Genomic DNA, 141,487 nt, shown 5'->3' on the forward strand with positions numbered 1-141,487 from the left:
AGAGCAGCTTCTATGGAGACTGGCAACCAGCAAGACAAGGGGGTATCTAACTGGGACGCCTGTAGGATCTGCAGCAGCACATTGCATCAGCAATTACACACTGAGAGGGGGGCGTGCTCCAGAACCCATTCCACTAGGGCACGGAACTCCACTCCACGATCCCCCTGCAATCGGACAAGGGGAGCAGATGCCACCTGGATAGGCATGGTGGTGACATAGGGTCCAGAGCTTTGGGGGGGGGTGAGGGGGGGTGGCAAAGCAGTGCCACACCTGCACTGTGCAAGAGCACTGGGAGGCTTCTGCCATGGAGACAGGAGCAGGGCATGTGCAGATGGGACAAGTGCCGAGGGCAGCAAAGGAGAGTTAGTGCCCTAGTGTGAACAGGTGTGACAGCAGGGCCTGGACCCTCCTATCACGCACCAAAGCCACCAGAGCCGCTGGCCACAGGCACCTAAAGCTGCCCCATGGACAAACAGATGAGTCTCCAGACCCCACATGCCCCAGGGCAAGGTGGACGCTGGGACCTAAAAGCCAGGGCAGGTGGCCATTTGGCACCAGGAGTCTGAGCTTATCAGAGAGGACAGTCTGGGGGATGGGGTTTCTGCACAGAGCTCCCAGCTCCTTGCCAAGATGCCCAGGTGGCATTACCCCATCGTACAGCAGGCATGAGGGAGACACAGACAGGGAAGTGCATATAGTCACACACAATCAGTGGGTGAGACGGGAAGAGAACCCAAGAGTCCTGGGCTTCCATTCCCATGCCCCAGCCACTGCCCCACATGGCAACAGATGGGGATGAGCTGCAACTGCAGTAGAATCTGGGTGTGAGCCCAAAACCAGGTGACCCTGGCCTGGGTTTTTGGATCCTCCTAGAATGGACTCAGAACAAACTGTAGGCAAGGGGCCTGCACAGGGGGGCAGTGCCCCTCAGCTGTACCTCAGGGGAGGGGCCCGCACTGGGGGTGGGGGGCAGTGCCTCCCCAGCTAAACCCTGGACGAGGGGCCTGCACTGGGGAGTGCCCACTCCTGGTGTGGAGCTGGTGAAGGAGCTGGCCTTGGCTGCAGGAGGGGGAGGTTTCAGTTAAGAATATCTTGAACCTGGCAGGAAGTGAGAGATGTTCAGAGCCCCCAGTCCCCCTCATACCCAAAACAGCGAGGGCTGAGGAAGAGCCAGACAGCTTAGCAGCCAGCCAGAGGGCCAGGGGCTCATCCCATTCCCTGTCCCTTGGGGGCTGCTGGTTCCAGGCCCTGCTTTGGGTGGAACGTACAGTCCTAGCGCCTTGGCCCAAAGCCAGGGCTGGGCAGGAAGTTGGTGTTGGGGACAGGCTCTCCCTGGGGCTAAGGTCCCTAGCTCCTCCCCCACCACATGTGCTCCTCCCCCTTCCCGCATGCCCCTCTCCCTTCCCACAAGGCCCCTCCATAGGAAAAAAGCAACTTAAAAATACAAAAATAAATAACATTCGCAGGGATCTCTCTCTCTCACACACACACACACACACACACACACGGATAAGGCACTGGTGTGAGATCCTCTTTGGTCGTGCTACCTGGGGTCATGGCAGTGGGGCAGCAATGCCCTCTGCCCTACCCTGGCACTGCACAAGGGAGAGGGAGATCTTTGGGCAGGCAGCAGCGGGGGCCAGCTGTGGGGCACTCCCGGCTGGCTGTAGAACCTGCTGCAAACCTTGGCAAGGGCTGGGGAAGCGAAAGCAACATCCCTTTTGGCATGCTGAAGAGTCCAGTTTCCTCTGGCTTCCAGTTCAGCTCCAGAAATCCCGGCCCACTCTCCAGCAGAGCCCCTCCCACCCGGAGCGCTGTTTGCTTGGCTTTGGTGGCCCGGCCCACAGCAGGTCGGTGCTAGAGGAGATAGCTAGTGCAGCCTCCCCCTCTTTGGGGCTTCAGGCCGTGGCACCCTGGGAAGGGCTGAACCCCCCTTTTGTGCCAGTGCCCTGCTGGATCTTGCCAGCTGGAAGGCACGTGACAGGCTCCCACTGAATCAGTGCATCAGTGGGGAGGGAGGAGAACGACGCGCACTGGCACCATTCGCTTGGGTCACCAGCTGGGAGGCCGTGGGGGGTGGCGGGACGCTCCCACACACCCCTCTCTGCTCCAGGGTCCTCCAGCAGCAGCCCGTGAGAAGGCCGTGGCTGTCAGCTCTAGGCCACACCACTGTGGAGGAGACTGTGGCCACATAGCCACCAGGAGGGTAGCGCTGGCGCTAATAATCTCTGGGCCCAAGCAGGAGGCTCTCCCTGAGACACCTGAGCTGCTCCTCCCCCAGCTTGATCTTCTCCTCCAGCTCCCGCTGCTCAATGATGAGGGCTGACTTCATCTTGACAAAGTGCTGGTAGTCCTGGAGCTGCTCGGCTGGCAGGGAGTGTGAGATGGTGCCGAACACGGCCCTCTCTCGCCGGTCCACATGCTCCTTCAGATCCTTGGCATCCTCCAACTGCTCTGTCAGCTGACGCTTCTTCTCCAGCAGCGCCAGCTGTGGGAGGCAGAACGAGGAGCAGTGAATGCACATGGCAGACCCACCACGGACTTGGGGGGGTGAGACCCCCTCCCCCCCCATCAGAGCAGTGCCCAGGTGAGACATCCCCCAACATACAGAACAGGGAATAGCCCGGGTGAGACACCATTCCCCACACACAGACACAACAGGGCAGTGCCCGAGTGAGACACACCCTTTCCTCCCCTCCCCCGCCCCCACAATACAACAGGGCAGTGCCCAGGCCACATAATTAATTTAAAAATATCGGATGAAACTGGATGTGGGGGGAGACAGCACAGAAAGCTGGGGAAGCTTCCCCTCCACACACTTCAGTGTCTGTTTCAACCCACAGTCCCCCACTACCCCAGCCCTGAATTTCCACCCCCCACCAGCTCTGCCGATACCCCCGCTCCTGAGCCACAGCCCCTCCTAAACAGAGACAGAGCACCTGGTTGACCTGTGCTTTGCTAATGCAGCATTGGGGTCAAAGCACTACTAAATCTTGACCCGTAGCCCTGGTGTTCCAGCCACACTCTAACCTGGGTAACCACAATCTGCTCCAGAAATTCATCCTGCAGGTCAGCTGAACAGAGGATTCTGTCCCACTTCTGCCTATAGAACGTTGCTGTGCATTATTAAATGCCCTACTCCAGAAGTGCCTGCATGTCAGCTAAGAGGGTGGAGGAGGACAGATTCCTGGGTATCCTGTAGGATCAGACCTTTGTTGCTACTTGTGACCCACTGTCCTGGTGCCCAGGCTAAGGGGGTGACGTGGACGAGCTGGCACGTGCATACCAATACAGAGGATTGTGCCTCTCCCCAGAGCATCCCCCCACATACCTTCTCATCCTCGGTGGCCTCATGGTCCAGGCTGTTGAGGGCATTCTCCACCCGGGCCAGCCGCCCCGACAGTGACAGCAGCAGATTCACCACCTTGTCCAGGTCTCCGATGAAGAGGCGGAACTTGTCAAATTCATTGGGTTTGCAGACGCCCTTCACCTGGCACTCCACCTCCTCCCCCAGTGCTGCATTGGCGTTGATGTCCTCCTGGAGGCCCCGCTGCGCCTCCTGCAGCACCGCCAGCTTCCTGCTGATGCTCTCGATGAGCTGTGCCTGCAGAGGGAGAGAAATGTGGGGCAGGGGGCGAGAGAGGGGATTAAAACCCAGGGGTCATGTCAGGTGCCATGTTCATGAGAGGTGGAGCAGGGGAGCCTGGGAGTCAGGACTCCTGGGTTCTATCCCTGGCAATATCAGGTCCTAGAGACAGTGCACAATCCCCATAACCTCTGCCCCACTTTACCTTCTTCTGTGCTAGCTCGTGATCCACCTCCTCCTCCTCTGAGGTCCCCTCCGGCAGCTCCTTCATCTTGTTGAGCAGCTCAGCTTTGCCCGCCGAGGTGTTGTAATAGGCAGAGTAGGAGGTGGGGCTGACGGCGCCCCCCAGGGGAGGGGAGATGGGCTGGAACTCCTCCCTGCACACATACAGCACACGGGGTCGGACACAGCCCAGAGTGGAGGGAAGCTGAGCTTCCAGTTGCAGAGTGGGGAAGTTACTGGCAGGGACATGCAGGGCCGCCCGGAGGATTCAGGGGGCCTGGGGCAAAGCAATTTCAGGGGCCCCTTCCATAAAAAAATTGCAATACTATATTCTCGTGGGGGCCCCTGCAGGGCCCGGGCAAATTGCCCCACTTGCCACCCCCGCCACGGGTGGCCCTGGGAAAAATAAACCTTCAGCATCTCGGCACAAACCGAGTTTTAAGAAACCTTGTAAAGAAGTTATCACTGGTTCTCAGCATCAGCTAGTGCTAAAAGGCACTAGAGCTCATTAAAAAGGTTGGACAAATATTTTCCATCAAAACTTTTTTTGGATCGAAAACTAGGGGTTTTTAAAAAGCAGAAAAAAATCACGGACAACGTCTGCTTTCCTTCAAAATTTGTTGTGTGTTTTTTCAATTGAAAAGCTGAAATTAGTCTTCCAAAACCTGAATATGGTTTGGGATTTCAGAAGTGTGTGGCCATATATTTGCTGCTTTCTGTGTTTTATTGTTTAAAGAAACAATAAAAAAATTCTGCTTAAAAAAAATCGAAAACTTTTGAACTACCTCAGCTTGTGACCAAACACCTGAGCCCATTCAGTCAGAGATTTTTCCAGGTTTCTGATACTCTGCTGGCTTCCTTGACTAATATCTGTCTCCATAACTTTGGGTTCATTTAGCTTAGAACATAAGAACAGCCATACTGGGTCAAACCAAAGGTCCATCCAGCCCAGTATCCTGTCTACCGACAATGGCCAAGTGCCCCAGAGGGAGTGAACCTAACAGGTAATGATCAAGTGATCTCTCTCCTGCGGTCCATCTCCACCCTCTGACAAACAGAGGCTAGGGACACCATTCCTTACCCATCCTGGCTAATAGCCATCAATGGACTTAACCTCCATGCATTTAGCTGTTTCCTAGAGACTGGCTCCATGGGGTCTCTCACAAACTGAGGACGGTTACTGTGGGTTTGTCTTTAGTATAGACTATGTACATACTCCACGAACTGAGCATTTGAGCTTGTTCCAGAATCTGGGATGAGCCTATGTTGTGAAAACTGAAATGCTCAAAATAGCACATGCATGTGAATGGACACAGGGTGCTAAAATTAAATTAACCGAGGGGTTCTCAAACTGGGGGTCGGGACCCCTCAGGGGCTCATGAGATTATTACTGGGGGTCCCGAGCTGTCAGCCTCCACCTCAAACCCCGCTTTGCCTCCAGCATTTATAATAGTGTTAAATATATTTTAAAAAGTGTTTTCAATTTATAAGGGGGTGGGGGGTGTCTCACTCAGACGTGTGCTATGTGAAAGGGTCACCAGGACAAAAGTTTGAGAGATACTGAATTAACCCCTCTGGAGCCTCAGGGAATGCAGGGGACGGGGTGTCTCTCTTGGTAGGGTTGAGAAAGAGGTAGGTGGTGTAGGATATTGCTCTTCTCATGTGATCCCTCTCCCAGTGGCTAATTTTAAATGAAGCTACCCTCCCCTGACATGAATCTCCCTATGGCACTGAAATTAACTATAAACTATAATTTGGCATTTGAGAAGTGAAAGGGATGGTAGCCCTAATGGAAAAGTTAACAGCTTGGCTCTTCTGCAAGCCTCAAACTGCTGAATGAGCTTTAGAGTAGGGAAGGCTGTGCCTCCCAAACAGCCTGGCCCTGCCCCCTATCTGACCCCCTCCCACTTCCTACCCCTCGCCTGCCCGCCCCCCTCAGAATCCCTGACCCATCCTGCTCCTTGTCCCCTCACCATCCCCTCATCCACCCCGCCGCTGAGTCCTGACAGACCCCCGGAATGCCCACAATCCAACCCCCCCGTTCCCTGTCCCCTGACTGCCCCCCCAACCTTTGCCCCCTCCCTGTCCCTGGGACTCCCTGCCCCTTATCCAACCTCCCTGGCCCCGGCCCCAGCCTCTTACCCCCGGCTCCCCCTATCATCCGGAGCCTCAGCGCGTCGCATCCAGAAGCGTCCCTGAACAGCGATGCAGCTTGCCTCCGGCGGGGCCTGAGCTCCTCCCCTCTCAGAGCCTCGTGGTAAGGGGGCAGGGCTGCGAGCTCCAGCGGGGCCTGACCTCCCCCCCCCGCCCCCTTATCATGCGGCTCTGAGCGGGGCGGAGCTCAGGCCCCGCTGGAGCTCGCAGCCCCACCACCTTACCACGCGGCTCTGAGTGGGGCAGAGCTCAGGCCCCGCTGGAGCTCGCAGTCCCGCCACCTTACCACGCGGCTCTGAGCGGGGCGGAGCTCAGGCCCCGCTGGAGCTCGCAGCCCCGCCACCTTACCATGCGGCTCTGAGCGGGGCAGAGCTCAGGCCTCGCCGGAGACACCCTGCAGCTGTTCAGGGAAGCTCCTGGATGTGCTGAGGCTCCAGGAGAGGGGTGGGGTCAGGCCAGGGCAGGAGCCTCAGCCGTTCTCTTGGGGGCCCCTGCAGAGCCTGGGGCAAATTGCCCCACTTGCCCCCCACTCTGGGCGGCCCTGGGGACATGGAGGAATCTGCACCTGAATCCCAATGGCTGCTAACTCCACTAGGCTCTTTGAACCCTAAGCATGCAGTCTCAGGGCACCAGATCCCCCAATCCCTCGGCTCCAGCCTGGGGACAGAAACTGCATTTTGCCAGATGGACGGAGGCAGTTAGACATTAGGGGCTGAGATGCCCGTGACAGCCCATGGGTTTGCTAAGAAGCCTCAGGAGAGCTCCCTGCAGGCTCTTCTGGTGCCACATGGTGCAGGTGGGCGCCAGCACGGAGACGGCACTTTCTTCCTGTTCTGCCTCCTGTGACAGAGCAGCAGCAAAGCGCTGATAGCTGCCTGTGCCCAGGCCTCATGCCCATCCCTGTCTCTGCCCCTGCAGGGTCCAGCCCAGCACCTGATAGCTGCCTGTGCCCAGGCCCCGCAGCCGTCCCTGTCTCTGCCCCCACAGGGCCCAGCCTAGCACCTGCTGGCTGCCTGAGCCCTGGGAGCGGGTGTGAAATTCACCCTGCAGTGCCCCCATGCCATTGGCACCCCCACTATGGGCGCACTGGAGCGGCCCCCTGTCCCCAAGGCCACATGGAATGACCTGCAGCTGAAACAGTGCAGAGATGACCCTGCAATGTTCAGCAAGCCCAGGGGCTGCTTGGCTGGGGACACAAGGAAATGGGCAACTGCGGGACAAAACTGCAGAAGAGAAGAATGAGGGGGGGATCTGATAGCTGCTTTCAACTACCTGAAAGGGGGTTCCAAAGAGGATGGATCTAGACTGTTCTCAGTGGTAGAAGATGACAGAACAAGGAGTAATGGTCTCAAGTTGCAGAGGGGGAGGTTTAGGTTGGACATTAGGAAAAACTTTTTCATTAGTAGGGTGGTGAAGAACTGGAATTGGTTACCTAGGGAGGTAGTGGAATCTCCTTCCTTAGAGGTTTTTAAGGTCAGGCTTGACAAAGCCCTGGCTGGGATGATTTAGTTGGGTTTGGTCCTGCTTTGAGCAGGGGGTTGGACTAGAGGACCTCCTGAGGTCCCTTCCAACCCTGAGATTCTATGATTCTATGAAAACCCAGCAGGAGGGAAGATGCTGTGATTGCTCGGGGCCGTGCACAGAACATGCGACACCCCCAATGGGTGCTGGTGCATGGGGACCAGCACCAGCACCCACGAGCTATTTACACATCAAAATCCGGCCCCACCCAGGAAAAGCCAAGATGCCTCCTACCTTTCCTGAGCCTCAACCTCACTCTGCTTCTCCAGCCGCCAGTCCTGCTGGTAATGGTCCTTCCATGAGTGGCAGTCCCCCGCTGAGAAGAGCTCTCCCATGACCTCGGCGGCTGTCACCATGCTAGAGGCTGGGCTCAGCACACCTGCCAGGGAGCGATCCCTGCCCGCCACGTCTCGCATCAGTTCCTCTGAGGTCATGCGGCAGGGCGGCTGCCTGCCCAGCCGGCAGCTCTCCACCTCTGCGCTCTCCTGGGCCGACTCCACCTCCTCAGGGGCTGCAGGAGGAGGCAGGGAGTGAGCGGCCATGTCTGCCACATGGGCCCATGCCACGGGAATTCACAGGGAAGTACCACTCACCCAGGCAGGGGGGGCTGGGCCGCGGGCGCTCCTGGCCCCAGCTAATCACTTGGTATTGTTCATCCTTTACAGACCTGCCCGTATCCCACCGCGGCGTCTCCTTCACCCCCACTTCTGAGAGCCCATCTGGCCTGTAAACACAATCCCAGAGGAAAGGTGTTAGTAGGGAGCCTACATAGTGTAGCAGCACCCAGAGCCTCCAGCCCTTGGGGTACTGAGGGACACCCCCTAGGGAGCTGGAACCCCCCTACCTCAGGGGGCAACTCCGGGCCACTGGACTCTGGGAGCAGCCTTGGCTCAGGGGCTTTGCCACAAGCTTGAAAAGAGTGTGTGCTGGATCACAGCACGTTCATGGGGGGCAAAAAGGCAATCGCACCCGGCCTGGCTTTCAGAGGGTTCGGTCAATGTCAGGGGAGGCAGAGGGGAGCATTTCTCCCTGCGAGCTCAGCCCATCCCAGTCAGGTCCCACCCTCCCCTGCCAGCATCCAGGGCCATGGGGACCAGGCAGATGTGACATTTAACTTGACACACCTTGCTGGGATTTTTGGTTAAAGAGCCCCTTGGGCTCAGACTTCCAACATGCACTTGGGAGAAGGGATCTCAGAGCTAAAGGTCCAACATGCGCCCCTTCGGTGGGGGGCTGAGACACTCCCAAGGACCCCTCCCACAGAGATGGGGAGGGCCACGCTCGTTACTGCTGAAATACCAAACAAGCAGAGGAAAACACACCCCAGGGCCTGGCCCTTCTTCTCTGGTCTTTCCGGGCACCCCTGCCATCAGACTAGATCCAGCAGGGGATCCACCCGCCTCTGGACATGGACAGCCTGGGCCAACAGCTCTTTGCTCCGGGCTCTTGTGAGCCATGATAGGCCATGGGTCGGGGAATCGGCAGGACGAACAGTCAGTCCAAAGCTGCCCCAGAGAGACAGCGCTCATGGGAAAGGGAAACCCCCCTCCCACACACACCCGGTAAGAGACATGAGAGCCGAATGGGGGTGGGCGAAGGGGGGGCCGTTCCTCAGTCCCTACTTGCCTCTGGTGCTGTGGGAATCAGCATCCCAGGGACAAGCCTGTCCTGGTCAGCCAACCTGCTGCCAAGCACGGCAGGGATGCCAGCCTGGCTCCTGCGCTGGAGGTGGGTGTGTGTGCTGGTGCTGAGCTCAGCCCCCGAGCTGCACGGAGTGACCCCACAGAAGGGCCTAAGATGGCCCCAAGGGCCATTGGTCTCTTGCTCGCTTTAGCTCAGGGGTGGTGGATGGTGCAAGGCCTTGCCAGCTCAGCAGCCTGCCTTACATGTGGCCAATGCCCACCAAAGCACTCCAGCCCTTGGCACAGCCCCCCAGCCAGCAACTCCCAGCGAGGATGGGGTTTCTCCTCAGCAGAGAGTGGGGTACAGCCCTCCTGACATAGGCTCAGAACAGGATGCATGCCAGGAGCCCATTACAATACCCGGGATCGGGGGCAGCATCCAGCGGCAGTCTTGAGAGGGAACAGATCATGGTACTGAGGTGAGTGAGGCCCCTCAGGGGCAAGGGGGCAGTGACGGGGCTATGGGCCCCACCATCGGGGCAAGGGGGAAGTGGGGCTGTGGGCCCCGCCACTGGGTAAGAGGGTGGTGACAGGGCCATGGGCCATGCCATCGGAACTGGGGGGACCAGGGGTACTTGCCTGGGAATGTCCCTGGTGCCCATGTCCAGTGCCAGTGGCTCCCGAGGCGAGACATGGCAGTAGTAGTGGTTGCTCCCCTGCTCTGGCAGGTGCCCGGTGTCCAGGGATTCCTGAGGGAGGTTGCCAGGCATTCGAGACTGTGAGATGGCCACAGGCTTGACCGAGTCCCCAGGGAGCTTGTCCAGGGGAAGGCTCTGGGAGCGCTGCCTTGCGGTCTCCATGCTGCCACCGCCTTGGAGGTGAGGCTGTTCCAGGGGCACTGCCAACAATGCTGAGCCGGGCCCGGTGGGCTCCAGTGGGTACAGGTGGTGGTGGGAGGCCTGGCGAGTTCTGTACTTCTCCCAGTTAGGAGGCGGGGGCCGGGGAGGAGGCGGCCCTTTCTTTCTGGCCAGACACGGAGGCATCGGGTGGATCTCATCTAGCTTGGCTAAGAGGGCATCTCTCATCTCCTGGCCCTGGGTGCTGGGAGGCTCCATGTTGAGGTGGCTCTCGGAGAAGGCCCTGCCCCGGAGCGGGCGACGGAGTGGCTCGCTGGGGCTCTCTGACGCGTGCCGCTCGCAGTCCCAAGAGAGGTCGAGAGAGGACGCGGCCCGGTAGCAAGGAGGCCACGTCTGCTCAGAGCTCTCCAAGCAGGGCTGGAAGGGACCCTCCCTCTGGAAGCCAATCTCGTAGTGTGCCAGCTCGCTGGGGAAAACATTGGGGCGCAGATGCCCCGAAACCCATTCAATCCCAGCCCGCTTCCTGCTTGGCCTGAGGACAGCCACAGGAGCCAGCAGCCAGGGGTCAGAGAGAAACCCCTTCTCTATGGGCCAACTCCCCGCTGCTGTGGCAAGCCCAGCCCTGGGGCAGTTTCCAGCCCCAGGCAGCCAGCACCCAGAGTTCTGGCCGCTCGCTAAGGTACTTATCCGACTCCACCCGTAGTGTCTGTGCCCCCCCCCATCTGCAATGGAATGGCCATCTCATGCCCCTGGGCGGGGGGGAAGGGAGGAATGTTCTCCCCACGGCATGGATGGGGAAAGGAGCTGAGCTTGAATTTCCAGAGTCCTAGACCCCCACCACTGAGCAGTTCCTCTGCCTCCCCTCCCGCCACGCTGACGATGATCCCTATGATACCCCCCCATGGAAAATCCTTCCATGGAGGGCTAGACATGCAATTCTCAGCATCTCTGCGCAGCATGTCATGTTCCCAGCTCCCAAGGACTGAGACTGGACAGTCCCTGCTCCCCTGGCCACGCCTCAATCCCACATTCTAGCTACTGCCAGACCCTCCTCTCAGCACAGAGTGGTGACAGCATCTCTCCGGGCCCTCCTCCACCTTCTGCTCCGTTCCCTGCTTGCCTGGGAGCTGCTAAAATAACTGGCTTGTTTCCTCTGGAACTGCCCTGCTGCATCCTGCCGGCTGCCTTGGGAACAGGGGCAAGTTCTTGGAATGAGGGGCAAGTTCAAAATGAACGCTAGGGGCAGGGAATCCCCGAGGGTCGGGGCTGAGATCACCAGGGCTCGGACCAGCCTTAGGAAATTCCTGACCGGACAAGGCAGAGAGCGGTCCCATTTCAGAGAGGCATGCTGACCATGCAGCGTAACATACAAGAGCCAGCCCCACTCTCTAGCGTGCTTTGGCTGGGCTTCTGGAGGGGCCCTGTCAATGGGCGTCTGGCACTAACGCCCTTCAACCCCCAGCTTGTGCACAAATCCAAATCCTGCTGGAGCCAGATCAAACTCCTGCTTTGCTGGGGCACATGGAGACGTAGTTCTCAGCTACAAGCAGGCAGAGCTGGAGAGAGGAAAAAACTAACCCTTCCAGGAAAGCTAGCGGCAAATCCGGGAACGCACCAGTGGGACACACCTGGAAAAGCCTAGAAATGGAGAGGCAAAGGGACTCTGAACTCCTCTGCTGGTCTCCTCTGTCAGGCAGCCTGGTATCCTCACCCCAGCCATCTTCCCCACTGAGGCCTGGGCCACACACAAACCTTACCAATTCCTGCCTAAGTAACCCAGCCCCACAGTCACAGCTGTAAATGTGCTTACCCCACACTGGCTGGCTCCACAGGGAAGCAGAACAGCTGTACCTGAACAAGGCACTTTCTCCCAATACAACAGTGTCACCCTAATACCAGCCTTAGTGTGAGTATCAGCCCAAATCTCGGGCAGAGTAGGCCCAGCGGAGATGCCCCCAGAGCACAGCGGACTCGCCTGGCATGTGGCTCCTGTTCCTTGGATAGCCTGCCTAGCCGTTTGAGGCTCCTCTGCTGATGCTGCCTCTGGGAATGTGCTGCATCGCCTCACCCTTTGCCTCCAGTCACAGCCCAGCCACACACCCCCCCCCCCCCCCGCAGTCTAATTCAAAACCCAGGGCATGGCCACCTCTCAGATGCACTCACTAACCTGCCCCCCTCTCCTTAGTCCACTGCATGCAACAGAGCACTGGCTACCCCAGGGCACGGACTGACCCACCACACCATGTGCCGCATGTGACATTGAGTGTAATGTAATATCTCATTGAAAGGTGACAGGACCAGAAAGAGTTAATTAACTCACAGATGGACCTGACCCATGGGCGAACTTTAGAGACTTGTTAGGAAGATCTGTAAATGAATAGAGCTTTGAAATGCAAGTCTGCATTGTTAGAGGTAGAAGGGTAGATGTTTGTGCAGGTCTTGTGATGTAACAAACAAGTCTTGTCTATCCCTATGGCTTTGATTCAAAGATCAAAAAAGGAATTTTAACATTTAGGAAGATACTTGAGTGAAATAGTATTATTGTCTATGTGTCTCTTTGAAGGTTGTAGAAACCTGTATCTGAACTGTTTAATGGATAAATTACCCTGTGCTACTTGCCAGGATGTTTGCGAGAAGGGGTTAAGCCTATTGTTTTCTCAGGCCAAAAGGCTGCTGGACACGATCCTACTTCATCTCAGATCTGCTTTGGATTTCAAGAAGGGGAAACCTTAAGCCATAAGGATTGAGATTCCCCAGTCACTGACTGGAGTCACCCTGAATATGGACATTGGACTATAACCTATGGACTATTGCTAAAAGGACTTTTGGCAACTGCAAGCTCACCTCTACTATGTATCTGAACCTCAAGAATTGAATTCAAGTCTGTATGTATATTGATCTTTTAACCAATTCTCTCTCTCTCTCTTTTTCTTTAATACATTTTAGCTTAGTTAATAAGAATTGGTTATAGCGTGTATTTTGGGTAAGATCTAAGTTATAATTGGACCTGGGTGTGTGGCTGACCCTTTGAGGTTGGAAGAACCTTTTCTTTTATATGATGAGAAGATTTTCAGTAATCATCATCATATTGAGGTGTGTGTCTGGACGGAGGCCTGAGGCTGGGCACTTTAAGGGAACTGCGGTGTTTGAACTTCTGAGTAACCAGTGAGGTACTGTAGAAGCTGTTCTGTGCTGGCTTGGTAAATCTAAGTATTGGAATAACCACCAGCTTCTGGGATTTGTCTGCCCCGTTTTGTTTGCAGTTCACCCTAATTGGGTGACCTCAGCTGGCTCCCATGGGCAGCACTGTCACACCGCACCAAACACAGCTCAGTGTGGAGGGGCCAAAAGGGCCTGTCAGATCACCTAGCCAGACCCTTGTAGATCTCTAGTCAGCTCCCCTGGACCAAGCCCAGTGGCTTGTGTTCAACTAAGGCAGATCTGCGGGGCCCCAAGGCATGCCTGTGTGAGAAATGCTGCAAGGCGGCCAGCGCTGACCAGGCATGTTTCATCATTACTTTCAAACTGTTGAATATGACTTGAAAGGCTCAGCCCTGGCCCTCCGCTGCGTGGGGGGAGGCACAGGGCAGAGGACAGACTGTTTGCTTTGTCTTATCTTGGCTGTCCACAGTGCCTGCCGAGCATTTGGGATTTCGCTTCCAAAACAAAATCAGATCTGGGAAATTTAGGACAAGATTTTAACCAACAGATGCCTAAACCTCAGCCCCTCCAGAGTTCGGCACCAAAGCTGGGAGCTTCACAAGACTTTCAGTGGGACTCCTGCTCCTAAATCCCTAAGGACAATCTAACTCCTCAATACCAGGGCTGATTTTAGCCAGCCTCTCTGGATTACAGTCTATCATCTGCCTTGCAGATGTACCTGGGAGGCCCTTCAGAACCCAGGCTAACGGAGCAGATTGGTGCTCTGCACTCTTGAAAATCAGCTGTTATTCAGGGCCCAGGTCCTCACAGATATTTTGGTACTTAACTCCTACTGATGTCAATGGGAATTAGGGGCCTAAGTACCTCTGGGGATTTGGGCCCAGGCACCTCGATAGGATTTGGGGGACTAAGTTGTGGATTGCCCTTTTGAAAATCTTGGCCTGAGATGACAACTTCTGCAGTGTTTCCCTGCTCCGCTGTGCAGCCTTCATGTGCTCCGTGTGGGGATTTACTGGTGCTCATCTGCCTGGAAACAGCACTTCAGGCACCTCCTTGATGGGTGGAAGCTCACCACAAATCACCACAGCCAGAGCTGTACTGAATGGCTATCCTGGCAGGGAATCCTGGCGACAGAAACCCAAGGCCTCTTGCAGCAGCAGCACCCTGGGAAGCCCCAACAACTGGCTGCCTGCCTGTCCCAGACACTGAAACGGAGAGGCCCTAGTTAGACTCCGGTGATCCTATGTATTGTGAATGTGTGTGTACGGGGACATGGACTCCTCCTGGCTCCTCGGGGCTAACAGCTGGGCCAGGGGTTAAAAAAGGCCTTTTGGAGTTGGCAGCGAGGCTGCAGGTTTCTCTGGCCATGTGCCCAGAGCTGTTGTTGTTGGGTTCATGCGAGAGGCAGCAGCACGACCCAGGTGCCAACCCTGTGCCCTGGCTCGTAGCACCGCATGCAGAGCAACTCCCTGGGCACCGTCACTGCCACGGGCCGGCTGGAGATCCAGGGAGGATCTATGGGCCTGGAAGCCAGGTCTGCTGCAGTGTCCACCCTGCCACCTCACAGCTCCGGCAAAGCAGGAAAAAGTTTCCTCTGAGCCCCACAGTGCAAGCCCCACTGGCTGCCTGTGCAGGGAGGGGCTGGCTGCTGGAGCCTCCTGTGCTCTGGATTGGCCCAGGCACGCTGCTTAAGAAAAAACACCTTGAGGCTGTCAGTGCAGCTGGGTGGATCCCTGGCTTGCTGCTGCTAACAAACCCTGCTGTGCACTCCTGGTCCCTTGCCTAGCTCCCGGTTCCTGGCCCAGCCCTGTTCCATGTCCCTGGTCCCTGCTCCGCTCCGGCCCTCTCGCCCAGCCTCAGCTCCACTGACCCTGCTTTGGCCGGCTCACTTGGCTCCAGCCTGGTGCAACTCAATGACCTGAGTTCAACCTGTTCCTACAACATGGCACTAGCATGGGCTGCTGCTCCTGGCCTGGCCCCCCAGCCTGCACTCAGACTATGTCCCTTCCACACCAGGCTCGGCTCGACCTGCTCCCCACTGCTGGGACCCTGACACTAGGGCCATAGGGGATGGACCCTGCTCCAGCACAGCTAAAACATGCTGGGAGATACCCCCACCTCTTGTGCAGCCCCCACCACTGCCTGCAGCACATGGTACCCACTGCCTCTTCTCCTGCCCGGGCTGCTAACTCAGGAGCCCAGCACTTTCTGGGGCTTCTTTCTCAGGGCTCTCACGCCCTTGTCCACCTTCAAAGCCTTGAACCACCACAGCTGATCCCTGCTGGCCAGGAGGGACACCTCTCCCCCAGCAGCAGCACCCCGGAGGGGGGAGCAGGTAGGAGCCTGGGCTGAGTGATGGGAGCAGCCCCCCCACATAGCCCAACTGAGCAGGTATTGCAGGGCAGGACCATGGCCCCACCCGAGCCACCAGGCCACCACCTGGAAGTGGCAGCATCCCAGCAAAGAGTCTGTGTGAGCTGAGTGCTGGGGACCCCATCTGGGGTGCACGGGGCTCTCCATGAGATCCAGACAGCCTCTGCCCCCTTCGCTGGCTGACCAGCCATTTTATCGGTGACCTCGCCCACCCCGTCCCCATATCAAAGCCAAGTAGGCTCCTCCTCCCTCCCCCCCCCCCCGCCACGGCCCTTACCTCACTGACTGGCTGCCCTTCCTGTTTATCACCCCAGGCTCCCACTCCTCCAGAGGAAATTCCTGCAAACAAGAATCAGAGGAGTGAGATGGCCAGGATGAGCCGCCCACCCCGCCCACTGGTGCTCTCCAGCCCCACCCCTCCCGTCCCCTCACATCCCAGGAGCAGGACGGAGGCAGGTCAGGGGCTCTTTTCTGCTCACAGCCCCATGGCCACAGCAGAATCTCAGCAAGGAAACGCATCCTCCTGGCAGCCAGCTTAGCACCCGCCCCCGGAGAGCCACAAACCTGCTGAGCCTGTTTGCCCTCCCGCTGTGGGGCTGGGCTGCAGGGCTGGTTCCTAGCTGCAGCAGAGGGACTGCACTGGAGAAGGCTCCCGGGGCAGTGGAGCTTCGGGGCTCGCGCTGGCTCACACAGGCAGGTCCAGCCGCCAAAGTGCGGCAGGCCGGGCAGGTCCTGTCAGAGCCTGACAGGTACGGAGCTGGGCAGGGCGTGAGCAGGAGGGCACGAGCGGGAGAGCTGGGCGGGCACCAGGGCCTCAACCCAGCCCTCAGGGCACCCACCCCCTTGGGGTCTGAGGCCCAGGAAACGACACCCTCATCCATCCCTCTCTTCTCCAGTCACCCCCGGCCGAGGAACGCCAACGCCCTGCCGCTGCCAGCAGCCTGCACTGACAGGAGAGTGTGACATCCCCATGAGGGACGTGTGACACAGCTGGGCTTGGCCACGAACAGGCCACTGGCAGGATGGTGCCAGCTGGTGCGCACATGGGGACGAGACTATTTTTCGCTACTATTTTGGGTGGCAGAAGAGTGGGGGGGGGTAGTGGGGCAGAAAAGGCATATTAGCCAAACAAAAACATCCTGCAGAAACTCTCTGTGGGTCCAGGATGGAATTTGGGAGAGGCCAGAACAGCCAGCAGCCCGGTGGGTGGGGCACCCACCTGGGATGTGGGAAACCTGGGTTCAAGTGGCTGCTCTGAATCAGGCATCCTTGAACGTGGGTCCCCCCCAGTGAGCGTCCTGAGGCCAGGCTGCGGCTCTCTCCGGCTCTGGTTTGCAGCCAGCACTGGGTTTAACGGAAATAAACACCAACCACAATGCTTCATGTGCAGGAGTCTCGTTCTCCAGCCAGCAACGCCAAGGTGCCCAGCGGCTACATGGGCTGCTGTACAGCCCTCCCCCCTGCTCATGCCACCGCAATGGCATGGGGACACATGGCAGGGTGGGAGGAGGAAGGGCTGATGGGCACAGTGTCACTGTTTGTGAGTAAACCCTGGCTAATGCTCTCCAGCTGTGCCCCCAGGCCAGGAGAGACAAAGCTCCATCCTGCCCTGGCTCAGACCCACCACTGCCCTTCCCAGGCTCCCGCTTCCCTGGCCCGCAACTAGCACTCTGCTGGCCAGGAGCCTGACTCCTCACCCTCCCATCTCCACCAGTGTAGGAGCAGCACTGAGGGGTGCCAGAGGGACATCAGCTGGCTGCTCCAGGTCTGGCACGGGCATATGTGGCGGGGGGGCAAGGGGGTACCCGTGGCACGTTTCTGGAGAAGGTTGAGTTCAATACAGATGGCAGGGGATGCCAGTCGCTGTCCTGGCAGAGGTGGGCAGGTCTCAGACAAGGGGTACATGATTCCTCCCACACACACCAGGCATATGCCAAACAGACATACAGAGCCACAGGCAGAACCCCTTCCCTGAGCTGGGGAACCACTGGGGATCCAATGCAGCCACGCAATACACAATTTACCCAGTTCCCTGCCACCTCCCAGGAACTCTGCCTCCCGCCCTGCTCCCCACACACCCTGCTCTGACACCACCACCACCCCCCTCCCAGCTTCGAACAACCTGGGAGGGGACTGGTGCCTCCTGGTGCCAGTGGCCTGCATGAGGCAAAGGGCTCAGGGTGAGGCAGGCTGAAGGAGGCAGCAGCTCCTGGTGTTTAAGCAGGGTTGGCTCTCCATCCCCAGGGACAGATAGACAGACAGATCCCTCTGACAGCCTCCCCCCGCACCTCTTCACAAGTTGTTACTCAGCCGGGCCACGCTCAGCCACGGGGCCTGCCCACCTGGCACCGGGGGCAGCTTACAGGGAGGATCTCTTACCGGCAAGAACGCCTTCCTCCCAGGCCAGGGCTCGGTCTCCTCCAGGGCCTTGTGGGGAACAGAACAGCAGCAGTCGGAACACCGCGGCACCCAGGGATGGGGGTGGCAGCGGTAGCCATGGTGGCTGGGCTGCATGTTCCTCTGCAGCAGTGCGGGGCACATGTTGCCAGAGCAGTAGAGGCAGGGCTCGTGGAGCACCGGGGCCGTCCCGGCACAGGCCCGGGCAAAGGGCCGCAGGTACTCGAACTCGCCATGTCGCGGGAGGCCAGCATAGCACACAGGTGGCTCCAGGCAGCACTCGGCATAGGTGGGGAGATTCTGCCGCCCCGGTGACAGGGGGGGGTAGGACTGGTCCACGGAACAGCGCCGCAGCTCCCGACACTCAGTGCCCAGTGGCTGAAAGGCGTGCGACTCGGCTGCCTTTGGCCGAAAGCTGGGGGGCTTGCTGTGCCGGGCTGGGAGGTGCGCCACGCATCTGCTGGTCTCCTCAAAGAACTTTCTCCGGTCAGCAAAGGGCAGCAGGACGGCATCCTCTGCCAGGCGCAGCGGGGAGGCGGGCGCCTCTGGCCCCTTGGCGTACGCCTCCCCAGGGCTCAGGGCCCGCTGCAGCTTGTGCTCTGGAGACCACCGCCACCGGCCCCCAGTCCCCGGAGCCCTTTGCTTCTCCCTGTCGGGGGCAGGGGTGCTGGGGCCTTTCCGTGCAGGCTGAGGGGTGGGGGCGCTCCTGTTGGCTGGGCGGCCGGGGCTCCTGCCATGTTCCCCAGCAGGCGCCGTGTCCGGTGTGGGGCTCAGGCACTTGGCTCTGGCTTGTGCCATGCTGACAGAGCTCCTGTCCCCTGAGCTAGGCAGCCTGCCCTGGGGCGGGGCTGAGGGATTGGGGTGGCTCTCGCACGGCTCGTCCGTCTCCTCCACTGGCTCTTCCCCACACAGCAGAGCCACAGAGCCCTTGCTCTTCTGCAGCTGGGCCTTCCTCCTCTGGATCTCGTTGCGCAGGTTGGTAGCAAAGCGCTCACTCCGGCGCCGCAGCTGGGCTGATCGCTGATGGGAAGGGCCCGATTTCCTGGCACTCGGCCTGCTCTGCCCGGACTCCTTTCCCTCCTCCACCAGTGCCTTGGAGCTGCATGTGGGGGTCAGGCTGGCAGGCTGTGGTGGCATGGCTGACTTGCTGGGGGTGCTACAGGCTCTCTCCAGCTCTGGGTAACACCTGTACGGCTCCTGGCTATAGCAGGAGTCCTGGGCCTGGCCAGGGGAGTGCTGTGCTTGTGTGGCATGGTCGTCAGCAGGGTCTGTGCCCGTGGCTGGATCTCCGCATGGCTGCTCTTTGGCATCCTCTGTCTGCTGGCTGAGTCCTGGCTGCTCCAAGTGCAGCGGGTTCACAGTCCATTGGTGCCTGTCCTGCAGCTGGGTGTCCCAGCGGCTGCTGCCCGTGGCTACATTCAGAGAGCGCAGCTGGGATGCAAGCAGCTGCTCAGGGGCACTGTGCCGGTGCCCCTTCCGAGGAGACTGGGGCGGGTCAACGTTGGTGCCTGGCTGTCCTTCGTGGGCACCGTTGTCCTGGCACTGCCCCTGGGCAGCCCCCTGGGGATGGTCTGTGCTCTCCCCTAACAGTGGCTCCATGCTGGGCTGGCGTCTGTCCAGGTGGGAGCTCAGCATGTAGTACTGGTCGGCAGACAGGTGCTCCTTTGGGTGGCCTCCCACCCCCTCAGACTCCTTGTCTCGCAGGCACAGCGAGGTGTCCGAGGTCCATCTGCCCGGAAAGTACAGGGCATCAGCGGGGGCAGAGGCCCGGCGTCGCTCAGTGCCAGCCGGCTGGGGGTTGGAGGCCCGGAGGCTGTCCCTCCTAACAGGGGGCTGGGGAGGGGTGCCTGATTTGGTGGAGCTCGACAGGTTGCTTTCATGGGGGCATGAGGAGGGCCTAGAATTGGGTGCCAGGTGCCCACACAGCTGGTGGGTGACATCTGCCCCCTCGCTACCCGTCTGCAAGTAGCGCCCCTCATGGGCTCGGCTGGGGCCCAGGCCCTGGAGGATGGAGTCTGTGGAGGAGGTCTCCTCAGGGCGCAGGGACAGGGCATAGTCCGAAGCGTTGGAGCTGGCCGAGAAGGAGCTGTAGGCAGAGTCCCGCTTGTTCTGGTACATGCTCTGGTCCACAGGCGAGAGGCTGCCCTCATAGTAGGTCTGGCCGGGTGGGTCCAGGCTCTCCATGCTTCCGATGGAGCTGCTCTTCTCTGTGCTGCAATGGCGAGACAGCTGGGCCCACTGCAGGGACAGGTCACTGGAGAGAGAGACACCAAGTGTGAGCAGCACCGGGAAAACACCCTCCCGCCCCCGCGCCATGGGCAGAACCAACCCAGCTTGTGTCGTGCGGTGCCATTCACAGGCCAGGTACAGACCAGATGCTCCTTGGCCCAGTGCACCCCTCAAACACCCCAGCTCTGCAAGCTCACACAACACTGGCAAGCTCCTGGGCAGCTCCCCTGCTATGGTCAGGAAGGAATCGCTCCCCTGTGGGCATTGCACTGGGGACCCAGGCGGCAGCGGGGCAAGAAGCTAGTGCAACAAGGGCTGGGGCCTCCCGCCTGCCCCCGCTGGGGACAGTTAGTCCCCTGGGCAGGGGCTGAGTGCATCAGGGAATCTCCCTGTCCGGTGGATTCAGTGGTGGGCAGAGCCAGGTGATGCTCCCCAGAGAGGCGAGCTGTCGATCCCAGCTCCACTCGTCTCACTGCCCCTTTGCCCAGTCCCAGGATGCTAGTTCCTATTCCGAGGTGATGGGGTTGGGGGGGTGTTGCGGCCAAGGGCAGGATTTGGCCGGGGGGTGGGGGGAGCCCATTGGGCCTGCAGTGTGTTCTCGCCTGTCCTCTGGGACTGGGGGCAATCTAGCATTCGCAGCCCCTCACTTGTCCAAGAGGACTGGAATTTGTTAGCTCCATGCTCGCAGTGCAGCCAGCTCTGGCCCGCCACCCTTCCTGCTCAGGAATTGGAGCTCGGCAGAACAAACCAAAGCTGGACAAGAAGGGAAACCATCCCCAGGGAAGAAAGGGAGACTCAGCCATGGAGCAGGGCAGCTCCTCCCATCGGAGCAGGCTGAGGGGGCCCTGCGGCAGTGCCAAAGGGCCCCAGTGGGAGGCAGGGCAGCAGCCAGTCGGGCCAGCAAAGGGAAGAACGTGCTGGGCTTGGAGACAACCCAGCCCAAGGCGGAAAATTCCAGGGTGAGACATGCACTCGTGCTGGGATAAAGTGCACTCTGGAAAGCCAGCAACAGCACGTCAGAGGGGCCATGTGGCCCTCTGGTCCGAGCCCTCCATGTCCCAACAGGACAAGGCTGCTTTCCCCACAGCCGAGGCACAGAGAACGCTAAGGCAGAGATCAGCCAGGGAACTGAAGGGCTAAAGACACGGTGACAGGTGGGTTACATTATCCCAAGGTCCAGGGTGAGAGCAAAGCTCAGATCTAAGGGAACTGCACTTGGGCAGCTCTGGGGAGCATGGCTGGCCTTAACTCTGCCCTCTGCAGTCCACCAGGGAAGACAAATGAACCCAGGCCCAAAATCAGCCTCAGTCAACCCGGGGCCACCAATGCCTGGCTGACAACCAAGTGGCCATTGCTGGGCCCCGACCCGGCACTGGAGGCCCAGAGGCGGCCCAATGCAGGGGTTCCAAGGTTGGGGAGCAGCTAGATCGGGGCTGGGTTGCTCCAGGAAGGGGGCATTTTAGAGCCAGGCACCTGCCCAGGCTCTCGGGTGCCCCAGGGCAGCGAGTCCAGGCAGAGCTACACCCCAGCTGCTGTGGGACTCACCTGGAGTCACATCCTGAGTGCCAGGACAAGCTGAAGGCATCAGAGGGACAGTACATGGTGGCAGCCTCGGTCCGGACCTCGGAGAGCTTGGCCAGGTGCCAAGAGTGGGGCCTGATGACGGGCACGTTCCTCCTGCCAAGAGCAGCACAGAGCCGAGAATGGAGAGGAAACCAGGCTGAGGCACTGGGCTGAGCTCACTTCCTGGAGAGCTTCCCGTCCCATCCCCCGCAGGGAGGCTTCCTTAGCAGGACAGAGGGGACATCCCGGAGGAGTTCCCCATTAGCTCACTGGGGTCTTTGGGGGCCATCTCCCCCACGGCCATGCCTGCCCAGCCCAGAGAATGGCATCCCACGCTCCTCTGAGTGAAGGGCTGGGAGCTGCTGACACTCAGGGGTTGGGAGCAGCTGCCTTCCACCAGGAGGATGAAGCCACAGAGGGCATGGAAGACCTTTCTCTGGGCTGCCCCTCGCGGCACTCCCCACTCCTGCCTCTCTGCCAGCGGGGGCAGGGAGCAGGGATCCGCCCCCACACCAACTGAAGCATGCGGGGACCCCTTCCCCCCCATGACATTCCAATAGGCAGAGGAGGGTCCAGAGCTATGGGGCTAAATGCTCACACCCACACACTTTGGCTGATGAGGATTTCAGTCCCCACCCTCCCCATGCACTGCACCCTCCCTTTCCAGCACAGTACCCCAAAGCCTGGGCTATCCTCAAGCCCCAGCTCCCAGAGTCATGGGATTATGCTCGGCCATCGGTGTGGGATTTTTAAAAAGCAGGTTTCTAGCCCTGGTGGTTGGGGAGAAGAGCTGGTTAAGGGGCCCCACCAGGCTCAAACACCAGGAGATGGAGGAACCAGCTTCAGGTCTAACGCCTGAGTTTTAAGCCAGTCTATAGATTTCTGGGGGCCTGACTCACACTGGCTGAGTGCTGGGGATTAGCCAGGCAGCCCCAACCCCACCCTCTATGGGCATCGCTCCAATAGGTAGGACAACTTGGAAAGTTCGGCTCATGCCAGGAAGCCAGGGCAGGGCCCTAAATAAAGATCCCAGCCACATAGCACTAGCCCAGGCCTGGCTCTGCTGCTGGCTCCATCTGGATGGAGTGGGGCAGAACTCAGGCAAGCCCTCCCTCCCCCCACCCCCAGTAATTCACAGCCTTGGACAATCCCATGGGGAGACTGGGAGCCCTCTGACTGCCCCTGGGCTACCAGGGTAGGTAGCCAAACTGTCACCCCCAAGAGCACTCAGACTGGCAGCACCCTGCCCCCACAGAGCAAACGGGCATTTTAGCTGGGCCTGGCTGCACACACAGGCTCCCCACCACCCGTAGAGGGTCCTGCATCGCACTCACAGGCCAATGATGGGACTCGACCCCAGGCTCCCAGAGCCAGGCCAAGGGATTCCCTGTGATGGCACATTACCGCTGCCCTAGCTTGAGTGTCCCAGCAGCTGGGGAACGAAGTAGCATGGAGGGAAGGAGTCAGGTTGGCAGGCGGCAGAGGAGTCAGCATGAACTATGCACTGGCTGAATTGGCTCAGAGCCCTACACGGCAGTGTCACACCCTGGCTCAGCACAAGCCCCACAGCCCAGGCTGGACTGAACAGAAACCAGGGTCCAGCAGGGTGCGACTGCAATGAACCAGAGTGAGGGGAAACTGACACCAGAGGGATAGGGCTGGGAGTGGAACCAGCCAGGTTCCCAGCACAGGGCTGCGCGGTGCTGCTGGAGAGAGCAGCCGGGGGGGAGAATGGCTTCACGCCAGGGGCAGCCTGGCCCCTCAGGGAAGAAGTGGGCTCTGCAGAGCCATCCTCCTGCTCTCAGGGGCGAGGGATTTGGGACCCCAATCCTGGAGTCCCCGATATGCAGGCAGTGCCCCAGCGACAAGTGCAGAGGAAGCTGTTGTGTGGGAGTCAGGGACTGCACGCTGATAGCGCGGCAATAACGCCAGGATTTATGGGCTCCACAGGCTTGGTGCCAGGCCAGCACAGCAGGGCCGCACAGTTGCCCGCTCCTACGGGGAGATACATGCCCCCGGCAGGCACCCCATGTTGGGGGTCAGAATCACTCCCAGGAAACTCAGAGGGCAGGCTCAGTTGTACCATGTGATCCCAGTTCTCTAGAGGGAGAGTTGGGGTGTCGTGGCCCCAGGAGACTAGTCAGATGCAGTGAGAGCCAATGCATCCTCGGTTCCCTAGGCCTCTCGGATGGTGAGATCCTTGGGGCAGTGCCCAGCGCAACAGGGGCCCAACTCCACCAGCAGTGCAGAGACCCCAGTCAGGCCTGGGGCCCTGTCTGGGTGTGGGATTCACCCCATCCCTGCCCCTGAGAACTCACAGTGCCCTGATCCAGCAGTCCCCTGGCTCCACGACCTGACACTGGCCGCTCCCCAGCACTCAGAGCCCCTTCTGCAAGGATTGCAGCAACACCTACTCAGACATGACTACTTGCACCATGGCCTGTCCTAACAGAAGCTAGCTCCAGTGCCAGGATGTGGCCAGGACACCAGGGTTACGGACAAGTCAGGGCATTAAAGTGCTCCGGGACCTTAGTGACCGCAGGTGGGCAGGAACCCAGGTTTTATGGCTCCTCTGGAAGATGATGCTTCAGCAGCACAGCGCCCCTCAGCACCACACTGAGGTCAGCCCTGGCTCTGGGGGAGCAGGGCCACCATACCTGCAGGGCTTAGCTGCAGCCTGCCATTCTGTGGCAGCCCAGCCCAGCAGCAGGAGCCCAGCTCAGCGAGGGATGGGCACAGGAAACTGTGCCAGACCACATAGTGCCATGGCACAGGAGCTGGGGACTCAGACCCGAACAGCGCTGACCCGTCCCTGCAGAGCCCTGCACCAGCACCGTTAGCTGGCACTGAGCACAACCCCTGCTGGGACCTGGCCTGGAGCCCCAGTGCTGTCCCCGAGCCCCTGGCTCCCCCAGGAGTAGCTGCCCAGTCTAAGCATCTCCAAGCAACTGCGTGCCCCATACGTTGCCTTTGGTCTGATATGTGAAGGAAGCCCCTCATCCAGCTGCAGCCCTCGGGGGATAAGGCTGAGATGCCCAGTCAAGGGCGGCACCACAATCATAAGGGGGTCTTGCTGAGCCCTGCAGGCTGCACCCTGAGTGTGAGGGGAAACAGAGATGACTGCAGCAGCTGGCCATGGGGGAGCCACAAGCCCCCTGCCAGGCCTGAAGGGACGGGGCGCATTGCAGGGAAATGTGCCACTTTTCGGGAGACCCTGACTTCACCCGAACTGTCATCGAGTGAAACGGACTTCAAAAGCCTTAGGAACCTCAGGGACTTGGCTACATCACAAAGCTGTCCCACGACTGGGCAAGACAAGCTGCTTCTGTGTTGTGGGAGGCAGGACTGGGACAGAGGGGTGGTGGAGAGGGAGCCTGGGCTCTGACAGGGGCCTGGGAGAGCAGGGGCTATGGGTTGGGACTGAAGGGCACCAGCAGAGCTGTGTAGAGAGGAGCCCAGGGCTGGGACAGCAGCAGGCTGCAGGTCAGGAGTGAGGTGCACTGGCAGAGCTGTGTGCTCAGCGTGGGAGTCACAGGAGGCAGACGTTCTGTCAGGATTCAGGCGCACTCCAGTGGGAGAGGGGGCAGGTGCTATGCAGGGCCCCACAGAAGAGGTGTCTGAACCCTGCAGGATGAGCAGTGCTGGGGACGGAGGGGCAAATGGATGGCATGCTCTGCTCTGGCAGGGGCAGCGGCACTGCAGGTGCTGGGGAGCCCAAGCTGTGCCCCACATCTCCTGGCAGAAGTTGCCACCTTCAACAAGGCACAAGCCATGGAGCAGGGCATCCATCCTTCCCATTGTCCCACTGGGCCTGGCCCCCTCCAGGGCAAACCAGGCTGCTCCCCAGAGATGGGCTGTCAGTGCCAGGAGCCAGTGGAGCCCCACCAGCCCAAGGCCCCATACTCACCATGGATGGGGGATTCCAGAGAGATCTGGGCTGGGCGACCCCAAAGACTAGAGCGTTGCGTCCCTCGTGGCTGACCTGCTGCCCCTAACGCCTCCCATTGAAGCACAGCCCAAGCCCCCCGTGCTGTGGAGCCACGAGCCTGGGTGCCACGTCAGACTGCAGAGATGGTGCCCTCGCTTGCTGGCTGCACCACACCGGGCAGCCTCTGCTAGCACCGTGGCTGCCGACCCCGATCCCAGTGCTCTCCCAGAGTCTTTGCCAGCCCTGAGAGCCCCACCCCCAGGCCCAGCAGCCAATCGTCTACCTGCTCCCAGGCGCCCGCAGCAGCCAGGAAGGGAGCGAGGAAGCGATGTTCAGGGGAGATAAGCTCCGGACAGCAAGGAATTTGCTGCCACATGGGAGAGAAAACAGGGAGGGAGCTGGCTGGGGCTGGAAAGCATCCCAGAGCTTCCTGGCTCCATGAGCAGTCACAGGGAGGAAATGGGACAGCAGGGCCCTGTTGGGCACACTGAGTCAGCCCTGCCCTGCCCCTCGCGAGGGACTCAGATCCCGAGCATCATTGGCACCCCGGAGGAAGGGGGACGACCCCTGCACCCGTGGGCTGTCCTGGGGATCAGGGAGCGTTTCCAGTTGCAGGGGAGAGCAGGGCCTATGCCTGGCCTTAGTGCTCCCCTCCTCCCACTGGTAGCTGCTTCCCACAATGCCAAGGGCCGCAGGGCTAGAGAAGGGGTCTCCAGCTGGCATGCCCAGGGGTGCCTTTGCCAAGTCTCCCGCAGCCATTCGCAAAGGGCCACGTCTGCCCCATGTGGCAGCATGAAGAAGCCAGGTCACCTCCCGGCCAGCCAGGCCAGCCAGGCCCTGACGTTGGGGTGCACCCAGCTCCCTGTCCTGGGCAGACCCCAGCCAGGGCTGGGCAGAGTGCAGGAGCCTGTGGGATCCGGCCAGGGGCTCGCTCCACAGCTAGTGCTGATTGCAACAAAACAAACCACAACAGCTGCAGCCGCTTCCCTGCCCTAAGCAGCTGGGCTTGGCCGCCCCCCCCCACCACCACCACCGTCCCTCACCCTTGCACAGGAAGCCGTGGGAAGAGCCCAGGAAGAGGAAGGTCACAGGGGGGTAGAGATGGGAAGAGATCAAGGAGAGGAGGGATAGCTCAGTGGTTTGAGCATTGGCCTGCTAAACCCAGGGTTGTGAGTTCAATCCTTGAGGGGGCCATTTAGGGATCTGGGGTAAAAATCTGTCTGCGGATTGGTCCTGCTTTGAGCAGGGGGTTGGACTAGATAACCTCCTGAGGTCCCTTCCAACCCTAATCTTCTATGAATGGGCAGCCCTGCAACCTCGGCTCTGGGAAGGGCCAGGTGGGTTAGGGGAGCCCTGGCTGGGGACTGCGGGCAGGAAACACATGGCCAAAGCCTTAAAAGCCAGTTCAGCTCAGAGCTTGGGGCCAGGGTCATTTCATCCTCCCCCAATCTCCTGGCCCCATGTGAAACTCCGGGGCAGAGCCCCCGGCCCATGTCGCTGGCACCAAGTGGCCCCACAGCTGCAGCGAGCGCCAAGTTCTGCGGGCTGATCTGGGCTCATCGGGGAGACCTTCTGGAGGGGGGCACCGTGCTCAGAGAGCTTGGGTCCCCTGGGGCATCCCCTCCCAGCCAGTGTCACATCTCTGCAGCCACCTCCCTGCCTGCGTTTGAGTGCTGGGAAATGGGGATCCAAGCTGTCCTGGCCCTGGCAGGAGAAGCCAATGGGCTGCCCCAAGTCCAGGGGCTCCTCTCCCCAAGCAAATAGCCTGGCTGCCGCAATGCACAGGAAAGGCTCTGGATGGAGGTGGCTATTGGGCCAGAGATTCGGTGCCAGTCCCAGGGAAGACAGCCCCTCCTGGGAGTGCCAGGGCATAACCCACCTGGAGAGGGTCTGGGGCTCAGCATGGAGCCATCCCAGACACCGCCAGGGCTCTGGGGCCAACAGGCTGTGCTGTCCAGGGCTGCTTGGGGGGGGGAAGTGGGGCAATTTGCCCCAGGCCCCGGGCCTCACAGGGGCCCCCACAAGAATATAGTATTCTATAGTACTGCAACTTTACTTTATGGAAGGGGCCCCCAAAACTGCTTTTCCCCAGGCCCCCTGAATCCTCTGGGTGGCCCTGGTGCTGTCTCCCCGCCCCATGCCCTGAGTCCAGGCACTTCTCACCAGCAGAAAACAGACACATTCCAGCCACCAGAGGGCAGCAGCAGCTCAGGCCAGGAGCACCACAGGACAGCAGGGCCCACGTCCCCACAAGTCCCCGCCTGGAGCGGGTGGGAGGAGGGCGGGTTCCCTACTGAGCCAGGGCCCCCTACAGCCAGGAGCAGGGGCCTTTCCTGGGTCTCCGGCACACGGGAATCCACACCCAGCCCAGCCTCTTCCAGGGCCCATCATCTGGGTATCTGGCATCACAGTAAAAAGGCTTTAGGGCTCCCTGGGGCTGCACAGCCCAGAGCCCACTGTGTCCCGGCAGGGAGCTGTGGGGGCTGCCCTGGCAGAGACCCAGCTGTGCCCCCATGCACCAGAGCTTGCTGCTGGAGCTCAGCCAAGGCTGCCTCCCTCCCAGCAGGGGCATCAGGAGGCCCAAGGGGGCAAAGGTCCCTGGCTCCAGCCAGGCCTCCTGTCCATGTCCTCACACTGCTTCCAGCGCCCCGGGGGCCAGGCAGGGGGTCTGCTGTCAGCTCAACAGGGACGGGGTCCCCTGCCCAGCTCCCTGGACCCTTGCCCAAGACAGTAAGACCCCCCGCAGCTAGACTCACCCACCCCAAATAGTTGGGAGATAAACAGGGCAGGGCGCCGGGGGTCTGGATATAAGGTGGTGCTGGAGATTAGCCCTGGGGCTCTCAGGGCAGAGAGGAGCCAGACACCTGACTGCTGGAGGAAGGGGTGGTCCAACCCCCACTGCTCCCCGTCCCTGGGTTTGGGGGTCAGGTGCCTCCAAAGACACAGGCTGGGGGAAGGGCTGTGGAGGGTCCCTGAGCTGCCCCCAGCTAGCAGAGGAGCCTGGGCCTGCTGTGGGGAGCCCAGTAGAACCAAACTGGGGCCAGGAGGCTCCACGCCCAGGGGAGGGGTCCCCAATCTCATTGCCCCTCTGTGAATGGGGAAAGCCCAACACACACACACACACACACACCCCACAGCTGCCCTCAACCCTCTGCCCTCACCTGCTGGGACAGCCCTGCTCAGAGCGTCTCCTCCCCAACCCCTGGGTGAGGCGGCCTGGCAGGGGCTGGCAGAGAAGGGAGACAGGGTCCCATGCCCTCCCCCTCCCCCCCCCGCACAGAAAGGCAGCGAGCCAGGCAGCCCCACCGGCCATAAGCTCCCAGCCAGCCCCAGATGCAGCCTCTAGCCCTAACTATGGGTAGCGAGTGCCAGGGGTCTGAGGCTGCTGGGGAAACCCCTCTGCTCTGTTCTCTCCATTGACTGGGCCAGACAGGGCCTGGCAGCACCCAGACATGCCAACCCGCAGCCCAGTCACCTCAGCCCCTCGCTGCCCCCCAGCACCTCTGGAGCGGGGGAGACCCCTCCTCACACTGCTGCCAACAGGATTCTCCTGCAGCTCTCCCCTGTGCCCATAGGGTGGCGCCCTCCCCAGAGCCTGGAGACCCCCAGTGGGGCTGACTCTAGGACAATTCACCCGCTCTCCAGGCGAGGACAGCCCAGCCAGGGCCCCACTTTCCTACCTCCTGACAATCATCTTCAGCGTGCGGTAGGAGCCTTTGATGAGGACGAGCGCCTCCTGCCGGGAGCCGTACAGTGGGGTGCCATTGATGTTCACCAGCTCGTCCCCAGGCCGCATCTTGCGGGACAGGGCCGCCTTACCCCCATCTTCAACCTAGGCACAGATCCAAGACAGCCGGATGGTCAGATGGGCCGGGCACTGTGCTCACACGTGCCCGCGCACAGAGGGGTGTGGGGCAGCCAGGCCCTTGCTTTCTGGGAATGCCCCAGCACCCTGGCCAGTGACGCAGGGAACCTGTTTCAACACATCTGGCTGTCCAGCCCTCACCACACCTCCCCGCCCCCGGCATCCCGTCTGCCTTTGAGGGGAGCCCCAGGCCCAGCTACTGTGAGACAGAGGTCTCATGGGATTGGGGGTGCACCAAACGGTGGTGGTGCTGGGGCCACAAGTCCAGAGCTTGGAACACACCATGCCCATAGAGATGTCCCACAAGGACCCTGTAAGGTAGGGAGCAGGGTGGTGCATATATTGTGGGGGCTGGAAAGTCACTGTGGGAGTCAGGGCATGAAGGCCTCCCAGCACTGCTGACCAATCCATTAAAAGTCCATTTGGCCACCTGCAGCGGGGCAAGCAAGGTGCCTGCCCGGCTCCGCGCAGCTCCTGGGAAGTGGCCAGCATCTCCCTCTGGCTCCTAGGCATAGGGATGGCTACGGAGATCCATGCGCTGCCCCTGCCCTGAGCGCTGGCTCTGCAGTTCCCATTGGCCGGGAACTGCAGGGGTGGCACCTGCAGGCGGGGCAGCACATGTTGCTGCCTGGCTGTGCCGCTGCCTAGGAGCCAGAGGGAGATGCTGGCCACTTTCTGGGAGCTGCCTGAGACTAGCAGCGCCACCCAGAGCCCACACCCCTCACCCCCTCCCACACCCCAACCCCCTGCCCTTGCCCGGAGCCCCTTCCTGCATCCAAACTCAAGCCTGGAGTCCTCTCCCGCACTCCAACCCCCTCGGCCCCAGCTCAGAGCCCACACTCCCAGCCAGAGCCACACCCTCTCATTGCCCCAACCCCCTGCCCCAGCCTGGAGCCCCCTCTCCCACTCCAAACCCCACGGCCACAGCCCAGAGACCCCTCCTGCACTCCAACCCCCTCATCCCTGGCCCCAGCCAGAGCCCTCACCCACTCCCACACCTCTTCCCCAGCCTGGTGAAAATGAGTGAGTGAACAATGGGGGGGGATGGGGGGGCCTCAGAGAAGGGGCGGGGAAAGAGCCTCAGGGAAGGGCAAGGGTGTTCGGTTTTCTACAAATAGAAAGTTGGCAACCCTACCCATCCATCGCCAACAAAATCCACCCCCCCACACACATTCCTCTTCCTCCCCCCTCCCGGCGATGACATTCAGCTCCTCTCCCTGCCTCCCCACCTGCTTGCCAATCCAAGCTGGGGATGGGGGAAGACAATTTCCTGGGGTGGAGGCAGCAGCAGGGCCCCCAACCCATGTCGCCATGACACAGCACATGGAGACCGGCTGTCTGGCAGCAGGTGTCTAGTCCGGCTGAGGCTAGGGCCTGGCTGAGCAGCAGGCAGGCAACAGCCGAAGGGTAGCTGGAGGGGACAGGGACTCCCGGCTGCAGAAGCTCTGAGCCAGCCTTCCAGCCAGGCCCCACCACGGAGCTGCTAGAAGCACCCAGCCCTCAAACAAAGAAACCCAGGAGAGCCAGATCCACAGAATGTGTCTGGAATCCAGCCCAAAATGGTGCATCTCTCACACCTGGTGCATCACGTCACACTGTGCGCACACACACCCACCCCTTCCTAGCATGCTGCACAACAGGCCCATTCTAGTCTGAAGAAAGGCGCCAGCGTATCACTGGGGAAATGTGTCCTTGCACAGCCAGCAGAAGACCAAGACACAGCTGAATGGACTGGCTAGGTTGGACACCCTCCCCGCCCACAGCACCCCCCTCTGGCAAAGGAGTCCAGTTTCCTCCTCCCTAGCCCTAGGTTTTCCCTCAATCCCAGTCATATTTGGCTTAAACCTATCACTGAACCTGGCACACAAGAGGTTAAAGGGCACAGCAAGCAGGGGGGAGGGGCAGCAGCTGGCTCCCTCTGGCTGATGGGACACTAGGCTGCCATTTGGGGGAACCCCTCCTCCGGCTCTGACAGGACAGGCCATTCTTGAGTGCTCCCCTGGGAGCATGGCCAGCCAGGAGCATGCGGCTCCACTGAGTGTCACTCAGCAGATCCCCTTCCCACCCGCGCCCCAGGGCATGGCAGCCCAGCACCAGCTCCCAGGCTGTCTGCTATTAACCCCAGCCAGCTCAGGAGGGTGCCACTGCCGAGCCTCAGCATCCTGCCTGGAGCCACAACACAGCTGCCAGGCGAGGCCCAAGGCTCACAGCCCAGCTCCTAAATGGGCACAGCCCACACCACCAAGACCATCTCTGGCCTCCCCTGTGCAGGTGCCCGGAGGGAGACTGAGCTAGAAGGGGCCACAGCCAGAAAGCTTCCATCTCTACCTGGGACAGCCTACACCAGCCATCTGTTCTGGAGCCAGATGCCATGGTGATGGGCCACCTTAGGACAGCCTAGCTGGTGACATTCACTAAGGAAAATCACCCTGCTATGAGCCTCAAGAGAGGATTGCTGGTGCGATGGGGGTCTTGGGTCTCAACCCAGCTTTCTAGGGGATGGGGATTTTTGTGCTGGATCAGAACCAGGGCCCAGTGCCCCCCTCAAACTGTGGCCAGGAACAGTGGCTGAGGAGGAAGCTGTAGGAACTCCCACAGCCATCAGCAACACGCCCCAGGGAGCCTGTCCAGAGCTGGCTTGTGGCCTAAAGTGGATGGGGGTCCCGGCCCACATGGAGCTGCTAGCCCCAAGCCTGCTGTGGATGCTCACATTACTTCCCTCCCACTCTGCCCCCACCATAAGCCCCAAGCTCCCAACCAGCTCACTCTGCCACACACAGCCCTTGGGGGACCTGGCTGCCAGCGCCTGACCCCGCCCAGCCCTCAGGAACCAGGGTTAATAGAGAGCAGGCAGGGAGAACACGGATGCAGTGACTGCAGCACAAACAGAAAAAAACAAGCCGCCTCAGAGCAAAGCCCAGGGCTCCTGCCCCGGGGAAATCAGTCTGAGCCAACGTGCCCCTAGGCCCCCCTCACTCACACTGGGGTACCCATCCTGGCTGCCATGGAGCCCCCTGCCTAACACCAGTGTGCGTGGGGGCGGCTTTGTGCCCACTCATGAGGCCAGCACAATACTTAGCTAGATGGGCATGCTCCAAAGAGCCTGGCAGCTTGGCGATGGCAGCCCAGCCCCGCATGGCACTCCCACCCCAGGACGGCAGCTCCCCGGTCTGGCCGCTGGGATTCCTGAGCTATGGATCTGATCCGACTCCGGCTGCTAGCAGTGCCCAAGCTCGCTCTGGCAGAGAGAGTAACCCTGCACTAGGGCTGTTTGGGAGGCCAGCAGGCTAGGCCCACCTGGCCCCAAGCGCCAGGATCACAACCTTGTACTGCCTTCCCCACCCTCTGGGAGAAAGGCCATGCAGAACACCATAGGCGGCAGGTTTGTATAATTTTTGGTGGGGCCCAAAATGGTGGTGCCCCCCCGCTCCCGCCCTGTAAGCCGATATAAAATGAAGCTACAACGCGTCAGTGCCACAAGATTACAAGGGTCAATTAAAAGTGGAAAGTCAGAAGCAGCACTTGCCTACTTCAATATACAGTATTATATTTTGTTGCATCTGTTGTGATGAAGTGGGAATGTTCTTAATATTTTCTCTGAATACTGTGTGGGTGCCTCAGTTTCCCCTGCAAGATGCCAACTGAAGGTGTTGGGGACAAAGAGATCAGGTGGCCTCCTTGTCCAGAAGAGACACAGAGGCCAGAGGAGGGAGTGTCAGTTTGGAGCTGGCTGGGGAAATTGGGAGAGACCCAGAACTTGGTTCTGGGCTCCCCATCCCCCAAGATGGACCTGACAGAGGGGTTCTGTTTTCTGTACCAACAAGCTCTGTTTAAACTGTGTTCCCGTCATCTAATAAACCTTCTGTTTTACTGTCTGGCTGAGAGTCACATCTGACTGCGGAGTTGGGGTGCAGGGACCTCTGGTTGCCCCAGGACCAGCCTGGGCAGACTCGCTGTGGAAAGTGCATGGTGTGGAAGGGCATGCTGAATGCTCCGAGGTCAGACCCAGGAAGGTGTAAGCTTCTTGCCCTGGAGACAGTATGCTCCGAGAGAGGAGGCTCCCCCAGAGTCCTGACTGGCTTTGTATGGAGATGTTCCAAAGCATCACAGAATCCCCTTCCACACCGTGCACTTCCCAGAAGTCCGCACAGGCACTGACACTCCCTCCTCCGGCCTTTGTCTCTTTTCCAGGCATTAGGAGGCCACCTGATCTCTCTGTTCTCCAACACCTTCAGTTGGCACCTTGCAGGGGAAACTGATTTGGGAGAAATGAAGTAAAAGCTGCCCAAACCGAGCTTGAGCACTCCTGAATTTTGAGGTGTTCAAATCTGGAAGGCAGGTGCTGGGGGTGGGAGAGGGCTGTGGGCTCCATGGGGGAGCATGGCAGCAACTGTCTGGAGCTGTATGGAGCCAGATACGCTGGTCTGAGTGGCACAGTAAGCGGTTTGGGGGTTGGAGAAGAGGTAGGGAGTTCCGGGGGGCAGTCAAGGGACAAGGAGCAGGGGGAGTTGGATGGGGCAGAGGTTCAAGGGGCAGTCAAGGGACAGGCAGCAATTGGATAGGCATGGGAGTCTAAGAGGTTGATCCGGGGACAGGCCGGGGGTGCGGTCCGGGGCGGGACGGTGGGTGGGGTCTCAGGAGGGGGCCGTTGGGGACACGGCGAAGGGAGGCGTAGATCGCGGCTGCGCTCCCAAGGGGCAGTTAGGGCAGGGGTCTCGGAGGGGGTAATCGGGGAACAAGGACCAGTGGGGATTAGATAGGGGGTGGAGGTTCTGGGGGGCAGTTGGGGCAGGGGTCTGGGGAGGGGGCAATCAGCAGACAGAGGCTGGGATTCAAAGGGCTCTGGGCTGCTGGCAGCCGCAGGGATCCCAGAGCCCTTTAAATCCCAGCCCCGGCTGGGAGTCAGAGGACTCTGGGCTGCCTGCAACCGCGGGGAGCTCAGAGCCTTTTAAATCCCAGCCGCGGCCGGGAATCAGAGGGCTCTGCGCTGCCCGCTGCGGCGGGGAGCCCAGAGCCCTTTAAATCTCAGCCGCGGCTGGGATTTAAAGGGTTCAGGGCTGCCTGCAACCGCGGGGAGCGCAGAGCCTTTTAAATCCCAGCCACGGCCGGGAATCAGAGGGCTCTGGGCTGCCTGCTGCGGCGGGGAGCCCAGAGCCTTTTAAATCCCAGCCGCCGCCGGGAATCAGAGGGCTCTGGGCTGTCTGCTGCGGCGGGGATCAGAGGGCTCTGGGCTGCCTGCAACCGCGGGGAGCGCAGAGCCTTTTAAATCCCAGCCGCAGCCAGGAATCAGAGGGCTCTGGGCTTCCCGCTGCGGCGGGCAGCCCAGAACCTTTTAAATCCCAGCCGCGGCCGGGAATCACAGACAGGGGCTCTGCTCCAGCAATATTTGGAGCTAGGTTTCTCCCCTGCTGTGCGCTGCCGGCAGCCCAGAGCCTTTTAAATCCCAGCCGCGGCCGGGAATCAGAGGGCTCTGGGCTGCCTGCAACCGCGGGGAGCCCAGAGCCCTCTGATTCCCTGCCGCGGCTGGGATTTAAAAGGCTCTGGGCTGCCGGCAGCGCACAGCAGGGGAGAAACCTAGCTCCAAATATTGCTGGAGCAGAGCCCCTGTCTGTGAATATTCCTGGGGCTAAAGCCCCAGGAGCCCATATAAGTCGGCGCCCATGCAGAACACAGCAGTGACCCTCCAACCCTTCGTCCCTGGGCCCAGCCCCACATGGCTCCTGGCAGCCTGGCTGGCAACACACCATCTTACAGCACCATTCTACACTGCTAGGCACTGCCTCTGTGCCCATCACCATGGCACGTGGGCACCCACCATCCTTCGAGTGTTACCGTATTGGCCCTCCTGATGCGCTGCACCAGCGCAGCTGGGATTCTGGCAAACGCTGGAGAAGCCAGAAGGTGCCTTGAGTCCTAGCCAGGGATCGGCTCCACGGGGTGCTCCTGCTCCCCCAGGGGGCTGTCAGGGCTGCTGCCACTGTCTGCTGCACCCACCAAGGGCAATGCCGACCTGCACATCACGCAGCAGGTCTAGTCCTGTGTCTGAGTCCTGCTCTCACTGCTCTGCAGGAGACCAGGGCATGGCAAGTCTGCCTCAACACAGCCCCTGCAGTGCCCAACTTCAGACCCTGGCACCGCCCCAGGACTACAACCCCCCCTTCCCCAGCACAGGCTGCGCAGGTTAGACAGGGCAGGTCTTCCTGTCCCAGCCCTCACTCTGCACGCCCCAGTCTGGCCGGATCTGCCATTTACCTCTGGGGGATGCCCAGGCTAACACATCCCACCCCATCATTCCACATGCCGCCTCTGCAGGGGCAGAGACCCTGCCCACAGCACGGCACATGGTGCCCATGCTCCAGCCTCCAAGGAATGCACAGTCACAGCTCAGGCCCCTTCCCCAGCCCACCGCCAAGCAGGAAAAGGGCAGAGCTGTGCCCGTCCCCCACTATGCCCCCTTCCTCACTCATCAACTTGGCACTCCTGTCCCCCAGGACTTTAACCTTCTTCCCTGCTGGGAGGACACCACAACCTGGACCGCTCCCAGATGAGGACCCCACCCCACTCTGCCGACACCATCGGTGCTGCTCCTTTATCTGCAAAGGGGATCAGCCATCAATGCCTCTTCTCCATCTCAATGCCCCCAGAACCAGCTGAGTCCCCCTTCCCCACCCCACCCCAACCCTGCTTGGTGGGCTTAAAAACCCCAAGCAGGAAAGCCGGGTTCCCCCTCCTGCCCCCTCAAGCAGCGCACTAGGGACCAGGCTGTTATACAGCAGGGACGCTCGTACCACTTTCCGAAGGGTCCAGTGCTCCCGGGCCCACAAAACCAACCTGGCTACAGCTGGATCTTGGCCTGGGGCGGCCTTCGAGTCAACCCTGGGGGATCCGCTGTGGGAGAGGAGGCTCCTGCCCCAGGGGGCCCAGGTGTTCCCAAGACAGGCCAGGCTGGGGTGGAGGCACGCTGAGCCGAGCAGCCCAGCTGGGCTTGGCGTGGCCTCCCTCCCCCACCCCAGTCACATGCATCTCAACAGCAAAGAAAGGAAACTGAAAAATGTCTCTCACTCTCCCCGCAGATTCCCCAGCGGCATCGGGGCAGCACAAGAGCCCATTGTGCGGCTGAAATGCCAGCCCATCGTCCAGCGCTCCCAGCCACCCTGTCCATGGCATCAGCACATCCACCTCGTGGTGGGTGTAGAACAAGGGGCTCTGTGGGCGAGGGGAGCTGGGCATTCCAGCTCCTGCGCATTTCCAGCCTAGATCAGTGGCTGAAAGTGCTGGTCCCGACAGCCCTGTTCGCTGATCAGAGGGCAGCGCGGACTGGGGCCTTGGCTCCTTGCCACTGCACAGAAACCGCCCCCACATTGGCACAGACTGGTTCTCAGTGCCGCCCATCTCCACAGAGAGGCCAATGACTACACGTGCCTTGGAGGCAGGACTCCTGCTGTCCCCTGCATGGGGGTCCCTCGAGCCCAGGGCAGCGTCCGGGTATGTGCGGAGGGGATGCCCATGCTGCACCTGCTCTGGGGAGGCGACTGCCCCTGGGGCTGGGAGACATGCACTGAAGTAAACCAATGTACAAATCCCTGGGCAGGACGAATCCACAGTCGCAGCAAGGTGGCTGGTGGCTCCCTGCACAGAGCAATGGCATTGGCAGGAATGTAGCAAAGGCATGCTGGATCTCACCAGTAATAGATGCATGGAGCCCAGCACAGAGCGGGAGGCTGAAGGGGGGCACAAATTGGAGTCCAAACCCGGAGCATGGAGCTAGAGGAAGTGAGACTGGGACAGAGCAGCTGAGAGCATTCCCAACACAAGGGGAGAGCCAGCATCAAACCATCAGGGGTCAGGAGACAGCCCAAAGCCCCCTCCACTCATCTGGGCAAGCAACTGCCTGCTGCTGCTTCAGCAGCTTTCCCAACCTGGATTGCCTGCCAGATCCCACTGTGCTGGCTCCCATGCTGCCCCCTCTGCACCAGGAAACTCAAACAGCTGCTACCGCCTCCACCTTCAGATCCCTCTATAAGGGTCCCTGCAACCACGGTGCTGACAGAGCCCAGCCTCCTGACCTTGGGGCTCAGCAAGTTCCTCTAGAGCTTCTCGGAAACGGGGTCTGAACCCCCCAAATAAAGCAATTCCAAATGCCCAGTGGTGCCTCATGGGCACTGGAGTTCACAGGGTTGCTAACTCTCATGATTTCGCCCAGCGATATTTGGTGCTTTTGGTCAAGCCCCAGCACCTGGAGTCCTGTGACAAGGGGAGAATCTCAGCCTTCATTTTAAAACCCCCTATGCTTCTAGCTCTCCTAAGTGCAGGGCAAATCTCGCCAGACCAGCCTGGATGCTCAGCAACCAGCAGCCAAACCAAGAGAGCCCACCTTTTACTCTGCATTCGAAAGCTCCTGGCTTTGGGGACTGACTTGTGATGTCTGAACACTTGGGGTTGGCCATGCTGCATCCAGACTACATCTCCTATGATGCACTGAGGTAAGGGGAGTGGGCACATGACAGGCACCCCCTGCCACACCACAGTGCACCATGGGAGATGTAGTCTGGCCAGAGCACTTGATCCACAGAGAATGGGAGCCAGAGGGACCTGAACTACAATTCCCATGAGGCACTGCGGTGCCATTTTCACAGGAAATGGGAGGCATATCGATCCTCCCTGCAGCCAGCAGAGGCTTCTTGTGACAACAATTTGACTGGAAAACTTCTTCCCGGCTCTATATTCCCCTTCCCTGCCCCCAGCGTGACCCCCATGGAAACCGCCACCTGAGCTACAAGCCCCAGAACTAGCCAGGCAGGGCCAGGTTTCACCCAGATGCATTGGCTTGCACCCCCTTCCCAACCCACCTTTGTCCTTTGGCTGGAGGCCCGCAGCGCAGCGATGGCCTCCTCTCTGCGTTCATACAGCCCCCAGCACAACACCCAGTGGGGAGTCTGAGCACCACCATGCTATCACTATTATCTGCGCCCACTGCAAGCCCTGAGGCCACTGTGCCCCTGGCAGGAGCTACCATGCCCCAGCATGGTGCATGTGCGTCACTAGAGGATGCTGTGCAGGGGAACAGCGGGGGGAGAAGCCAGCCCTGACACAGCACCATCACCTCAGGGGCTTAAAGCACCATAGGCAGGCAGGAGTGTACCACTAGCCCCACTGCAGCAAGGGAAGCTGAGGCACAAACAGGGAGGAGCTTCCCCAATGTGACAGACACAGAAAGAGTCAGGAGTCCAGTGCCCTACTCAGTTTCACTGCCTCTTGGTACAGCGGCCCCCACCACAGGACACCCCACAGCCCCCTACAGGTGAGAGGCCTGTGTTTTGGTCTCCGGTTCTGTTCCCCTGGCCTGCCCTGGATCTCCAACAAGCCCAGCCCCCTTTGGGCAGGAAGAGCACCCTGCCCACCCAGCCCAGAAGGCCGAATGTCCCCCATCCCCAAGCAATGCCAGGGACAGCTCCATGCCACATCCCACACGCTCGTCCCATGCTCAGTGCCAAAGCCAGCCGATGGACTCCAGCACAACAGCAGCTCGGCTCTCACTCGCTTCCCCCACCCACTGGGCTCCATCTGGGAGAGTAGGGGGTGGGGACGCCCCATGGGCCAGGGCTGCCCACAGCTCCCCTAGTGCCATGGCACAAATGGGGTAAGTGGGGAGCTTCTGAATGACCTGCCCGTGCCCGGTTCTGGTGCCAGAGCACCCACATCAGCCTGCTCCTCCACAGCTCATTCATGGGCACTGCCAGGGAGGGACAGGCTCAGCTCCCCGTCACTGGCTCACACCTAGGCTCATCCCTAAACAGGATGTGGTTGAGGCTGAGGCCTGGTCTACACTAGGACTTTAATTCGAATTTATCAGCGTTAATTCGAACTAACCGCTCAACCGTCCACACCAGGAAACCATTTAATTCGAACTAGAGGGCTCTTTAGTTCGAATTTGGTACTCCACCCCGGCAGGTGGAGTAACGCTAAATTCGCACTTGCTAGCTCGAATTAGGCTTGGTGTGGATGCTAATCGAACTTAGCAGCTCCGGGAGCTATCCCACAGTGCACCACTCTGTTGACGCTCTGGACAGCAGTCCGAGCTTGGATTCTCTGGCCAGCCACACAGGAAATGACCCGCGAAAATTTGAATTCATTTTCCTGTCTGGGCGGTTTGAATCTGACGTTCTGGTTGCACATCGGGGCGAGCTCCGCAGCACCTGCAACGATGCAGAGCTCTCCAGCAGAGGAGTCCGGGCAATCCCAGAATAGAAAGAGGTCCCCAGCATGGAGTGACCTGGAAGTCCAGGATCTGATCGCTGTGTGGGGCGAGGAGTCTGTGCTCTCGGAGCTGCGCTCCAACAAGCGAACGCCAAGACCTTCGAGAAGGTCTCTAAAGCCATGAAAGACAAAGGATACAGCCGGGATGCGATGCAGTGCCGCGTGAAAGTGAAGGACCTAAGACAAGGGTATCAAAAAGTCAGAGCGGCAAACGGACGCCCGGAGCCCAGCCCCAGACATGCCGCTTCTACGAGGCACTGCATGCCATTCTAGGTGGGTCTGCCACCAGTGCCCCACCAGTGACGGTGGACTCCGAGGACGGAATAGTGTACCGGGACAGTTCCCCTCCCTGTTCGCCGATGGGGAAGATGAGGAAGGGTCTTTAGAGGACGGCGCAGGCGACATCGAACCCACTCCCGCTTTCCCTGACAGCCAGGATCTCTTCATCACCCTCACAGAGATCCCCTACCAACCGTCCCCCGTTAACCAGGACTCGGAATCAGGGAAGGATCAGGCGTAAGTGCTACAAACAGGGAAACATTTATTATTTTAAGAAACAGGGATTTATATAAAAATAGAAATACTATATAAACATTTTTAAATATGAAACTAAACAAACAGCAGGTCTACACAAACAGCAATGGAGCAATAGTCCTCTGGGGATATTTCAAAAAGCTCTCAGAGAGCAGCTGGAAAAGCCTCAGCAAGAGGTTTCTTGGGAGAGGTGCTTTATTGGGTGCTCCGTTGAAGCACACTCTTCCGCCATGCCATCCTCAGGTAGAGGGGACCATCGCCTCTGAGCATGGCAGCGTAGGGTCCTGGTCTGTGCAGGGCTTCTATTAACATCCGCTCTCTCTGTGTGCGCCTGACACGCCTCAGGGTGATGTCGTTGTGGAAGTGCTGCATCTAATTAGTGGAATTAGTGTACTGTTACTATTGTGCATGGTAGACTTTTACTTTGCATAAGAAAGACCCTCGCTAACAGAGTTTTACTTTGCATAAGAATGACCCTCGCTTAACAGAGTTTTACTTTGCATAAGAATGACCCTCGCTTAACAGCCACGTGTTGCAGGCCTCAGAGGAAAAGCATACAGGGTCTTTCGCTCACTGGCGGGAGATGCCGCATAACGCTCATCTTTTCTGCTTTGCACATTGCCTCCAGCAGGAGAGCACAGCTAAGCACTATCTGATAAGCAGTCTGTACTGTAAGGCTTACCAGGACTTTGTGCAAGAGGGATGCAGCTGTCTCTCCTCGCTTGTGCGCTATCCAGTGCAATCGCGCCGCCAATGAGAGCGTATTCCGAAATCTCGGACTAGTTCCGAGATCTCCTGAGACTTGGTTCCCTGTTTGGTCTTCTTAACTGAAAATGACTAGACTGTGTTTACTGTTGGCAAACATGTATTTGTTCAAGGAAATCACCTACTTTTTCGCATCACACAGCTTGGCTCCTTCACGGACTGCCCCGCCATCCCCTGCAGAGGCTGGCTCAGATTAGACGCCAAAGAAAAAGACAAGGGACGACATGTTCCAGGAACTGATGGCCAGCTCCAGAGCGAGGCGGCAGAGCAGAGACAGTCGAGGGAGAGCCTGTGTCAGCAGCATCGCACACACATGGAACGGGAGGATAGGTGGCGGCAGGAAGACCAGCAGGCGACTCAAACGCTGCTTGGTCTCATGAGGGAGCAAACGGACACGCTCCGGCGCCTTGTAGATGTTCTGCAAGACCACAGGCAGGAGGAGAGAGCCCCCCTGCAGTGCATCTGCAACCGCCCTCCAACGCCAAGAAGTCCTGTCCCCCCCTCACCCAAAGTGACAAGAAGGAGGGGCGGTAGGGGCCGTGAGAACTGTCACTGCACCGCAGCAGAGCGCTAATGTACAAGACACCTCTCGCGCTGTAAATTTGTAGAAGTTCTTCCCTTACAGGATCACCCAGTCCCAAATCCAAGTTTCAACCCCCCACTGTGTATAACATTATTAAAAGCGGTTTGCTGTTACTCTCTGTTTCCGTCACGTTTCTCGTGTCAGAAGACTTTGTGGGGGGGGGGATTTTTAATTACAGTGCATAGCCCACATTACCAGGGTACAGACTTGGGGGCAGGGTCAACTGCAGGGCACACACAGACTGCAGTCACTAGGCACCAGGGACAGTGTGTGTGGTGTATGCTGCCCCGGCTCTTTCCTTGATGTGTAGGGTCCTGGTGCCTGACATCCCCGAATGTAAAGGCAGGCTTCCCTTCACATGCATTTGGACCGTAGTCACGATCCTCCCCGGTGCCCCGAGCCCCAAAAAGAGACCTCATCCAGGGGCAGATACTCACCCTTCCCCCACACCCCTCACCCCTTCCAACGCCCCAACCCACAGCCGTCATGGTAACCCCTATCCAAGGACGGCACCCCACGCCCCTTCCTGCAAACCCACCCATCAGTGCACACCTTAACCAGCACAGAATGCTTCCATGTTTCAACGAAGAAACAGAAATGCAAAGTCAACGAAAGATTTATTATTAATTACTAAAACATGTCCTTAGTTTTAAAACGTCCTTGGGAAGTGGGGAAAACTTGGTTTATGATCAGGCTCTCTTAAAATCAAGTGGACAGTCACAGGTTACCCTGCTCTGCGAGGAAACTCGCTTTCAAAGCCTCCCTGATGCATATCGCTTCCCGCTGGGATATTCTCTCAGCACGGGTGTCTGGCTGATCATAAACAGCAGCCAGGCGATTTGCCTCAACCTCCCAAGCGGCCAAAGGTCTCGCCCTTGCTCTCACAGAGATTGTGGAGCACACAGCAAGCAGCAATAACTACGGGGATATTCTTCTCGCTGATGTCCGAGCGAGTCAGTAAGGTCCGCCATCTCCCTTTGAGACGTCCGAAAGCACACTCCACCACCATTCTGCACTTGCTCAGCCGGTAGTTGAAGAGTTCCTTTTCAGTGTCCAAGGCGCCTGTATAGGGCTTCATGAGCCAGGGCATTAGCGGGTAGGCCGGGTCCCCGAGGATCACTGTATGCATCTGCACATCCCCAACCGTTATTTTGTGGTCCGGGAAGAAAGTGCCTGCCTGGAGGCGTCTAAACAGACCAGAGTTCCTGAACACACGCGCCATGAACCTTGCCCGCCCACCCGACGCGTTGATGTTGGTAAAACGTCCCCTATGGTCCACCACAGCTTGCAGCACCATTGAAAAGTAGCCCTTTCGGTTAATGTACTCGCTGGCCTGGTGGGCTGGTGCCAGGATAGGGATGTGAGTCCCATCTATAGCCCCACCGCAGTTTGGGAATCCCATCGCAGCGAAGCCATCTATGATGACCTGGACATTTCCGACAGTCACTACCTTTGAGAGCAGTTGCTCAACGATTGCGTGGGCTACTTGAATGACAGCAATCCCCACGGTAGATTTGCCCACGCCAAAGTGGTTCGCTACTGACCGGTAGCTGTCTGGCGTGGCAAGTTTCCAGAGGGCTATGGCCACTCGCTTCTGCACAGTCAGGGCTGCTCGCATCCTTGTGTCCTGGCGCCTCAGGGCAGGGGACAGCAAGTCACACAGTTCAAGGAAAGTGTCCTTACGCATCCTGAAGTTTCGCAGCCACTCTGTGTCATCCCAGACCTGCAGCACTATGCGGTCCCACCAGTCTGTGCTTGTTTCCCGGGCCCAGAATCGCATCCACACCATGAACTTGACCCATTGCCACCATGATCTCCACTGCCCGGCGTACCTGCTTTGTGAGAGGTCTGCGCCACTCTCCTCACCGTGCTGCCGGAGCCTCCTCGCCCGGTTTCTCAGCATCTGACTGTGGAAGAGGTGGACGATAACGTGCGAGGAGTTGACAACGGCCATAAGTGCAGCGATGATCGCAGCGGGCTCCATGCTCGCAGTGCTGTGGCGTCCGCGCTGTAACCGACCAGAGAAGGGCGCGAACAGATTTCCCGCCGGCGCTTTCAAGGAAGAGAGGGAGGGCGGGATTGACGGTTCAATGACGACACATTTTTCCCCCCAGCATGCATTGGGGGGAAATCCCACAATTCCAATGGGCAGCGGGGAGTGCGGGAACTGTGGGATAGCTTCCCACAGTGCACCGCTTCCAAAGTCGAAGCTGGCCCCGTGAATGTGGACTCAGAAGTTCGAATTTGTGTATTTAGTATGGATACACAAATTCGACTTATTAAGGTCGAATCCACAAATTCGACTTAAGTAGATTCGAAATAGTCCTGTAGTGTAGACAAGCCCTGAAGATCCTTCTCTGGCTGATGGAGCTGGGTAAACCAGCTCTGCTCCCACAGGGGCACCTTGCCTGAGTCCCTCCCGGGAGGGGCAGCACAGGGCCATTCCAACACCCCTCGCTACTGCACCCCCACATCACTGACCCCCTCAAAGTGACAGCATAGCTGCTGCAGGCTCTGACCTGTGGTCCCCAGCACTGCACTGAAGGCAGGGCACCTACCAGGCCCTGCTCTGTCACGAGCTGCAAAGAACCTGAGAATGGGCTGTGGGGCCCCAGCTTGGCAGAGTACAATGCGGGGCTTGAGGATGCTACAGGCCAATGCAACTCCCATACAGCACATGCTCCCCACAGAGCCAGGTGGGCCTGGGGAGACCTTGCCCCAGATCCTCACCTGGTGCTGCCAACTGGGGCCCAGGGCAGCTGACTCAGAGGTATAGTGACCAGATGTCCCGATATTTGGGTGGTTGTCCCACGTCCCGACCGATATTTCGCTCCGCTGTTTGTTTGTTTTTTTGCTCCACCGGGGGACACCCCCCACCTCTCGTGTCCCAATATTTTCTTCATCTCATCTGGTCACCCTACTCAGAGGGGAGCGCACCCCCTATGAGCTGCCCATGCCAGCTCCTGCACGCATGCCAGCCGTCCCTAGGGACAGCAACTCCCAGCCAAGGAGGTACCAGACATGGCCCTGCTTAGCTAGCAAGGCCCAGCAGGAGCTACAGCTGCAGAGGAGCCAAGGAGACGAGGTGCGTTTCTTGTCACTTCCTCTCCTGCAGCTTTGGCCATGTCTGCTCCGCAAACCCCACGGCCCCCAGCACACAGTGGGCCCCCACAGGCGCTCAGTAGGCTCCCCCTGGGGCCCCCACTGGGCATGCAGGGGCTCCCCATGGGGCACCCCACAGCCTCCCAGAACAGCCTGGGTTCCCCTGGCCCCCCGGCATGCAGCAGGCTCCCCATAGCCCCCCCAGCAGGCTCCCCCGGCCCCAGGGCCCCTGAAACACAGCAGGCTCCTCTGGCCCCAGAACACCCAGGGCTCCCCAGCAGGGCTGGCTTTAGGACATGCGGGGCCCAATTTGAAAGAGCTGCCGCCAAGATGCCGCCAAAGACAGCGGCAATTCGGCGGCAGCTCAATCACTTGCTGCCATTTCTGGCGGCACTTTGGCGGAGGGTGCGGGGCCCCTCTTCTGGATGCTAAGGGGCCCTCTTGGGCACGGGGCTCGATTCCCAGGAATTGGGGGAATCGCCCTAAAGCCGGCCCTGCTCCCAGGCGCTCACTGACAGAGCGCAGCAAGTCACAGCCTCAGCACAAAGTCTTGATCCACACCAACCGGGGCAGAGCTGGGATTTGGAAAAGAAAATAAATATAGCTCCAGTTCCCAGTGCCGGATTCCTGCCTTCTCTGGCACATTGCTGAAATAGAGTCCAGATGAGGGGACAGCCCAGTACAGCTCCCACCTCATCCTTCAGATCCCAGACAGGGAGCAATCTCAGAGCCTGGGGGGAGGGGCAGGGAAGGAGCTGCACACCAGCCCCAGGTTACAGAAGGCACTGGGCTCTGTGCAGCCCATGGAGAGGGTCCCAGCACTGCCATCCCTGGCACAAGGGTGCTGCCCCCAGGCACTGCCCGCTTCGGCTGAGCCACAGACCAGAGATCGTAACAGCACAAGCTTCCCCCAGCCAGGCTGCCCTGGCTGAACCCCTCGGGGGAGAGAAGGGCTTGGGGGGGGGGGGGAGAGATGGGTTCCGGGGGGGGACAGAGGGGCTCCAGCTCACCTACTCTATGTCCCCCCTGCTCAGGCTGCAGGCCAGGGAGCTCCCCACAAATGCCTCGAGGCCAGGAGGGGCTCGGAGATGCGCCCGTAGGCAGGCAAGCAGGCACAGGGGTCAGGGCTGACTTTGGCTCATGGAAGGTGGTTTATCTGAGGTGTCTGTTCTCTTGGGCTGGGGGTGGTGCAAGGCCAGTGCCAGGCCCAAGGGCAGGAGAACTGATGGGGCTGGGCTTGGATTTCCCTGCCTGTCCTGGGCAGAGGTGGGGACAGAACACAGTCAAGCCTCCCATTCATCCCCCTACAGGGCTGCTCCTGGGAACAGGGAGACCCAAGGACAATGTTAAGCACCACTTCAGCAGATACAGCTCAGCCACCAACTCTCCCAGAATGGCAGGAATCACTGGGGGGTGGAAAAGGGGGGAGGGGGGGAAGACATCCCACCGATTCCATAGGACCCCAAATTGGAGAAGAGGGGCCAGGACCAACACACCCAGAGGGGCTGCGGATTGGGACTGAGGGGCAACGGCAAAGCAGGGGGCGTGGGGAACCCAGGATTGGGTTAACAGGGAGCTGCAGGTTGGGAGTGAGGGGCATGGGCAGAGCTCAGACTTTAAAACCAGAAGGGACCATCGTGACTATCTAGTTGTGATGAAGTGGGACTGTCCTTAATGTTTCCTCTGAATACTGTGTGGGTGCCTCAGTTTCCCCTATGCATTTCTTAAGTCTCCAGTGTGCATAAATGGCCGACACTCTGTATCCTGGCAACAAATGGCTGGGGCCCTTCCCCCCCCCCGCAAGGGAATAGCTAAAGGTGAACAAAGAGATCAGGTGACCTCCTGGCCCCAGAAAGACACAAAGGCCAGAAAGGAGGGGCTGGAGCGGGTTTCAGTTTGGAGCTGGCTGGGGATGGGAAGTGAGGGCAGACAGGGTTGTCTGCCTCGCTGGGCCCCAGAATGGACCCGTCTGAGGGGTCCTGTTCTCCTTGCCTACAAGCTCTGTTTTAGACCGTGTTCCTGTCATCTAATAAACCTCTGTTTTACTGGCTGGCTGAGAGTCACGTCTGACTGCGAAGTGGGGGTGCGGGACCCTCTGGCTTCCCCAGGACCCCGCCTGGGCAGACTCGCTGTGGGAAGCACATGGAGGGGCACATAATGAATGCTGCAAGGAGAGACCCAAGAAAGTGAAGCCGTGTGAGCTTCTTGCCCAGAAGACAGTCTGCTCCGAGGGAGAGGAGGCTCCCCAAAGTCCTGACTGGCTTTGTGGGGAGCAGTTCCAGAGCATCGCCCAGGGACTCCGTGACACTAGTCTGACCTCATGCACATTGCAGGCCACAGGACCTCACCCACCCACTCCTGTAATAGACCCTGAACCTCTGGCTGAGTTACTGACGTCCTCAAATAATGATTTAAAGACTTCAAGTTACAGAGACTCCACCCATTGACACTAGTTTAAACCTGCATGTGATCTGTGCCACAGGCTGCAGAGGAAGGTGAAAACCCCACAGGGTCTCTCTCAATCTGATCTAGCAGAAAATTCCTTCCCGACTGCTAACATGGTGACCAGTTAGACCCTGAGTATGTGGGCAAAATCCACCAGCCAGACACCTGCAAGGGGAGCCCAGGGCTGGGCTAGCAGGGGCTGCCAGGTCGGTGGTGAGGGGCACTGTGGGAGGGAGCAGAAGCAGGGGTAGATTGTTAGCCAGCTGGGGCAGTACCATGCCAGTGAGCATGAAGCTGTAAAGGCTCATTTGGCATGAACCAGCAGATGAGTGGGCAGAGGGTGAAACAGGCACCGAGGAGAGCTGGTGAATGGTGACACCTCCAGAGGGGACAGAGCCCAGCATCCTGCTGCCAAGCTCTTCAGGCTGGACATTGGACCAGTGCCCCACATTGCCCCCAGAGGTGCCAAGGGAACCACTCTCCAATTGGCAGACTGCTCCCATAGGGTGAGCAGTGCAGCTCTGTTTGTGGGCAGAGAGCAGACACTCCCTGTCACCACCTGGGCCCCACAGGGGATGGTTCCAGGGCATTGCACCCAACAGGAGCCCCCAGCACAGCCTAGGGCCTCCTCTGCTGTCTTGGTGGCTGCCCTCCAAGAGGCACATGCACTGCCGAGCATGGGGGCCCATGCGGGACCCTGCCCATGGGAGAGGCTGGTTCTGAGCCCTTCACTGGCATGAGCAGCAGCAGGGACACTCCAGCTCCACTGCAGGAAAAGCAGGCACCGTCTTTTCTGTAACTGCGTGGGGAGGCAACAGCCATGCATCCCTTTGCTCTCGGTGCCAACGGGAGGCTGCTCCCCCTCCAGGGCTGTTTCAGCAGCAGCACACTGGCTGCCAAAGCCCCCACTCTCCCTCTGAGGCAGCATCCCCAGCTCACTGTGACGGAAAGCGACTCCCAGCATCAGGCGGCTAGTGACCCAGCTAGGGACACAGCCTGGCCTGAGGCAGCTCATGCTCTGCTCTGACCACTAGGAAACAGCAGCCCAATGGCCCCATCCTCCCAGAGCTGGGAAAGGAGCAGACGGGTGCAGCCGCAGGGATGCACTGAGGGCAGCAGGACAAGGAGCAGCAGCAGCCTGGAGGAAGAGCCCCTAGCCAGGCACTCACAGCAAGGGCAGGGGAGGGCTTGGGATGAGGAGGGGCAGATCTGGTCAGACTGGGCTTTACTGGTGCTGTTAGATCATTAGCTCCCCCTGCTCCAGGGATCCCGGTCTCGCACCCCCACCCCTCCCAGGCTCCGCATGGGGAAATAGAGGCACAGAGGTCATGTGGCTTGACCGAGGTCATCCATGAGCTGCAGCCAGGAACCCAAACTGGGACATGTGCCACTCGCTGGGAGCCATGGATCGGATTTCACCCTGCACCACATGAGGAGCACTGCCCAGGAAAGTGGGCACTGGCCAGCAGGAGCAGCTTTTCGCCTCTGCTCCCTGGCTCCCACTCCTGAGCATCCACATCGAGGGCAGAGCGTGTGAGCTGCCCTTCAGCTTGGCTAAATAGGGAGCCCACTCAGGTCATCACAGAGCCATACTGGGGCACAGACTCACGACTCCTGGGTTCTTTTCCTGCCTCCCCACCAGGCCAGCCAGCTGACCTCCTGCCCCTCCCCCAGCTCTGCCCCATTCTCGGGAACACACCTCAGTGCTACCAGGCCCATCCCCAACAGAGCCTGGTGGGGAGCAGGTCCCCTGGGCACAATAGGGTGCAGGGCCAACACCTAAGGGCCCATGGCGACTGGAGACAGTCCCCTGGGGATGGAGCACAGGCATGTGCAGCAGAACCAGCACTCGCAGATCTCACATGGGCTTGTAAATGGTGCTTCACACAGGGCAGCCAAGGGGGCTCAGAGAGCAGCTGCCGGAGCTCCTAGGAGCTCCCCAGCTTCTCGGGGCCCTGGCTGCTGGCGAGTGCCCTCCCTAGGGTGACCAGACAGCAAGTGTGAAAAATCGGGATGGGGGTGGGGGGTAATAGGAGCCTATATAAGAAAAAGACCCAAAAATCAGGACTGTCCCTATAAAATTGGGACATCTGGTCACCTTAGCCCTCCCCACCCACCACACACTGCGACGGTAGTGGGGCAGAGCCAAGGGGCGCCTGGGACCTGCAGCTGGCTGGTCACCTAGTACCACTCCAAGGGCAGCTTCCAATGCCCATGGGCAGGGCCCCCTGGCTTGGCCCTGAGCACTTGAGTGAAGACGGAGCAGCGAGGGGGGGCTGCTCTGCAGTTTGTTTGTTGCATGCAGGGAGCCAGCCATCTCCGCCAAGGTGCCGCTCACATGCCGGCCTTGTCTCTCTGGATGCTGGTGGGTGTCAGGCACTGGCCAGGGGTCACTGGACCCCCGCGAAACAGGCAGGACTGAGGCAGCCCATCTCCCATACCTGCTGTGCTCACAGGTGTTGGAGCCCCACCAACATCCGCCTGACCCCAGAGATCAGCTCCACTCAGTTCTCCCATTGCTGGGGGAACTGGCCCTCCTGCTGTGGCCCAGCCCTGCAGACCAGCCTCACCCTAGGCACCATGAGCTGGTGTCCCGGAAGTCAGCCCATCCACCACCCCCAGCTAGGCTATCTGTGCTGCCCCCAGGTGGTTATGTTGGTGCCGGCTCATACACCTCCCCCAGCCTGGATGGGGCTGCAGCCAGCACCCCTCACGCCTCTGCCTGGTGTCCCAGCTGCACTGCACGGTCCATGTCCCACTCCGAACTGAGCAATGCCAGGACCTGGGGCCCTGCAACCTATCCCTGCGCACGCCCCACAGCAGCTCAGTCACCATCTCACATCCCGCTCCGTTGTGCAGGGCTCGCTCTTGGCAAACACAGCTCAGGCCACCTGGCACACGTCAGCAGAGGGTCCCCTGCACTCCCCCCACCCTCATCTGCCATATACCACTGGCAAACACACAACTGGGCCACGCCCCTCCTGCTAGAGCAGAATTGACGTGGCCATCCAACAGGATCTGGGGACGGAATGGCTCAGCCATGGGGAACACTGGGTCCCCAACAGGCCCCAGATCTCTGTGTTTACAGCTCCCAGGCCAGAATCCCCTACCCCAAGGCCCCGGGACAAAGGGAGGTGGCTGGGAGAGTGACTGGCCCAGGCCTGGTTCTGGCCAAGCACAGCCAGTGGCAGTCGTAGTGGGACACAGTGAACAAGGCAAGTCTAAACACCGCGCTGACGTCATCACCAGGGTCTTCTCCGGTGACCTGGGAACTGTGTAATTCAATTACAGCCCGGCCCAGCAACCTTCCCAGCTGGGAACGACGAGGAGAAAGTGGCTTTGCCTTAATTAGGGTGGGTTTAAGAGCCGATCTCCTGCAGCTCTACATGCTCCCCCTCTCCCCACCCCCCCTCCCGCCAGCCAGCCCCAGACTCTCAGCCACGGCTGGATTTGAGGGGGGGGGGGGGAGGTCAGTAAAAAGGGCTCACTTTCCAGGGGAGTGCGGAGCCCCAGTCGCTTCACAGCCAGCCTGGCGAGGGCCAGAAATGCAGCAGGGAGCGCTCTTCACTTCGCGGCACAAGGGCGCTGGGCCAGATGCACTGCCTTCCTGGACAGCACAGCGGGGAGTCCCTGAGCACACAGGGACTTTTAAGAAACAGCCGCAGGTGCTTTGCACCCCCAAAGCTCTGTTGTCTTGACCAGACTCCAACTTGGGTAGGTCGAGTCCCCCGGATCATTCAATTCCTGTCAAACTGCTGTGCAGCATTGCTGTGGGCTATTAAACAGCTGCCGCCTTCCAGCCCAGAGGTGGTTGCATTTCAGTGATGGACAAAGTGAGTCTCTGTACTGGGCGGAGAATTACAGTGGCCAGAGATCCTTCAGTACAGAGGACCCCCTCTGGCTTGAGTGACTGTGAAGGCAGGTCAGTGCTATCTGCGCATGCCACATCCGCTTTGCCAAGAGTCCAGGTACAGCCCCTGCATTCACAGGCCCCGACAGGTCATTTCAGAAATGCCCATCTAAGGATTTCTTCTGACCAGCCAAGCACTGGGCTGAGCGTGCATCCCAAGTCAGTCCCGAGTCCTCACCCCCTGCCCCATGCCCACTCAGCTCAGAGCTGCTCCTTCCGGTCCAGACAGCCAGTGCCACAAACTCCCTGCACCCAGCTGCTGGGCATGCCCTGCCCCCAGCTTCTCCCTGAACTTAGCAGAGGGCGCAGGGGGCTATAAGCCAGAAGCCAAGTAAGGGGAGTGGAGCAGGATCCTCCAAGCGGGCCCAATCTGGCCCTGGATCCCAGTGGCCAGAGACTCCCATAGCCCCTGGCATTTCACCAGCTCCCCAAGTGGCTCTGGCTGGCTTGTTCTCCAAACTCACTGGTCACCCTGCCCGCTGCACTGCTGCCTGCTCATTTCAGCACAGCGGATCCCGGTTTACTTGCAATTCCGGGAAAGAGCAACTTCCCAGCATCTCCGGCTCTGGGCCGGCCTCCGCCCCACTTCCAGGCCCCTATAGTCCCCGGCCATGCCTGGGGGGCGCTCCTGCCCTCCACGTCCACAAGCTTGCTCAGAGTCTGCCATGTCCTCTGAGCGAGTGAGGATCTCAGCCCTATCAGCTAACCCAGCCGAGCAGAACGCAGCTCCTCACGGATCCCACTGCACCCCACAGGATAGCATGGCTGAATCTATCAGCATTCTTTGTGGGGCCGCTGCCTCCAGTCAGCCACACCAAAAGCACAGCTAGGGCTGTCTAGCAAGACCTCTGCACTTCGAACCCTCGGGTGCTGGCTGCAGAGCCTGACAGAGGGGCTACAGGAGCTCACACTCTCCCAGAAGACATGATCCCTTGGTGGAGGGAAAGCTTCAGCGCACAGATCTCCAGAGGTTGGGAGCCAAGTCACCCACCGGTACCCTGCACAGAACCCACACACTGCCCAGGGTGCACCCCAGACAGCGCCCCTCCTGGCCCCTGACAACTAGCCATGCCATCAGCAGCCCAGCTCGGTCGTGTTGGAGCCCCTGAGCAAGTCCCTAGGGAAAGCGAGACCCAACTCCAGAGCCAGTCCCACCCCTGGGACCTTGAATGGAGAGCAAGCTAGTGGCCTGCAGTGCTGTATGGTGGGGCTGGCTTCATTCCAGAGAGCCCCTCTCCTGCAAAGCACAGCCCCAAATGCCATACACAATCCAGCAGAGTTGGGAGGGGAGACATGCAGCTGAGATCTCTGTGGGACTAGAGTCAGTCAATTCTGTCCCTCCCCAGTGCCTCCTGTCACTCATTCAGATTAGCCCCCAGAGCCCTTCCCCCACCAGGCAGCTGGGTATCATCCCCCCCATCTTGTACAGATGGGGAAACTGAGGCCCAGATTGGGAATGCAATTTGCCTGAGCTTCCACAGCCAGTCAGAAACAGGAACAGAACCCAGCTCTTCCGGACCCACCAGTTCTAGCACTGAGCCACACGCCCTCTGCTGAAGCAGAGACTCAAGGTGGCAGGAGCCACAGAGATCCCAGCGGTAGGACTGGCGGGTGGGCAGTGGGGTGTGGGGGCGGGGCTGCGATGCGGGTTTCTACAAAGGTAAAGGCTGAATCCTACATGGGGAGATGGCAGGACATAACAATGGACAACTGGGTCACACCAATGGTCCATCCATCCCAATGTCCTGTTTTCCAACAGTGACCACTGCCAGGTGCTTCAGAGGGAGTGAACAGAACAGGGCAATTTAGCAAATGATCCATTCCCTGTTGCCCACTCCCAGCATCTGGCAGTCAGAGGCTTAGGGACATCCAGAGCATGGGGTTGCATCCCTCACCATATTAGCCAATAGCCATTGATGGATCTATTCTCCAGGAACTTCTCTAAGTCTTTTTTGAACCCAGTTATAGTTTTCGCCTTCACATCTCCTGGCAAGGAGTTCCACACGTTAACTGTGCATTGTGTGAAGAAGTAATTCCTTATGTTTGTTTTAAACCTGCTGCCTATTAATTTCATTGAGTGACCCCTAGTTCTTGTGTTATGAGAAGGGGTAAATAACACTTCCTTATTCACTTTCCCCACACCAGCCATGTTTTATAGACCTCTATCATATCCCCCCTTAGTCATCTCTTTTCCAAGCCAAACAATCCCAGTCTTTCTAATCTCTCCTCATACAGAAACTGTTCCATGTCCCTGATCATTTTAATTGCCCCTTTTCTGAATCTTTTCCAATTCCAATACATCTTTTTAGAGATGGAGGGGACCAGATCTGCACACGGTATTCAAGATGTGGGCGTAAGTTGTGGACTGATATAGAGGCAATATGATATTTTCTGTCTCATTATCTATCCCTTTCCTAATGATTCCCAACCTTCTGTTCGCTTTTTCAACTGTCATTGCCTGTTGAATGGATGTTTTCAGAGAACTATCCACAATGACGCCAAGATCTCTCTCTTGAGTGGTAATAGCTAATACAGACCCCATAATTTTGTACGTTTTAGTTGGGATTATGTTTTCCAGTGTGCATTACTTTGCATTTATCAACACTGAATTTCATCTGCCATTTTGCAGCCCAGTCATCCTGTTTTGTGAGACCCCTTTGTAGCTCTTCAGTCTGCTTTGGACTTAACTAACTTGAGTAATTTTGTATTGTCTGTAAACTTTGTCACCTAACTACTTCCCCTTTTTCCAGGTAATTTATGAATATGTTGAATAGGACTGGTCCCAGTACAGAGCCAGGGGACACACCACTATTTACCTCTCTCCATTCTGAAAATTGAATTTATTCCTACCCTTTGTTTCTTGTCTTTTAACCAGTTACTGATCCACGAGGGAACCTTCCCTCTTATCCCATGACAGCTTACTTTGTGTAAGAACCTTTTATGAGGGACCTTGTCAAAGGCTTCCTGGAAGTCCAAATACACTATATCCACTGGATCTTCCTTGTCCACATGTATTTTGACCCCCTCAAAGAATTCTAGCAGATTGGTGAGGTATAATTTCCCTTTACAAACACCAGGCTGACTCTTCCCCAACAAACTGTGTTCATCTCTGCGTCTGATCATTCTGCTCTTTGCTATCGTTTCACCCAGTTTGCCTAGTTCCGCAGTTCGGCTCACCAGCGTGCCTAGCTTTCCAGGGGTCTAAGGCAGCCAGCCCCTTCCAGGGGGCTAAGCCACACTCACATTTCTCTGCACAGCTGAGGAAGCAGCAAGTTACTAGGTGGAGGCATCCAGCGCCCATGTTCTCCCCTCCAGCCATGCTGCTTTACCAGCCCTGCCGCTGCCCCCGAAGCCAGCTGTGCCCAGCAGCAGGGGGACAGAGCCCACTCAGGAGCAGCAAGAGCATTCGGCAGCTCCCCTGTTGGGAACATAGCCAGCCCTAGTGTCAGGATGGGGCCCGGCGGGCAGAGCCAAGGCCTCTGCTCTCACACATGTGGGGTGGGAGGAGGGGGAGTGCTCGCTTTACGGCTCCCCAAGGTTGCTGCGCCAAAGGTCCCCACCCAAGGGCTACAGCAGTAGAGGAGCAGGTGTCACACGTGGCCAACCAGTGCCCCAGAGACAGAGGGCCACAGACAGGGGGTGGGAGCCAACAGACATTCCCCTAGGTAGGGCTGCTAGCCCCTTGGGAGACAATGACCTAAAATCCCTCGGTTATCTACACAGGCAGTATGTCATAGGTCCGGTCTTGCCACTGTCTTTTGCAAATCGCTAAGTACCCTCTCAGTAGGGTGTCCCTTCTAACAAAAGCCTTGTTAGAAAACCTAATTCCCTCCAGCCAACCTTGCTGAAGATTTTTTCTAACCCTGAAAAACTGCTTTAAAACTCCCTTTTCCTCAAGCTGCCTGTCCAAGCAACCAGAAAGAAAAACTGCTTCCAACAAAGCCTGCTGGAAAACCTAATTCCCTCCAGCCAACCTTGCTGAAGATTCCTTCTAACAATACCAGTTAGAAACTGAATACTTGTAACCCCCCCTCTTCTCTCAGGTTGCTTTCCTGCTCTAGAAGAAGAGAATAGCTCCTTTCAGCTTAGCCCAGCTGAAAAAAAACTCCTTCTAACAAAGCCAGTTAGAAAACCTTGTCTGTTTGCCTTCGGGTATCTCTCCCTCCTAACCTGCAGTCCTGCTTTAGGAGAAGAGAATAGCAATGGCTCTCTGGTTTAGAAAAATTCCTCACCGCTGCCCACCATGTCATAGGTCTCACCCCCACTTAGAGCTGTTGGGTTCCAATGTGGGGACCTGCATGAAATTTATCTCTAAACTAAAATCCTAGTTTAGATCTAGTAAAAGCTGCCACCACCCAATCAGATACGTGGATTGGGACACAGTCCTTCCCCAAAATCCTAGGGGATCCCAAGAGCCCCAAATCCATGGAGTTCTTACACCCAGGAGGAATAAACCATTCCCCCCTGCTTCCTCCCCCCTCCCTTTTCCTAGGAGACACACTGGGATCTAACTACAGAGGGATACCCCCCCCCCTCCTCTTTCCCTGAGAATCCACCCAAGGAAAGACCAACCAAGTCCTTAATAGAAACTAATTTATTAAAGAATAAAAAAGAAAGTCACTGTCTCTGTAACCAAGATGGAACAATACACAGAGTCTAACCTATAAACCTGGAGAGCATTTCCCCTCCCCCTTTCTTTCTCAGTAAAAGCAAAGTAACAGCAAACAGGAATAAAGAATTTCCTTCAGCAAACACACAATTGCAAATGTAGAAATCAAATTATAAGACTAATCCGCCTTTCTAATTAATACTCACTATTGAATAGTAGGAACTACTCCAGGAGAACTTGGAGACATGTCTGGCCTCTCTTAGATCCAAAAAGAGAACACAGAGCTAACAAGGAACACAGACAAAGGCTTCCCTCCACAGAGATTTGAAATTATCTTGTCTCTGATTGGTCCTCTGGTCAGGTGGTTATCAGGTACTGCATGTTAACCCTTTACAGGTAAAAGAGACCTTAACCCTTAACTATCTGTTTATGACAGTACTTTCCCCTCTCCCGGCTGCTGTACCTGGCTGGCTGCTGCCCTCCACCTCAGAGATGGCTGCATTTCAGCAGTGCTGCACTCCTACCTGGACTGGGGCTGTGTGGATCTCATGATCAAAGGGAGGCACAGTCAGGTATGGTAGACACAGGACCGTCTCTGTGTTACACCTGTTCTGATAAGCAACGTCACCCAACGACCAGCTGCAAGGGGAGGGCAATGGCCACCGTTTGGGTAGGACCTACTTTATTTCCTAGTCTGCCTGCAGAATGTTGATGTGTGCACACATACGGGGAGATCCCCACTTCCTGCCAGGTGCACCATGCTCATGGGGGGCAGGCAGTCAATGGGAAGGGGCAGGTGGGAAGAAAGGAGCCCTAGTGCATGCCCAACATTTTCCTAACTAGGGCAGCAGGGAGGTTGGCACCAGCTGGGAGAGCCAGGGCAGGCCTTATTGGAATCCTGGGAGGTGGGCGGGCAGAGAACCCTGGACTGTGCCCACTGCTCCTCAAAGCTGTCTAGGGAGCCAGCGGACGCTGCCCAGAGGAACTCTGCCCGGATGCATGAGACCAGGGAGGAGCGGAAATAGGCAGGCAACTGGCCCTGCACCCGCCCCACAAGGGCACAGACCCATCAGAGAGAAATACCAGGATTCCGCCAGCTGGAGCTGAAGGTTATTTGTGACAGATGGGCAGGGAGGGCAGCTGGAACCTAACGGGACTGAGTCATTGGCTGTTCCGGCAGGCTGGAGAGCCCAGCCCCAGACAGGGCCACCCCTTTGTCTGACAAGTTTCACTAGGGCTGTGTGCGCTGGGTGAGGGTCGGGGGCTGGCACCCCTGCTGCAGGGGCCAATTCCGGCACAAACGGGCTTGTTCTGCCTATGCCACTAATGACCTCAGTACGGAAGGGAAGAGGCTTCCCAATGCAGGCCTGCTCCCCCGGCCGCCCCAGGCCAGGGATAGACATCCCCCACCCCTAAGCCTCTGTCCCAGGCCTGCCCTTACGGCTGCAGAGAAGCCCTTCCGAACACAGCACAAGCATGACCACTGAAGCCTAATAATGCCACTTTAAAGAGCAGAGCCTGCTCCCCCAGCAGTCAATAGCAAAGTCCCATTGACTTCCCTGGCAGCAGGACCTGGCCCTGCATTTCAGTATCAACATTAACTGTTTCACTGCTGACCATAGTGGTGGGAGCAGGTGGCTAACATGCTCATCCTGCTATTCCCAGAGGCCCAAACCCTCCAGCCAAGCCCCCCAGGCAGTGTGGGGGTCACGCTACAAGCACCCAGCCTGCAAGGGCAGTTCGGTGCCACTGTGCAAGCTCAAGGCAAGAACCACTCTCTGCCCCCTCCCTTCCCAGGGCCCCTCCCACAGTGCCTGCCATTTCTCTGGGCTGCCCACAACCATCAGCCCCAACTCAACTGCCAGCTCGGCTGGGCCTTAGAGACAAACCTCTGCCCAGAGACCTGCCCACTGACAGGGTGCCCTCCCCAACAGCATGCAGACAGACACACACCCCACCCCTCTGCAACATGTTCCCAGCACACAACCCCCCGTCCCACAACATGCACCCAGAACTCCTCTCCCCTCAGCTCAGCCCCCCACAGCAGCGCTGCACAACTACATGAGGAGCGTCCCGGACGTGCTGTTGCTAGGGGCAGTCTGAGGACACAGCACACACCCGGGCCCCCCTCCTGGAATTCAACCCTCTCCCCCCTGAGCCACAGGATCTTTCATACCAACCCCTAGGATCAGCTTCACAGCTCACCAAAAGCATGGTTCAGCACAGCGCCCCCTGCCACTGCCCTGGGATGGGACGCCCCTCTCTGCACCACTATGGACTCCCCGACAGGTCTCCTGGCCAAGCACCAGCCAGCTCCAGCCCCCAGAGCCATTCTTATCCACCACACCCAGGGGCCAGAGAGCCAGGGCATCACCAGGCAGTCAGGGGAGCAGGCGCTGCCAATGGCCCCTCACCCTGACGCTGGGCCTCCCCACAGAGCTGCCAATGATTTTGAGTGGAAAGGGCTGAGTGTGCCAGACACCCACAAGGCTGGCCCTGCCCCCTCCCACACACATCACATCTGCTGCCCTCAGTGCGGGTGTCCCTGCTGGATGCAGGCAGAGCAGTGCTCTGGAATTCCCGGGGCATGGGTGCACTCCCCACCTCCGTCTCCGCAGTAGGGACACTCCAGTCCAGGGAGAGCGACCCCAGCTTCAGCTCAGGGATGACTCTCAGCTCTGATCACCCAGCTCCAGGAGACCTTGGCCCCAGCCCCCCTGAGCAGATCCAGTCTCCCCACACTCCTCAGCACAGCCATGCCCCAGGCCCGTTCCTGCTGGCTTCATGCACATCTGGAGAACAGGGGAGAACAGCATTACTGGAAATGGAGACCCCCTAGCCAGAGCTGCCAGGCACATCTGGCTATGCTGAACGGGGCTACCCATCACCCCTGGCACAGGCTGTCAGCCCCCCAGACCCTACCCTGCTCCTTTCGTCACTGTCAGCAGGTGCAATCACTCCCAGCCAGCACAGCTCTGGCCTTCAGTTGGGCCTCCCCATCTCCCCCCACCCCCACCCCCGGGACCCCAGCACCAGAGGAAGTGGCACAGGCAGACATGGCATGAGACCAGCACCACTGCAGCCACTCAGTGCTCCCCAGCACAGACCCCTGTGTGCCAGCACCCCTAGGACCAACCCTCCACCAACAGGGGTGCAAAGAGCCATGGCTGGGCAGAAGTGAGACAGCGCTGGGCATGCAGCACATGACACAGTGGAGCCAGCTAGGATCTATGCCCAGCTCCAGCCCCGCCACAGGGAGTGAGGGCCGACTCTGCCCAGGGAGCTGCCAGGAGGCAGAAGTTCCAGCAAAGCCCTGAGCTGCTCTGGAGGGCCCCACACCAGCAGAGAGCCACAAAGGAACCAGATCTTTTCAGTCCGCAGAGCGGCATTTCCTCGCAGACATGACGAAGGCCAGCAGCTCCGCACCAGGGCTGAACCCTGGGCAAGGGACAGGCCTGGGAGAGGGCTAAGCCCCCAGCATCACAGAAGACCAGCACCAGCCCAGCAGAGCTGCCCAAGGCTCCTACGGACAGGACAGCCTGCACTGATGGAGCAGAGCACCTGGGGTTACACTAGCCATAGGCCACCTTCGGCTCTTCTCAGGGGGCTCATTTAATAATGGGGGTCCCATGCCAGGCAAGCAGGGCCCAGAAGACAGACAGACAGACAGCCCTGACACTGGGATGGAAGGTGCTGACCCTCAGCCCGGGGTTTGCACTGTCCAGCACGACCCCTTTTAGAATGGAGAGTATCTCAGGGCTGGGCCTCAAGGGATCTAAGTTCAGTCACTGGCTCAGCCACACACAGACTTCCTGAGAGGTCACTTCACCACTCTGTGCTTCAGTTTCCCACCTGGAACAAAGGGCACAGCAGTGTTGGGGGGACTCATTAGTGGCTGCCAAGTGCTCAGATATTGCAGTGACAGGCCATAGACAGTACCCCTGCTGCTGGACAAATGCAGCCTGACCCCACCACTTCCCGCTGCTTCCCATTCCCCCAACCCTAGGGCTGTTGCTGAAGTACCTATGGCCACATGCCCCTTCTCTGTACCAGAGGGTCACGTAGCCCCCTGCACCGGGGTGCGTTAGGAATGCTGGGGAGTTCCTCCTCCAGAGCAGTGTGAAGAGGTATCACCCCACAGCTCCGCACAGCCTGATGGGGGGGGGCGGGGGAGAGAAGAGAGCCAGGGTGCCTGGAGGGAATTCTCCACTGAATACACAGTGCTGTTACAAGCGCCCTTTGTTCACTTCCACTAAGCCACGCGCAGCAAGAACAACCAGGCTCTAGGTAGGGCAGAGGTTTCCTGCACTGACCTTCCATCTACTGCTCAAGTGCTGTTCCCAGGTCAGAAATAATAATGAGATTTGTCCACAGCACAAAGACAAACAGTTTGAAACGAACAGCAGCCTGTGCACAGGAAACGCCTGGGAGGCTGAATGTCAGGATTGAGGGGCACCAGTGGAGCTGGGGGGAAAGCCCAAGGCTAGGATAACAGGGGCTGCAGGTTGGGTCTGAAGGGCACCAGCAGTCACAGGGCCAGGACACAGCCTAGATAGACAGTGACAGATGTAAGCATGCTGGAGCCAAGAGACTCCTGGAACTGGACTCAAGGGCCCTGCTTCTAACTGGGGTGGGCTGGGAAGGAGGCAATCACCAGCTGAGATGATCAGCATAAGTAGCCAACATGCCCAGCAACTATCCTAGAGGGAGCAGCATCTGTGCAGGACGTGCTGCCAGCACATCAGCCCAGAGCCCTGCCCGCTCCTATAGGGCCAAGATCCTGGGCCAACTGCCAGCCCATCACAGCTGCCAGTTCATCCCGCAGCACAGCTCAGGGGAGACGTGGAGGATGCATCCTGCTCTGGCAGTCAGGAGACCCCAGGGCAACACACCCCACCTGAGCCCAGAGCAGCCCCTCTGAATAAGGCAACAGCTTCCCAGGGGAGGAGATGGGTCTCACTTCTCCAGAGTGCATGCAGGCTAAGCCTGTGGCAGGGCGGGTACTGAATTCAGACCTGAGCTGCCTGCATGCCGAGATCACACACACACACACACACACACACACACCTCGGCCTGCAAACTTCCTTCCTCCCTGGAGGCCTCTGGCTCTCATTACCAGCAAGACGGAGGGAAAGTGTAACTGGAGCCTGAGGCAGCTGGGAGAGGCTCCTCTGGCAGCCAATGCTGATCGCTCACCCAGCCAGCGTAGGGGGATATCACACTGGCTCTGGTTAACCTCGCACAGCTAGGGAGCCTGCAACTGGGTTACAGACCACAGCCACGCTGCCAGGGGAGAGGGCCACGGAGCTGGAGGGACCAGCAATCTCCGTCACACCAGGAGCAGGGGTGGAGGGCTCCAGCAGCAGCATACTGGCACAGGAGCCCTGGATCACCCCCATGTGAACATGAGCAGCCTCCTCCCACTACAGCACTACCAGCATCTGCAGGGGCTCTGAGGGGCTGCCCTGGTCCTCACTACTGCCAATCACTCCTGTGTTCCCACTGCCCCAGGAGCTCAGAGAGAGGGCAATGCCCCACTGCTCAGCACAGCCATGGGGAGAGCAGGAGCTGAGCTCCTGCAGCCATTTCAGACCCCATAGGTCCCAGGGGGAGAAGAACGGCCTGGCTTTGGAAGGACCCTAAGAATCCCAGAGTCCTACACCAAACCCATGGCTCCCCATGACCTGCAGGCACCCATGTGATTTTCTCCCAGTCCTGCCCTCAGGACCCCTTCAAGTTCTGGGAGCCTCACAGGACAACGAGCCCCTTAGGAAACCAAGCCCCATGCTGCCTGTACCTGCCAGGGCTCTGGCTAGCAACCCTTGGGTCTGCAATACAGACATGTGAGAACTAGGGCAAGCCACTTCCTCGCCAGTGAGGCTCTGAAGAAAGGGCCCATGACCCTGCACTCCATGGATTGAAGCTCAGAGGTCGGATCTTCTCAGTGGTCAAACACTGGAAGCGCAGGTCTGGGGAACTGGCCCACAGGATGAAAACCCAGCAGAACCCCAAGCCCGCAGAGCTCACCCTGGGCCCCACACTACGTTAATTTTACAGTCCACTTCCAGTCAGAGCTGAACACACTCAATCCAGTTGTTAGCTGTGGGGGACCCCACCTGAGAAAGTCCCCTTTGCAAGGCCGCTGGCAAGAACAGCTGCTGTCACACCCAGGGCAGCGAACATGGCCAGCGAGATGCAAGGGCCAAGGCTGCTGGAGAACAGGCAGCAGCTGCCTGGAGCCCGGGGCCCATCCATGCCTGCAGGAATGCTGTGCCACCCAGAGGAGTTTAACATGGCCTGCAGGTAATGCACTGTTAACATAGCCAGCAGCTGGTGTGGAGGGGCCACAACATGGTCAGCAGGGATGTTTCTTGCCCCACTTCAGCTCCCAGAGGCAGCACCAGGGGACATTTCCCCATCTAAGGGGATGCTTCCCCAACTAAGTGCACGATGGAAGCTCTTGCCCTTCCTCAGAGCTGCGGGGCAGGCAGACAATGTGGCTGGCTAGACACTGTCCTGTCTCATTAGGACGGCTCCTGCAAGGATGAGGGTAAGAGCAGCGAGGACACGGCTCAGCGCAGCCCACTGTGAACCAGAATGGTCTGATATTCAGAACCACTGTGGCCTCCTCCCTAACCCCAGCCCTGCTCACAGGTCCCAGGCATTTCAGTGTGTGCCAAAATCCTGCCAGACTGCTCCCTGGCACCACCACCTTGGGCTGCCAACAAGAGTGGGGGCAAACTCCTTCTCTACCCCACACACAGGCCAGGGGGACCACACTGTTAGCCTCAACCTGGGGCAAGAGGAAGGGGTAACCCCTGGGGAGAGGCCAGGCCACAGCCTAACAGATCTCACGAGTAAGAATGTTTTCCTGAGACCCAGCCAAACTGTTCCCTTTTTTCAGCTTTGTGCCATTCCCCCATCACACCCTCTAGCCCAGACCAGTCACCTAATCTCCTTGGGGATTTCGCTTTTCAGACGCTTGTCCACGTTTAGCTTCCTGTCGCTGCCAACCCAGCTTAGGAGGCACTTAGGGAGCTCAACATCCACACTGGGGCATTTTCCACCCCAACTCCCAGATCAACCCCTGTAGCCTCTTCTCTCCCTTTGTTCTCAACTCCCCCTCCTGCGTGCCCGCATCTTCCTCAGATCCAGCAGCCCAGACACCCCTGACACATGCATTCTAGACAGCGCGGCCACCGGGTGGACCTATCCACCCTGCTCCCTTTCGCACCCCCGGGGCACTGCACTTAAACAGCCTGACCTGCACTATAGCCTTATGCATTTTTAAATAGTAATAAAGAAAGCTCAAGTGTCAGCCAGCTGGAACGGTTATTAGTAGGTTTGGCTATTTCCACTGCAAGGGGGGGAAGCTAGCCCAGCCCTGAATGGGGAATTAACAGAGTCATGTGCCCACCGCTCCAGGAGCAGCATTCGGGGTTTATTTAACCTCCCTTTCAGCACGCTTTACGTAAGTTTCCACTCTGATCAGAGGCAGCTTCTCATTACAATCCGCATGGAACTAATGTTGAGGAACCACGGGACCAGATTCCTAAATCTAAACTTTCCTTTAAAAAAATAAAATAAATAGAGCTGCTGGCCTGATAGCCAAAGTACCATTGTACATATGAGCTGAGCTGAGCAGAACCGGATGCAGTGCTAGCTTCCTGAGTCTGCAAACAGCCCCATTGCTTCTGCAGCACCTCATGGCTTTGCCACATTTGCAGTGATGTTAACAAGATTTTGGTCATTTTCACTGCTGTTGTTCAGAGCCATCTGGGATGATCAATGTTACCCTGAGGCAGCTGGCTTGGGTAAGGTGTAATGGAGTTCATCGATTCGAAGGCCTGAAGGGACCACTGTGATCATCAAGTTTATGCGTAAAACAAGCCAGAGAATTCCTCGTCATAATCCCTAGAGCAAATCTCTTAGGAAAACACCCAGTCTTGATTTAAAACTTGTCAGGGATGGAGAATCCACCACAACACTTGGTACATTGTTCCATTGGTTAATCACTTTCACCGTTACAAAATTACGTCTTATTTCCAGTCTGGATTTCTCTAGGCTCAACTTACAGACCGTAACAACTTACAATCGTTAGACCAGTGGTAGGCAACCTATGGAACACATGCCGAAGGCGGCACGTGAGTTGATTTTCAGTGGCATTCACACTGCCCGGGTCCTGGCCACCGGTCCAGGGGGCTCTGCATTTTAATTTTATTTTAAATGAAGCTTCTTAAACATTTTGAAAACCTTATTTACTTTATATACAACAGTAGTTTAGTTATATATTATAGACTTATAGAAAGAGACCTTCTAAAAAGGTTACAATGTATTACTGGCATGCAAAACCTTAAATTAGAGAGAATGAAGACTCGGCACACCACTTCTGAAAGGTTGCCAAACCGTGTTAGACCTTCCTCTGTGAGACTGAAAAGCCCCTTATTAAATAATTGTGCCCCATGTAAGTACCTGTAGACTGTGATCAGCTCCCCCCTTAACCTTCTTTGTTAAACTACCTTGATCAACTGCATCTCTCACTACAAGGCAGGTTTTCTAAGCCTTTTCTAATCTCTGACCCCTCTCTAATTCAACTGGAATTGTGGGCACCAGAAGTGGCCACAGTTCCAGCAGGGGGTGCACCAGTGCCAAATACAGGGGTGCAATAACCTCCCTGCTCCTAATTGAGATTCCCCTGTTTATGCAGCCAAGGATCACAGCATCCTTTTAGCCACAGCATCACACCGTGAACTCACATTCAGCTGATTATCCACCCCACCCCCACATCTTTTTCAGAATCAAAAGTTAGGCACATGGAGAGGAGGACCCACAATAATGGCGAATAGGGTGAGGGGGTGAGTAAAAGAGACCCCTGTTCCCTCCAAGCAGCTCAGATCTAGAGGAGGAAAAGAGAAAAATTCCCTTCTCCACTTCAGCAGCTAAAGAAGCTCAGCTTCAAACACTGACTACCCAGAGGCGCTCATCAAAGGACAAAGCCCCCATGCAACAAGCAGAGATGAGTTCCCAGTCATTCCTAGGCATGGGTGGCAGGGAGCAGTCCCATCCACCCAACCGTGGCCTTCTGCATGCACTCCTGTGCTCTTCACCCTTGCCTCTGGTAAACTGTCCAAGCCCCAGGGAGCTAGACAGCAGACTGCATGTGAGACAGCCATTGGCAACCATCTCCATGCCTCGCAACGGCTCGCACAGGACAGAGAGGAGGGATTAGTCTTTTAGCTCTTCCTCCTCCCGTGCCAGACACACACTGTTCCCAGAGCAGCGGAGGGCAGCTTGTTTTAAAATCTATCCCTCATCCACATTCTGGCATTGACATGAGCTTAGACCTGGATGTTCACGGCACCCACCCCAGCTCCTGCTCCCTTCTTTCCCCAGAGGCTCCGAAAGGAGAAAACACTTTGGGGTTTGAATTTTTTTGCCCTGTTAACAGGGAGTGAAGCGCAGCCCGGTGCCACTCAACCCCAGGATGGAAACCTTCCCCCAACCCCAGTGTCCCTAGCCCTCCGACCAGCCGACCCCACCCCAACCCGCTCTGCACAGCCCCTGGCATAGCTCTCCTATGCGGGCGAGCTGAGAGTGGAGGGGCGGCCTGAGGCCAGCCTGCAGGGGGGGGCTGGCTAGGGGCTGCCACAGCCAGCCTAGGGGGGTGGGAAGCCGCGCACCGCTTCTGAAGGGTGCCGAGTCTCTTTCCCGCTTCCCCAGAGCGCAGACCCAGCGTGGGGAGGGCAGAAGGTCCGCCTGGCCCACCCCAGCGCTGGGGGCTCCTGCCTGCCGTACAGCGCCTCCCTGGGCGCTCGGACTGGGCTGCTCCCCGCGCCGCCAACACTGCAACAAGTGCGGAGCCGCCACTAGCCTTCCCGGGCCGCCCCCAGCCCCAGCTACCTGGAGACCCGCCTCCAGCGCCGCGCAGCGCAGGCCGGGGCCGCTTCCCTCCTTCCCCGGCCAGTCTGATAGTCCCGGGGCCACTCCCGTCCCGAGCCTCCTCCCGGCGCCCCGCTCTGCAGGGCGACCCCGCGTGTTCGTATCCCCAGCCCTGGCCAAGGTCCCTGCGCCCTCCCGTCGGGAGCCCGGCTCCGCTACAGCCCGCGCTCCCGCCCCTGCCAGGGCGCCCCCGGCGAACAAAGCAGGGCAGGGACCAGCTCCCAGCCCGTCACGACGGGAGCCCCCGCCCCGGGTTCGCTGCCGAGCCGCTTTTCCGCCTCTCAGACAAAAGTTTCCAGCAGGCGCGGCCCGCCGCCGGCTCTGGCTCCCTCCAGCGGGACAAGGCAGCCCCGGCGCCTCCCGGGCTCAGAGCGCCCCCTGCCGGCCACGCCCGGCCGCCTCTTACCTTGGAGACGATGAGGGGCTCCCCGTGCTCCAGCCCCCCCTTGAGGGTGAAGCCCCAGGGCGCGCCCCCCTGCAGCTGCACGTGCACGTACTGGAAGGAGACCAGCCGGCTCTCGGTGCGCTCCTCCGGCGGCTCCATGGCCGCTAGCGCCGCGGCCCCCCGCGCCACATCCCCCGACCAGCTCTGGCTCCAGCGGCAGGAGGAGGAAATGACACGGAGCAGCCAGCAGCGTGACGGAGACGCGGGCCGAGCGGGGGCTGGGGCAGCCCCGGGGGCCAGCCAATGAGGCGCGGCCGGGGTGGGGCGCGGGGCTGGCCCCGGCCTCACTATTACACACTCTCCGCTTGCGGGCGTGGCCTGGGGTGTATTTACATAGGGAGCTTTAGCACACGTGTGATGTGTGTGAGTGCATGGCCATGTGTGCATGTGGCTATATGTACCTGGGCACGTGGGTACCTCCTTATTCACACTGATCTGTGTGGGTACGGCTGTCTAGAGATGTATACTGCAGGATGCATGTGCGTCTGCACATCCTCGTGTGTGTGTGTAAAAATCAGCCTTGCATAGCTCATGAAACATGCCTAATTCCCCTGTCCTGCCTTTCTCAGGAGAACTGGCCATAACCAGAAAGCCACTGATATTTTACTCATGCCTCAACAATTCCTGGCCCTTTCCAGTGCACCATGGGCTGCACCCAGCCTCGCAAGGAGAGAGCCTGCATCTCAGGGACACTTGGCACGTACCTATAATGCTGCCTCCAGGTGAGTAGAAGTTTGACAGGTGACTGTGTGTACCCCCATGGTGATATATGTGTGTGGATATATAGGAATGCCTGCAGGTATGTGCTTGGAAAACTAATCTCCGCTTCGTATACTGTCCAGTCTCCACCTCTGGGAAGCAGGCTCAGTCATTGTTCAGTGAATAGGGCAGGCAGGGGCAGAGGGGACTCAAGAGACCTGGGGCTGGCTAATCCTGGCTCTGCCACTGACTTGCTGTGTGTCCTTGGGTAAGTCATATCACCTCTCTGTGCCCTGTTTTCCCTCCCCCCTTCTCATTAGATTGCAAATGCTGCAAGGCAGCGCCTGTCTCTGGCCAGGAGTGACATCCTGGCCCCAGGGAGAGCTTTGATGGGGCCAAGATTCCTCCCCACGTGTCTGCAGTGCCTTGCACAATGGAGCCCTCACCCTGATTGAGGTCTAGTCTAAGTGCTACTGGAATGCAAATAATGACTCAGTCCCAGCTGCCAGGCTGGCCGCCCGCATGGTTTTGCAATGGCATGTTCACTGTCTTGCTCAGAACGTCCTGCATGCGCATGTCCCAGCTGGCCATGAGCAGGGAGTAAAACAGAACCAGCTGAAAGAGGCAACACCTCATCTGCAGGCTGCCTTTCTGCTGTGGTATTCTAAACATGGCCCTTACCTTGTAATGCTGGGTATTTTTGCTTCTTGGTCAATTTTTAATCGGTGAGTTTCAAAAACAAATCCTGACTGGAGAAGGAAATAAACCTGCCCAGATCCCCTAGACAGGCCATGCTGCACCAAACCTCCTTCATGCTCCTCTGATCCTGGGCCAGCCAGCATAAATTAGCTACTTACATACCCAGCCCCCATTCGCATAGTACCTGCCCTCCCTACCACCAAGGATTCATTCTCCCACATCCCTGTGAAGTGAAGCCGGGCCATTGTCTCCATTGTACAGCTAGGCAATTTGCCCACAGGCACACAGGGTGCCTGTGACAGCACGGAGCTGATCCCAGGTCACTCAACTCACAGACAAGGGCTCTAACCACTGGACCATCCTTCCTCTCTAACATTAGTTCTCCCTCAGGGGCTAATGACCCTATGCTGTTGCCATAGCTACCAGGACCTGTTGCCTGGCCTCTCTGCAATTTCTTTTCAATTAAGTTTATCATTTTTGTGAGCTAGGATCAGATGTGCCCCTGAACAGGCCACCCTGAGAATCACTGGGTTGCCCCCCTGCAGTTTAACTCTCTGCTGCTGGCTGCACAGTGCTTCACCTCAGCCCTGCCTGGAGTCACTCTCAGGACACACCAAGCAATTGCCTCATTCTGGGGCTGTCAGGGCAGCTGGAGCAGCCTGAAAACTTCCCACCCTTCCTCCTGAGGTGGAGTGAATCCACTTGCCCTGGGCAACAGGCTGCAAAGGAGCCAGAGGGGTGAGCCACACACTAGCAAAGCTGCCATGGGCACAGGGCCTGAGCATCTCCAGCTGGGCTCTCTGGGGATGTGCTGGGCCCTTCCCTGGGGTGGGGGGTGGGGAAACCCCCCAAGCCAGCAATCATCTCACTCTCCCCTGAGTGCCTGCTGAGCACGGGATCCTAGCACGTGGCTCTGCTTTGGCTTCAGGCCTGAGTGACTGGCAGGCAGGAAAGCTCCCACAGTGGCCGTACCCTTTCTCAAAGGCAGAGGGAGATGGGAAAGTGCTGGGGGAGGTCACGCTGCACAGTAATGTTTTCAAGGTGGTACATTCAGGGGCACATCTGCTCCTCATTTCAGTTCAATACCCAGGAAGATCTGGGCAAAAGGGAGACATCACCAGCTCAAGCACACTCCACGCCCACCCCAGAAGTATTTACTTCCAGTCCCTCTGACGTGGTTGATCCACCTGCCTGCATCCTTTGTGGTCACATTAGCAGGGGGTTGGCCAACTGAAAGCATGTGACAGGTCCCTGCCCTTACCTCACTGAGACCCACATGCCAGCAAGGGAAGAGCAGCGCTGTGGGGCCACTCATGGGCTGAAAGCCACAGGGATAGGATGGAGCAGGTCCCAGCACATGCACTAGGTGAATTGGGATCAAGCCACACCCTCCAGCTGACAGATCACATGGCTGGAGCATAGAGTGCCAACTCACCACACTGTGCACTAGCACAGGAACATGACCAATGATGTATTGGATGCACTGAAGGTCCATCTCCGTCTCTTGGCTCTGACAGTGGCAAACGCTAGGCCCTTAGCAGAAGCTGGAAAAGCCTGTGATAAATCTTCGGGGTCAAAATTCCTTCCTGAGCCCATCAGAGGATCAGGGCATACCCAGAAGCATGAAGATTGAGAGCCTTTGTAATGGTTGTCCTAGCAAGGTGCTGCTCTCATTCACAGGAATATAGGAATTGCCAGGCTGGATCAGACCCAAGGGTCATCTGGCCCAGTATCCACAGTGGCTGATACCAGATGCCTCAGAGGAAGGTATGAGCCCCCTACAGTAGCGTATGTGGGATAATCTGCCCTCCATGTTAGAGATGAGAGCCCTCTGGTAGCAGATCTGCCCCTGACAGTAGGTCTCATCCTAGTCTCACACAGATTGGCTTAAACCTGAAGCATGAGGATTAATACCAGATCAACGTCTACGGCCAAATTCTCTGCTGGTGTAATATAATTGAGGTCAATGGAGTTTCACCAGCAAAGGATTTGGACCCTAATCAATCACTGTCTATCTCAGGGGTTGCTCTAGTGCCCATAGCATCTGAACACTGCCCAGGTAAATCAGGTCTGTCTGGCAAGGTCTCAAGTGGAATGTGGTGCTATCCAGCAGCAGCAGGTTCCACAGGTGAATTCTACCAGTATTTCCTCTCTGATTCTAGGATTCCTTTGATTCTAATCCACTGTCACCTTTTCTTTTTGCCAGCTGCCCCTTTGTACATTGTGGGATGGGGGTAAATAGCAGCACCCAGCTCGCTTTTGCTGTGCCATTTATTAGTGCATAGATGGTTCTCTCAGACTTCATTCATAAATAATAATCCTTTGCCTTTCTCTCAGCCCTCTCAACAGAGCATCTCAGAGCATAGCCCAGACATTAGTTCATTTATCCTCACAGCACCCATATGCGGGAGGTCAGTGTCATTATCCCCATTTTCTAAATGGGGAAACTGAGGCACAGAGCAGTGCCTCAAGCCACACAGTGAATCAGCAGCAGAGCCAGGGTCCTGCCCCCTGCCTGTTGCTCTTACTCATTTCCTTTCCAGATTAAATAGGCCAAGGTTTTGAAAACCGCTCCCCATGCAAAAAGGGGCCCAGCCTCATGTGGTCCATTTCTGTGTTCCCCATCTTCAGGGTAGATGGGTGTGCATGGATACACAGAGTGCCCCCTACTGGCTAGTGAGTGCTGTTGTCTCCCCAAGTGCCCCTGGCCAGGTCACTGCATTGTCATTAACACTCAGGCCTGTCTGGTTCTCATGATCTCGGCCAAACCATGGGGAAGTGATGAAACCGTGTTTCTCTTCTGACGCTCCTTGGGTTGACGTGCCAGACGTCAGGCTGAGAGGAATACATGCCCATGTGTGGGAGACCACAGGGGAAAACTGATCTGGTCCTGCAGTCATGCTGCCTTGGGGTGTCTCGCTGTTAGCTCTCGCTAATTATGCAATACCAGGCCTGCTTAGTGCTGGGACAGGAGGCCACTGGGAAATCCCCAGCTGCTGCAGGACATGGTGTGAGTGACTCAGCAGGGTGCTCCTCCCTCTGAGTCAGGCCTGAACCCACCACCCAGCCCAGTGCTGCGAGAGGCTGGTTGTCCGGGGATACCAAAATCACAACCTGTCCAGGTATGGTAATTCCAGACCCCAGGATGCTTTTCACAGAGCGACCTGCCAGCCCAGGTCTCCTGGCTAGTCTGATCTTTCCCTACAACTTCTGCAGTTACACCGAGACACAGATTCTTTATCCTGGTCCTGCCCCACTCCATGGTGTTGCCGTCAGATGGCTAATGCCTTTCACACGAACATGGCCCCTAGGAGAGGGGCCCCAGCCAGCCAGCCAGCCAGCAGTGTGTGGGGTTAACTCCCAGCAGGAGGTTCAGAGACCCAGCGGGGAGGGGGCCCCCATGCTGACCCAGTCAGGTGCAGCTGGGCCTGCTAGGCTCAGGCCTGTAGAAGGTGGCTGGACCATGCTCATGAGAGGAGTGGCAGGGGTGTTCTCCACAGCTGCGTATTTACCCACAGGGAGGCCAAGCACAATTCTTCTCTAGTGACAGGGAGTTCAGGGGTGTAGGTCAGGCTCCTGTGCACACCCTGTCTCCGCTCTCCTGGGCCTCCTTGACAATTTTGGCAGCCCAGTGGAGCAGAGGGGTCATGGCTGCGGAGGGAGAGACCACAGCTCTCAGGTAACAGGGGCCAGTCCCATTGATGAGCAAGGCAAAGGCCTGGACCTGGATCCAGCAGTGTGGCACCTGGGGGACATCTGATAAGCTGCTGCAGGTTGTCCCATCTGGAGCTTGTTCGAGCTACAGTGTTTACGTCCTCAGAGTGACAAACTGCTGCCCAGACACCATAGTGTCTGGCTTCATGGACAGACCAGCTACTGCGGTTGTTGCTTTGTCCTGTTGGATGCTGTTTGTTTGGAGGGTACGGATGGCAAAGGTGCAGGACGGGGATGAGGCTAGAGATTCTGCTACTTTGTGTCCTCTGGCTGGAGGAGGATGCTGTACAGAAACCAGAAGCTGCCAGAGGGTCATTCTGCATAGTGTGGACCACTGACCTCTGGGCCGCAGGCTTCTGTCTGTTCAAACGAGTGCCCCGCATCTCTTCTGGGCATGGGAGTGGAGGCCTGCTGAGCACAGGGGCCTGGAGGAGGGCTATGTTGTTTCAGTGACTTGGCCTCCCTTACTGTCTTTCTGTCTCATGAGCCTTCTGTCCACCCCTCCAGTTCCCCACCTCCACCCCTCCCCAATTCCTACTGCTCCCGCTGTGTTTTTAAAATAACCCGTCTACAGCCCCAGCATCTCATGGGTGTTTTTGTGCTGTGACAGCTGGAATCTGGCTGGAGACAACACTCACTCCAACTCCGAAAACACAGGCCTCAGCCACTTGAGTCTGAGCAGAATCTCCTTGGGTGTTAACAGGATAGGGCCTATGACACACAGCTGGGCAGTTCCACATACACAATGGCCAGTGTAATGCAGTGCTGTCATGCACAGAAGTTGTGGCTGGGTCAGAGGTTTAATAATTCTCTGGAAGTGTGGTGCAGAGACTGCTGCACAGAGCCACTGCATCATGCCGAGTACCATACAGCAGTCATGAGGTCCAGCTCCAACCTCACATCCACATGTCATGTCCACCTTGGGACAGGAGGAAACTGAGGCTTTTTAGATAGCTGCATTCATGTCTCAGACGCCCTGTGTCCTGCAGTGTGATCAGCCCAGCTCGGCAAAGGCTGTGGCCAGTGAATGAAGAACTTAAACACAGCTCCCTCAGCAGGGCCGCCCCAGGGAGGGGGGGGGGCAAGTGGGGCAATTTGCCCCGGGCCCCACAGGGGCTCCCATGAGAATATAGTATTCTATAGTAATGCAACTTTTTTTTTATGGAAGGGGCCCCCGAAATTGCTTTGCCCCAGGCCTCCTGAATCCTCTGGGCAGCCTTGCCCTCAGGTGATGACAGCCCACTGCGGGGCCCTTCCCACCCCACCCACAGACACTGCAAGCCCTGATCTGATTAGCTCAGCCATCCAAGCAAACCTCACCCAGCTCCTGCAGCAGGCTCTGATCTCTGCTCAGAAATAAAGGTGACTTTATTTCAGGACCTAGCCCTCCAAAGAACAGTCTTGACTTCAGTGCAGCTCACTAGCTTGGGTCCAGGACTCCTTGTGTGACGGTCCTGAACCTTTTCACCCTCCACCATCTCTGCTGTTGGCTGACTCTTCCTCCTAAGCCTTTGATTGCTTTGCCCCATGACAGGCTTGAACCAAGGGCCAGAGATTAAAGGTTAGTCCTTTGTGCACAGCACTTTGAAACCCAGGGGATTGTGGCAGTTCTCAGATACTCAGTGTTGAAACCAACTGGCTTCCAGCTGGTAAACGTTCCGTCTGCAGCTGCATTTACAAAGGGACGATGGGTTCCTCTCCCCTCACTTGCAGAGACAACATTGTGCTCCCTGCGCTTTTGAAGACAACTGGAGTCACAAGACATCTCGCTTCTATGCATCACCAGCAGGCTGCAGCCCAGGATCTCAAGGCATCTTAGCCAAGCTCTGATGTGCCAGGTGGACAAATGCACATCAGCAGCAAGCGCACCCACATCTGTCCCTGTGTCTCTGTTCGCTGCCCATGTCTCTATAAAGATCTGGGAGCTAACTTAGGAGGTTCCCCATTCAAATCCATCCATGGCAAGGAATATTGCATCCTGTGGAACACTGATTAGAGGGCTGGAGGGCTTGACTGATGGGAAATATCAAACTAATCACATGGGCTAGTTGAACCCATGTGGAACTGCCCAGACTTTTAGGCATCTGCAAGCTGCAGTCAATACACCCTGTAGCAGCAGTACCTGAAGATCTGTATGCTAAGGCCAAGCAGATGTCCTTCCGGGGTATATTGGATGGATAAGCAACACTGGCCCAGGGTATCCCCATGCCACTCCACAGCCTGAGGAGCTCACTGGGATGATGCCTGCTCTTGTTGCTCCGAAATGGCATTGTGGCATGTGAAGTGCCAACCCCGAGAGGGAATTCTGGAACGGGAGCACCATGCGGTCTAGGATGGCACAGAGCCAGGAGTGGGGCAGACTGCAACTGTTCCATCAGGCAGGGGATGGCCGTTGTGTTCCATCTCAAAGCTGCATGGCCTGGGGGAATCATTTGACTGCGTCCCCGCCGTTCCCACTTCTGTAGCTCAGCTGAGGGCTTTTGAATGCACTTTATCAAAATGTCTGCCATACACTGCAAGCCTTGTTTATCACTCTCCTGTTCAGAGGCTTTAGGAAGCTGCAAACTGACATTGGCTTCCTTTACCAACTACCCCCCCAGCACAAATACATCTTTGCTTGCTACTGTAGGGCTGCTCCATGGGACAGGTTTCTTATTCTAGGGCTGCCAGGCTTGTTATTTCAGGGCTGCTCATGGGGCAGGTTTGTTATTGTAGGGCTGCAGGGGAAGGCAGGTTTGTTATTGTAGGACTCCTCATGGGGCCGGTGTGTTATTGTAGGGTTGCCAGCTGTGTTATTGTAGGGCTGTTCCATGGGGCAGGTTTCTTACTATAGAGCTGCAGAGGAAGGCAGGCATATTATTGTAGGGTTGCCTGGTTTGTTATTGTAGGGCTGCTCCATGGGGCAGTTTTCTTACTGTAGGGCTGCAGAGGAAGGCAGGCATATTATTGTAGGGTTGCCTGGTTTGTTATTGTAGGGCTGCTTTGTGGGGCAGGTTTCTTATTGTAGGACTGCAGGCGAAGGCAGGTGTGTTGTTGTCAGGCCACCAGGATTGTCACCATAGGGCTGCCCGGGAAGGTGGGTTTGTTTATGTAGGGTTGTTGAATCCTTCTTGCCATGGGCTCTGAGCTCTCACTGAGGTCCTTTCCTGGTCCTTCTTGGGGATGCCTCTGGCACAAAGCTCTGGTTTCCCTGCCCATCCCGCTAATCTCTGGAGCCTGCTTCAAGGAGAGCAGAGCATGCAGCCTAGCAGGCAGGGGCCGCAGCACGGAGCCCAAGGCTTGGCTGTCTGATACCAAACCTTCCGGGGCATTGTAGGGCACCACTGTCCAGGGGAGCAAATTCCTGGCACCTTCAGCCCCATGCTGTCCTGGGAGACGCATGTGTCCTGCCTGCTCTGTTAATTATCCCCCTGCGTCCCAGGGAGTTGGACTTTCCCCAGGTTTGCAAAGGATCAACAACAAGGGCAGTTTTATAACTGCTCCCAGTTGGTCCTAGACACTAATTAATAACTATGCGCTACCCAGCCAGGGGTGACAGCGCCCCCAGCTCCCTGCCCCACTGCCTGTCAAGCAGGAGAGGAGAGGCCAGGGGTCCCCACATGGAACCCCTTGGCCCCACTAGCACCATTGTCACACACACACACCCCATTAACTGCCAGCCACCTGCAGAGCCCTCCCTAGGTCATGAGACCAGGCTAATCATTAACCCACCAGGGAGTCCAGGTGCTGCTGCTTTCCAGCCACAAGGCCCAGTCCAGCCCCAGGGGATTGCCCTGGTCTATGGCATGGCTGCCCTGCCCTTGCCATGCTCCAGCCAGTGAGTGCCAGCACATGGCAGGAGGCAGGTAATGTGGCCAGTAACCCCAAGGGACAGGGAGAGCCTGTGGGCGAGCTTTGCCTCTGTTAAACATTTGTACCCCGAGCAGTAGGCAATCCTGCTGAGAGGGAGGGGCTGGCAGTACAGTCCCCAGGCGAGTACGTTGGGGCTGCGTGAGTTCCCCCAAATAGCTCTGCCGATTCACCTCAGTGCTGGCCCATAGCAGCCATCCTACCACAGCCAGGGGCTTCCCCCTACCCCCGGCTCAGTCAGTTCCCCTCAATCCCAACCTGCAGCCCCCTGCTATCCCTCTCCCAGCCCTGGGCTCCCCTGCCGTCCCCTCTCACCCACCCTCCACTCTGTCAATTCCCCTCAGTCCCAAAATGCAGCCCCCTGCTATCCTGGGCCTGGGCTCCACCAACCCATCTCAGTCAATTCCCCTCAATCCCAACCTGCAGCCCTCTCCCAGCCCTGGGCTCCCCCACAGCTCTGTCAATGCCCCTCAATCCCAACCCGCAACCCCCTGCTTTGCATCCTCACACAGCTCTGTCCATGTCCCTTTGCAGCATCTCAGTTATTCTAATGGGTCTCCCTGCCCAACGCTCTGCCAAAGTCACCTCTTTCCCACTCACAGGACGGGGAGTCCTCAGGAACTGGCATTATTAGGGCTCAGATCCTCTCTGCTGATCCTTAGCCACGGAAGAGATGAAATCCCTTCAACCGCTTCTGTGGGATGGAGATGGCCATAGGGCAGCACTGTCCTGAGCCCCGCACAGGAACCTGCTTCACGGTTAGCTACTCCAGGCAGTGCACTGCAGGGAGCCCTTGAGCAAATCAGGTGCCAACCATGAAACACAGCATCCACCCCTTGGGGACCCAAACACCCCCATATAACAAAGGGCTCCAGGGAACTGGTGTTTGACGTCACCATGTTCCAAGTGACAGAGGCCATTGCCCCAGGGCCCCGATTCCCCTGGGCTCCATGTGCATGTACCCCAGGGCCCCGATTCCCTTGGGCTCCATGTGCACGTGCCCCAGGCCCCGATTCCCCTGGGCTCCATGTGCACATGCCCCAGGCCTCGATTCCCCTGGGCTCCATGTGCACATACTCCCAGGGGGCCCAATTCCCTTGGGCTCCATGTGCACATGCCCTGGTGCTCCGATTCCCCTGGGCTCTGTGTGTGGCCCTGTCAGGGTTCCCTCCCCACTCTGAACTTTAGGATACAGATCTGGGGACCCACATGAAAGACCCCCTAAGCTTATCTCTACCAGCTTAGGTTAAAAACTTCCCCAAGGCACAAATTCTTCCTTGTCCTTGGAACGGTATCGCTGCCACCACCAAGTGAGTTAGACAAAGATTCAGGAAAAGGACCACTTGGCGTTCCTGTTTCCCCAAAATATCCTCCCAAGCCCCTTCACCCCCTTTCCTGGGGAGGCTTGAGAATAATATACCAACCAAATAGGTTAACAAGATGGGCACAGGCCAGCCTTTGGGTTTTTAGGACACTAAAAACCAATCAGGTTCTTATAAAGAAAAAGTAAAAGAAGCACCTCTGTAAAATCAGGATGGAAGGTAATTTTACAGGGTAATCAGATTCAAAACAGAGAGGATTCCCCTCTAGGCAAAACTTTAAAGTTACAAAAAAATCCCAGGAATACCTCCCTCTTAACCTAGGGAAAATCCACAAGCTAAAACAAAAGATAATCTAACGTATTTCCTTCCTATTACTTACAATTTGTAATCTTAGATGCTTCGTTCAGATATGGCTTTAGGAGATGTATTTTCCCTGTCCTGGTTCCTCGCTGACCCGGAGAGAACACACAAAGAGGGCACAGAACAAAAACCTTCCCCCACAGATTTGAAAGTATTTTCTCCCTTTATTGGTCCTTTTGGTCAGGTGCCAACTAGGTTATTTGGGCTTCTTAACCCTTTACAGGTAAAGGAGGGATTTTATGCTACCCTTAGCTGTATGTTTATGACATGCCCCAATTCCCCTGGGCTCCATATGTACATGCCCGGGGCCCCGATTCCCATGGGTGCCAACTGCCAGTGCTCCAGTTCCCATCTAATCCAACCACCACATATTCCACGCCAGCATATCACCCTGGCAATCCCATATTCCATACAGCACCTTCGTCTCAGGGGGCTCCAGTGCCCTGCACTCTGGTGATGGTGCTGCAGCGGATGTGTGCTGAGGCTGGGCTAGAGCTCCATATGCCCATCTCACCATTCCCCCCTCACCATGTAAGTTCCTATATTTGCATCCTCCAGTCTGAGTGATCCGCCCTCGGTGCCCACGTCACAGTACCAAGCCAGGGGGCTGGGAGCTAGTCTCAGAGCTAAAAAATGAACCCAATTACTCCAAGCCCAGTGCCAGGTGGCAGCAGGCTGCCACCCTTCCATACTCTGCCAGCCTGTTGAGAGCAATGGAGCTGGGCAGGACCTTCCCCAGGCAGGTCCCTGCAGCAGAAGCCACACAGAGTCCTGTTGCTACATGGATAGAGCTGAACCAGGCCCAGACTCCTTTTCTGCCCCCAGAAGCAGGCCTGGCACTACACACAGTCAGCACCAGGCCAGGCTGGGGCTTTGTAATTCAGACAGAGGAGCAAAGGGAGCCCAGATGCTGGGTTCTGAGAGACACCCTGACATGTCCCAAGGCCCGGTCCCAGCTCATGGCAAGCAGCTGACAGGGACTCGCTGCTGCTCCATTGCTATCTGGAGAAACAATTCCGCTGAGAATGGAGCCAGGCTGGCGAGCAGCATGAGCTGTAGCACATCTTGCCATGCCTTGCCTGATGTGCCCCAGCCAGCCACACCAGCCCCTCCACTGTTTCCTAGTGGACAGTTCTTAGCCGATGGCTGGGGAAAAGGAGCCTGGCTCATTGGTTCTCAGCCCAGCTCCATCCCAAGTGCAGATGAGCCCGAGCAACAGTCCCTTGGACAGCCATGCAAGGCAGGACAGGACAGGGCTTGTGTCTTTGTTACCAGCAGCAAAAGAGGAGCAGGCTTACTGGGTGCAGGAGGGGCCTCAGGGCGGGGGGTTGGGGTGTATAGGGGGGTGAGGGCTCCGGCTGGGGTGCGGGCTCTGGTGTGGGGCCGGGTATGAGGGGTTTGTGGTGTGGGAGGGGGCTCAGGGCTGGTGCAGGGGATTGCGGTGCGGGAGGGAGTTTGGGGTGCAGGCTCCAGGCGATGCTTACTTCAGGCGGCTCCCGGGAAGTGGCCGGCTCTGGCTCAGGGGCAGCCAGGAGGCTCCGTCTGTTGCCTGCACCCACAGGGCTACCCCTGAAGCTCTCATTGGTTCCTGGCCAATGGGAGCTGCGGAGCTGGAGTTCAGGGCAGGGACAGCGGGCAGCGTGTGGAGCCCCATGGCCACTCCTGCACCTACTGGCTGCAGAGACATACCAGCCACTTACAGGAGCTGTGTGGAGCCAGGACAGGCAGGGAGTCTGCCTTAGCCCCACTGTGCTGCCAACCAGACTTTTAACGGCCCAGTCAGCGGTGTTGAGCGGAGCCGCAAAGGGTCCCTTTTCACCTGGGCATTCCTGTCAAAAAGCGGACGCCTGGCAACCCTACCAACAGCTCATCCCCATGGAAATGCCTGAGTGGCCATCCTGGAGAGAGCTGTGCAGCTTCGGGCCCAGTATCAAGGGGGGAGAGTCTCGGAGTGGTTTAAAATCCTCATTTCTGTATTGTTCTATCACTGTAGTCTCCACTTCCCTATTGTTTGTCTGTATAATCTCGGTCTGGTTCTGTAATTGTTTGTCTACTGTATAATTAATTTTGTTGGGTGTAAACCAATTAAGATGGGGGGATATAATTGGTTAAATAATTATGTTACAATGTGTTAGGATTGGTTACTTAAATTTCAGTAAAATAATTGGTTAAGGTATAGCTAAGCAGAACTCAAATTTTACTATATAGTCTGCAGTCAATCAGGAAGTAAGGGGGGAATGGGAACAGGGAATGGGGGTGGGAGAATTGAAAACATGTTTCGCTAAGGGGGAGGGGAATGGGAACAGGGTCACAGGCAAGGCTCTGTGGCATCAGAACTGGGAAGGGGGACACTGAGGAAGGAAACTGGAATCATGCTTGCTGGAAGTTCACCCCAATAAACATCAAATTGTTTGCACCTTCAGACTTCGGGTATTGTTGCTCTGTTCATGCAAAAAGAACCAGGGAAGTAAAAGGGTAAAGGAATAAGCCCTCTAACAGTTTAGGGCACCCCGATGTTATCCACCCCATTTCTGCATCTGCTGAGTGTTTGAGGGTGATGCCTCTGGGGCTGGCACAGAACTACTGGCCACGTGGCTATGCCTCTGGGGTAGAGTAGCTGTGTGGGCACATGGGGCATTAATGGGAAGGGGGTACCCAGGGGTTAAGTGCAGGCATTTAGGTGGCCATTCACTCCTAGATGTGGCCAGTGGGACTGAGGACTAGCACAGCCCCAGACAACTTGCCCAGGTTCATTTGAAATGAGGAGAACCGCTGCTGGTGGGAACATGATTGATAGGTGATGGGCAGGACTCCATGCCAGGACACCTGGGTTCTCATCTACCCAGCAGTGCCACTGGCTCACTGGGCGAGCAGCTCCCCTCTCTCTCTGTGCCTCAGTTTCCCGCTCTGGGGAATGGGCTGGTGATGCTGAGCTGGGCTGGGGTGTGCAGGCACGAGGGACCTGAGCCCAGACCCCCGATCCAAGCCTGGTTAGCCCAAAGCTCAGGGGTATGGGAAGCTGTGGGTCAGCCTGTCTCTGTTACTGTTCCTGCCAATTTCCTGGCTTATGGTGGCAGAGAGGGGTTGCGTGTGCCTTTGAGAGGCTGCTGGGAGAGCCCAGCCAGTAACCCTGGGGAGAGCACCTGCAGGGCCTGCCCCAGCTCTGCCGTGATTTATGGCTCTGCTGACGTGTTTATGGCCATTTAAGCAGCACACAGCACTCCAGCACGGCCTTCCCACTTGCACAGGTCAGGCCTGGCAGCATCGTCTGAAACAAGAAGCACTGGAGCCCAGGGCAGCCAAGCAGTCCCCATCCTGTCAGCACCAGCAGGGAGACCTGGACCCAGACCCAGACCAGCACGTGGGGTCCTCCAGGGGCTGAGTCAGCTGGGGAAACACTGCAGAATGGACTCGGTGGGCTAATTCACCCATTCCAAGGCCATGGGACCAGAGTCCCCTGTACAACACAGGCCAGGGAACTGCCCCCCGCCCCAATCCCTAGGGCAGATCTCGTAGGCAGCCTGTCTGGATTTTAAAATGCCCAGTGATGGAGAATCTACCACACCCCTCAGAAAGTTGTTCCAGAGGCTAATTAATCTCACTTTAAAAATGTATGCCCCATTTCCAGTCTGAATTTCTCTAAGCTTCAACTTCTAGCCACTGGATATGTTAGACCTTCCTCTGCTAGGCTGAAAAGCCCATGATTAAATATTTATTCCCCACATAGATACAGACTGATCAAGTCACCCCTTCACCTTCTCTGCATTAAGCTAAATTGATTGAGCAATTTGAGTCTCTCACTATAAGGCAGGTTTTCTAACCCCTTAATCATTCTCGCAGCTCTTCTCTGAACCCTCTTCTTGAATTGTGGGCCCCAGAACTGGACACCGGATTCCAGCAGTGGTCACACCAGTGCCAAATACAGGGGTAAAATACTCTCTCTGCTCCTGCTGGAGATTCCCCTGTTGATGCATCCCAGGGTCACATTAGCCCTTTTGGCCACAGCATCACATTGGGAGCTCATGTTCAGCTGATTAGCTCCCAAATACTATGGCCCTCAAATCCCCAAGTCCCATGTGAGCACTAACACATCACACACACACTCTTCACACACACACCTTGCACCACCCCCAAACACATCCCCTTCTATAACCCAGCATAATCACACCCACCGTTACACAATACCAATGCACAATTACACGCCCCCACACACCAAGACACCCACCTTGCACAGCTCTCTCCATGCCATGCAAAGGTGCACAAAGCATTGCTCATACCTGCAGACACACAGATGCGTGCAAAGCCCCCCACCCCACCCCACCCCAGACACACACTACCTTGGGCCAGGTCTATGCACTGGCCAGTCTCTCAGCCTCGCCACATCCACCCCATGGATTGACCCTCTTACTGCCAGCGCATCCTGCTCCCAGTGGGGCCCACAGGAGCTTTGCCTCTGACCTCCCTGACAGCAGCCCTGGGCTTGGTGCCCCACTCTGGCCATTTATGCCCCCTCAGCCCAGGGGTCAAAGCCAGCCCAGCAGGGCAGGGGCAGCATTCACGATATCATACAGGTGCCTCTAGTTGAGCCCCGATCCTCAGCCTTTGCCTGCCAGGCCCATGTATCTCTACAGAGCCCCCCTGGTGGCCAGCCATGTACACAGCCTGAGTTAGGGGTAGGGGGAGTTCCCATGGCACCAGGCGAGGAGGAGGGGATGCTGCCCTACCACTGCCGTTGCTATAGCCTCTGAGAAGGGCTCCCTAAGGACCCAAGTCCAGGCCACTTGACTGGTTCATGCCACACTCACTGCATGTGGTGCTCTGTCCCCTTTCTGGTGTGTGTCTGAGGGCACAAACACAGGCTGATGAGCCAGCAGAGCGAGGTCTTTTCACTCATGCAGGGGATGCTCATGCTTTAAAATGCAGAGGTCCCTGGTTCAATCCACTCCCACAGAGTGATTCCTCGCCCCGGGACCAGCTCTGGCTGCACTGCCAGCTCAGCCTGGCAGACACAGTTGCCTCCCAGCAGGGCCAGTGAGTGCGGCTGGGAGGCAGGGTGTGGGGGAGTGGGTTTCTTGTGGGGGCAGTGCTGGGCTGTGAGGGGGCAGGGAAAATGTGTGTGTTGGCAGGCACTAGGGAGTGGGGGTTCTGTGCAGGGTGCTGGGCAGTTGTCATGGGGCTGTGGGCAGGGAGACGCTGGACAAAGGTGGTATTGTGCAGGGCGCTGGGCATTTGTGTGGTAGGGTCTGGGGGGCTCTGACCATAGGGAGTCAGGAGGATGTTGGGTGGGGGGGCTGTGTGGTGCAGCATGAGCCTGCCCCCAAGGGGAAGGGGCACGCTGACAGTACAGGGCCGGGCAGACCACTGTGTGTCTGGCAACTGCCAGTATGTAAATATTGCCCTCGCACTGGGCTGGGCGTAGCTGGGCCACCCCTGCCATGCCATGCCCCATTGCCCCTGTCTGATCCCTCACTCTGGGGACTGACCTCCCCGTGCAATGCTCCATTGCTCCCATGGGGCCCCACAAATAAGTTTGGTGTCGGGCCCACAAAAGGTTAATCCGGCCCCTCTCCTCCCACCCCATCACTGAAAATGCTTACAGTGACCTCTGCTGGAGAATCCGGTCAACTGCAGTCACATGGAGACCGATGAAACACTCAAATGTCCCGGAGCGGAAGACATCCCCCACCTCCAAGCTTGGAGGTAGTGGCTGCTGCTGGGGCTGTGGTTGGGACAGGCCTTAACGCTTAGGTCGGCCTGTGCCCCGACTGCAGAAAGCACTGACCTCAACCCTTAAACTGGCTCAGAGCATGTGGGACCCACCACTCTGCGGGCAATCCAGGGTGTGACATGCTCGGGGGCTGGGAGCAGCATCCAAGATTCACGTGGCTGCTGGGAAGGCAGCGCTGTCCCAGTCAGAACATGGTGACGACTTGCATGAGCATCTCCCACCTAGTGTCAGCAGGACTGTGAGGCCCTCTGACCCTGGCTATTGACAGTGAGTGGAGGAGAAATGACGGCCCTAGATGAAGGCTATGGGGCCTCAGATGCTTGCTTGAGAGGAGATGAACTGTGCTGGAAAAATCCTCCCTGAGTGGGTGGGGACCAGTCCCCAGCCCTTCATTCATGCTCTCCCATGGCCCGCCCCTTTCCCCTGGCATGAGAGGCCTGTGGCACTGCCCTCAGTGCCTAGGGCTGGGGGAAGGAGGCTTGTGCTAAGGACCTCTCCAGGGAGCTCGTGGCAGCACAGATAATAATCTGCATGTCACCTCCACCTGAGGGGCATGTCTACAGATCCTGTTGTACAGCAGGGGAAACTGAAGCACAGTGTTTGCCCAGGCTCATGCAGAGAGTGAGTGGAGGGCTGGGAATAGAACCCAGGAGTCCAGACTTCCAGTGTAGTGCTCTAACCACTGGTTCATGCTGTCCCTGCCAGTCCTCCCATGGAAGCCTTGATTCCCTACCCACTGTGAAGCTGGAGGGATGGGGTCTGTGTGGGGAGGAAAGCAAACAGTATGTGATGCCTCAGAGAGGCAGCTGCTGCTGGGATGGGGTCTGGTGGCACAGCAGTGGCAGTGGACCTTTGAGAGCAAACCCTGCCACCACCCCCTTCTCCATGTGTTTGGCATCAGCCCTGGCACCAGCATGGGAAACCCAGCACCAGACTCACAGGCACTTGAGATCCTTGTGGGGAGGCTGTATCCATGCACACTGCATCAGTGGGAGCGGGGAGAGGAATGACAGCTTTGCTGCTTTCTGGGGCAGGGAACCAGGACTCAGGTGAACTTTTCTCAGCTCTGCCACTGTCCCACTGAGTAGCTTTGGACAAGTCACTTCCCCTCTAGAAGGCCAATAACACACACCACTCTCACAGCACTCCCCCTCCAAGAATCTCCAAGCATGTTATAGGCATTGGCCCATCAACCCTCCTGACCCCTTGTGAGACGCTCATGATCCTCAAACCCATGTTCCAGATGAGGAAACTGAGGCACAGAGCAGGGAGGTGAGTGACTCACTGACAGTGGCCCAGGAATCCTGTGGCAGGTGGGGAACAGCATTGAGGTCTCCTTACCCAAGCTTTAGCCTCTAATGATCCTCCCCCAGATGCTGAAGAGCTGGGAGACCCTGTGGGGCAGCCCCATAGAGAGGAGTCAATTATTGTTAACTAGGCTGTCTCGTGAGCTGTCGCTGGCCCCAGTATGCCTTTGGGACAATCTGCAAATGGCTGCCCCCATTGTACCAACTCCCCTGGCAGCTCCTATAGTGGCAGAGCAGTGGGGAGCTCTGGCTAGTCAGAGTCGGGGGACCCTATTCTCCTCTGCCTGGCACCTAGTATTGTAATCTAGATCTGTCTATCCCTCACCTGCCCCAGCAGAGCTGAGCATGGGGAGCAGGTGAAGAACAGCTCCTGGCCCTTTAAATCCTGATTAACACAGGGCCTTTAAAATGGATGTGAGGACTGAGCACTTCTTAACCTAGTGGACTGGGTCAGAGAGGAGGGGCTGGAGTTAGTCTGGGTCCTAAGGATTTTAACCTTCCCCCTGCTGAGTGCTGGTCCTGCTGACCTTGCTTGGCCCCCAGGCCAGTGGGGGTTTTAAACTGCATTCAGAGGAACCCCTTAGTGCCAGGTCCCTAGGGGGCTGGTTTTAATCCTGAAGGGTTTGCCCTCAAGGGAGGGTAATAGGGCAGGGAGCAGAAATTGTCTGATTACACCTCAAAACTTCCCCACCCTCAAGGAAGCTGCCTAAAGGCCCAGCCTGGGAACAGCTGAGTGAAAGCAGGAGAGCCCTGGGACCCTGCCCTTGCTAGGGAGAAAGAGCTTGCCTTTGTGGGGGGAGGGGGAGAAGAATGCTTCCCCCTACTCTGTGGCTCCCATAGCACCAGCCCTCTAGAGTTCCCTGCCCACCACCTAGCCACAGTCTGCTGCCCACCCCTTAGCCATGATTGCAGTGGGTCCTCTCTGCTCCCTTGGGAGCTTGTTCCTCTTGGCTGCACTGCTCCCTCTGGAGCTGAGTATGGGGGAAGAAGGGAAGGAGCCAGCTGCCCTGAGTGCCCTGGCTAGGGTGCCCTCCTTGCCCCTCATCCAGGTGCTGCTGGAGCAGGTCCCCAGTGTCTGGCCCTGCTGCCACCGGAAGCAGCTGACCAGCAGGCAACCGCTGCATTACATGCTCAACCTGTACCAGAATGTGGCAGACCGGGCTGGGCGACCTCGCCAGAACCGTAAGCTGGGTGCCAATGCTGTGCGCCTGGTCAGGCCCTTTACCAAGACAAGGCAGCCTGGGGCAGGTGAGTCACTAGGCATAGGGGTGTGGGCAGGTGGGTCTCCTGGGGTTGTGAAGCCACCCGGTGGGGGGATAGCTGGAGCTGGGGGTGTGTGTTCTGTTCTCAGGGGCCTGGTGTTTGAATAGGGGGCACTGGGCTGTGTAGTGCCCAGGGCTTGAAGGAGATGGCAGTGGGAAGGGCAGCTGTAGGGAGCTGGGAACCCTGCTACTGTAACCCCTGACTGTGCCTGTAAAGGCACCAGTCAAGAGGATTCTACTTCTTTGCCAGAGCTCCCCACCCCTGGTCCCTCCTTCTCCATGCTGCCTTTAACTCCCTCCTGCTCTGGCCATTGGCACTAGAACAGGAGAGCTGATCTTCTGGCAGCAGGTGGGGCCCAAGCAGTAGGTGGCCTTGCGGAGTCTTGTTGCTCCAGACCTTGATGTGCAGAACTGGCTCCCGTGTGGGTTCTAGTGAGCCTCCCCCTGGCTGGGGGCAGGCTGGATACAGGGGAGTTCCCCCCTCCAGGGATGCTGTGCTCTTAATACAAGAACTAGAGGTCACCAAATGAAATTAATAGGCAGCAGGTTTAAAACAAATAAAAGGAAGTTCTTCTTCACGCAGCGCACAGTCAACTTGTGGAACTCCTTACCTGAGGAGGTTGTGAAGGCTATGACTATAACAATGTTCAAAAGGGAACTGGATAAATTCATGGTGGCTAAGTCCATGAATGGCTATTAGCCAGGATGGGTAAGAATGGTGTCCCTAGCCTCTGTTTGTCAGAGGATGGAGATGGATGGCAGGAGAGAGATCACTTGATCATTGCCTGTTAGGTTCACTCCCTCTGGGGCACCTGGCATTGGCCACTGTTGGTAGATGGACCTTTGGTCTGACCCGGTATGGCCGTTCTTATGTTCTCTGCAGTGGCCTGTACACTGGCACAAACAGCCATGTTAGTTACTGCAGGGTGTTGGCCCTCTCCAGCCCAAAGCACCTGCCTGCAGTCCCTGGAGTTGGTCAAGCTTGTGTGCGATGGGAACTGTACTGTACTCTTGGCCAAGGAGGTGGACTCTGGACTTTGCCTTGTCCCCTCTCTGTTGCCAATCTCACTCCCTCCTGCACACAACTGCTGTTTGTTTCCACTCCTCCTGCTCTCTGGCTGCACGTGCTCAGGGACCCTGGTTACCTTGGGACTCTGGTTCTCAGGGGCTTCTGTGGGGGAGGGTGGAACGTAACGCTTCACACTAAGACTGTCCAGTCTGCATGTCAAATGGAGCCTCAGGAAGGGGGTGTGTTCTGATGTCTGCTGGGGAGAGGCCCAGAGCAGAGACTTGTTTCATTCATTCAGCTATTTATAGGGACAAACCCAGAGTCTGGGCTAGAAAGGACAGTGCTTCCTGTTAGCTCTCTAATTGGGAGCCATAAAGAGATATTGGGTGCTGCCCCCTTCCTTGAGGGCTGGAGCCCAGCCTATTGACAGCCTATCTGTATCCCCGTTGGTCTGTGGCTGGAGAATGAGTGAGTCTGGCTGCTGTCTCAATCTGTCAAGCAGAGCACCTGCTGTTCCCATTGCCATGGAGAGCCAGGAGAGCTCAGCTGTTTCCCAGGCCTCTAGTAAAGGGGATGTGATCAGTCAGGCCATCCTAGGCCATGCTTTGCAGTGAGCAGGCTCCTCTCCCCACCAGTGAGGTGCTCCTGGAACAGCCCTGTGTCCATGTGGGGCAACGAGGCCCAGGAATGAAATAATTTTCTCAGGGTCACACAACCAGACCATGGCGTGTTAAAGAATGAAACCAAGGTGGTCTGACTCCTGTCCTAACCACGGGCCTTACTGCCTCAGGTGGATAATGGTACATGTCTCCTGCCATGGCTGGTGTTCACATGCAAGAGGGGTTCAGGCTCAGCCAGAGGCCATGTGAGATGGTGCCTCAGCACTGGCTCAAGGGAAACTCCTGCCCTCTTGGTGAGGGCTGAGGTTCTTCTGAGCTCTGCCACAGCCTTGTCTTGTGCCGGCAGGCATGCTCCTTCCCTCCCCATCTATCTCTGCTCCTCCAGGCAACGCTGCAAGATGCTCTGATACACTAATCTGGTTCTTGCAGCTTCCTGCCTGGGGCTTTGTATCTTCTGGACTTCTCTAATGCCTTCCATGTGACCTTGATGCTTTCCAAATCGAGGGGTGGGAGGGGTGAATCTTTCATGCACTCTCTCTGATGTATAAAGAGCCTGAACAATTTAGAAGGAATAAAGTCTCTTTCAGAAGATCAGGAATATGGCTCTGTCTCACTAGAGACCTCTCTGGGGCACCTGTGGGAGCAGCCTGGAGACTTGATACAGAACATTCTTCCAACAGTTTCTTGGACACTTGAGTTAAATAGGCATTAACCAAAACAGCTTCCCCTCTTAATCAAGTTGCAATTCCTTGATTTCTGTAATCTTGTAAACATCTCCACTTTTCCAGCCTTCTAGGAAAAACCAGGTAGAAATTACCTGAATTTCTGACTTGAGGAAGAAAACTATTTATTTAAAAAAAAAAAAAAAAAACTGTGGCCCTTTTTCTAAGGGGCTTTCTGCTCAGTTTGCTTCTATCTATCCAGGTCATTCTTAGTGCCTCTTTGAGGCCTTCGGGAGATGCATAGGAGTGTTCAAGCTACCTCCTAGGTGGGTGTGGGCGGTTCCAGGAGGGGAGGGTGAAAAGGGGAACTAGCTGTTCCAGGAGCGTGGGCAGAAACTTACCAAAATTGCTTGTATGTAAGTTTGAGGCTGTTCTGTCTTGCTTTTGGGAAAACTAACTCCCATCTCCTCCCTCCCCCCACAGGTCCCTGGTACATGCAGACTCTTGACTACCACCTGAATGTCCAGCCAGGAATGGAACATCTGGTGAGAGCCACTGTGGTTTATTCGAAGACTCTGCTGCTGGCTCATGCCCAGCTCTTTTGTGTGGTTCAGTTGGATGGGGAGGCTGGGGTTCCAAAGCTCTCACCCCCTCGAAGAGGCAAGAGGAATGCCCTTGTCTCCTCTAGGATGGACAGCTGGGAGGAGAGGGACATCACCTCCCACTCTTTGCCCTGGGCCTGGGACTCCAAGAAGAGCCAGCTGCTCCGCCTTAGTCATGTGTGTATCCGGCTGGGACCAGCTGATGGCTCAGAGCCTGAAGTTGGCTGGGAGAAGACTGCTTCCTTGAATGACCCTTTCCTGTTGCTCTACCTCAATGACACTCGGAAAGGCTTCCAGGCCAAGATGGGGAAAGCTGGGTTGAAGGAGACTCCTGATGGGCCAGTGCTGAGTCGCAAAGCTCGCCAGGCAGGCAACCTCATTCTGGATCTCCCCAGCTACTCGCAGAAGACCAGCGCTGAGAAGGATGAGTGTGCTCTCCGCTCCTTCCGGGTCAGCTTCAACCAGCTGGGCTGGGACCACTGGATCATAGCCCCCCACCGGTACAACCCCAAGTACTGCAAGGGCACATGCCCCCGCATCCTGCGCTATGGCTACAATTCCCCCAACCATGCCATTGTGCAGAACTTCATCAACCAGCTGGTGGACCAGAGCGTCCCCCGACCCTCCTGTGTGCCCTACAAGTATAGCCCCATCAGCGTGCTGATGATCGAGCCTAGTGGCAGCATCCTCTACAAAGAATATGAAGACATGATAGCAGAGTCCTGCACCTGTAGATAAAGCCCTCCGCATTTGAACCATTCATCATGTCTAACAACCATCAGTGCTTGCATGAAGACATGGTGATCCTTCACCCGGCCTCCCCACATCAACTCAGTCTCTGGTGAACCAGATGCCCAGCTGTCTGAATTAGTTAGCTCAATGTGCCTCTAAATTTTTTTTGCATTTTTGACAGCCCCCTCCACACACACAAAAGGATCTGGGTTTTTAAGAAAGGTTGTCCAACTTTTTTTTTTTTTTTTTTTTGCTTGGTCCTCCGCCTCCACCCTCCATTGCACAATGGACACTGGCCTCTGCTGGGACATTTTACAAATGGATTTTTATGCAAATATTGTGGAATAGCAGTTTTTAAAGGGAAGAGTTTGCTGGGCCTTGTACTAAAGGACTGCCACTCTGTATCTTCTCCTTGGGGCACTCCTCTTCCTGCTAGGGAGCTTCATTCTTCCATCCAGTCCCCATAACCAGTCAAATGGCTCAACCTTTGGGAGGGAGGTGAGATGGACTGGCATCTGGAGAACATGCTAATTGTCATGCCATCTGGGTTTTGTCTGATGCTGTTTGAGCTTCCACTTGTGAAGTAGAACTGGGTCCATCTTGTATGAAGAGACTGCTCCATTTGAGAACAGCTACGTGGCCAGGTGGGAACTGGGCATGGCTCCAACACACTAAGGGGCCATGGAGAAGGTGGCAATGTGCTTATCGGAACTCTCTAGAGGACTAGTAGCTAGGCTGGAGTTGTGGGTGAGATCTGGAGCTTGGGCTTCTTCTACTGAAGATTTTGGTGCAGGGAAGCTAAATCTTCTGCAGGCAAATGGAACCTAAAATGAGTGGAGCAGGGAGTGATAACACCAATTGGTTCTAGTGCTCAAAGGCTTCCCCCTATGGGTCAACGTCTCCCTCTCACCAGTGCTGACTTGGGTTCTGTGTGGGCCCTTCACTTTAAGGGCTTCCATATACTTAATTGGAATTTATGCTTGCACTGTCCTGTGACTTCTGTATCTGCTCTGTCTCTCTCCACCCTCCCCCCATCTCCCCCACCCCAGCTCTGGTGTTAGCCACTAATCCCAGTAGATAGCATGTACGCTTGACCTGTCCAAATAAATACCTTTGTAGTCAGCATCAGTAGCTTGTTGGTCTGTGTGAGATAGGGACTGGCCAGAGGGCTCTAGAGACAATGCATGGGGGGAGTGCAGGATCTGGAAAGTCACTTTCTCAAAGCCCTGTGTCCTTCTGGGCCATGGCTTGGGGGGAAGGGTGGTTTTTACAAGACCTTCTCTAGGAACAGAAAAGAACACTTCAAGTGAAGCGCTAAACTTTTTCTTTTTTTTAAAGCTTAAAAAGGCAACTCCCTGCAAGGCCTGATGGAGTTGTGATGCAACTCATCTCCTAGCACGAGGGCCCAGTCACGCAAGGCCTCCAGCAAGTTCTGGCTAATCCCCTGTCACTGGGATCTCTAGTAAATTGCCCACCTTTACTAGACACTTGTGTTTTAGACTCTCTTGGAACTACCCGAAACCCATAACTCCCCCAGATCAACTTGGATGAGATTTTAGTCTTTAATGCAACCTTTTTTTTCCTTTTCTTTCCCTTTGGCTCAAAGCACCTTAGAAGCAGAGTCCAGAGACCTTTCTCCTAGTCTTTCCTCTTTGCCTATTGCTGCACCAACCTGAGTGTCCCCCAGTTCCACTGAACCCTGGTTACACTGCTGCGTGGCTTTCACTTTCTCTTCTGTGAATGGATTGTAGCCTGCCATAATCTAATGAATTCCTGTTACAGCCTGGATCTTTTCTATTTATTATATGCTGTATTTAAGTGTTCATGTAAATAAATTGGTTTGTTTTGCTAAAGAGAATCGTAGCCTATTCTTGGGTGGGGGCGACTTGTTGTCCTCCTCTAGTGGCAGGTCTTTCTAACCACCCCTAATGTGGCAGATTTCCACTGAGCAAGGAGTGGGTTAAGAATCCAAGTCTGGGGGCAGACAACTTCAGGCAAGCAAAGCTCTATCTTCATCCTCTTAAATAGACCCCCATCTTGCTATGTAGCTCCCATGGTCTGAGTCCAGGCCCCTGTCTAGTCTTTCCCTTTCAGCATATTCCAAGGCTGCTGTCTCTAGTTAGACACTATAGTTAGTGACTGCTTCCCTGGCAGAGGGTTTGCTGAGCTTTGTGTTTCTGGAAGTGGAAGCTGATTTGGGTGGCACTATTCTTTCATCTCCCTGGAGGTCATTGGCATGTGGACTTTTGGCCACCATTTCAAGGCCCTGCCATGGATTGCTATGGCAAAGATCCCTACAACACACCGTTCCTCTGCAAGTGAGGGGATTTACTCCTGGGATAGCTAGGAAGGCATGGCAGCTAGCACATAGACCAGGCACAGTGACATGCCCAGCAGCTGGAGCAGGGGGGTGCCCCTATTATGCAGCACCCAGGAAACAAGGGTGGCTACCCACAGACTGAGGCCCAAGCTTCAAAGCTCATATCCAAAGCTGGGCTATGCCAAAGGACACTCTGGATCAATGGCAGTGCTGAGGGCAAGAGAGTGGCTCTGAACCTGCCCACAGCCTCTCCCCAGCAGGATGGGGGTGTCTCCTCAACTGTGAAGAGAGCCAGGAGATGGACAATTGCAGAGCTAACTGGTGAGTCTGAGTGGGGTGACATGGTTTGCTAAGGGCGACTCAGATTCCCTCTTGCCTCACATGCCCAGGATAATCTCTTGCTAGCCCTTGGCCACCTTAAGGAAATGCAGAAGAGGCTAAACAGTGTGCATTGTACAATGGTGCTAGGCCCTGAGCTGCCAGCCCTGGAGCCTGCAGTTTTCTGTCCCTCCGAGCAGAGGCAGCAGTGAAGTATCCCTGTGCTCCACTCTGTGTGTGGCAGGCTTTCCCTGAGCTGCACCCATGCAGCTGTGAGCAGAGTTCAGTCTCCAGGGCCTGCTCTGTCCTGGGCCCCTTTGAGCTGCATTAAATGCCCCAGCCAGTGTAGGAGGAAATTGGCTGCTTGACTAGATGTGGCAATGCCTGTGCTGAGGCTGGAAGGGGAGTCGCTGCTCAGGAGGCTGTGGCTATGGCCCCAGCATCTGGCTGCAGGCAGGGGGTAGCTGGCTTGCACAGGGCTGCCCCTCCTCGGGTGGAATTTCAGTACCCATGGATCAATGGGTTTTCATAACCCAGAGGTTGTGTATAAAGTCATCCCAGCTTTCTGGGGGGGTCTGGTTTTAGGCAGCTATTGAATGAGTCATTGAATTTTTGAAGATTCAACCAATCAGTATTAATGCAGAGGTGTGTTGCTGACCTCTGGTCTGTCAAGCTGGCATTGGTCCTGACTGGCAGTGCTCAGTCAGGGTGCTTTGGGGCAGCAAAACTGACCAGCAGAGGCAGGGCAATGCAGGTATATAGCTGGACAAGGGAGCAACACAAATACCAGCTCTCCTTCAGAGTGTATTGGGGGTGGGGGGGGGAGAGGGGGATTTATTCCTTTCCCATTGGCCAGGCTGGTGATTTTGGACCCAGAACTGTGCAGGGGAAACTCCCAGGGGCACTAGCATCCAGATCCTCAACGGTATTTAGGCTTGTAACTTCAATGAATCTGCCCCTAGTGTCTCCCAGAGTCTGTGGTGGGGGGTGTCGTGTCTCTCCTCCCCTTTGCCATGTGGCCTTGGAGGGAAAACTGCAGAAGAGCCAGCCTGAGGCTTGATCCAGCAAGCAGAGACACAGCCAGTGCAGGGAACTGGGGACACTTCACTTCAAAGCAGCAAGTTCTGATTGCTTCTGCCCTGTGCTGATCAGCTGTTTGCTCCATGTTCCTCTAACCCTTTCACTTCACCCTGCCTGTCCCTCCCTCCTTCTCTTCTTTATATGTAGCTTATCCCTTGCTAACTAACCCCCTCCAACCCTCCCACTGTGGAACTAACCTATCCTTTGCTGCCATCACAATGGTCACTTGCTGCTGTGTTCTCCCCCTCCCCCAGCTCTCTGATCTATTTAGATGTCAGTTTTTCATTGCATTCCTCTCGTCGTATAGTTAGACTGCAAGCTCTTTGGCACAAGTCTTTATACAGCACCTTGCACAACAGTGACCTGGGCCGTGATGGAGGCTCTTTGCTGCTACAGTAATATAAATAATAAAGATCCATACTGCAGTAGCTTGCTCATACAGAGGTGGCAGACTGTTGCTTTCCATTCACAAAGCATGCATTTCCCATCAAGGTGGCTTCTATGCTACGTTAGGGAAAATGGACGAAGGAAGAACAAATACCAAGTCTCCAGATGAGGGAGAGCACTGTATCTCTTGCATGACATCCTCGTGGACAGGGTTAAATGGGGAAGTGCACAGGGAACAGAACCTGAGCTGTGCATCCTACAGGTGTCACCCCGCCCTCTGCCAATAGGGGGTATCACAGCTCTTATGGCCTCAATTATGCCAGTGAAACGGATAAGTGTGCTGGTGTTGTCTAGGACAACAAATTATAAGGCCAAGTGGCTTTCAGGGAGGGAGGAAGGACTGTTTTCCCACTACTGAAAATGGGTGAAGACAAGCAATCTCCACCCTGAATGGTGGGGAAAATCTACAGTGAAATCCAGGAGAAATTAATGAACATGTTCCAGGGCCTCAGCCAGCTACTGATGGTTGGGAAGGAATTTCCCTTAGGCACAGGTTATTCTGGTGTCATCTGATCCAAAAAGGGGGTTCTTGCACCTTCCTGTGAAGCAGCTGGTCTAGGCAACTGCTAGAGCCACACAGTGGTCTGGATAGGCCCTGGTTAGCCAGTCGTAGGTTTAAACAGGCACTCTGTGCGTTTCACATGAACGGGGTGGTGACCAACTGTTTAGAAAGAGCTGGGAGCCTGGGTGAAAGGTGCTTCATTGAGAGTGTTGGTGTCTGAAGCAGCGGCATATTATCGCCTAGGCCTAGGGCGGCAAATTTGCTCGTGACCCCTCCCCAACTCCGCCCCTTCCCCTAATCCCCAGCTCGCTTCCTCCCCCAGGTGCGCCATGCTTCCCTCCTTCTACCTCCCTCCCAGGCTTGCCGCGCGAAAGCGCTGGGAGGGAGGAAGGAGAAGCGAGTAGCGGCACGATGGGAGGAGGCGGAGCAAAGGTGAGCTGGGGCCGGTGGGCACCAGGAGTGACTCTTGCCCCCCCCCCAGCTCACCTCCACTCCACAGCTGCCATCCCCGGAGTGCACCACAACTCCCCTTCTCCCCCCTCCCTCCAGGCTTACCATGGGGGAGCAGAGGTGAGCTGGGGGGGGCAATTTTTTGAGGGTCTAGGGGTGCCAAATTTGTTAATCCACCACTGGTCTGAAGTCCTGTGTCTTCAGAATGATGGACCAGAGCCAAGCAAACTGCCCAACCCATGCTGCGATTATCTGTAGCGTGCTATTAGTGGTATAGCCCTGCACAGACCTAGGACACAGGGCCTGCATGGGCAATTACAGATGAAAACCACACCACTAGGAATGGGACTGAGTCTGACCCATTGCCAAGAGGCCCCACAAGCATCTGTCATATGGGACCTCTTGGTCCAGGGCAGGGCATCAGAGTGGGTGTCAGGACTCATGCCACTGACTTATGATGTAACCTTGTTACTTCCCCTCCCTTTGCCTCCATTTCATTTTCTGTAGAAATAGGGATAATGATTGGTATCCACTTTGGTAAAGTGCACTGAGATCTTTGAAACACAAATGGACAGGTTTGAAAGGATTGTTTAGATAATTGAGTAGACAGGATCACAGCTATACATGCCAGTTACACAGGTATCTAGTTTCAGAGTGGTAGCCATGTTCGTCTGTATTAGAAAAAAGAATGAGGAATACTTGTGGCAACTTAGGCCTGGTCTACACTAGGACTTTAATTCGAATTTATCAGCGTTAATTCGAACTAACCGCTCAACCGTCCACACCAGGAAGCCATTTAATTCGAACTAGAGGGCTCTTTAGTTCGAATTTGGTACTCCACCCCGGCAGGTGGAGTAACGCTAAATTCGAACTTGCTAGCTCGAATTAGGCTTGGTGTGGATGCTAATCGAACTTAGCAGCTCCGGGAGCTATCCCACAGTGCACCACTCTGTTGACGCTCTGGACAGCAGTCCGAGCTTGGATTCTCTGGCCAGCCACACAGGAAATGACCCGCGAAAATTTGAATTCATTTTCCTGTCTGGGCGGTTTGAATCTGACGTTCTGGTTGCACATCGGGGCGAGCTCCACAGCACCTGCAATGATGCAGAGCTCTCCAGCAGAGGAGTCTGGGCAATCCCAGAATAGAAAGAGGTCCCCAGCATGGACTGACCGGGAAGTCCAAGATCTGATCGCTGTGTGGGGCGAGGAGTCTGTGCTCTCGGAGCTGCGCTCCAACAAGCGGAACGCGAAGACCTTCGAGAAGGTCTCTAAAGCCATGAAAGACAAAGGATACAGCTGGGATGCGATGCAGTGCCGCGTGAAAGTGAAGGACCTAAGACAAGGGTATCAAAAAGTCAGAGCGGCAAACGGACGCTCCGGAGCCCAGCCCCAGACATGCCGCTTCTACGAGGCACTGCATGCCATTCTAGGTGGGTCTGCCACCAGTGCCCCACCAGTGACGGTGGACTCCGAGGACGGAATAGTGTACCGGGACAGTTCCTCCTCCCTGTTCGCCGATGGGGAAGATGAGGAAGGGTCTTTGGAGGACGGCGCAGGCGACATCGAACCCACTCCCGCTTTCCCTGACAGCCAGGATCTCTTCATCACCCTCACAGAGATCCCCTACCAACCGTCCCCGCCCGTTAACCCGGACTCGGAATCAGGGGAAGGATCAGGCGGTAAGTGCTACAAACAGGGAAACATTTATTTTTTTAAGAAACAGGGATATATATAAAAAATAGAAATACTATATAAAAAATTTTAAATATCAAACTATACAAAAAGTAGGTCTACACAGACAGTAATGGAGCAATAGTCCTCTGGGGACAGTTCAAAAAAGCTCTCAGAGAGCAGCTGGAAAAGCCTCAGCAGGAGGTTTCTTGGGAGAGGTGCTTTATTGGGTGCTCCGTTGAAGCACACTCTTCCGCGCCAGGCCATCCTCAGGTACAGGGGGACCATCGCCTCTACGAGCATGGCAGCGTATGGTCCTGGTCTGTGCAGGGCTTCTGTTAGCATCCGCTCTCTCTGTGTGCGCCTGACACGCCTCAGGGTGATGTCGTTGTGGAAGTGCTGCATCTAATTAGTGGAATTAGTGTACTGTTACTATTGTGCATGGTAGACTTTTACTTTGCATAAGAATGACCCTCGCTTAACAGAGTTTTACTTTGCATAAGAATGACCCTCGCTTAACAGAGTTTTACTTTGCATAAGAATGACCCTCGCTTAACAGCCACGTGTTGCAGGCCACAGAGGAAAAGCATACAGGGGTCTTTCCCGTTCACTGGCGGGAGGTGCCGCATAACGCTCATCTTTTCTGCTTTGCACATTGCCTCCAGCAGGAGAGCACAGCTAAGCACTAACTGATAAGCACTCTGTACTGTAAGGCTTACCAGGACTTTGTGCAAGACGGATGCAGCTGTCTCTCCTCGCTTGTGCGCTATCCAGTGCAATCGCGCCGCCAATGAGAGCGTATTCCGAAATCTCGGACTAGTTCCGAGATCTCCTGAGACTTGGTTCCCTGTTTGGTCTTCTTAACTGAAACTGACTAGACTGTGTTTACTGTTGGCAAACATGTATTTGTTCAAGGAAATCACCTACTTTTTCGCATCACACAGCTTCGGCTCCTTCCCGGACTGCCCCGCCATCCCCCTCGCAGAGGCTGGCTCAGATTAGACGCCGCAAGAAAAAGACAAGGGACGACATGTTCCAGGAACTGATGGCCAGCTCCAGAGCGGAGGCGGCAGAGCAGAGACAGTCGAGGGAGAGCCTGTGTCAGCAGCATCGCACACACATGGAACGGGAGGCTAGGTGGCGGCAGGAAGACCAGCAGGCGACTCAAACGCTGCTTGGTCTAATGAGGGAGCAAACGGACACGCTCCGGCGCCTTGTAGATGTTCTGCAAGACCGCAGTCAGGAGGAGAGAGCCCCCCTGCAGTGCATCTGCAACCGCCCTCCAACGCCAAGAAGTCCTGTCCCCCCTTCACCCAAAGTGACAAGACGGAGGGGCGGTAGGGGCCGTGAGAACTGTCCCTGCACCGCAGCACACCGATAATGTTCGAGACAACTGTTGCACTGTAAATTTGTACAAGCTCTTTCCTTAAAGCATCAACCAGTCCCAACTCCAAGTTCAAACCCCTCACTGTTTACTACATTATTAAAAGCGGTTTTGTGTTACTGACTGTTTCCGTCCCGTTTCTGGTGTCAGAAGACTTTCTGTTGTTCTGTACGGGGGGGGCGGGGTTGTAATTTCACTGCATAGCCCACAGTGCCATGCTACAGACTTGGCTGCAGGGTCAACTGCAGGGCACACACAGACTGCAGTCACTAGGCACCAGGGACAGTCTGTGTGGTGTATGCTGCCCCGGGTCTTTCCTTGATGTGTATGCTTGTGCAGGGTCCTGGTGCCTGACATCCCAGAATGTAAAGGCAGGCTTCCCTTCACGTGCACTTGGACCGTAGTCACGATCCTCCCCGGTGCCCTGAGCCCCAAAAAGAGACCTCATCCAGGGGCAGATACTCACCCTTCCCCCACACCCCTCACCCCTTCCAACGCCCAAACCCACAGCCGTCATGTTAACCCCTATCCAAAGACGGCACCCCTCGCCCCTTCCTGCAAACCCACCCATCAGTGCACACCTTAACCAGCACAGAATGCTTCCATGTTTCAACGAAGAAAGAGAAATGCAAAGTCAACGAAAGATTTATTATTAATTACTAAAACATGTCCTTAGTTTAAAAACATCCTTCGGAAGTGGGGGAAACTTGGTTTATGATCAGGCTCTCTTAAAATCAAGTGCACAGTCACAGGTTACCCTGCTCTGCGAGGAAACTCGCTTTCAAAGCCTCCCTGATGCATATCGCTTCCCGCTGGGATATTCTCTCAGCATGGGTGTCTGGCTGATCGTAAACAGCAGCCAGGCAATTTGCCTCAACCTCCCAAGCGGCCAAAAAGGTCTCGCCCTTGCTCTCACAGAGATTGTGGAGCACACAGCAAGCAGCAATAACTACGGGGATATTCTTTTCGCTGATGTCCGAGCGAGTCAGTAAGGTCCGCCATCTCCCCTTGAGACGTCCGAAAGCACACTCCACCACCATTCTGCACTTGCTCAGCCGGTAGTTGAAGAGTTCCTTTTCAGTGTCCAAGGCGCCTGTATAGGGCTTCATGAGCCAGGGCATTAGCGGGTAGGCCGGGTCCCCGAGGATCACTGTAGGCATCTGCACATCCCCAACCGTTATTTTGTGGTCAGGGAACAAAGTGCCTGCCTGGAGGCGTCTAAACAGACCAGAGTTCCTGAACACACGCGCGTCATGAACCTTGCCCGCCCACCCGACGTTGATGTTGGTAAAACGTCCCCTATGGTCCACCACAGCTTGCAGCACCATTGAAAAGTAGCCCTTTCGGTTAATGTACTCGCTGGCCTGGTGGGCTGGTGCCAGGATAGGGATGTAAGTCCCATCTATAGCCCCACCGCAGTTTGGGAATCCCATCGCGGCGAAGCCATCTATGATGACCTGGACATTTCCGAGAGTCACTACCTTTGAGAGCAGTTGCTCAACGATTGCGTGGGCTACTTGAATGACAGCAATCCCCACGGTAGATTTGCCCACGCCAAAGTGGTTCGCTACTGACCGGTAGCTGTCTGGCGTGGCAAGTTTCCAGAGGGCTATGGCCACTCGCTTCTGCACACTCAGGGCTGCTCGCATCCTTGTGTCCTGGCGCTTCAGGGCAGGGGACAGCAAGTCACACAGTTCAAGGAAAGTGCCCTTACGCATCCTGAAGTTTCGCAGCCACTCTGTGTCATCCCAGACCTGCAGCACTATGCGGTCCCACCAGTCTGTGCTTGTTTCCCGGGCCCAGAATCGCCGTTCCACACCATGAACTTGACCCATTGCCACCATGATCTCCACTGCCCGGCGTACCCTGCTTTCTGAGAGGTCTGCGCCACTCTCCTCACCGTGCTGCCGGAGCCTCCTCGCCCGGTTTCTCAGCATCTGACTGTGGAAGAGGTGGACGATAACGTGCGAGGAGTTGACAACGGCCATAAGTGCAGCGATGATCGCAGCGGGCTCCATGCTCGCAGTGCTGTGGCGTCCGCGCTGTAACCGACCAGACAAGGGCGCGAACAGATTTCCCGCCGGCGCTTTCAGGGAAGACAGGGAGGGCGGGATTGACGGTTCAATGACGACACATTTTTTCCCCCCAGCATGCATTGGGGGGAAATCCCACAATTCCAATGGGCAGCGGGGAGTGCGGGAACTGTGGGATAGCTTCCCACAGTGCACCGCTTCCAAAGTCGAAGCTGGCCCCGTGAATGTGGACTCAGAAGTTCGAATTTGTGTATTTAGTATGGATACACAAATTCGACTTATTAAGGTCGAATCCACAAATTCGACTTAAGTAGATTCGAAATAGTCCTGTAGTGTAGACAAGCCCTTAGAGACTAACAAATTTATTTGAGCATAAGCTTTTGTGGGCTAAAACTCACTTCATTGGATGCATGCAGTGGAAAATACAGTAGGAAGATATATATATACACACAGAGAACATGAAAAAATGGGTGTTGCCATACCAACTATAACGAGACTAATCAATTAAGGTTGGATATTATCAGCAGGAGGGAAAAAAAACTTTTGTAGTGATCATCAGGATGGCCCATTTCCAACAGTTGACAAGAAAGTATGAGTAACAGTAGGGGGAAATTAGCATGGGGAAATAGTTTTTACTTTATGTAATGACCCATCCAGTCCCAGTCTTTATTCAAGCCTAATTTAATGGTGTCCAGTTTGCAAATTAATTCCAATTCTGCAGTTTCTCATTGAAGTCTGTTTTTGAAGTTTTTTTGTTGGAGAATTGTGACTTTTAGGTCTGTAATTGAGTGACCAGGAGGTTGAAGTGTTCTCTGACTGGTTTTTGAATGTTAAAATTCTTGATGTCTGATTTGTGTCCATTTATTATTTTGCGTAGAGACTGTCCAGTTTGGTCAATGTACATGGCAGAGGGGCATTGCTGGCACATGATGGCATATATCCCATTGTGCTACATTGATGACCTCTTCATCTGGACCCATGGAAAAGCCCTTGAGGAATTCCACCATGATTTCAACAATTTCCATCCCACCATTAGCCTCAGCCTGGACCAGTCCACACAAGAGATCCACTTCCTGGACAGTAGAGCGCTAATAAACGATCGTCACATAAACACCACCCTATGCTGGAAACCTACTGACCGCTATACTTACCTACATGCCTCTAGCTTTCATCCAGACCACATCACATGATCCATTATCTACAGCCAAGCTCAACGATACAATCGCATTTGCTCCAATCCCTCAAACAGAGACAAACACCTACAAGATCTCTATCAAGTGTTCTTAAAACTACAATACCCACCTGCTGAAGTGAAGAAACAGATTGACAGAGATAGAAGAATACCCAGAAGTCACCTACTCCAGGACAGGCCCAACAAAGAAAGTAACAGAATGCCACTAGCTGTCACCTTCAGCCCTCAACTAAAACCTCTCCAGTGCATCATCAAGGATCTACAACCTATCCTGAAGGATGATCCCTCACTCTCACAGATCTCAGGAGACAGGCCAGTCCTCTCTTACAGACTCCCCACCACCAAATACACAACAAAAACACTAACCCAGGAACCTATCCTTGCAACAAAGCCCATTGCTAACTCAGTCTACATATCTATTCAGGGGACACCATCATAGGACCTAATCACATCAGCTACACCATCAGAGGCTTATTCACCTGCACATCTACCAATGTGATATGTGCCAGCAATGCCCCTCTGCCATGTACATTGGCCAAACCAGACAATTTCTACATAGAATATCAGGGTTGGAAGGGACCTCAGGAATTGGAATTAATTTGCAAACTGGACACCATTAAATTAGGCTTGAATAAAGACTGGGAGTGGATGGATCATTACACAAAGTAAAACTATTTCCCCATGCTAATTTTCCCCCTACTCTTACTCTCACCTTCTTGTCAACTGTTGGAAATGGGCCATCCTGATTATCACTACAAAAGTTTTTTTTTCTCCTGCTGATAATAGCCCACCTTTAATTGATTAGTTTAGTTATAGTTGGTATTTTTTCATGTTCTCTGTGTTCATGTTCATGTTCCTACTGTATTTTCCATTGCATGCATCCAATGAATTGGGTTTTAGCCCACAAAAGCTTATGCTCAAATAAGTTTGCTAGTCTCTAAGGTGCCACAAGTATCTAAGAAGCTCTACAGGTGAATATTCAATTCAGGTACAGTCAAAAATTCAAAGGTGCACAGCAAGTTGCAGCTTCTTTAGGTGCACAAAAGTTACCTGTCCAGAGTATGGCCTCTAATTTCCATGTGTAACTGAGTCCATTGTAGAAGTGTTCAGGCACGGGGTTTAAGCCCCTTGACTGTTGTTCTCCTAAGTAATGAAGTAATGGTTTGCCATGACCCCTCTGTCATCGAATGAGCCCTGGGATTGCTTGAGTCAAGTTGCATTTTGTTGCTTAGCCTGCATTTGCAGAGGTATTTAGAATAATAGAATATCAGGGTTGGAAGGGACCTCAGGAGGTCATCTAGTCCAACCCCCTGTTCAAAGCAGGACCAATTCCCAACTAAATCATCCCAGCCAGGGCTTTGTCAAGCCTGACCTTAAAAACCTCTAAGGAAGGAGATTCCACCACCTCCCTAGGTAACCCATTCCAGTGCTTCACCACCCTCCTAGTGAAAAAGTTTTTCCTAATATCCAACCTAAACCTCCCCCACTGCAACTTGAGACCATTACTCCTCCTTCTGTCATCTGCTATCACTGAGAACAGTCTAGATCCATCCTCTTTGGAACCCCCTTTCAGGTAGCTGAAAGCAGCTATCAAATCCCCCCTCATTCTTTTCTTCTGCAGACTAAACAATCCCAGTTCCCTCAGCCTCTCCTCATAAGTCATGTGTTCCAGCCCCCTAATCATTTTTGTTGCCCTCCTCTGGACTCTTTCCAATTTTTCCATATCCTTCTTATAGTGTGGGGCCCAAAACTGGACACAGTACTCCAGATGAGGCCTCACTAATGCCAAATAGAGGGGAATGATCACGTTCCTCGATCTGCTGGCAATGCCCCTACGTATACAGCCCGAAATGCCGTTAGCCTTCTTGGCAATGAGGGCACACTGTTGACTTATATCCAGCTTCTCATCCACTGTAATTCCTAGGTCCTTTTCTGCAGAACTGCTTCCTAGCCATTCAGTCCCTAGTCTGTAACAGTGAATGGGATTCTTTCATCCTAAGTGCAGGACTCTGCACTTGTCCATGTTGAACCTCATCAGGTTTCTTTTGGCCCAATCCTCTAATTTCTCTAGGTCCCTCTGGACCCTATCCCTACCCTCCAGTGTATCTACCACTCCTCCCAGTTTAGTGTCATCTGCAAACTTGCTGAGAGTGCAGTCCACATCCTCCTCCAGATCATTAATGAAGATATTGAACAAAACTGGCACCAGGACCGACCCTTGGGGCACTCCGCTTGAAACCGGCTGCCAACTAGACGTGGAGCCATTGATCACTACCTGTTGAGCCTGACGATCTAGCCAGCTTTCTATCCACCTTATAGTCCCATTCATCCAGCCCATACTACTTTAACTTGCCAGCAAAAATACTGAGGGAGACCGTATCAAAAGCTTTGCTAAAGTCAAGGAATAACATGTTCACTGCTTTCCCCTCATCCACAGAGCCAGTTATTTCCTCATAGAAGGCAATTAGGTTAGTCAGGCATGACTTGCCCTTGGTGAATCCATGCTGACTGTTCCTGATCACTTTCCTCTCCTCTAAGTGCTTCAGAATTGATTCCTTGAGGATCTGTTCCATGATTTCTCCAGGGACTGAGGTGAGGCTGACTGGCCCGTAGTTCCCCGGATCCTCCTCCTTCCCTTTTTAAAAGATGGGCACTACATTAGCCTTTTTCCAATCATCTGGGACCTCTCCCGATTGCCATGATTTTTCAGAGATAATGGCCAATGGCTCTGCAATCACATCCACCAACTCCCTCAGCACCCACGGATGCAGTGCATCCGGCCCCATGGACTTGTGCTCATCCAGTTTTTCTAAATAGTCCTGAACCACTTCTTTCTCCACAGAGGGCTGGTCACCTTCTCCCCATACTGTGCTGCCCAGTGCAGCAGTCTGGGAGCTGTTCGTGAAGACAGAGGCAAAAAAAGCATTGAGTACATTAGCTTTTTCCAGATCCTCTGTCACTAGGTTGCCTCCCTCATTCAGTAAGGGGCCCACACTTTCCTTGACTTTCTTCTTGTTGTTAACGTACCTGAAGAAACCCTTCTTGTTACTCTTAACATCTCTTGCTAGCTGCAACTCCAAGTGTGATTTGGCCTTCCTGATTTCACTCCTGCAGGCCTGAGCAATATTTTTATACTCCTCCCTGGTCATTTGTCCAATCTTCCACTTCTTGTAAGCTTCTTTTTTGTGTTTAAGATCAGCAAGGATTTCACTGTTAAACCAAGCTGGTCTCCTGCCATATTTACTATTCTTTCTATACATCGGGATGTTTTTTTCCTGCAACCTCAATAAGGATTCTTTAAAATACAGCCAGCTCTCCTGGACTCCTTTCCCCCTCATTTTATTCTCCCAGGGGATCCTGCCAATCAGTTCCCTGACAGATCCTTTTCTGAAGTCCAGGGTCTGTATTCTGCTGCTCTCCTTTCTTCCTTGTGTCAGAATCCTGAACTTGACCATCTCATGGTCACTGCCTCCCAGGTTCCCATCCACTTTTGCTTCCCCTACTAATTCTTCTCTGTTTGTGAGCAGCAGGTCTAGAAGAGCTCTGCCCCTAGTTGGTTCCTCCAGCACTTGCACCAGGAAGTTGTCCCCTACACTTTCCAAAAACTTCCTGGATTATCTGTGCACCGCTGTATTGCTCTCCCAGCAGATATCCGGGTGATTAAAGTCTTCCACGAGAACCAGGGCCTGTGATCTAGTAACTTCTGCTAATTGCCTGAAGAAAGCCTCCTCCACCTCATCCCCCTAGTCTGGTAGTCTATAGCAGACTCCCACCACCACATCACCCTTGTTACTCACACTTCTAAACTTAATCCAGAGACTCTCAGGTTTTTCTGCAGTTTCATACCAGAGCTCTGAGCAGTCATACTGCTCTCTTACATACAATGCAACTCCCCCATCTTTTCTGCCCTGCCTGTCCTCCTTGAACAGTTTATATCCATCCATGACAGTACTCCAGTCATGTGAGTTATCCCACCAAGTCTCTGTTATTCCAATCACATCATAGTTCCTTGACTGTGCCAGGACTTCCAGTTCTCCCTGCTTGTTTCCCAGGCTTCTTGCATTTGTTATATAGACACTTCAGATAACTCACTGATTGTCCTGCTTTCTCAGTCTGAGACAGGAGTCCTCCCCTCTTGCACTCTCCTGCTCGTGCTTCCTCCCGGTATCCCATTTCCCCACTTACCTCAGGGCTTTGGTCTCCTTCCCCTGGTGAACCTAGTTTAAAGCCCTCCTCACTAGGCTAGCCAGCCTGCTTGCGAAGATGCTCTTCCCTTTCTTCGTTAGGTGGAGCCCATCTCTGCCTAGCACTCTTCCTTCTTGGAACACCATCCCGTGGTCGAAGAATCCAAAGCCTTCTCTCTGACACCACCTGCATAGCCATTCGTTGACTTTCACAATTCAACGGTCTCTACCCAGGTCTTTTCCCTGCACAGGGCAGATGGAGGAGAACACCACTTGCGTGTCAAACTCCTTTATCCTTCTTCCTAGAGCCACGTAGTCTGCAGTGATCCGCTCAAGGTCATTCTTGGCAGTATCATTGGTGCCCACGTGGAGAAGCAGGAAGGGGTAGCTATCCAAGGGCTTGATGAGTCTTGGCAGTCTCTCTGTCACATCGTGAATCCTAGCTCCTGGCAAGCAGCAGACCTCTCGTTTTTCTCGGTCGGAGCGGCAGATAGATGACTCAGTCCCCTTGAGGAGGGAGTCCCTGATCACCACCATCCACCTCCTTCTCTTGGGAGTGGTGGTCGTGGAACCCCCATCCCTAGGACAGTGCATCACATGCCTTCCAGTCGGTAGAGTCTCCTTCTGCTCCCTTCTCTCAGATGTATCATCTAGTCCACTCTCCGCATTTGTTCCTGTGGAGAGAACATGAAAACGGTTGCTCACCTGTATCTCCATTGCTGGTACATGGAGGCTCCTCTTTCTTCTTCTGTACGTCACATGCTGCCAAATTTCTTCACTGTCCCTCTCTCCCCTCTGCACAGCCTGCTCCGATTCTTCAGAACGTTGTGCCTATAGAAGCATATCCTGACGTCTGTCCCGGAAATCTTCATTTTCTCATATGCAACGCAGGGTCGATTCTTGTTGCTCCAGACCTCAAATCTTCTCTTCCAATATGGAGACCAGCTTGTACTTTGTACAGACAAAGTCGCTTCTGTCCTGTGGAAGAAAGTAGTACATAGTCATATCTCCAATGTGGGTGTTGTGAGTCAGGGCTTGGTGATGCATTTTCTAGTGGCTATGAGGTAGTGCCATGGACTTTGATCATGCTGATTGCTGCTGAGTTTTTCTGAGCTATTATCCAGGAGGTTCAAGGGGTTTGGATTAGAAGAAAATATATGTATGGCAGCTTATCTACCCCCTGCCTGCTCAGGGGAGGATGGATGCACGAGCCTGCATGTTGTGTGAGGACGATCATGTTGAAAATCCATGTGCTAACTTCCCACTGGAACTCTTTGCATGCTGGGAAGACTATTTGGAGAATATTAGCACAGAATTAAAACTGGCTTCCTATTGCTCTATTTCAGCTTTATTCAGTGCCCAGGGAGTCTGGTACTGCACAAACACCTTGGAAGAGACAGTCCTTACTCCTAAAGAGTTTACAGCCAAAATCGGCAAAGCAGAGAAAGGGTGGGAGGGGAAAGTGATGTACAGAGAGGGGTAGGCCCAGCTCTTCAGAGATATTGAGCCTCCTAACTTCCATGGATCGGTGTGGAGTGACTTCCTAGGAGACCGTCCTGATATTTCGCTCTGTCAGCAGCACTGGGTTTTGTTGGTTTTTTTTTTTGGAGGGGGGGGGGCGCTGTTCTCTCTGCCGGCAGACCCACCCCCACCCATCTGATCTGATCACCCTATGACTTCCCCATGATCTCCTGGCTGCCAGTGCAGGGCCCTAGCCACTGGGCCACAGTTCACTGGCCTTGGCTGGCAGCTGCGTGGAGTTGCCAAGGGAGAGTGGAAGGGCAATACTGCTGCAGCTGGCCATATCTGTGGCAGCTGAATGGTTGGATCTATGGTTCAGATGATTTGGTGGGAGGCTGGTCAGATTGTCCCGCTCCTATAGGGCCAGGAATCTGTGGGAGAATCCAAGGACACAGTCAGGGAGGGGGTCAGACTGGGTCTGTCCCACCTTGCCAGCGGTTTGGCTGGCATGTGGGTGAAGGGAGAGGGGGGCAGTCTGCAAAGGGTGCTGGTTTCAGGGACACAGGGAAAGTACCATCAGTGGATGTTGATATCCTGCCACTGCCAGCTAGGTATGCTAGGGAGCTGCTCACTGATATTCAATGAGGTTGAGGAGCCGGTGCCCTTCCATCCCTGCACAAATGTAGAGCTGGACATGGCCTCCTCTATAGCAGGGAAGTGCTGTAGGAAGCATGGGCCTGTGAATGGTGCACTGGGCTGGGACTCAGGACATCTGGAATCAAGCCTTGGCCCTGCCACAAGTTCAGTGGGATCTCAGCCAAGTCACATGAGGTCTAGTTCATCCCAGCATGCTGCCACAGGGAGGTAGTTTGCCAATGGGCAGCTGCAGGGGCCGAGAATCACTGAGTACCCTGGCCCACCCAGCGTGCCCTCCGATGCCTGGGCTGCTCTAGCAGAGCTGTGTGCAGGTCCATGCTAGGATCCTTCACTGAGAGGGGCCCATGCCTCCCCTATGGCCCCTTTGTGCCAGAGCAGGTAGTGCAAATGGATTCTAGGGCAACAGTGAATCCAGCCCTTAACTTGCTCCGTGCCTCAGTTTTCCCCATCTGTAAAATAGGGATAATGGTGTAATACCTCCAGGGTTACATTCAAGACTATGTAGCAGTGCTCAGAGGAGTGAAGCGGAGAGGAGAGGGCCCTAGCAGCAGAGAGAAATGCTAATGGTCATTACGGTTAACTGGGGCTGGACCCAGGCACTTCAGCCTGAAATCACTAGCAGCAGCTCCCTGCAGGGTACTGCACCCAGTCACTCCCTGCCAGAGGGACAGCTGCCTGCAGTAATCCTGACCCTGCCCTGGTAACCAATGTGTCTAGTTCATGGCTTTGTTTGGTGTTAGCGGGAGGTGGCTCCCTCACCCTGCTGGGCTCTAGTGGGAGAATTGATTGCTCTGTTCCAGGGAAGGCTGAACGGCAACCCTGCAAAGGGTCTGATAATCCTGCAAATCACCATGCAGCAGAGCAGGGACAAACCAACTCCCCAGTGCCCCCTCAAGGTGATATTCACTCCACAGTAGCCTTCTCCCTGTTCTGAAGGCTGACGGATTTGGGCTATTTTAGACAGGAGGGAGGCAAGAGGCCCTCAGGGAGAATTCTAACATGAGGGGCCCTTGGGGAGAATGCCGTGACAGCAGCTCCCAGATTGTTGTCTCTTGGCCTGAGCAGTTTGCCAATATTTAGGCCTTGGTTGATTGTTTCCATTAGGAGCAGAAATCAGTGAAAGGAGGTGGTTATTTTGTGTGCAATCCTGTTTATTTATAGTGGCGGTTCATGCAGTCCTGGTTCCCTGAACACAGCAGGAACAAACAGTAGCAGGCAGTTTCCTTGCTCACAATTTCAAAGCCTGCCTTTCCAGCCAGTCCTGTGCCCAAGGAGCTCTGTCTCCTAGCTTTCTTTCAGGGCCATGCTTATGACTGCATCTCTGTCTGGCTTTCTATCTCTCACACCCAGCTAGCTTGCCAAGTAGTCCCCTGCCAGCTCCTGCATTTGCAGCCAGTCCGGGGACACCCTTCAGACCACATTGCTTATTCCTGCTCAGGATGTGCCATGCAGCCAATTGCTGTGGGCAGTGGCTTTTATTGTCTCCAGCTGTCTCATTCCATAAAGGGGCATTTAATTGCTCCTTCCATTCAGCTTGAATGAAGGATGGTTAGCACACCCATCAGTTTTAACCATGTCTATGATTGTCTATAGATCAAGGTAGTAGCTGACACCTTCTAACACAGCAATAGTTGGGGGAGGATCCTGAGCTGGAGGGAAGCGGGAGCATGGTCTCAGGAATATAGATCCTAACTCTGAGGGCTTTGTAGAACAAAACCAACACCTTAAACGCTGCTCCCCTAGTAGCCAGTGCAGCTCATGAGCAGGCTGGCAGTGGGGCATTCCCCTTAGCAGATAGGCTGCCATCATGTTCTGTACCAGATTCAGCTCCCAAATGGATTGATGCTCCTCACTCATGCTCTCGTTCTCCTGCCAGTTGGGTATCTGTGTTACTGCCCAGTCTGCTCTACAATCTTACTGGCAAGGGCTGCCCTTCCATCTCTCCCATGAGTCAGCATTGCAGCCAGACATCATGATGATGGGCTCAGAGAAATGCCTCAGCCTCAGTGGGGGCATCTCTCTATCAGTCATGCTGCTTCTTGGGCATCCAGCAGAGGTGCCACCCACACTGGGCTCTTTGGTGCCTCCATTAGTTTGGTTCCCAGAGCCCCCGTGAGGGTCAGCCTGTGTGTTTTTAGTGAGCTCAAGGGCTTACAGGATACAGTGATGGCCACTCACCTCCCACATTACTGGGCTTGTATGAGCAGGAGCAGGGGGCCTCTCCTCCACTTCCCAGAGACTCACTGAGGGGCTGATTTTGATCAATAACACAATAACATCTAAAGCATATTTAGCGTGTTTCATCCAGCGGTCTCTTTACACAGAATCCAGTGTCATTATCCCCATGCTACATATGGGGAAACTGAGGCATACAGTGGGGGAAAGCAGCAAAGAGTCCTTTGGCACCTTATAGTCTAACAGATGTATTGGAGCATGAGCTTTTGTGGGTGAATACCCACTTCGTCGGATGCAAGTAGGGGGAAGCGACTTGCCCAAGGTCATCCAGTAGCCCAGTGGCAGAGTTGCAAATAGAACCCATAGAATCCAGCTGTTCTGAGTCCTAGAGCTGTGTCCACTAGGCCAATGGTTCTCAACCTGGGGGCCATGGTCCCCTGGAGGGCTGCAAGCAGGTTTCAGGGAGGCCACCAAGGACTGGGCTTCAGCTCTGGGCAGTGGGGCTGGGACTCAGGATTCAACCCTGTGCAGCAGGACTCGGGGAGGGAATGCCACCTCCAACCCCTGACTCACCTCAGCAGGCCACCCAGCCTGTCTGGTTAGGGGGGCACAACCAAAAATTGCGGCATCATTACAGAAGAGAGCTCTCCCTCTGCCATCAGAAGGGGCTGCCTCACAGCCATTGACTGCATGAGCAGGCACAGCTAGCCAAGGAGACACCAATGCTCTGCCCTGCTACAGCAGCCCTTCAGGGAGCAGGGCTAAATGGAAGGCAGCCAACTGGGGGTGCACATGCCCCCCTGTGTCACTCCCCTGTGTCACCTCTGGTGGTGGTGTGCAGATTTGTCTATTTAAGTTTAGGGTAAAAAATGGGTAAAAAAAGGTTGAGCACCACTGCCCTAGGCCACACTACCCCTAGGAGGATCCCAGTTCTGAGCTAGGCCCCCCACTTTGTGCCCCTCCTGCAGCATAAAGCAGCAGCCTGCTGACTTAACTGGCCACTGGAAAGATGTCGGCTTTCTTGGGTGGAGTAGAGCAGGCAGACAGTTGTGCACCCCTCACACCCACCCAGTGTAAGGGCATGGCCCAGGAGAAGGGCATGACAGGAGCATGCTGCAATCAGGCAATTCCCAGCTGCAAAAACAGCCCTAGTGGAGCATGAAGCCGAGTGTTAGCCCTGGTCTATACTACAGGGTAAGGTCAAATTTAGCAGCGTTAGGTCTACACAACCAATGCCGTTCCGTTGACCTAAAGGGCTCTTAAAATCGACTTCTGTACTCCTCCCCTGTGGATGAGGAAGAGGAGGAGGAGGAGAATGCACAGCAGGCAAGAGGTGAATCCATTCTCTCCAGCAGCCAGGACTTTTTCATCACCCTGGAGCCAATACTCTCCCAAGACGGGATACCTGACCCTGAAGGTGGAGAAGGCTCCTCTGGTGAGCGCACATTTGTAAGCAATAGTGTTTAATGTTTGATTTGCCCTGAAGACATGGGATGCATTCGCGGCCAGAACAGCTACTAGAAAAGTCTGTTAACATGTTTGGGGATGGAATGGGAATCCTCCTGGGGCATGTCCATGAAGGTCTCCTGGAGATACTCTGAAAACCTTTGCAGAAGGTTTCTGGGGAGGGCTGCCTTATTTCATCCTCCACGGTAGGATACGCTACCACGCCAGGCCAGTAGCAAGTAGTCTGGAATCATTGCAGCACAAAGCATGGCAGTGAATGGCCCTGGGTTTTGGTCGCATTCAAGCAACATTCGGTCTTTATCTTTCTGTGTTAGCCTCATGGTGACCTGGTTGAAATAGGGTAATTTTTGTAAGGTAACAGTAAAAGGCCCCCGTTCATGCTGGGCTGTTTGTGCTTGGCTAAAAGGGATCATCTCTGAGAACATAGGCACCAACTTTCCCTGGCGCCGGTGGGTGCTCGCACCCCCCTGTCCCCAGCCCTGCCCCGACTCCACCCTTTCCCTGCCCTGCCCCATTCCAACCCCTTCCCCAAAGTCCCCGCCCCAACTCTGCCCCCTCCCATCCTCTATTGGACTCCTTCCCCAAATCCCCACCCCGGCCCCGCCTCTTCCCTGAGCGTGCTGCATTCCCCCTCCTCCCCCGTCCCTCCCAGCTGCATGAAACAACTGTTTTGTGGTGCAAGCGCTGGGAGCTAGGGGGAAAAAGCAGGCATGTGGCGCACTCAGGGGAGGAGGCGGAGGTGAGCTGGGTGGGCGGGGAGCTGCCAGTGGGTGCTGAGCACCCACCAATATTTCCCCATGGTGGGGGGAAGGGTGAACGATCATCACAAATAGCCATGCAGAGGGGTAGGGGGAGGGGTGTGCTGCACATCCACCTTTTAAATGGCAAACCCAACCGACATTGCTTGCTATGGGAAAGGAGGGTGCTGCAGTTTGAAAACATTCCCACATGTTATGAAGGCATTAGAAACCAAACCATGTACCCTTTGGCTTACCATGGCTGCCTGGAAACTGGATTCTGTTGCCCAGTCATGTGTGATGTGTCACCATACCAGCAGGCGCTCAATATAAAAGGCAAAATGCGACCTTGTACCTAAAGCATATGTGCTGTCTGCTGTGAATTGCATGATTCACTGTGAAAGAGTCTCCCTTTTGTTCTCAGAAATGTATCATCTTTAATTTTACTCTCCCATTTTATCCCCACACAGGTGCAAATGTTCTGTGCTCCCCCTATCATCTCCGTCCCTGAGGTTATCGCAGATTAGAAGGCAAAAAAAAACGCACTCCTGATGACATGTTTTCTGAGCTCATGCAGTCGTCCCGCACTGATAAGGCACAGCTGAATGCATGGAGGCATTCAGTGGCAGAGTCCAGGAAAGCATTGAGTGCGATAAGAGGCAGGATGCAATGCTGAGGCTAATGGGGGAACAAACGGACATGCTTAGGCATCTGGTGGAGCTGCAGGAAAGGCAACAAGAGCACAGACTGCCACTGCATCCACTGTACAACCGTCTGCCCTCCTCCTCAAGTTCCATATCCTTCTCACCCAGATGCCCAAGAACATGGCAGGGGAGGCTCCGGACACCCAGCCACTCCACTCCAGAGGGTGGCCCAAGCAACAGAAGGCTGTTATTCAAACAGTTTTGATTTGTAGTGTGGCTACAATAAGCAATGTGTCCTTGTCCTCCCCTCCTCTCCCACCCCACCCTACCCCTCCCAGGCTACCTTATCAGTTATCTCCCCTTTTTTTTAAATAATAAAGAAATAATGCATGGTTTCAAAACAGTAGTGACATTATTTCCTTTGCCAGCTGTGATCGAAGGGGGGAGGGTGGTTGGCTTACAGAGAGTTAAAATCAACAAAGGGAGCGGGTTTGCATCAAGGCGCAACACACACAACTGTCACACCGTAGCCTGGCCAGTCATGAAACTGGCCTATCTGTGCTCTTCTAATCGCCCTGGTGTCTGGCTGTTCAAAATCGGCAGCCAGGCGATTTGTCTCAACCTCCCACTTTGTCTTCCCCTTACTCTCACAGATATTATGGCGCACACAGCAAACAGCAATAACAATAGGTTTCAGAGTAGCAGCCGTGTTATTCTGTATCCGCAAAAAGAACAGGAGTACTTGTTCCATTCTATGCATCTGAAGAAGTGAGCTGTAGCCCACAAAAAAATAAATGTGTTAGTCTGTAAGGTGCCACAAGTACTCCAGCAATAACAATGGGAATATTGGTTGCACTGAGGTCTAACCTAGTCAACAAACAGTGCGGCTTTTAAACATCAAAAGGCACATTCTACCACCATTCTGCACTTAGTTGAACTGGTCCTTACTACTGTCCAGGCTGCCTGTGTATGGCTTCATGAGCCATGGGAGCAAGGGGTAGGCTGGGTCCCCAAGGATAATTATTGGCATTTCAACATCCCCAACAGTAATATTCTGGTCTGGGAAGTAAGTCCCTTCTTGCACCTGCTCAAACAGCCCAGAGTTCCTAAAGATGCGAGTGGCATGCACCTTTCCTGGCCACCCCACACTGATGTCGATGAAACGTCCCTTGTGATTCACCAGTGTTTTCAGCACCATTGAGAAGTACTCCTTGTGGCTTATGTACTAGTTGGCAAGGTGGTCCGGTGCCAAGATAGGGATATGCGTTCCGTCTATCGCCCCACCACAGTTAGGGAACCCCATTGCAGCAAAGCCATCCACTGTTACCTGCACATTTCCCAAAGTCACTACCCTTGATAGCAGAACCTCAGTGATTGCATTGGCTACTTGAATCACAGCCAGGGCCGGCTCTAGGCACCAGCAAAACAAGCAGGTGCTTGGAGCAGCACATTTGTACAGGGCAGCATAGAGGCCATCCTTTTTTTGTTTTGTTTTACTCACTTCCTCCCGTCTTACAACCCTGCAGAAGTGGAGCCACGGAGCAGCTGGGGATCCAGCATGGGAGCTAAGAACCCACGGGACCCTGGGAGCTGTAATTTCTTGCCTAGCTCCCTGCCTATAGAGCCAGCCCTAGAGCAGGAAAAGAACTACATTTCCCAGCAATCCCTTGGCAGCTATCAACAGGAAAGGGAGGGGGAGGGAGTGAGATAGCTGAGCCATGCTGCAGCTTGCTGTGAGTCAAGAGCTGCTAGAAGGGGGTGACACTGTGAATGGGGAACAACTATGCCCAAGGAGTAGACTTTGCCCCAGATATCCCCTTCAGAAGACTTCCCCAGATTGGATTAGGGATACTGGTGTGACCTCACCTTGCAGCCCCTAAAGAAGGAATTGGGTGGATTAAATGGACAGTGCACCTCTGTGTCTGAAGCCTAGCAAGGGAGGTACGTGGATCCCACTAGAATTTAAAATGAAGAGTAAGGGAGGGGCGGCTCTGCTAGGGGACTTCGGCAGCTTTAGATACAGTACCAGGAAGGTAGGAGGATTTCCACTTCTGAGCCATGGAAGCAGAAGTTGATGTTTCCTTTCCAGATTTAGCTAATATTCAGAAAGGGAATCTAGCACCTGCCTTCCAGATTTGACCACCCTCAAAATTCAGGAGTGCTCAAGCTCAATTTGGGAAGCTGTTACTTCGTTTCTCTCAAATCAAATATACTGATCCACTCACTGTAACTTGCTGTAGAAAAAGTAGGATAAAATTGAGCAAGAAATGCTTCCCACTGGTTTTTAGGACTGGAATTGCTATTTTCAACAGCTATTGCCTTTTTTTAAAAAAAGTTTTATTTGTTTAAAAGGAAGACAGTGATATTGCATTGGCAAATTCCCCATAGAAACAAAGAGTGGAGCAAAAGAATAATAAAGGCATCTCAACTTTTCCTCATTTATGTAGCACAGTCTTATAATATGCATCCAGATATCCTCCAATCACACAAGCTGAAAATTGTTCCACTTTACTGCAGTTCTGTAACCATATGAGAACCAATCCTGTCTGTGTTCTGTGCACATCCAAAATTCCTGCTGAATAACCCACACTGGGAGTGAGTTACCAGTGACCCAGGCAGGGCCGGCTCCAGACCCCAGCGCGCCAAGCGCGCGCTTGGGGCGGCGTCCCAGCGGGAGGGCGGCAGGCGGCTCCGGCGGACCTCCCGCAGGCATGCCTGCGGAAGGTCCACTGGGACCGCGGCTCCGGTAGACCTCCCGCAGACGTGCCTGCGGAGGAGCCGCTGGTCCCGCGGCTCCGGTGGAGCATCCGTCTGCGGGAGGTCCACCGGAGCTGCGGGACCGGCGACCGCTAGAGCACCCACCGTGGCGTGCCGCCCTGCATGGGGCGGCGGAAATCCTAGATCCGCCCCTGGACCCAGGGCTGGGACAGCAGGAGGGTGCAGGTTGAGGGGAAGAGCCCAGGGCTGGGGCGGCAGGGGAGTGCGGGTGGGGGGAGGGCACTGATGGGGAAAGGAGGAGCCCAGTGATAGGGCAGCAGGGGAGGGAGAGCCCAGGGCTGGGGCAGCAGGGGAGTGCGGGGAGATCAGGGCTGGGGTGGGGGGCAGCCAAAAATTTTTTTGCTTGGGGCGGCAAAAAACCTAGAGCTGGCCCTGCTCACAGCAGTCCCCACAGTAGACTTGCCCACTCCAAATTGATTCCTGACCGGTAGCACTCAGGCGTTGCAGGCTTCCACAGGGCTATTGCCACTCGCTTCTCAACTGTCAGGGCAGCTCTCATCTTGGTATTCCTGCACTTCAGGGCGGGGGAAGGCAACTCACAGAGTTCCAGGAAAGCGGCCTTACGCATGCGAAAGTTTCGCAGCCACTGGGAATCATCCCTGCAACACTATGCAGTCCCACCAGTCTGTGTTTGTTTGCCGGGCCCAGAATTGGCGTTCCACTATATCAACGAGCCCCACTGCCGCCATGATGTCCCAATTGCCACATTCTGTGCTTTCAGGAAGGTCTGTGTCCATGTTCTCCTCACAATTGTCCTCGTGCTGCCATCTCTTAGCCAGGTTCTGCACATACTGCAGTATCATGTGCGAGATGTTTACAATGCTCGCAACAGCAGCAGTGAGCTGAGCAGGCTCCATGCTTGCTGTGCTATGGCGTCTGCACGGGTAACCCAGGAAAAAAGGCGCGAAATGATTGTCTACAGTTGCTTTCACAGAGGGAGGGAGGGGAGACTGACGACATGTACCCAAAACCATGCGCAACAATGTTTTTGCCCCATCAGGCACTGGGAGCTTAACCCAGAATTCCAATGGGCAGCGGAGACTGCGGCAACTGTGGGATAGCTTCCCACAGTGCATCGCTCCGTGCAGGGCTGGCTTTAGGAAGTGCGGGGCCCAATTCTAAGTTTTGACGGGGCCCCGGCAGGGATGACTATATAAAAAAAAAAATGTAAAAAAACACATGGGGCTTGTACTCACTGGGCAGTGCACCGAGTCTTCGGCGGCGGGTCCTTCACTCGCTCCAGGTCTTCGGCGGCACTGAAGGACCTGCCGCTGAAATGCCACCGAAGACCCGGAGCACCGCTAGGTGAGTAAAAATTAAAAAGGCGCCTCTAGCCAGGGAAGAGATTCTTACTCGGTGCGGGGCCCGATTCGGGGGAATTGGTGGAATTGGCCTAAAGCCGGCCCTGGCTCCGTGAGTCGATGATAGCTACGGTAGTGAGGACACACTCTGCTGACTTAATGCGCTTAGTGGGGACATACACACTCGACTGTATAAAATTGATTTCTAAAAAGCGACTTCTATAAAATCGACGTAATTTCGTAGTGTAGACATACCCTTAGTTGCTTAACCTGGTTACTAACAAATGATTGTTGCTACCAGCTGGTGGCTGTTTGGTAGCTCATGGGGAAGGAAGTACAAGGGACAGGACAGGCATGACAGGGCCTGTCTGAGGTCTGTGTTTCTCAGCATGGAAGGGGCTGGGTGCTATGGGGGAAAGGGGAGGGAATGGAGCCAGCTGGGGAGGAGATGGGTCTGTGGACTGTCACATATGGGAGGTGAGTGGGCAAAGTCTATGGCAATAACTTGGCATGTGTGTTATCCATCAGGCCAGAGAAATGGAAACAGAGGCATAGTCTGGGGACCTGGGCCATGGAAGGACCAGGACCACCCCCAAACTAGATGTGGGCTCAGTCCTCAGCTGAGGTCTTTGATCAGTGGAGGGAGGGGGCAAAGGTGGATTTATGCCTAGATCCTGGGGCAACCAGGGGACAATCCAGCCCTGGCACAACCTAGAGCAGCCTCGGGGCTGTTCTGACTTATGTCTGAGGCCATTCTGTCAGCTGGAGATCACTGAAGAGCAACAACATTCTGGCCATGGCACTTTCACTGGCTGCACCCCTGTGTTCACAGAGCCTGAGGATTCCCCTGGGCTGGGCAGATCACAGATCAGCCCGTTAAGTCAGAGTAGCCCAGCGCAGCCAGAGTGGGGGCAGGATCTGGCTTTTTCTTTCCTCTGATTCCCAGTTTGGGTGTTGGGGAGGGGCTCAAGGGGTGCCCTACCCTAAATTGCTTGGACTCCCAGGAGACCTCAGCTCTGCTTGAGGGTTTGATCTGGTGCTGACTCCGGGTGAGCAGATGTCTTCCTTGACAATCTGTGCAGGTTTGTGCTGTTAGTGGTGTGGGAGGGCAAAGAGTGGGAATGCCTTAGCAATGCCCATCAACACGCTTTGGTGGGCCTGCAAAACCCCTGTCTAGGCTCCAGCTGTGCACCTGAGTGCTATCCAAGGCCCCATGCATGCCCATTGCATGGCTATTTATGGCTATCCAGACTCAGAGTGATGTGATCTCAGCTTCCTGTGGCTCTTTGAGACTTAGTCCAGCAGCCAAAAGCCCAAACCCTTGCCCCATCCCAGTCACGTGGCCTCGGGTCAGAGCAGGGGAAGCAGATTAGGGGTTTTTTTTAGCCCCAATGATCTCTCAGTGGTAAATAAACCTGTTCTGATAGCAGGTGAGGGCACAGGCTGGGAATTGGCCTGGTCAATTATTAAACAAAGCATATTGAATCATTTTGACCAGAAATGGTGCAATATGCTGGGTCTATCCAGTCCCAGCTCCAAGCCCAGCTCTGGTGTGTGCTGGAGAGTTGGTCCAGGGGCTCTGGGCTTGGCCTTTTCAAATGCAAGCCATAGGCATGGGAAAGAAAGGCTATGCCCGATCTCCAGGTGCTCCATTCCTTACAGGACACGCTCTCTTCTGTGTTGTTGGCAGCTTCTCCTCTGGAAAGCGACTGTAGAAACAGCTACTGCACAGCTCTGTCCCAATGCGTGGCAGAGGCAGTGCTGCTCCCTGTAGCTGTCAACCCGGCGGAGTCAGCACAGCTAGAGCCAGGGAGCCAGAGTGTAGCCTGGCTTGCCATCAGCTTCATTACATAAATCACCTGGATATGTTCCAAGTGTGGGGGAGACTGTGACCTCGGGGCAGCTGGGCAGCTTTGTCCCTGAAGCCCACGGCATTGCTCAGGGAGCACCATCGGAAGGTGAGGGGGCTCCCTGGCTGTTATCAAGGACAGACTCCAGCCCAACCTGCAGAGCATTTCGGGGGGCCATGTCATTGCTGTCCCAGTGTCAGATGTTGGGTGGGAAGGCCTTGGTGATCATATCACTCCTGAAAGCTGCCAGGGCACCTCTCTGAGGTTCAGCCAGCCCTCAGCTAATGACAGGAATGGGAGTTCACAGTCCCAGGGCCAGATTCAGCCCTCAGCTGCAAATCTCGAGCAAGTGATGCTACACAGCAGAGTCTGGCCCTGAGCTGCATCAATGCAAAGGCCAGTTGGGTCCTTTCACATCCAGGAAAGGAGATTTGCGCAGTGCTAGGTCTGTAATGGGTACGTTGAATGGGGAAAGAGCAGGGACATGGCCATGGGGAGAAAGCTGAGCTCAGGTGGCATACTCTGCCCTCTGGGGTGAGGAACATGCTGCCAGGAAGTGCCACACTGGGGCAACACAGCAGACTTCTGCACTTCAGTGAGAATGGCATCATGGGCCCTCAGGATGGAGCACCTGGAGATCGGGCATCACATGGTGCCCAGCCACCCAACCATCTGTCTTGTAGATGGATGAAATGGCCTTCAACCTGCTGTTTGCTACAGGCCATTTAGTCCTGTATCCCTGCCTAGGGGAGGACAGGCAGAGTCACAGTGACTGGGTTCTGGATTTCCTGGGGGCCTTGGGATGCTAGGTCATGACTCAGCATCATGTGGTGATGTTGCATCTCTACAAAGTAACTTTTCCTCAGGAGGCTGCTACTCAGCACTGAGTGCCCAGCTTAGCAGGGCAGCTGGGCACCGCCATGTGCAGGGGTCATAGGAGTTCAGTTCCAGCACTACCTGCCCACTGGGGCTGTGTGGCTGGGTCAGCAGCAGAGCTTCTCCAAACCACATGACCCTGACCCAGAGAGGGAAGCCCAGTGGCAGATGTTCAGGATCTGCTGGAACACTCAGCTGCAGAGCTGGAGGTACCCCTGGACCAGGCCATGGCAGGACCACTTTTGGGCCAGGCAAAACCTAGGTGGTGCTGCCAGATCACACAGCCACTCGCAGATTTGGAGAGGATGGACATAGGGGCTCACAGTTTCAAGCTGCTGGAGCAGAGGTGGCAGCTCCTGAGAGGGGAAGAGGAGATTTGGGGCAAACCAATGGCCCCCAACTTGAAATGGCTCTCTGCAGCCCCTGGCTGGACTCTACCCCTTTTAGCTGCACCCTGGGGTCTGGTTTGTGGCCCACAGGTAGCAGGTGGGTGGGCTCCTGGATTAGCACCCATGTGCTGCTAAATTAGCAGCTCACTTTAAAAACACTTGCTGCCTTCCAATGGCCAATACTCTTGGGCCTCCTGAACTGGCATGGGTGGTGGCAGCTGGGCTCTCAGATGAGCTGCTGGAAATGCCAGCTCAGTCCTCAGCCACCCCTGTAGCACTCAGGGCCCAGCATGCTGCCCTGGCCCAGGGATTCCACATGCTACACTGAGGAAGGTTTGGGGATTTTAAGCCATGTTTGACCTTTCACCCAGCATCAACCCGCATGTTGTTAGCTTAATTGCACTGATTAATTCCAGCTTGGGAACTGGCTTATCAAAGTCAGTTAAAGTGGCAAACCAAACCTGGGTCAGGTCTCTGGCCTGTGTTCTGCAGGTTTAACAGATGATCACAAGGGTCCTGTATGGCCTTACAATCTATTAACTCTACCCCACCGAGCAGCCTTTCCTGAGCTTCTGTGCATGGGGAGAGGGATGTGGAGCTGGGCACCCTCTGTGCTCCTGGCCACAAGTAATGCCCTAGGGAATCACACCAGCTTCCACCAGGTCAGAGCTGGGTCCATTGTCTCTAATTCCTCTTTGTGTGACAGTCACCCTGAGTTGGCCCAGCAGCTGTTGTGATGGGAGCTGCACCCACAGCTAGTGAGAGACAGGCTCTTCCCCAAAGAGCTCATGGGCTAAATAGACAAGGGGTGTGAGGGGAAACTGAGGCACAGAGCAGCAGCAGAGCTGGGACTATAATCCAGCTATCTAGGTGCCTGGCCCAGTACCTGCTCTGCTAGGCCTCACTGGTTCTGTTATAGCCTGGAGAGCATTCAAAGCCTGATCCTGCTGCAGTCACCGAAGCACTGCCCCACAGACTCCCTAGCCTGATGGGAGAACAGGGCCAGGGGCTGACGGGGCAGGTGTGCTCAGTGGCATGGAGTCCAGGAGCACTCGGGCTGTGTGCTGGAGGCCAAGTCTCCCTTGCTCTGCTGGGTCACTCAGCTGTGTGCCCCCCATGGTGGATCCTCATCTCTCTGGGTTGCAAGGGGCTGACTGGGGATCTGGCCTGGAGCCTTGTGGATTCAGCCACGGGGGGAGGGATAGCAGGGAGGCTGGATAAAAGGCAGGGGCGAGGGAGTTACCAAACAGCAGGCACCTGTCAAATATTTGATCACAGGAGAGACGGGTGCCAGGAAACCCAGGGGGACGGAGGAATCACATAGGAGCCTGGGGCTAGTGGCTGGTGTGTGCTGGGTGGGTAGCACCGGGGCCGTAACCACACGTGCCCTCTTCCCCAGCCATGAACACAGGCAGCATGGCCAGCGGGCTCCCCTCTGTGCTGTGGGGTGCAGGCACCAGGAGGGCACTGCTCATCTGCGTCCTGCTGCTGCTGCTCAGCTCCTGGCAGGTGAGTTCAGTCTGTTTGCACAGAGCATGGGGCTGAGTGTTGCTTGGGGGACACCAGTGTGAATCTGGAGCCACTCTGGCTCTGCAGTGGAGCAGACTGCCCTGGAAAGGGGTCAGCAGGTATTAATATCAATGTGTGCGCTGGGTGATTGCCAAGAGAGAGCATCGCCACCTGCCCCCAGCCCGGAGCTTAGTCAGAGGCTTAGACTCACACAGAGAGCCAGAGCCTCAGTGGGTGAGGTGGGCACAGGGTGCTATAGGCCTGGGCACTGCTTAAAGGGACTATTCCTCTGCTATAACGGTGGGGAGAACACATGGGCAAAGCGCAGTGCAAGGAGGGATGGCTCCCCAAGACAGGGATTCTCAACATGTGGTCCCAGCACCCTTCAACAGCAGGGCATGGGGGAGAGGGCACCACCCAGCAGGAACTGGAACTGAGGAAGCTGTTGCCAGAATGGAGAACCTGGAGCTGCACAAATGCTGAACTCCTTTGTATTTACACCAGTGCCACTGAGTGAGAGCAGGATGGGGCCCACTCAGATATTTATCTACAGGCATTTCTATGGGACTGATCCCCAGAGAATCCCAGTGCTGTGCAGCCCCACACCCATGTTACAGTGAAAACTGAGGCACAGATTGGGGAGTGGACTTGCCAGGGAGTTTGACTGAGGCAGGGGTTGAATCCAGAACTCCCAGCACCTGCTCTAAGCACAGACCATCCAGGCAGGCTCACACAGGGACCTGGGTAACCAGGCACACACTCCCCAAGTCTGGCTGCAGTTTTACCCAGGGATCCTCAGCAAACAGCAGCACAGAGCTCAGACAGCCCCTTAAGGCTCTCTCTGTTTTCCCTGGGACTGGCCAATAGAAGCAGAAAGCCCTGGCAGCCTGGGGCCAGGGGTTCATGTGGGTTTCCAAGTCACTGCAGCAGGACTCAGGGGTTTCGACTACCTGCAAAGATATTGCATGAGGGTCTGGTGCTATGAACCCAGCTCCTTTTCCCAGACTGCTCCTCTCATAGGATCCTACCTGTGCCTGTGAAAAACTGTAATTTATGGGCTTTCCACATACAGTTCTGCTGGTGACCCTCAATCCTGACCCACAGCCCCTTGCTAACCCAGCCCTAGATTCCTCCTCTCCCACCAGAGCTCTGCAGGTGGCCCTTAATCCCAACCCATTGCTATTCCAGCCTTGGACTCCCCCATGACAACTCTGCCAGTGCCCCTCAATCCCAACTTGCAGCCCCCTGCTATTTCAGTCCTGAGCTTCTCACCCATCTCTGCTGATGTCATAGAATCATAGATTAGGGTTGGAAAAGACTTCAGGAGGTCATCTAGTCCAATCCCCTGCTCAAAGCAGGACCAATGCCAACTAAATTATCCCAGCCACGGCTTTGTCAAGACTTTGTTAAAAACCTCTAGGGATGGAGATTCCACTACCTCCCTAGGTAACCCATTCCAGTCCTTCACCACCCTCCTAATGAAATAGTGTTTCCTAATATCCAACCTAGACTTCCCCTACTGCAACTTGAGACCATTGCTCCTTGTTCTGTAATCTGCCACCACTGAGCACAGCTGAGCTCCATCCTCTTTGGAACCCTTGTTCAGGTAGTGAAGGCTGCTATAAAATCCCCCCTCACTCTTCTCTTCTGCAGATTAAACAAGCCCAGTTCCCTCAGCCTCTCCTCGTAAATCATGTGCCCCAGCCCCCTAATGATTTTCATTGCCCTCTGCTGGACTCGATCCAATTTGTCCACATCCTTTCTGTAGTGGGGGCCCCAAAACTGGACGCAATACTCCAGATGTGGCCTCACCAGTGCCGAATAGAGGGAAATAATCACTTCCCTCAATCTGCTGGCAATGCCCCTACTTATACAGCCCAAAATGCCATTAGCCTTCTTGGTAACAAGGGCACACTGCTGACTCATATCCAGCTTCTCATCCACTGTAATCCCCAGGTCCTTTTCTGTAGAACTGCTGCTTAGCCAGTCGGTCTCCAGCCTGTAGCAGTGCATGGGATTCTTCCTTCCTAAGTGCAGGACTCTGCACTTGTCCTTGTTGAACCTCATCAAATTTCTTTTGGCCCAATCCTCCAATTTGTCTAGGTAACTCGGATCCTATCCCTACCCTCCAGCGTATCTACCTCTCCCCCCAGCTTAGTATCATTCGCAAACTTGCTTAGGGTGCAATCTATCCCATCATCCAGATCATTAATAAAGATGTTGTACAAAACTGGCCTCAGGACCAGAGCCGTAACAAGGAATTTTTGTGCCTGAAGCAAGGGCTGGCTCCAGGCAATTCGGCGGCAATTTGGTGGTGGGTCCCTGAGTCCCTCTTGGAGAGAAGGACCTGCTGCCAAATTGCCACCGAAGAATGAATGAAGTGGCGGCAGCAATTGGGCGGCAGGTCCTTCCGTCCGACAGGGTCTCAGGGACCTGCCACCGAAGAAGCGGTGGAACTAAACATTAAAAAGGTTGTAGAGCAGTTTTTAAACTAGGAGATGGGGGAAAGCCGACTGCTGCAGAGGAGAGTGTGGATCGGACACAGACTTCTCTTAGGGGAGAGTCTGATGATGGAGAATCTCCAGGTTATAGTCAGGAGCAGAGGAATGAGAAGTATAATGTAAGGGCCGGATCAGATGATAAACAGTCACATAAAGAATCTGGCACATCAGAAAAAGGCAGGCTAATAAACAGGGACAAGTTTTTAAAGTGCTTGTACACAAATGCCAGAAGTCTAAATAATAAGATGGGTGAACTAGAGTGCCTTGTGATAAAGGAGGATATAGATATAATAGGCATCACAGAAACCTGGTGGACTGAGAGCAATCAATAGGACACAATCATTCCGGGGTACAAAATATATCAGAAGGACAGAACAGGCCGTGCAGGGGGAGGAGTGGCACTATATGTTAAAGAAAGTGTAGATTCAAATGAAGTAAAAATCTTAAGCGAATCCACAGGTTCCATAGAGTCTCTATGGATAGAAATTTCATGCTCTAGTAAAAATATAACATTAGGGATCTATTATTGACCACCTGACCAGGACAGTAATAGTGATGATGAAATGCTAAGGGAAATTAGAGAGGCTATCAAAATTAAGAACCCAATAATAGTGGGGGATTTCAATTATCCCCATATTGACTGGGAACATTTCACTTCAGGACGAAATGCAGAGATAAAATTTCTCGATACTTTAAATGACTGCTTCATGGAGCAGCTGGTACGGGAACCCACAAGGGGAGAGGCGACTCTAGATTTAATCCTGAGTGGAGCGCAGGAGCTGGTCCAAGAGGTAACTATAGCAGGACTGCTTAGAAATAGTGACCATAATACAATAGCATTCAACATCCCTGTGGTGGGAAGAACATCTCAACTGCCCAACACTGTGGCCTTTAATTTCAAAAGGGGGAACTATACAAAAATGAGGGGGTTAGTTAGACAAAAGTTAAAAGGTACAGTGACTAAAGTGAAATCCCTGCAAGTTGCGTGGGCCCTTTTTAAAGACACCATAATAGAGGCCCAACTTCAATGTATACCCCAAATTAAGAAAAACAGTAAAAGAACTAAAAAAGAGCCACCGTGGCTTAACAGCCATGTAAAAGAAGCAGTGAGAGATAAAAAGACTTCCTTTAAAAAGTGGAAGTCAAATCCTAGTGAGGCAAATAGAAAGGAGCACAAACACTGCCAACTTAAGTGCAAGAGTGTAATAAGAAAAGCCAAAGAGGAGTTTGAAGAACGGCTAGCCAAAAACTCCAAAGGTAATAACAAAATGTTTTTTAAGTACATCAGAAGCAGGAAGCCTGCTAAACAACCAGTGGGGCCCCTTGATGATCAAAATACAAAAGGAGCGCTTAAAGATGATAAAGTCATTGCGGAGAAACTAAATGGATTCTTTGCTTCAGTCTTCACGGCTGAGGATGTTAGGGAGATTCCCAAACCTGAGCTGGCTTTTGTAGGTGACAAATCTGAGGAACTGTCACAGATTGAAGTATCACTAGAGGAGGTTTTGGAATTAATTGATAAACTCAAAATTAACAAGTCACCGGGACCATATGGCATTCACCCAAGAGTTCTGAAAGAACTCAAATGTGAAGTTGCGGGACTATTAACTAAGGTTTGTAACCTGTCCTTTAAATCGGCTTTGGTACCCAATGACTGGAAGTTAGCTAATGTAACGCCAATATTTAAAAAGGGCTCTAGGGGTGATCCCGGAAATTACAGACCGGTAAGTCTAACGTCGGTACCGGGCAAATTAGTTGAAACAATAGTAAAGAATAAAATTGTCAGACACATAGAAAAACATAAACTCTTGAGCAATAGTCAACATGGTTTCTGTAAAGGGAAATCATGTCTTACTAATCTATTAGAGTTCTTTGAAGGGGTCAACAAACATGTGGACAAAGGGGATCCAGTGGACATAGTGTACTTAGATTTCCAGAAAGCCTTTGACAAGGTCCCTCACCAAAGGCTCTTACGTAAATTAAGCTGTCATGGGATAAAAGGAAAGGTCCTTTCATGGATTGAGAACTGGTTAAAGGACAGGGAACAAAGGGTAGGAATTAATGGTAAATTCTCAGAATGGAGAGGGGTAACTAGTGGTGTTCCCCAAGGGTCAGTCCTAGGACCAATCCTATTCAATTTATTCATAAATGATCTGGAGAAAGGAGTAAACAGTGAGGTGGCAAAGTTTGCAGATGATACTAAACTACTCAAGATAGTTAAGACCAAAGCAGATTGTGAAGAACTTCAAAAAGATCTCACAAAACTAAGTGATTGGGCAACAAAATGGCAAATGAAATTTAATGTGGATAAATGTAAAGTAATGCACATTGGAAAAAATAACCCCAACTATACATACAACATGATGGGGGCTAATTTAGCTACAACGAGTCAGGAAAAAGATCTTGGAGTTATCGTGGATAGTTCTCTGAAGATGTCCACGCAGTGTGCAGAGGCGGTCAAAAAAGTAAACAGGATGTTAGGAATCATTAAAAAGGGGATAGAGAATAAGACTGAGAATATATTATTGCCCTTATATAAATCCATGGTACGCCCACATCTCGAATACTGTGTACAGATGTGGTCTCCTCACCTCAAAAAAAGATATTCTAGCACTAGAAAAGGTTCAGAAAAGGGCAACTAAAATGATTAGGGGTTTAGAGAGGGTCCCATATGAGGAAAGATTAAAGAGGCTAGGACTCTTCTGTTTGGAAAAGAGAAGACTAAGGGGGGGACATGATGGAGGTATATAAAATCATGAGTGATGTTGAGAAAGTGGATAAGGAAAAGTTATTTACTTATTCCCATAATACAAGAACTAGGGGTCACCAAATGAAATTAATAGGCAGCAGGTTTAAAACAAATAAAAGGAAGTTCTTCTTCACGCAGTGCACAGTCAACTTGTGGAACTCCTTACCTGAGGAGGTTGTGAAGGCTAGGACTATAACAATGTTTAAAAGGGGACTGGATAAATTCATGGTGGCTAAGTCCATAAATGGCTATTAGCCAGGATGGGTAAGAATGGTGTCCCTAGCCTCTGTTCGTCAGAGGATGGAGATGGATGGCAGGAGAGAGATCACTTGATCATTGCCTGTTAGGTTCACTCCCTCTGGGGCACCTGGCATTGGCCACTGTCGGTAGACAGATACTGGGCTAGATGGACCTTTGGTCTGACCCGGTACGGCCGTTCTTATGTTCTTATGTAGAGCTGCTGCCGAAGCGCTGCCTCACTCACCTCGCCCTTATTACAGCACTGCTCAGGAACGACCCCTGGGGCACTCTGCTTGATACCGACTGTCAACTAGACATCAAGCCATTGATCACTACCCGTTGAGCCCGACAATCTAGCCAGCTTTCTATCCACTGTGATAGACTCAGGCCAGTTGGGTACAGCAGAATAGCAGAAGGCAGATATACTGGCCACTGGATTAACAGTTTTCTGTTCCCTGACTGACCAGAGCAGGGGCTGCTCCAGGCTAATAAGAACACCTGACTCTAATTAACCTGTAAAGAGTCAGGTGAGGCCATTCAGTTAATGTGACCACCTGACTCTAATTAAGGCCCTGCTGATACTATAAAAAGGGCTCAGTCCAGTCAGGCAGGGAAGTCAGGGAGCCAGAGGAGAGGAAGTGCGTCTGAAGGGCTGGTTACTGAAGACATCCTCAAACCATCGTTAAAGGAGCCCTAAGGTAAGGGTGAAGCAGGAGAGCTGTGGGGAAGTGGCCCAGGGAAATGTAGCAACTCTGGCAGTGAAAGGTTGGCTGCCAACAACTGCTGCCATTAGGGTCCCTGGGCTGGAACCCGGAGTAGAGGGTGGGCCTGGGTCCCCCCCCCCAACCCAGCACTACAGGAACATCTCCTGGAAGGGGAAGTCAGGCCCCTGTCAGGACAGGAGGCTAAACAGAGACTGTGGGAGTTCTCTCACCAACCTCCTTGCAGGCCTATGATGAAAAGGGCTCAGTAGACTGTAACCCTGGCCCTAGAGAGAGAAGGGCTACGTGGAGGGTCACAGTGAGCCACCAAGGCTAGCCTAGAAACGCAGGACCCACGGGAGCAAGGTCAGAGCTCTGCCACACCACCTTATAGTCCATTCATCCAATCCATACTTTTTTAACTTGCTGGCAATAATACCGTGGGAGACCATATCAAAAGCTTTGCTAAAGTCAAGATATATCATGTCCATTGCTTGCCACATATCCACAGAGCCAGTTATCTCCTCATAGAAGGTAATCAGGTTGGTCAGGCATGACTTGCCCTTGGTGAATCCATGTTGACTGTCTTTAAACCACGATTTGAGGACTTTAATAATTCAGACATAGGTTAGGGGTTTGTTACAGGAGTGGGTGGGTGAGATTCTGTGGCCTGCATTGTGCAGGAGGTCAGACTAGATGACCATAATTGTCCCTTCTGACCTTAAGTCTATGAGTCCCTCCATCCTGGCCTGAAATGGGGCATGGAGCTCAGAGTTTAGAAAGACTGAGAAGCCATGCAGATGGGAGGGGCTGGGACAGGAATGAGAGCTGCTCCTGTAACAGGGCTTAACTAAGGAAAGCTCATAGCCCAGTTTGTCCAGACTATTCCCCCACTTCCGCTCTGACCTATCTGCCTTTCCTCCTGCTGAGCGACTCCACACTGGGGCCACATTCTCAATGCTGTTTATTTAGATGACTAACTCCCCTTACTCCCTTTGAAGCTCTGGGTGCATGTGTACGGATCAACGCCACATGGGGTCTCCCCACACAGGGCACGTCCATGCCCACATTCCCAATGCAAGGCACTTTGAAGTGGCAAGTGAATCCTGGCCTAGCACTGTGAGTGGCCTCCTGGCCAAGGGTCCCAGCAGTCACACAGCTCCTCATCCTTGAGAAGAGATGGGTCTACCTGACTGAGAAGGGGAACTTTGCGCACCAGCTTGCCACCCTAGGGAGAAGGTTTTTAAATGAGGTTGTAAAGGGCAGGTGATAAAAGCCCTTATCAGTACCCACCTTAAGAGGTCAGTACCCACCTTAAGAGAAGGTTAGATTTTGGGGGAACATGGAAAATTACAACAAGGTCATAAAAACAACAAGAGGGGAAAGAGTAGGGGAATCTGCTTGACATGTTAGATGTCTGTACACAAATGAAAAGCATGTGGGGAATAAACAGGAAGAATTGGAAGTATTAATTTTGTAAGGTAAATTATTCCTTAATAGGCACCACAGAGACTTGGGGGGATAATCTCATGACAGGAATATTGGTATAGAGGGGTACAACTTGTTGAGGAAGGACAGGCAGGGTAAAAAGAGAGAGGGGTTGCATTGTACATCAAGAATATATACACTTGTTCTGAGGTCAAGAAGGAGGTGGAGGCAGACCAGTTAAGAGCCTTGGAGTAAAGATAAATAGGGTAAAAAACAGGAACTACATCATGGTAGGGGTCTGCTACAGACCACCAAATCAGGAAGAGAAGGTGGATGAGGCATTTCTAGAACAAATAACAGAATATCCAGCACGCAAGCCCTGGTAGTAATGGGGGATTTTAACTATGCAGACATTTGTAGGAAAAGTGATATGTCAAAACAACAAATTACCAATAAGTTCTTGGAGTGTGTTAGGGATGACTTCTTGTTTCAGAAAGTGGAGGAAGTAACCAGGGAGACAGCTTTTTAGACTTGATTCTGCCCAACAGGGAGGAACTGGTAGTGAATCTCAAGGTGGAAGGTAATTTGGATGAAAGTGATCATGAAATGATAGATTTCATGATTCTAAGGAAGGAAGCATGAGTAGGGTCACCAACCCTCCAGCGTTGTCCTGGAGTCTCCAGGAATTAATCTTTAATTAGAGATTATGTCATGTGGTGAAACCTCCAGGAATATGTGCAACCAAAATTGGCAATCCTGAGCATGAGAGCAGCAGAATAAGGACATTGGACTTCCAAAAAAACGGACTTTAATAAACTCAAAGAACTGGCAGGTAAGGTCCTGTGGGAAGAAAATCAAAGGGAAAACAGAATTCAGCAGAGCTGACAGTTCTCAGGGAGAAAATATTAAAGGCACAATTGCAAAGTATCCCAATGCAAAGAAAAGATAGGAAGAACAGGAAGAGGTCAATATGGTTCCATCAGCTCTTTCATGACCTGAAAATCAAAAAGGAATCCTACAAAAAGTGGAAACATGGACAAATTGCTAAGGAGAAACAAAACATGTAGGAACAAAATCAGAAAGGCTAAGGCACAAAATGAGTTACAACTAGCAAGGAACATATAGGGCAATAAGGAGAGACTCTTTAAATACATTAGGGCAGGGGTGGGTGAACGTTTTGGCCTGAGCATATGGGTATGGAAATTGTATGGAGGCCATGCTCTCAAAATTGACAATTCAGTGATGTAGAGTTTATTTCTCTTTAAAAAAGATAGATTAGGATGTTTTGTTGAAAAATGGTGACTCAAATTGTACTCCTTGAACACCATGATGCTCCCCTAACTGCTGCCCTTATTTCAAACTGCTGTTTTACAAGATTGCACACACTGTGAAAAAAATGGGCCCGCTCTGTAGGCTGGATTTGTTGGACGTCAGTGCTCCTGACAATTTTGAACCATAGCACTCTAGCCCAGAACCCATATGGCTGGACAAGAGGAGGCAGAGACAGGTGTAAACTCACTTGTAACTTTATGCCCCACCCTCCTCCCAAAAATGGCATATTTGAAGCAGTGCGGTGAAGTCGCACCTGCAGTGTGGCTCTGTGTGTGCAGAAAGATGGTAGAATTGTGAGTCGGGGGCTGAGGAGTGCCAGGCAGAGCCCCCCAACCCTGGCTTCCTGGCCGGCGCACTGAGTGGAGCGGAGTAAGCCCCCAACCCTGCTCCCCAGCCAGAGCGCTGGGCTGAGCAGAGCAAGCCCCCAACCCCACTCCCTAGCAGGAGCTCGAGGGCCAGATAAAAAGGTCTGCTGGGCCAGAGGCAGCATTAGGGGCAGGAGAAAGATGAAGGAAAATGTAGGTCCTCTACTTGGCAGGGAAGGAAATTTAAGAACTGATGACATCAAGAAAGCTAAGCTGTTTAATGCCTATTTTGCTTCAATCTTTACTAAAAAGTTTAATGGTGAACAGATGCTCGACATAGTTAATATTAACAAGCGGGAAGGGATACACAGCCCTTGGGGGAAGGGATAGCTCAGTGGTTTGAGCATTGGCCTGCTAAATGCAGGGTTGTGAGTTCAATCCTTGAGGGGGCCACATAGGGATTTGGGGCAAAAATCAGTACTGGGTCCTGCTACTGAAGGCAGGGGGCTGGACTCAATGACCTTTCAAGGTCCCTTCCAGTTCTAGGAGATAGGATATCTCCATTATAAAAAAATCAAATAGAGGAAGAACAGGTTAAAGAGTATTTGAATAAGATAAGTTAGATGTATTAATGTCAACAAGGCCTGATGAAATTCATCCTGGGGTACATAAGGAACTAGCTGAAGCAATCTTGGAACCACTAGCAATTATCTTTGAGGGAAATCCCAAAAGACAGGAGAAGGGCAAATATACCTGTATCTGCCCTAACAAAGAGGACCAGGGAATTATAGACCAGTCAGTTTAACATCAGTACCTGAAAGATATTGGAACAAATTATTAAACAATCAGTTTGTAAGCACCAGGAGGATAATAGGGTTATAAGGAATAGCCACCATGAATTTGTCTTGAACAAATCATGTCAAATGAACCTAATTTCCTTCTTTGACAGGATTACTGGTGTAATGGATGGGGGAACCAGTAGATGTGATATATCTTGACATTAGTAAGGCTTTTGATAAGTCCCACATGATATTCTCATAAGCAAACTAGGGAGATTTGGTCTAGATGAAATTACTGTACAACTGATTGAGAGACTACTCAGGGACTAGTTATCAATGCATAGTAGTCACACTGGGAGGGTGTATCTAGTGAGATTCCCACCTGAGTCAGTCCTGGGTCCAGTGCTATTCAATATATTCAGCAATGGAGTGGATAGTATGCTTATAAAATATGTAGCTGACACCAAACTGGGGTGAGGGATTGCAAGTATTTGGAGAACAGCATTAGAATTCAAAATGATCTTGACAAATTGGAGAATTGATCTGAATTCAACAGGATGAAATTCAATAAAGACAAGTGCAAAGTACTACACATAGGAAAAATCAAAAGCACAACTACAACATGGGGAATAAGTGGCTAGGTAGTAGTACTGCTGAAAACGATCTGGCACTTATAATGGATCACAAATTGAATGAGACAATGAAGTGATGCAGCTGTGAAAAAGACCAATAGTCTGGGGTGTATTAACAGGAGTGTCATATGTTAGATATGGGAGGTAATTGTCCTATTCCACTTGGCACTGGTAAGGCCTTAGCTGTATGGTGTCCAGTACAAATTGTCCGGGAGAAATTGGAGAGAGTCCAGAGGACAGCAACCAAAATGATAAAAGGTTCAGAACACCTGACCTATGAGGAAAAGTTAAAAACCTGGGCATCTTTAGTCTTGAGAAAAGAAGACTGAGGGGAAACCTGATCAGTCTTCAGATACATTCAGGGCTGTTCTGAAGAGGACAGGGGTCAATTGTTCTCCATGTCCACTGAAGGTAGGACAAGCAGCAATGGACTTAATCTGCAGCAAAGGAGATTTCGGTTAGATATTAGGACGAACTTTCTAACTCTCAGGGTAGTTAAGCTCCAGAATCAGCTTCCAAGAGATGTTGTGGGATCCTCATGCCAGAGTGCACCTCAGCTTGTGCCTCACTGCCTGGCCCATTGGAGTGGCCTCTTACTCACAGCAAATGCACTGGCCATTGCTTTGGGTATCTTTAATCTTTAGATTCCAAGCATTACAACAGTACAGGCATATCAGGAGCAGCCTCTCACCCAGCTTTTTCTCCACACCCAGATCCCTCTCTGCACTCTCCCACTTTACTTGCTGTTTTCCACATTATAGATCTTCTCCTTATTGAGCTAATTACACCATTAGCCTCACTATTGCCCCGAGGTGTCAACAATCCCCACCATAACAAGCTAATTGACCCAATTAAGCCTGTAATCTGTTAGGCAGTTGCCTAAGTGACTAGGGTGCTACAACCAGCACTCTGTCACACCCCATGGTGTTTAAGAGCAGGCTGGACAAACACTGCCAGGGATGGTCTAGGTTCACTTGCTCCTGCCCCAGTGCTGGGGGCTGGACTAGATGACCTCTCAGGGTCCCTTCTAGACCTATGTAACCCCTCTGCTAGGCTGAAATGATAGCAGCAAGGGCCAGGTTCAATACATAGGGGTCCCTTCCCCACCACGTAATGCAAACCAGCTCAAGCCCCCACCCAGTGACCTGGGAAAATCTTACACACACCCCTGGGCGCCTCAAGGAGGCAATACTTCCCCTCTCACAAGCACAGACTCTTGGTGTAGCGGAAAAGGTTTAATCACATAAGATAAACAACAAGCATTAAATTTGGAAAATACCTCAACTAGAGTTCATAGGTCAAACCGTGAGCAAAGACCCACCCCAGCAAATTGGGCCGTGTCCTTCTCTCTGGGCCCTTGAGTCCAGCAACCCCCCAAATCACCCACAGTCCCAAAAGTCCCACAATTCAAAAGTCTCTGTCCCGGATCAGTGCAGCCCCAGAGTTCAAGAGTCTCTTTGCAGAGGTCCCCCTCCCCAGCCTAGGTAGAAAGGGGCACCTTACGTGGTTCGGGGCCAACTGCCCTGCCTCTTCATGGGGTTCTGCTTCCACTAGTCATCCCCACAAACAGCTCAGCTCCGCTTGCTCTGTGGGCTGCTCCGCTCTGCCAGCTGCTCTGGTCCACCAGCTGTCCTGTGATCCGCTCCAGCCATCCTCACGAGCTGCTCAGCTCCACTCACCCAGTGGCTGCACAAACTGCTCCACTCCGCTCTGCCAGTATTGCTTCAGGCTCCCCCACTCATTAGCACAGTGCTCTCAGCTCAGCAAGTCCAGCTCTTCAGTGATTTCAGTTCTTAGTAATTCCAGCTCATAGTAGGGGAGCCCCAAGTACCAGTGAATTCAGCTCAGTAACCTGCATCTAGATTCTTAAAGGAACCAAAAATTAATTCTGACATTCCACACTGGAGAGAGGCATAGGTAGAACTGGTGCATCTAGCTCACACAAGGCACCTATACCACCAAGTACAGCTATCTGTCCACAGCCTCTCTCTTTCAATGGGTTTTGGAACCCATGTGCCCCATCTAGCAAGCGCTATCCAGCTGACAATGAAACCCCCGTCACAAGACAATTTTGTAGTTCCCCATTTACCCAATCAGGGTGACGACATTTCATTCCTCCTGCCCCAATAACAACAAAATTGGGGCTCCCACAGCTGTGAAAACCATCCCATGCAGCTTTGCGGTATGCTAAGTGGGGTGGGAGTGCCCATGCAAATAACTGAAATGCTAATGCGAATACTTGAAACTTCCACTCTGCACTCCCCATAATCTACCACCAGATGTCAGGGTAGAGCTCATCCTGACTCTGCTTACACCTATATTGCTGATTCTATGATTCTCACCCTTTGCTTGTATAGGGACCATGGCCAGAAATCCCAGCCAAGTGGACAATGCTGGAGCCCACTGCTGCCCATGCTGGGACCATCTTGCTCCCTCCCTTTCTGATTGTGAGGCCACAGGGAGATCTGGCCCATCCCACCAGCATCAGTGGGACTCACACAGCAGGGGCTGCTGGATGGTGACCCCAGCCACAGAGACTGAGCTGCACTGCAGGGTAGTGGCCTGCATGGTCCCTCCCACCTGCTTCTTACTGCCACCTGGAATCTCTTCCTCTACCATGCTGCTGGAGCCCAGCCCTGCCAGCCTGCATGTCCTAGCTGTGGGGCTGGGGTGACACTGATCTGTGGGCTTAACAGGCACACGGTACATACCCCTCTGCAGCTCCAGGAGGGGCTCTCACCCACTCAAGAGGAATTGCCATCTGCTAGAGCAGAGAAGGAGAGGACTCCTGGGTCCTATTCATGGCCCTGACACTGCTTACATGTGTGTCCCTACATGAGTAGCTTTGATCCCTCTGTGCCTCAGTTCCCTATCTGTTACACGGGGCGATGGGCATGGGGGCAGGGCTTTGGGCACCAATATGTGAGGCTTTCTGAGATGCTAGAGCAGGGGTGAGCAAACTTTTTGGCCCAAGGGCCACATTGGGGTTGCAAAACAGTATGGAAGGCCAGATAGGGAAGACTGTGCCCCCTCCCAAACAGCCTGCCCCCCTCCCCTTATCCACCCCTCCCACTTCCTGCCCCCTGACTGCCCCCCTAAGAACCTCCAAACCCATCCAACCCCTCTGCTCCTTGTCCCCAACCGAGCCCCCTCCATCCACCCCCCCCACTCCCTGACCACCCCCTTCCAGGACCCCCTGCCCCTGACCGCCCCCTTTCAGGACCCTACCCCTTATCCATCTTCCCCCCCCCCCAGCCCCTTTCGGAATGTGGCCCCGCAAACATGGGCGGAGGACTCAACAGGAGCAGGGGCAGCCGCACAGCCAGAGAGAAGCGGTGGTTTCCCCTTCAAAGGGCCGCTTCTCTCTGGCCGGCTGCGTGGCCTCCCAGTGCTCCCCCTGAGTCCTCCGCCTGCGTTCCCTGTGCTCCCGCCATCTGCACCGCCCGCCTGCATATGATTTCAGTGCAGCCAGTGTTGAGTTGCCCGAGTGCCCGGCCCTGGGTCCCCCTGTTGTTGGGGGGCCTTTGCCAGGGCACCCTGTGTTCACTTGTAAATCTGCCCCTGCACCGCGCCGCCCAGCCCCGGAGCCAGCCAGGATGCCGCACTGCCAGCACAGCAAGCTGAGGCTGCGGGGGAGGAAGGACAGCCGGGGAGGGGCCGGGGCCAGCTGGGAGCTCAGGGGCTGGGCAGGATGGCCCCGCAGGCCAGATGTGGCTCGCAGTCCGTAATTTGCCCACCTCTGCCCTATCCACACCCCCGCCCTCTGACCACCACCCCAAACTCCTCTGCCCTCTATCCAACCCCCCCTGTCCCCTGCCCCCTTACCACACTGCCTGGAGCACCACTGGCTGGCAGCGCTACAGCCACGCAGCCGCCGCCACCGTGCAGCACAGAGACTGGGTCAGGCCAGGCTCCGCAGCTCGCTGACCCAGGAGCTCGCAGCCCCGCCACCCAGAGCATTGCGCCAGCGGCGGAACAAGCGAGCTGAGGCTGCGGGGGATGGGGGATAGCAAGGGAGGGGCCAAGGGTGAGCCTCCTGGGTCAGGAGCTCGGGGGCCAGGCAGGACAGTCCCGCGGACCGGATGTGGCCCGCAGGCCGTAGTTTGCCCACCCCTGTGCTAGAGCCAAGTGCTTCCCCCGGAGAGCCCTGTATTGCCCCACCATCATCATGGATTGAACATCTTAACTAGCCTCCAGGTGGCTGGGGCTGACCAAGGGTCTTTCAGACGGGGAAGTCCCTTCACACCCCATCCACTGGATCTCTCCACACCACAGCCAAGGCCTGATCCAGCTGCCTTGATGTTAGATCGCCAGGCTGGGCATTAGAGGACAGGTGATGACTGAGGAGGAGGAGGTCCCTATATTGAGCTGGGAGGGCATAGGGCTGTGCCCTCCTGAACTTCTCCCAGACCGAGGCCAGAGCTCCCCCTGCCCCACCGCAGCCTGGCCCTTGGAATGCCAGGTGGCTACCTCTTATGTAGGTGCTTCTCCCATTCCAGCTTTCCTTGTCCCAGGGCCTCTGGATCACAAAGCCCATGCTGTGACTGGCCTGCCCCATTGTGGAGTATAGTGCTGACCTGATGCCAGCCCCAGAGGAGTTGGTGGGGACGGAGGTGAGCCCTAGCAACTCCCTCAGTGGGGCTGACCAGCCCTTTCATGTCACTCTAGGGAACATCAGGTCCTGCTGGGAGCAGGATATTGCTCAGCACCACAGCCAGCCAGGTCTCCTCCCCACCTGCCATTCTCAAGTCAGGCCTTGATGGGGGACCTGCACGCCACCGGGCAGTCAGGATGACACCCTTCTGGAGGATGGTGGGCAGCAAACCACTGGGAGCCTACTGCCAGCACAGCCTGGAGTGCAGCACCAAGATGTGCAGGTGAGTCTGGAGCTCCGGGGGAGCACTATTATTCCAGCTCTGGGCTTTCCACCCCGCTCTGCTGGTGCCCCTCAATCCCAACCTGCAGCCCCCTGCTAACCCAGCCCTGGGCTCCCCACATGCACAGCTCTGCCAGTGCCCCTCAGTCCCGAGCCACAGCCCCCTTCTATTCCAGCCCTAGGTTCCCCACACACACACCCCAGCTCTGCTGGTGCCCCTTAGTCCCGACCCATAGCCCCCTGCTATTCCATCCCTGGGTCCTGTCCCCTGCACCCTAGCTCTGCTGGTGCCCCTCAGGAGGGTGGTTGGAGCTGGGGACTGGGTTTGGGCCTGTTTCTACGGTTCACCCTGTTGAGATGGGGGCACTGATGGTGGGTGTGCAGGGGATGGAGATGAATTGGGGAGCAGAATGGGGGCATGCAATCAGGAGATCCCGTTGCCCAGGGTATGGGGGTGATGTACTCTCCCCCTAGGCTCATGGTTGCTTTGCCTCCCCAGGAACAGGCACTGTGCTCCCCCACAGTACGAGTGCTGAAAGCTGGAAGCTGATGCAATCCTGGCTGGAGACAATGCTCCCCATCTACCCCCAGGCTCAGAGCATCTGCAGACTGGAGGCCATCAATACTTGCCCCTGGGGTGGGACTGTGAAAGACATGACCCAGAGCCCTGCAATCACCACTTGGGGGTGAGGGTTCCAGCCTCCCCACACAGGTGGGAGTGTGTCCCAGTTTCCTCACATGCACCCTCAGTGAAGGAGAAAGTATTCATAGTCCCAGTGGGGGCAAATTCCAAGCCTGACCCAGCATCCCCCCAGCAGCAGCCATCTCAGGGGCTCCCACAGCGAAGCCTGCACAGACCCAAGCTGCTCGCAGGGACTGCAGTTGCTCCTGATACTGAATGGGGGCTGAGTGTGCAGGGTTGACCCCAACAAGAGCTGGGAGACCAGACCCTTCCTGGCCCCAGCGTTGCTCTGTGCAAGGAAAATTGGGGCTCTTAAAGGAGCCACATGCACAAGTGGCTGCTACTCTATAGGGGCTGAGATCCCTCCTCAGAGCCAGCCTGAAGGAAATGCTCTCATGGCCCATACTCAGCAGAGGGATCTTTTTTGTGCCTTCCTGCCAAGCCAAGAAAGAGTCCCACCTTGGGGTGCCTCTCCTTCCCCAGGGGCTGGGCAGCCTCCCAGCCTGCCCCTGGGGACAGGCTCTAGGTGCAGGCTGGAAGTCTATTCGGGGGGATATCTTCCTGAGCTGGGGGTTCCCACACTCCCCCATTGCAAAGTGATGGGAAGCACCCAAACTGCCCCTGCAGGGACCCCAGGGGTAAACATGGACTTCTTACTAGATCACCCAAGGCTCCTGGCTGGCTGTGTCACCTGCAGCACGCTGGGCACCCCAGGTCTGCACCTCACAGACTGTTTGAACCTACGCTGCTTGCGCAAACAATAAATGCATCTGGCCTGAAAGTCTGACTTCCTGACTCTTTCTGAAGGGAGCAGAAAGCAGTCGCTCCCTGGCTTCCCCAGCAATGCAATCCTGCAGCTGATCAGCTCTGGGCAGCTATGCCTAGGAGCTGGGATGTGTTAGTTGCCATCAGGGCTGGGCAAATACCCATGTCCCCCAGTAGTCCCTTGGCTGCAAGCTGAGCTCCTTTGGCCTGTGTTCCCAGGGAACGTGCGTTAGTGGGACCATTCTAACGCACAGGTTTGTTGGCAGGGCGCGTGGGAACGGCAATGTGGAGAATATCAGCAGTCGGCAGAAGGCCAGTGCATGACCGCTTGGTTTCCACAAGCTCCCCCACAGCCAGTTAGGGACTTGGCCTCTGTACTGTCTGAACTGCAAACACTGCAAGTTGGCAGGCCCAGGCCATACCACTTTGAAGAGATAACTGAGCCAATAGCACCAGGTCCGCTGATGTGGCTTAGCTGAAAAGCCAAAGAAACACGTCCCAGGCTGACAGAAGCACCTGTGCCAAGTGAGGCAGGGGAATAGTTTCCTGCATGTAAGGCCTGATCCTGAGCAGTACTGAACTCACCCCACATGGCCTAAGTGTGCTCAACAACAGTTCTTTGCCCAGTTCTAAAGGCACCGTGTCAGCTTGGCCTGCTGCACTGCTCCAGGGACCAAGGCCAGCCTGGAAGAGGTGGAGTTGTGGCACTTAGGGCAGCAGTAGTGCGCAAAACATTTTGCACTGTAAGGTATAGCCACATGCTGGGGATGTGCCTGCCCAGCCCTGGGGAGAGGCTGACCTCAGCGGGTGCTGTTACTATAAGTAATGCTGCTGTACAGCTGCCCCCCTCCCTGATTCTCTAACATGCTTTGCATGGCTTTCCATTGCAGAGATCCTGCCCCACATGGGACTGGGACTCCTGCTTTGGGTCTCAATACATGTCCCAGATTCCAACACCCCCCCACATGCCCACAGCAAAAATTCAGGTGACACCCCCCCCCTTCAGTACGGATGGTCTCCAGCCCAGAACAGATGCTGCTGTAAGTTTGCTCCCATCGCTTGGCAGTAGGGTGTCAAGGCATCCGGTTTGCCGACTGGGCCATTAAAAGCACAGCGGAGCCCGGGGCTAAGGCAGGCTCCCTAGCTCCATGCAGCTCCTGGAAGTGGCTGCCAGGTCCCTGCAGCCTCTAGATGCTTAGGCAGCCATGGAGGCTCAGCGAGCTGCCCCCACCCCGAAGGCCGGCTCTGCAGTTCCCATTGGCTGGGAATCGCGACCAATGGGAGCTGCAGGGGTGGTGCTTGTGGCCGTGAGGGCAGCGTGTGGAGCCTCCCTGGCCACCCATGCATCTAGGGACTGCAGGGACCTGGCAGCTGCTTCCTAGGAGTCACGGCAAGTGCTGCCGGGACCCCCTACCCCAAACCCTCTCCTGTGCCCCAATCCCCTGCCCCATCCTAGGGTCCCCTCCCACATCCAAATTCCCTCCTGGAGCCCACCCCCCCCAACACCCTGTCCCAGTCCCCTCCTGCACCCCAAATCCCTCATCTCCAGCACCACCCCAGAGCATGCATCCCCAGCTGGAGTCCTCACCCTCCTCCTGCACCCCAACCCCCTGCCCCAACCTGGAGCCCTCTCCCGCACCCTGAACCCCTTATTTCTGACCCCACCCAGAACCCCCATCCCCAGCCCAAATCCCATACCCCCTACACTCCAACCCCCTTCCCCAGCTCTGAGCTCTCTCCTGCACCCCAAACCCCTCATCCTCAGCCCCACTCCAGAGCCCACAGCCAGAGACCCCCCCCACACACACACACACAATCCCATCCCCCTGCCCCAGCCCAGTGAAAATTTAAGTGGGGGTGGGGAATGGAGCGAGCGGGGGCAGTATCCCCGAGAAGGGGCAGGGTGCAGGTGTTTGATTTTGTGTGATTAGGCAACCCTACTTGGCATTGGCAGGCTGGCACAAAACAGGGCCCAGGGCTCCAGCCTGTAACTTCTCATTTGCCAAACTCCAGTGCAAGGGCTGTGTTTGCTGTGCTTCCACTGCCACCTGGTGGCTGATTTCAGCAGGTTCCGCTCTAATCTATAAACTACCTTGATATGGTTTGTGCAGTCACTGGGCTGTGAGTTTCTTGGTGCTGAGCAAGGCTGCTCCATCCACAGCATAGAGATTCATAGAGTCTAAGGTCTATGAACAGGGGCTGCTAACAGGGAGTTTCGCAAGGGAGTTTGGAAGGGGAGCGGGAAGCGGGCAAAGGCCCCTTGCTGCTGTTTTTGTTTTAAAACCTATAAACTAAACTACAGTCAAAACTTCTTGCTTTAAACAACCCCTTCATTAACTAGGAGACAATGCAGGCAGACCCCCCAGCAGCAGAGTGGGGGCTATCCAGTTTATTGCGCTGAGTGCAGCATGTATGATTACCTACCCTGTGGGTGGCATATGTGTGCAAGTGGTGCAAGGAGCTCCTGGCCCCCAGAAACCTCATACGGGCTTTGCAGGCCCGGGTGGCGGAACTGGAGCAGCTAAGGGAGGCAGAGAGGTATATTGATGAGGCTTTCCAGGACACTGTAGAATTGTCCTACCTCTGGTCAGACAGCCCCTGCACTGTTGAGGAGGATGAAAGGCCCAGGGAAGCAGAGCAGTCTATGGGAGCAGAGGGAAACCTTCCCATAGTTGGGACCCTCTTTCCAGATGGTGTTGTGGTATCCTCTCGCACTGAGGTTACCTCTCCAGGGGAGGGAACACCAGTTACTAGGAAAAGGCAGGTGTTAGTAATGGGAGATTCAATCATTAGAAACATAGATAGCTGGGTTTGTGATGACCGGGAGAACCGTATGGTGACTTGCCTGCCTGGTGTGAAGGTTGCAGATCTCTCGAGGCATCTAGACAGACTTATGTGTAGTGCTGGGGAGGAGCCGGTGGTCATGGTACATGTAGGTACCAATGACATCGGGAAGGGTAGGAGAGACGTCCTGGAGGCCAAATTTAGGCTGCTAGGGAAGAAACTGAAATCCAGGATCTCTATGGTGGCATTCTCAGAAATGCTCCCAGTTCCGCGCATAGGGCCAGGTAGGCAGGCAGAGCGTCAGTCTCAACGTGTGGATGAGACGATGGTGTAGAGAGGAGGGGTTTAGAGTCATTAGGAACTGGGATGTGGGGAGCCTATACAGGAGAGATGGGCTCCACCTAAACCAAAATGGAACCAGACTACTGGCTCTAAACATTAAAAAGGTTGTAGAGCAGTTTTTAAACTAGGAGATGGAGGAAAGCCGACTGCTGCAGAGGAGCATGTGGATTGGACAGAGACTTCTCTTAGGGTATGTCTACACTATGGGATTATTCCAATTTTACAGAAACCGTTTTTTGAAACAGATTGTATAAAGTCGAGTGCATGCTGCCACACTAAGTACATTAATTTGGCGGTGTGTGACCATGTACCGAGGCTAGAGTCGATTTCCGGAGCGTTGCACTGTGGGTAGCTATCCCATAGCTATCCCATAGTTCCCGCAGTCTCCCCCACCCATTGGAATTCTGGGTTGACATCCCAGTGCCTGATGGGGCAAAAAACATTGTCACTGGTGGTTCTGGATACAGCCTCACCCCTCCCTCCGTGAAAGCAGTGGCAGACAACCGTTTCACGCCTTTTTTCCTGGGTGAACTGTGCAGACGCCATACCACGGCAAGCATGGAGCCTGCTCAGCTCAAGACAGCAATCATGGACGTTGTAAGCACCTCGTGCATTCTTGTGCAGTCTATGCTGAATCAGGACCTGCAAAACCAGGCGAGGAGGCGGCGGCTACGGCAGCACGGCGATGAGAGTGATGATGACATGGACACAGAATTCTCTCAAACCGCAGGCCCCGGCGCGTTGGAGATCATGCTGGTAATGGGGCAAGTTCTAGCCATTGAACGCCGATTTTGGACCCGGGAAACAAGCACAGACTGGTGGGATCGCATAGTGTTGCAGGTGTGGGACGATTCCCAGTGGCTGCGAAACTTTCGCATGCGTAAGGGCACTTTAATGGAACTTTGTGACTTGCTTTCCCCTGCCCTGAAACGCCAGAATACCAAGATGAGAGCAGCCCTCACAGTTGAGAAGCGAGTGGCGATAGCCCTCTGGAAGCTTGCAATGCCAGACAGCTACCGGTCAGTTGGGAATCAATTTGGAGTGGGCATTGGTGAGGCCTCATCTGGAGTACTGTGTCCAGTTTTGGGCCCCACACTACAAGAAGGATGTGGAAAAACTGGAAAGAGTCCAGCAGAGGGCAACAAAAATGATTAGGGGGCTGGAGCACATGAGTTACGAGGAGAGGCTGAGGGAACTGAGATTGTTTAGTCTGCAGAAGAGAAGAATGAGGGGGGATTTGATAGCTGCTTTCAACTACCTGAAAGGGGGTTCCAAAGAGGTAGATCTAGACTGTTCTCAGTGGTACCTGATGA

General features: G+C 55.2%; 2 protein-coding genes across 3 annotated transcripts; one reads left to right on the forward strand and one right to left on the reverse strand.

The window, feature by feature from the left end:
* Positions 1-1,017: 1,017 nt before the first annotated feature.
* SHROOM4 (shroom family member 4) lies at positions 1,018-66,332 on the reverse strand. 2 transcript variants are annotated; one of them, XM_039488186.1, is made up of 11 exons: positions 66,030-66,332; positions 29,295-29,446; positions 21,669-21,800; positions 17,877-20,148; positions 15,775-15,836; positions 9,745-10,428; positions 8,077-8,207; positions 7,718-7,994; positions 3,792-3,963; positions 3,332-3,604; positions 1,018-2,488 (listed from the first exon to the last, which is right to left on the reverse strand). In XM_039488186.1, the coding sequence occupies exons 1-11, from the start codon at positions 66,165-66,167 to the stop codon at positions 2,219-2,221; spliced, it is 4,563 nt and encodes a 1,520-aa protein (XP_039344120.1). In that variant the 5' UTR covers positions 66,168-66,332; the 3' UTR covers positions 1,018-2,218. The 2 variants fall into 2 exon arrangements, with proteins under 2 accessions (XP_039344120.1, XP_039344121.1); XM_039488187.1 differs by lacking the exons at positions 29,295-29,446; positions 66,030-66,332 and adding an exon at positions 25,594-25,811.
* A 17,838-nt stretch (positions 66,333-84,170) lies between these two features.
* BMP15 (bone morphogenetic protein 15) lies at positions 84,171-90,491 on the forward strand. The gene is made up of 2 exons (XM_039488964.1): positions 84,171-84,994; positions 87,783-90,491. The coding sequence occupies exons 1-2, from the start codon at positions 84,649-84,651 to the stop codon at positions 88,637-88,639; spliced, it is 1,203 nt and encodes a 400-aa protein (XP_039344898.1). The 5' UTR covers positions 84,171-84,648; the 3' UTR covers positions 88,640-90,491.
* Positions 90,492-141,487: the final 50,996 nt, after the last annotated feature.

Source organism: Mauremys reevesii, linkage group 9 (assembly GCF_016161935.1).
Source record: "Mauremys reevesii isolate NIE-2019 linkage group 9, ASM1616193v1, whole genome shotgun sequence".
NCBI lineage: Eukaryota > Metazoa > Chordata > Testudines > Geoemydidae > Mauremys > Mauremys reevesii.

What these genes read in the sequence shown, in the direction of transcription:
- SHROOM4 (XM_039488186.1), bottom strand. Translation starts at nt 66,167, where the DNA reads ATGGAGCCGCCGGAGGAGCGCACCGAGAGCCGGCTGGTCTCCTTCCAG. An exon ending in GGCACCAGGGACATTCCCAG is followed by an intron (nt 8,208 to 9,744) that starts GCAAGTACCCCT and finishes TTGTGTTTACAG; the next exon opens with GCCAGATGGGCTCTCAGAAG. An exon ending in ACGAGCTAGCACAGAAGAAG is followed by an intron (nt 3,605 to 3,791) that starts GTAAAGTGGGGC and finishes CTCCCTCTGCAG; the next exon opens with GCACAGCTCATCGAGAGCAT.
- BMP15 (XM_039488964.1), top strand. Translation starts at nt 84,649, where the DNA reads ATGATTGCAGTGGGTCCTCTCTGCTCCCTTGGGAGCTTGTTCCTCTTG. An exon ending in GACAAGGCAGCCTGGGGCAG is followed by an intron (nt 84,995 to 87,782) that starts GTGAGTCACTAG and finishes CTCCCCCCACAG; the next exon opens with GTCCCTGGTACATGCAGACT.